This window comes from Narcine bancroftii, chromosome 12 (assembly GCF_036971445.1).
Source record: "Narcine bancroftii isolate sNarBan1 chromosome 12, sNarBan1.hap1, whole genome shotgun sequence".
Classification (NCBI taxonomy): domain Eukaryota; kingdom Metazoa; phylum Chordata; class Chondrichthyes; order Torpediniformes; family Narcinidae; genus Narcine; species Narcine bancroftii.
In genome coordinates this window covers 30,922,218-31,066,396 of record NC_091480.1, presented here as the reverse complement: position 1 = coordinate 31,066,396, position 144,179 = coordinate 30,922,218, and the positions used below count along the sequence as shown (strand labels likewise).

The following is a 144,179-nucleotide window of genomic DNA, read 5'->3' as shown; positions in this document are numbered from 1 at the left end:
AACAGAGTGGACATTTGGGGTAAAAGGAATCAGCTATGTGGGCCCGTACATATGCTTTACCTGTCCATCAGGATGATGTCCGCATGGTCGTGCGTACATGTCCAGAATGTCAGCTTGTGAAGTCCCGTATCATTCCTCCTGGTCCATAGGGCCGAATAAAACGGGGTGCTCGCTCAGCTGCGGTTTGGCAAATTGATTCCATAGGCCCCATCCCAAACTGTATGGGTAAACGCTACGTCCTAGTAATGGTTGACACCTTTTCGGGCCTGGTTTTTGCTTTTCCCACCAAGATGGCTGACCAAGCTAGCACTATTCAAGGACTAAACCATTTAATTTCTCGTTACGATGTTCCAGAGGAGATTCAGTCTGATAATGGCTCACACTTCTCCGGGAAGGCAATCTGTGATTGGGCAAATGACAACGGTATCTTATGGGTTCATCATATTCCTTATTACCCGCAGGCTGCTGGGTTATTTGAACGAATGAACGGCTTACTGAAGGAACAAATTTGTTTGTTAACACCACTGGGGAACCTGAAGGGGTGGTGTCATGTGCTGCAGCAGGCAGTCGACAATTTGAATCATCATCCTTTAAAAGGAGGTATACCTTTCCACCGACTTCTTCACGCTTCTGAATTACAGTCTTTTCCAGAGGAAAAACAATCATTGACCCCCACTCCTGAACTAGAGAATGCCGGACAAAAGGTATGGGTGGCACCACCAGGATAGTGACACCTGTCCAAGGTAACACTCGGTGGGTAGCTATTGAGGGACAGGATGATTTAGTCTGTTTAAACACTGAATGCTTACGGCATCGTGAGTGACATGTGTCAGGCTTCTTTGTTCCAGGTTCTCCGTTTTACGCTCCTGATGATTTGGCTTAACAGCTGCTTTGGTGCCAACAATTGGATTTGTAATGTCGAGGACGTTCCGAGGGAGTTGCCCGTGGGGGACACGGTCCGATGCATTACACCAAGGAAGTCCTTGGTCACCCGCCTCAAGTGCAGCTTATATAAATATGTTATTGTTCAGCATGTTTCAAAATCTGTTTGTGAGCTCCAGCGTCTGGGTATTGTGGCCCACAAGGATAGTTTGAGCCTTGGTTGGAATCCTTTTTCATGGTTAGCTAGTACATTTGGGGGGTTGGGCCACACTATTCTCCGTTGGTTGCTCGCATTATTTCTTGTTTTTGTGATTATTGTAGTTTTGATTTCTCTTTTACGCTCTTTTTGTACTCTTATGCTTGTCAAGTCTCATGTCTGACAGCCTGTGACCAAGGGGTGGAATGTAATGGAAGATTCTAACCGTGTTTCTTACTTTTGCAGCCTTTGCTTCTACAAGGCTGAGAACTTGCTTGTTTTTAGAATCAGCAGACATAAGCTAAATTCCACCGAGGGGGCAGAGATGCTGTTATCTGACGAAAGGACATCTGTGTACCAAGAACATTTAATCTTCCTGCTTGTTTTGGTCACAGACTGTCAGAGGCCTAGCTTTGATGCAAAATAAACCATTGTATTCAAAGTGATAAGCTGAAAATTATGTTATTCGTTGGAAGCCTAATATGCTAGCTTGCTCGCTTATCTTTCTCGCTGTGCTGGGAATAGGTGCTTGGGTAAGCAGTTTTTTGGGTAATATAAGCCATGGTCCCGCTGCTGAAGTTGGAGACTCTCCGAGAGGTGGCAACATCTCTCAGCAAGAAGAAGAACTTCTAGAGTCCAGCCAATGTCCCAGTCAGGGGAGGTGGAGAAGCTGCTACCGGCGCCCTGACAACCTACTACAAGTGTGCAGTGTGCAGTCGTTGCCTCGCTTCGGCAGTTGAGACCAGTCCAAGCGTTGATAAGTATAGTTGGGAAGGGCTTACATATTGTAGTTTGAAATCAGCTTTTGAATTTGTAATAAACATTTGTATAAACTGAACTGCTCTCAGTGTGTGTGTTTATTTTCTTTCAGTAGCTCAAACACTGTGACCAATGTAAAACGAACAAAATGAGAGGTATAAGTTTACCCAAGACAATCATGAACTCAACATCGACTATGGTCTCAGCTCAAAGATACAGCCTTCACCAAAGGAGAAAAGGGGAGGCAACAATTTGGAGGGTCAGAGATCATGACAGATGGAGAGAAATGATCGCCAAGCCAACTGGCAAGGCACTTGAATGTTGATACGTGGATATTTAACCGTGTGAGACAACTATTAAATGATGCTGGATATTATTAAGACAGATATCACCAAATTATTTGTAAGTGAAAATCAAAAAAAATAGCCACCAGTTCCCTCAAGCCTTGCCCCACCAAGCATGATCGTGGCTCAACATCTTCTGCAGCTGTACCCCATTCTTCAATCTTTCAAACGTTATCTACTTTCTCCTTAAATATTTTGAGTGACCTAGCCTCGACCATCATCAGGGACAATAAATTCCAGAGATTCATCCCTCTGAGAGATTAAACCTAAAATATCAAAATATTTTAATTACTACTTTGTAACAAGGAAGCTGCAGAAGGATTTAGATTAAGAGAATGGACAGAGACGTGGCAAATTAAATATAATGTTGGGAAGTGGATGGCCATGCACTTCGACAGTAAAAAAACAAGTGGCCAGACTATTTTTTAAAGGGGGGAAAAATTGCCAAGGGACCTGGAAGTCCTTGTGCCTGAAGGTAAACTTTCATGTTGAGACGGTGGTAAAGAAGGCAAATGCAATGTTGGCATTCATTTCAAGAGAAATAGAACACAAGAGCAGGGGTGCGATGATGAGGTTTCTTTATAAGGCACTGGTGAGATCTCACTTGCAGTATTGTGAGCAGTTTTGGGCTCCTCATTTAAGAAAGAAAGGATGTGCTGACATTGGAGAAGTTCAAAAGATGTTCACTAAGATGATTCCAGGAACGAAGAGGCCAATATATGAGGATCCTTTGACAGCTCCTGGTCTTTATTTGTTGGAATTTAGGAGAATGAGGAGGAATCTCATTGAAACATTTTAAATGTTGAAAGGCATGGATAGAGTAGATGTTGAAAGGTTGTTTCCTATGATGGAAGAATCTATGACAAGACAGCATAACTTCAGGATTGAAGGGCATTCAATTAGAACAGAGATGCATAGGAATTTCTTCAGCCGGAAGGTGGTAAATCTATTGCCACAGGTGGCTGTGCAGGCCAGGTCATTGGATGTATGTAAGGCAGAGATTAATTGGTTCTTGATTAGTCAAGACATCAAAGATTATGGGGAGAAGGATGGGCAGTTGGCAGACACAATGGGCTGAATATTTCTATGTCTTATGGTCTTATAGTACCAACTGAGCAGTAAAGTGGAGTCATTTTATAAATAACTATTGATTTCCAGATCAACAGGACAGGCAGATCATTGATCAGAACTTGGTGAATGTGAAATCAATAAATTCAAATTAGGTTCCAAAGACATAGGAAGCACAAGTCAAAGGACATCTGAAAATGCTGGCAAAGCTCAATAGGTCAGGAAGTACGGTATCTCTGTAAATCCTTCCTCACAAGAGCTGTGAAGAGAAAACATTTTAGTTTTAAGTTGTATAGTGGGTTGGGAGGGATAAATTAGGACAGAGAGAAGACTCAGTGTTTCTTGGGTAAAATAATATAACTGGTGCCCAAGAAGAGTTGGTCATCTATCTAAATGACACTCACATCCACAGTAATTAAATGCTTTGAAACCCTGGTGTTGAAGCATAGGGATAGGAAGTAGGAACAGGAGTAGGCCAAAAATGGCCCATCGAGCCTGCTCCGCCATTCAATACGATCATGGCTGATCTAATTTATGACCTAACTCCATCTACCTGCCTTCTCCCCATATCCCCTAATTCCTCTATCAGGTAAAAATTTATCTAACCGAATCTTAAATATGTTTAATGAAGCAGCCTCAACCACTTCCCTGGTTAGAGAATTCCAAACATTCACTACTCTCTGTGAAAAACTATTTTTCCTCATCTCTGTCCTAAATCTACTCCCCCGAATCTTGAGACTGTGTTTTCTCCTTTTAGTTTCCCCGATGTGGAGCTTGTCGAAAGAACCAAAGACTTGTTGATCCAAACCAAGGCTTTTATTAGCAAAAGACAGGACCTCTTCACAGGTGGCCGACCAGTCCTGAATGATCCGACCTGGCGAGAGACACAATCCTTTAAGGCCCAGACAGTAGGCGTGGCTAAGCTCTCAGCCAATCGCTGTAAGCACAGTTATTACACTCTAGATACTGTAACTATATACATTGGTGATAGGTCTGTACTATCACATTCACCCCTTCTTGGAGAACTGACCCTGGGGTGGAAGAGCTGAAGAGGGAGAAGGGAAGGAAAAAAAACGAGGGAGAGAATGAATGGAAGGGGTAGGTTAAGGACTGTAGCGGTCAGGGGGTCTGACCATCCGGCGTGACCGCCGTGGTGCCGGAATTGGGGTCGCTGGAGTGGTGTCGCCAGCAGGCTCGTCGGGTGCGACCCTCCTTCGCAAGGTGGCTGGGTCGTTGGGGTGCTGTTGGTCCTTCTGTTCCGGCACGGGGCTTGGGGAATAAAGAGTTGGGGAAGGTTGACTTGGGGGGGTTGCTGGGCCTACCGCGTCCTGAGCTAGGTCCCGCACCGAAACAGTGTCCTCCCGCTCCCGCCCGTCTGGGAACTCAGCGTAGGCGTAATGCGGGTTGGCGTGGAGTAGAGTCACTCGGTCGACCAAGGGGTCGTTCTTTGAGTGCCGGACCTGGCGTCGCAAAAGGACAGGGCCAGGGACGGTGAGCCATGCCGGTACAGTGGTTCCTGATTCAGATTTCCTCAGGAAAAGGAACATCCTTTCGTGGGGGGTGGCATTTGTTAACGTGGGAGTTCCTCGGACGGAAGAAGTGGGGCTTGCATTCAGCGCACACCGAACAGGCTCGGGTCATGGAGCGGATCTCCTCGACTGTGTAGGGTAGGTTGTGCGCCTTCACAAAGTGGGCAAACCTAATGACCCCTGGATGACAGAGCGCCTCATGGAGTTTCTGTAGTCTGTCCATCTGTACGCTCGCGCACGTCCCCCTGGAGAGCGCGTCAGGCGGGTCATTGAGCTTACCAGGCCGGTACAGGATGTCATAGTTAAAGGTGGAGAGCTCAATTCTCCATCTGGCGATTTTGTCGTTTTTTATCTTACCTCGCTGGGTGTTGCTGAACATGAAGGAGACCGCGCGTTGATCAGTCAACAGTGTAAAGCGCATCCCAGCGAGGTAATGTCTCCAACGACGCACCGCTTCAACTATGGCCTGGGCCTCCTTCTCAACCGAGGAGTGTCTACTCTCTGGACCCTGGAGAGTTCTGGAGAAGGCGGCTACAGGCCGACCGGCCTGGTTCAAGGTGGCTGCCAGGGTGAAGTTGGATGCATCGCTCTCGACTTGAAACAGGACAGACTCATCGATCGCGTACAGCGTTGCAGCAGCGATGTCAGATTTGATTCGATCGAAAGCCGCTCTGGCTTTGGTCGAGAGGGGAAATGAGGTGGTCTTGATAAGAGGACACGCCTTGTCGGTGTAGTGTGGAACCCATTGTGCATAATATGAGAAAAAGCCCAGGCAGCGTTTGAGCACTTTCTGGGTATGGGGGGGGATAAGTCCATTAGGGGACGCATGCGGTCAGGATCTGGCATCACTACCCCGTTCTCCACCACGCAACCTAGAATCGCGAGTCATGTGGTCCGGAAGACACACTTGTCAAAATTGTAGGTCAGGTTCAGCCGACCGGCAGTTTGAAGAAATTTGTCTAGGTTGGCGTCATGGTCCTGCGCGTCGGGCCGCAGACGGTGACATTGTCCAGATACAGGAAGGTAGCGGTTAGCCCGTTCTGGTCCACCATCTGGTCCATTTCCCGCTGGAAGACTGCGACACCATTCGTGACCCCGAATGGTATCCTGAGAAATTAATACAGCCGCACATTCGCTTCGAAGGCCGTGAATGGTCGGTCCTCACAGCGAATCAGGAGCTGGTGGTAGGCCAAACGTAGGTCAATGGTGGAGAATATACGGTATTGGGCGATCTGGCTCACCACATCTATGATGCGTGGCAGGGGGTACGCATCCATGAGTGTGTAGCGGTTAATGGTTTGGCTATAGTCGACCACCATCTGTAGCTTTTCCCCGTTCTTGACAACCACCACCTGGGCTCTCCAGGGACTTGAACTGGGTTCGATGATGCCCTCATCTAGCAATCTACACACCTCACTCCTAATGAATTGCCTGTTTTCGTAACTATATTGCTGACTTTTGGTGGCCACAGGCTTCCAGCCAGGGGTGAGGTTTGCGAAGAGTGCTGGCGGAGCAATCCGGAGTGTGGAAAGGCCGCAGGAGTGGCCCCGGGGCACGGGGGCAGGTTGCTCGGGTGCTTCAGGGGTGGAGCGATGGCAGACCGAGAGGGGGGTGTGGGGTCCCCCAAAGTGTAGGGACACCGTTCGAAACTGACATTGAAAGTCTAATCCCAGCAACACTGGGGCGCACAATTGGGGAAGGACGAATAATTTGAAGTGGGTGACCGTTACGCCCTGTACTTCCAGCGTGGTGATGCAATACCCCTTTATCCCGGTCGAGTGCGACCTCATCGCTAATGAGATCCTGTGGGTAGTGGGGTTCATGTCAAGTCCGCAACGGAGGGCCAGATCTGGCCGGATAAAACTGTCAGTTGACCCAGAGTCAAATAAGCAATTGGTGTAGTGTCCATGCATTTTAATCAGATCCATTGCTTTAGTGAGGGGATGAGAGCATTGCTGATATAGTGTTATAGAAGCAGTCACTGATCCTGTTGACAGGGGAGTTCCGCTTGTTGACGTCACGCAACGGGATGACGTCACGCAACGGGATGACGTCATAGACACAGTCAGCGCTGGAGGAGCAGGTTGGAGGTACTCCTGGAGGTGCTGTTGTGGCGGTGTCGACGGATGAACGGTAAGTAGTGGGGGTTGTTGCTTGCGGTTGGCGGTGGGTAGGTCATCGGTCGCGGCGGTCGGCCCCAGTGGTCGTCAGCGATGGATGCTAGGGCGAGTGGCTGGTTGGCCACTGCGGGTCCCCAGTCGGTCGCGGTGACCGCACCGGCGGCGGTGTGGGCAGCAGCAGCAGGGGAGCGAGCAGCTGTCGCAGTAGCGTCATCTCCGGGGGTGGCTGTGGCGGTGGCAGCGGCAGCAGCAGCGGTAGCGTCGGCCCCGGGCGTGGTCGTGGCCGTGGCAATAACGGGCGCTACAGTCGGGACCGAGGCCGGGTCGAGTGTTCCGCACGGGGGCGAGAGGCGGGCCAACATCATGGTTGCTAGGGTGGGCTGCCCCTTCCGGGTTCGGCGTCTCCGTGACGTCATGGGTTGCCGTGCAGGGGAGCCCTCGCTCTCATTGGACGAGAGCTCTGGGGAAGAAGAGTTTGAATGGGATAGTGGCGGTTGGGCTTCACACGAGGCACTGTGTTTGCTGGCGGCCATTTTAGACCTACAGACTGCAGCAAAGTGGCCTTTATTAAGGCACTTCTGGCACCTGGCTTTTCTTGCTGGGCACTGGGACCTGCTGTGCTTGTCCCTCCCGCAGAAATAACATTTTGGGTTCGCAGGGAGCAGTGTAGCAGCAGCCGACAGGCCGTCAGTATCTCGGGGGGGTGGTAGGGTAGAAGGGCACTCTACTCACATCAGAATGTGGGGTCCAGTCCCTAGAGAACTCGTTTGACTTTAAGGCTGCATCCTCCATTGTGATTGCAATCCGGTCCACGTCCTCTAGTTTTTCTACCCCTTGTTCGACCAAGTGCAGCCTCACTCCGTTCGATCGGAGCCCGGCCACATAGGCATCCCGGATGTGATCTCGGCAGCAGTTTTGTCCACACAGTTACAGTCCTTGCCCAACGCCTTGACTACTTGTAAATATGCCCTGCTGGAATCGCCGGGCTGTTGCTTCCTCGACGCAAGCATGAGCCGGGCATGAACTCTCTTCATTGGTTGATCGTACAGTTCTTTTAGTACCTTTAAGGCTGCGGTGTAAGTGGTCTCATCCTGGATGTTCTCGTAGACTCTCAAGGACACCATAGACAGCAATGCTGTTAGATGCTGGTTATCCTCCTCCACCTCAATGAGCCTTAGGAAGTTTTCAAAGTTCAACAGCCAGAACTTAAAGGCTTTGAAGGCTTTAGCTGACTGTGGGTCGATGTCAAGTTTTTCTGGCCGAGTCAGATGCTCCATCCCTTTTTAAAAAAATTATTTTTGCTAATAAAATTGTAGAGCTCGTCGAAAGAACCAAAGACTTGTTGATCCAAACCAAGGCTTTTATTAGCAAAAGACAGGAGCTCTTCACAGGTGGCCGACCAGTCCGGAATGATCCGACCTGGCTAGGGACACAACCCTTTAAAGCCCAGACAGTAGGCGTGGCTAAGCTCTCAGCCATTCGCTGTAAGCACAGTCATTACACTCTAGATACTGTAACTATATACATTGGTGATAGGTCTGTACTATCACACCAGGCCAGCTCAAAAAACCTTCCTACATCTATCCTATCCATACCCTTCATAATCCTATATGTTTCTATAAGATCTCCCATTCTTCTGAACTCGAGCGAATACAATCGTAGATGATTTAATCTTTCATCATAAGTCAACCCCTTCATCCCAGGGATCAACCTAGTAAACCTCCTCTGGACCGTCTCCAAAGCCAGTATATCCTTCCTCAAATATGGAGACCAGAATTGGACACAGTACTCCAGCATATCAGCTCCCGTCTGAGCAGCGACATGGGTCCATTCCAGTTTGCCTATCATACCAACAGGACTATGACAGACACCGTCTCACTAGTTCTACACAAAACCCTGGAACTCCAGGATCCTCTTTATTGACCATCATCACTTCAAATCTAATCAACAAACTCCAAGACCTGGGCCTCAATATCCCAATGTGTAATTGGATCCTGGATTTCCTCACCTCCTGACCCCAATCAGTGCGGATTTGTAAGACATCTCCTCCACAATCTCGATCAGTGCCAGAGCACCACAGGGCTGTGTTCTTAGCCTCCTGCTCTTCTCGCTTTACATCTATGACTGCGTGGCCCCGTACAACACAGCAACATTTACAAATTCACTGATGATACCACAGTAGTGGGTTGTATAAAAAGGGGTGATGAGTCAGCATATGGGAGGGAGGTTGCAAACATGGATGAATGGTTCACCAATAACAGCCTCACACTCAAATGAAACAAAGGAGCTGATAATAGACATTAGGAAGGGGAAACCAGAGGTGTACAATCCAGTGATGAGGATCAGAGGTGAACAGGGTGAGCAAATTTAAATTCCTGGGAGTCACTCCCTCGGAGGACCTTTTCTGGAACCAACATGCTAATATCATCATGAACAATGCACATTAGCGCCTCCTACTTCCTCAATATGACATTGGAAACCCTGGCAAACTCCTACAGATGAGTGGTGGAAAGTGTTCGGCTGCATCATGCCATGCAATGGGGACACCAATAGCCCCGAGCGGGAAGTAGCATCAGGGTCAGGCCACTCCTGTTCATTTGAATGCTTTTACACTAAATGTGTAGATGGTTTATGAGGAGCTATACATATTAAGTTTATATCTCTCTGGGGAGACGTTAGAGATTGTGCTATCCCATGTAGCAGAGTCCAACTAACAGCCATATGCTATACAATATTGTGTTGTAAAATAACTTCAGTGTTCAGCTTTATTACCTATGGATCTACCAGGGGCCACATCATAAAGGTCAGGCATGAGGGTCAGTCATGAAATATTGGTTCAAATAAAATCTTTTCATTAACATAATCAAAAGAATACCTGAAGGTAACATGGGACATTGAGGTTACCACAAATGCACAGTTCCTTAGCTTTCACAAGGCACTTTCAGGTGGCCAATTGCCCCGCTTGTAAATCCGCATGTTTAGGCAATATCTGGGTGCTTTGAATCCACTTGAATGTGCAGGAGGTGCTCTTGAGGCGAGCTACGTAACCCTCCTCTGAGAGGGATAATCAGCTCAGCTCTGTGGCTCCCCCACTGTTAAAGGGTCAGGCTGCTGATCACAGCTGACACTGGGCAGGAGCCGGAGTGTGCTCAGAGCCGCCTCCTGTGCAGCTGTGTCCTTCAGGTGGCCAGTGATGCTCTTTAAACGCTCCCACCTGAACGGCAATTTAAAGGGCCGCTTCTGTTTCTTCAGGCGCATTCTTAGCGTAGAATGCACCTGAAAAAGCCTACACTGTTACGTGCCCAGAGGACCCAAAACCCAGCAGTAATATAAATTCACCAAGACAAATGGTTAGTTAAACTAAAGTTGTTTTTTTGTTTTCTTTAAACATAAAAACAGGATCAAATTTTAACTTATTACTATTAACTTAACTTAACCCCCTTCTAATTCTAAGAGCATATGTATATAATCTGTATATGTTCAGGAAAGTTCTTTGATTCACAGTCCAGTCAACCTTCTCACTCCTCCAAGTTCACCGGTATCAGGCAATTCTTATACTGTGCACAGAATTTAACATTTATGAATTGTCACCAGGCTCTTGTGTTTAAAGGTAATTGGTTACCACTCAGGAAGGTTCTCGTTGGTTTCAGAGAGAGATTTGTTGTTTGTTGGACATACACAGACTGATTTCCCACGATCAGTACTTCAGTGTCTTGCCAAAGAAACTTGCCCCATTATGGGTTTTCCAAATGATAATCTCTTCTTCCAGGTCACCTCTTGTTTCCCTTATTTCAGATGAAACACTCAAGCCAGCCATTTCCTCTTGTAAGGACCACAAGAGTTTTCACCAGGCTGAACTCAAAACTCACAACCCGTCTTCAAAATGGGGTTTTCAACAAGCTGCCAGCTTTCTCTCCCTTAGAGAAAGCCTGTTTGGTCTTTTCTCTCTCTCTGCAGGGCTCCAGACTCAGTCTCTGAAATATTTTATCAGTCTCTGAGCATGGACTGTTTCATTTGCATTTGCTTAGCAAAGCATTTCCAAAATAGTTTTTATTGTCTTTGCCTCAATGTCTCTCACCTTCTCAAAGTTCTTGCATTTTAAATGACACGTGAAGTGTTACTTTGTTTGTGAAGTGACCTACTCTCTAAACTCCCCCCACAATCTATCTCTTCTAAAAACATATTTATATAAAATGTAAAATATAATATACCTTGTCACAACACATTCCCAAATGTGACAGGAACCTTCATGATTCATGAGGGTTTGCAAGTGGCTGGTGTTTATGTGACATGTAATGACCAACAGTCCATCATAGTGGGTTGTGTCTGCTATTCGCTGTTACAATGCTGCACTGCCAAGTTTATTATCTATGGTGGAACACGGTATTGCGGGCACATTCCCCACTGAGCTGGGCAGGCTGGCCGGCCTGCTAAATCAGTAGCCCCTCCCCCTAAGATCCCTAATAAAGGCCGAGAGCCCTAGTCTCCTCCCTCATACCTGCCCTTTGACTTGAGCCGCTCCTCTAATCGCCAAACGATCAATATTAATGTTATTTCAGATGACGCTGCTGTGTTTGATTTGCGCTAATCAAAGCTTTCTGAGTGCAGTGCAGGACCTCTGCATGGGCCATCTGCCCACATGAAACTAACTAGGGGTACTGGATTCCTCACAGCTCCCTCTTCCTGGAGCCAAAGCCTCTCTCCTCGGAATGTGCTTCACTGCTCTAAAAGCCAGCACAAAAACAGAGTGCACTAAAGAAATTTCAATTGAGACCCCACCCTGCCACCCCCCCCCCACCCTGCCACCCCCCCCCACCCCCACACACATCACATCACCTTTCAATAGCATTACCATCAGCCCTCATAACAGCTTTCTGAGTTTCCATAATCACAGTGGAGCTCTTTCATGACAGACAGATTTCCGGGTGGGTTCATGGAGACCATTATAGTTGACAACATGGCCTCAGAACAAGCAAATTTCCATGAGAACAACCTCACTAGCAGTTCACCCTTTGCACCTATGTTTTCCTGGTATATGGATATAAACTTTCTTTTGCAGACTGGAGTCCACAACAAAAATACTCTTGACCTTTGCTGAAGTAACACTAAAGTCTGCCCTGCATGAGCACTTCTGCCTGGTAAATCATTATCTGAGGACACCTCCTGCAGTCAAGGCTTTAACTTACACGGTGATGAATATTTTGGTTCATCTGAAACACAGGCTTGCTGTGCCTGAAATGGCGCCGACATCTTCATACCATCGGTTGCCAGAAGAACAACTGGTAACTAAAACTTTAAAGGGACATCAAAGAGAGAGAGAGGAAGGTCCAGTCTCACTTGAAAGCCTTTCCTGCTTCTCCGGGCAAAAGAAGATAAAGCAAAGAATCCCCCTCCATGATGCCAAATGCTCAATGGGGTGGAAGTGGGGGTACAACCAGTTTCAATTGGCATTGCTTGTTGCCTCCTGTCTGGAGCATGAGGTGATCTTCTCCTTCAGAAAGCAGGTTGTGCTTTGGTGACAAATACAACATAGAAACAGACCATTTAGCTCAGTGGCCACAGAAAATATGTGCTACTCCAGTTTCTGCCCATCCTCTTAAAATAACCTGGCAAGAATATCTTACAATTGTTTCTCTCTCATTAAGTATTGAGAATAGCCTTATAATGAACAGTGGTATGATGTGGGATCATTAAGCCTGCAAATAATTGCAGTTCATTAGAATTGTAGTTATCTGCTGTTATTGAAGGAAATGTAAGTGAAAGATATTGCTATGATTATAGGAAAGAGGAGGGCAGTAGTGGAGTTCTGCAAGTGCAAATGATGTGTTCAGAGACTAACATAACTGCATTGTTACATTAAGTTTGGTAAGGTTGTTGAACTTTTATGGTCCAGTGGATTGACCTCCATTTCAATGCTCTACAGCAACCGTACCACGCTGTGATGCAGTCGGCCAAAGCACTCTCAGTAGAGCTCCTGTAGAATGGAGAAGAACTAGAGTATAGAACTTAAAAGAATGTTATAAAAATGTTACTGGAGCAAAAATATTGCCATTGTTGAAAACCTAAATTAAAAACAGGTTATACTGGAAGAACTCAGTGGGTCAGGCAGAAACAGCTTAAAGAGAAAAAGAAGCAAAAATTCAGGTCAAAAACCTTGCATCGGAATCAAAAAAGTGATAAACCAAGCCTGTTGAATTGCTGAGAGAGGGAGGGGTAAAGAACAGAGGGAATGTCTTTGATAAAGTTCAGATCAAAGTCAAAAAGCCAGCAATGGAAGTTAGAAAAGTAAAAAGACACAAGATTGAAACAGCAAGGTGAGTGCAGACAAAATTGAAGAGACAGACAAAATTGATTCATATTCGTAGAGTCATGTAGCACAGAAACAGCTCCCTTTGTCCCTTCACAGTTGGCGTAGCAGTTAAGGTGGTGTGGCGGCTCACCACAAGGCGGGCAAACTGGCCCCGCTTGTAAGCCACACGGCAGGGCAGTTGACCAAAATGGCACCATCAGGGGGGTTTCCCTTCCTTCCAGCACGGGGCTCAGAAATCCACGCTGGGGGACCACTTGACACCCGGGTGACATCAGCGCCCTCCAGCATGGTTCTCAGAAAGGTTTGAGCTGGGAGTATAAGTGCAATAAACTAGTCGGCTCACTGAGCTCAACCTGTCTGGTTGTGTGTGTTATTGCAGGAGCAGTGTAGCCACCGCTACAATTGGTGACCCCGACTGGTTCAAACGTCTTTGAACCCATCATGAGCGAGCCTGGAATCAGTGCTATAGCCGTAAAACTACCTGAATTCTGGGTTCAGGAGCTGGAGACCTGGTTCGGCCAAGCGGAGGCCCAATTTCACCTCCGCCAGTTTTCGTCCTACACAATCAAATTCTACCATGTGGTTGCTGCCCTGGACCAGGCCACCGCCAGACGCATGCTGCACCTTGTTCAGCACCCACCCGCCAAGGACAAGTACGACACCATCAAGCGAGTGCTTACCGAGTCCCTCAGTCTATCCAGACACCAGCGTGCCACTTGGATGCTGCACCTCGACGCCCTGGGGGACAGGTCCCCGATGGAGCTGATGGACGAGATGCCCACGCTCATGAGTGACCACACCAACTGCCCACTCTTTGAGCACATCTTCCTCGACCATATGCCTGGGGACATCCAGCCGCTGTTGGTCCAAGAGAGCTTCACTGACCCGAGGAAGGTCGCCCAGAAGGCCCAAGAGCTATGGCTCGCATGATTCCCAGAGAGCTCAGTGGTCCAGAAGGTCACAAGGCATGGCACGACCATGCCAAGCCTGCCCATAGCGCTACGGTAGAGCACCCGGCCCCTGCAGGGGCCCCCAAGAGCACAAGAGCATAACCAAGGCCACAGCATCCGTTTCAGGCCTCTGCTTCTACCACCAGCGCTGGGGAGTCAAGGCTCGGAGGTGTCATCAGCCCTGCTCATTCCAGGGAAATGACCAGGTCGGCCGCTGTTAATGGCTGCAGCAGCTGGCCAAGGACACAGCCTCCTCTACCTGTGGGACTCAGTCAGTGGCCAGCGGTTCCTCATTGACACTGGAGCCCAGATCAGCATTATCCCCGCCATGGCCATCGAGACCAAGAACCAACCTCATGGACCTCCCCTCCATGTGGCCAACGCAACGGCAATCCAGATGTATGGAGGCAAGACAGTCCACTTCCAGATCGGCCAATGGAATTTTGCATGGAGGTTCACCATCTCATCCTTCCCGACTGGCATCCTGGGTGCAGACTTCCTCCTCGCACACGGGTTTCTGGTGGACATTCGAGGTAGGCACCTGGTGGATGCCTATATCTTCCAGGCCGTTCACCTCGACGCCTCCGCTCGGAGCAACCACAGATGGCCATGATCAGCACGGCCAAAGACGAGTTCCAGCGAATCCTGGATGAGTTCCCAACACTCCTCAAGCCACAGTTCTCCACGGCCATGTCGCACCACGGAGTGTTCCATCACAGCCCCACCCAGGGCCCACCGGTTCATGCCAAGGCACGCCGGCTCCCATCTGACAAGCTCCAGGTAGCGAAGGAGGAGTTTTCGCACCTGTTGGAGCTGGGGATCATTTGGTGGTCTGACAGCCCGTGGGCCTCACCGCTCCACCTGGTCCCAAAAGCCTCTGGTGGCTGGCATCCCTGCGGAGACTATCAATGGTTCAACCCTTTCTCACCATTACCAGATCACCAGATCCCGGTGCACCCTGAAAACATATCCAAGATAACCATCATCACCCCCTTTGACTTGTTCAAATTCCTGCGCATGCCATTCGGGCTCAAGAACGCCACTCAGACCTTCCAGGGCCTCATGGACTCTGTGGGCAGGGACTTGGATTTCATCTTTATTTATTTGGATGACATCCTCGTCGCCAGCAAGGACTGGGCGCAACACAAAGCCCACCTATATGCCCTTTTCTCCCGGCTGGCCGACTTCGGCCTTACCATCAACCTGGTCAAGTGCCAGTTCGGGAAAGATTCTATGCAGTTCCTGGGCCATACCATCACAGCCGAAGGAGCCACGCCAACTGCTGGGAAGGTCACTGCTATCAGGGAGTTCCCACATCTGTACAGCCTCAAGGGGCTGCAGGAGTTCGCGGGTATGGTCAACTTTTATAACCGCTTCATCCCGAGAGCTGTGCACATCATGCAGGCGCTGTTCGCCCTCATCACAGCCAAGCACAAGACGCTTGCTTGGAACCCAGAAGCCTGCACCGCATTCAAAGCCACCAAGGATGCCCTCGCGAAGGCCGCCATGCTCGCACACCAGCACCCTGACATGCATATGGCACTCTCTGTCGATGCCTCTGCCACAGCCGTCAGTACTGTCTTGGAACAGCATTGGAAGCCACTGGCATTCTTCAGCCTGCCAGACTGCAAATATAGTGCCTTCGACTGTGAGTTACTGGGCAAGTACCTGACGGTGCGGCATTTCCACTATTTTTTGGAGCGGAGAACTTTTATCATTTTCACCAACCACAAACCCCTCACCCAGGCTCTCGCGATGGCAAGGGATCCCTGGTCGGCCTACCAGCAGCGTCACCTCTCCTTCGTGTCGAAGTTTACCACCGACATTCGGCACAAGGCGCAGAGAAGGACAATGTGGTTGCCGATGCACTCGCGCGACTGGCCATCTGCGCGCTCTCGCTTGGCCTCGACTTCGACCAGCTCACTCAGGAACAGGAATCTGATGAGGAAATGAGGGCCTTCAAGACCGCTATCACCGTCCTGCGGTTCCGACACCTCCCAACTCCGAGTGGCGAAGGCACCATCCTGTGCGATATCTCCTTGGGCACCCCGCGGCCAGTGGTTCCCCAGCAGTGGCGCAGGCAGGTCTTCTGTCACATCCACGACCTTTCACATCCAACCATCAGGTCCACGGTCCGGATGGTGGCAGAACGGTTCATATGGCATGGGTACAGGTACACCAGGGTGCTCATACAGGAGTTCAAGCATGTCTGAGAACGTTTCAGCCACATTCACATGGACATCATCAGGCCATAACCCGTTTCCCTGGGCAACTCTTACCTGTTTATGGTGTTGGACCACACCACTTGCTGGCCCGAGGCAATCCCGATGCCAGACGCCTCCACCGACTCCTGCTTCCAAGCACTGTTGCATGGCTGGGTCACCCAGTTCAGTGTCCCGGGTCACCTCACCAGCTATCGGGGCACCCAGTTCACATCTGCGCTCTGGGCACAGCTCGCCAACAGGTTGGGGATCCTGCGACACCACACCATGGCCTACCACCTGCAGGCCAATGAACTGGTCGAATGTCTGCACAGCCAACTTAAGTCGGCGCTCATGGCCTGCCTCACCGGCACCAACTGGGCAGATGAACTGTCTTGGGTGCTCCTGGGCATCCGCTCCACTCCCAAGGAAGATCTGCAGGTGTCATCAGCTGAGCTTCTCTATGGTGTGCCGCTGGCACTACCTGGTGAGTTCATCAACGCACCTCACAATCCCCAGCAGTCGCCGCACAAATTACTTCCTCACCTCTGGGCCCGCTTAGACTTGTTCAAACCCCCACACTGCCCAGGCATGACACCCGCCCATCTTATGTTCCCGGCTAACTGCTTTCCGCAGAGTACTTTTTCGTTTGGCAGGGCCCGACCACAGCACCTCTGCATCGACCGTACAAGGGGCCATACAGGGTTGTAAAGCATTCCAGCTTGACGTTCACACTGGACATTGGCGGCAGGCATGAGTTGTTTACCATGGACAGGCTGAAGCCAGTGCACCTCGATCCCACTGAGATCATGGTCATTGCCCAGGCCAAGAAGCGAGGCCGCCCAGCGAAAAAGAACATTGGCGCCAGTTCTGGGGTGGGGGGGGGTTGTGTGGCGGCTCACCACAAGGCAGGTGAACCTGCCCTGCTTGTAAGCCACACAGTGGGGCAGCTGGCCAAAATGGCACCATCGTGGGTTTCCCTTCCTTCCAGCACGGGGCTCACAAACCCGTGCTGGGGGACCACGTGACGCCCGGGAGACGACAGCGCCCTCCAGTGCAGTTCTCAGCCAGGTCCGGGCTGGGAGTACAAGTGAAGCCCAACAGCCTGCAATAAACTAGTCTGCTCACTGAGCTCAACCCATCTGGTTGAGTGTATTATTGCAGGAGCAGAGTAGCTGCTGCTACAGTGGCACAGTTGATGTAGCAGTTAGACCAAAGTCTTTATAGTGCCAGCGATCAGGGCCAGACCAGGGTTCAAGTCCCACACTGTTTGTAAGTAGTTTTATGTTCTTCCCATGTCTGTGTGGTTTTTCTCCAGGGGCTCTGGTTTCCTCCCACTATTCAAAAACATACCAAGGATGTAGGTAAATTGGGCGGCACAGACTCATGGGCTGAAATGGCCTGTTACTGTACTGTACATCTAAATTTTAAAAATTTAAATACACCTCAATCAAAATGTTACGAGAACTGGTAAATTTAATATTGCCTTAAAAACATGTTACCTCGCTGGAAAATAAGGAGCTGTTTCTTGAGCTTGTATCGAAAAACTTTGGAACAACATAAGAGGCTGAATCAGAGTGGAAGTGGCATCGAAACTTAAAATGCCAGACAACTAGGGCAACCTCGTGGACTGGATGGAGTATAGCAAAGCAATTGCTCAATTGATATTTAGTTTCTCCAGGGTACAGGAAAGCACATTGTGCGCGTTGCCTGCAATACACTATATCGGAAGGATTTCTAAGTTGTGACTGTGCCTTGCTGCTTCAATTTGTCATTTTGAAAGTTGCAAGTGAATGGCTGCTTTTCTTGGAAAAACTTTGGATGCTTGGATAGTCGGAAGGGAAGAGAGATCAGAGCAGGTGTTCCGATGCTTGAATTGTATGGGAAAATGCCTTGAGAATGAGAGTGGTCAATGGAAGTGGAGGAGTGGAGCAAGGAGTTGAGAAGGAATCTATCCCTTCAGAATGATCTGCCAGTCCATAGTGTACTATCCTTACTTTGCATGGAGAGAAAGAGGTGAAAGCAGAAGAGAGCAAAATAGAAGATATGTGAATGAGAAAACTCTCAACTCTTCTTTGGCTTGGCTTCGCGGACGAAGATTTATGGAGGGGGTAAATGTCCACGTCAGCTGCAGGCTCGTTTGTGGCTGACAAGTCCGAGGCGGGACAGGCAGACACGGTTGCAGTGGTTGCAGGGGAAAATTGGTGGGTTGGGGTTGGGTGTTGGGTTTTTCCTCCTTTGTCTTTTGTCAGTGAGGTGGGCTCTGCGGTCTTCTTCAAAGGAGGTTGCTGCCCGCCGAACTGTGAGGTGCCAAGATGCACGGTTTGAGGCGATATCAGCCCACTGGCGATGGTCAATGTGGCAGGCACCAAGAGATTTCTTCTTTGGAGCACCTCTGTCACGGTGGCCAGTGGAGAGCTCGCCATATAACATGATCTTGGGAAGGCGATGGTCCTCCATTCTGGAGACGTGACCTACCCAGCGCAGTTGGATCTTCAGCAGCGTGGAGGTAAAGCACATTGTGAGTCTATCAATAATTTTTCAATAAAAGATTTTGACATAAGGGCCGTTTCTAAATTTATTTTCAACACAGATGTTCTCTCACTCATCATAAATGCCTGGCATTTTCTCTGTTGGTTCAAGTCCTAAAATGCCAGATTATTTCTAGTGATATTTGAGAAAGTTTGCCAATGACACCACAGTTGTCGGCATAATCATATACGGCAATGACGAAGCGTACTGGAGGGAGATAGATCAGCTCTTTGAGTGGTATCACATCAACAACCTTGCGCTCAATGTTAACAAAACCAAGGAGATGATTCTGAACTTCAGGAGGAAGTCAGGGGAACATGACCCATTCCTCATCAAGGGCTCAATAGTAGAGAGGGTGAAGCATTTCAAATTCCTGGGGGGGTCAACATCTCCAAGGATCTCTCCTGGAGCCTCCATGTTGATGCAATCATGAAGAATGCCCGCCAGTGACTATATTTTGTGAGGTGCTTGAGGAGATTTGGTATGTCACCGAAGACTACTACCCAGGCCATTTCTTCTTCTCTCTGCTACCATCGGGAAGTAGGTACAGGAGCCTAAAGTCAAGCACTCAGTGGCACAAGGACAGCTTCTTCCCCACTGCCATCAGATTCCTGGATAATCAATGAACCAAAGAGCCTGCCTTACTTTTCATGCACCATTATTTTTATTTTTTATATTATTATTATAATATGGTTCATAATATGAATATTTCCACTAGGATTCTGCCACAAAACACCCAATTTCATGACTTGTTCGTGACAATGAATTCTGATTCTGATTATGAAATGCCAACAAGAAGCTTGTTTCATAACCTGCGTATGTATTTATAGGAAATAAAACTAATTTCATTCGCATACCTTCCTTGAAGGCCTCGTGTTGTTGGAAAATTCTGATGAATGTTAATTAACCATTAGATATAACGAAGAAACCTATTATAAGAACACTAAAACACTATCAAGCCTTGTGAAGTTCCCCTCATATTTTAGCTCCTTAATGTAAACAGTTTAAAAAATCCATTAAGAAATTCTCAGAGGAATTTTATGCAAATATTTTAAGCCTCGATTTAACACTGAAATATAATTTTCAGGTTACACCAATAAATACTCTGTTATTGAGAATGCCTCAAACCAAAATTGTTAATAACCTATTTAAATGAAATTTTATGAGAAATTTTGAAAAAAAAACTCAATGATGAAATGTCCAAAATGCCCAAAGAGCTAATATAAGCTAAATTATTGCTGATATCTTGAGGAAAATTTGAAATGTCCAGAAGAATAAAATAAATAAAGATTGTCTAGCTTGCCTCATTCTCTATCAAATTAAGTATATTAATTAGCAAAGGGGGAGTTAGGCAGAAACTAAAAATCTCCACAACTGTACCATTGGAAGAAGTCCAAGGATGATTCACCTTCCTCATTCCTGTGATTAGTAGATTGTTCTCGGCTAAAGGCGGCTAAATAAAGGCTGTAGCTTAGAACAGCCATTCTCAACAGGGGCCCTATGCAACCCCCATCCCTCTCCTGGGGGGGGGGCGGGCATGGCACATTTAAGTAAAAGCCTTTTTTTTAACCTCGCATAACATAAATATTTTTATGTTTTTGATGCATGGGTGGGAGAGAAATACAAAAGAAACTAATATGACTGGGGAAAGGGCCCATAAATGTTTAGCAGACTCTGTGTGAGGAGGGGGAGGGGGGGTGGTGTAGCTGGCCAAAAAAAGGTTGAGAATGGTTTACAAGAATGAAGGGTGATCTTCTTGAAACATAAGGGGCATGACTGGGTAGATGTTTTAATGTTTTTATCAGTGTGAGAATCTTGCTCAAGGGACATAGTTACCTGCCCCTTCTTCCCTCCAATATCCACTCTTTTTATTCAGGTGCCTAGCTGCTTTTTGCTTATACATTGAGTAAGCACTCAAGCCTGAAAAGTTGGTTACCCTTTACTTCATTTAGTGCTGTGTGACCTGCAGAGTTTCTCCAGCATATTTGTGTATTCCAGTACAATCACAACATCTGCAAACTCTCCTGTTTCACGAGTAACAAAATTAGAAGCCAGTCATTAAAACAAAGATACATAGATTTTTTTTTTCTCACATAGGGTAGTGAATCCCAAAGAGTAATGGGGATGAGATATTAGAAATATTTAAAGCTGAGGTAGAGACATTTGTAAAAGGCCAATGTATTAAGGGTTATGGAGAGCAGACACAAGAGGAGTTGAGGTTTGGGGTAGATCTGCCTTGATCATATTGAATGAGGTAGTAGGGTTGAAGGGCCAGGTGGTTGAATTTTGGCTCTATTTTCTTATATTTTCCCAGTGCTCCAGCAATTAAGGATGTCTAAAATGTAGTTCACCACAAATTTTAGATAAGATGCACATTTAAATACCAGTTAAGGCAACTTTCCCATTGAGCCTAAATCCACAGGGCACTGAAAATGCAATACCAGTCCATAGGGTGGTGAGTACTTCCTTCATTTGCTGAGGCATTGAGCGCAAAAGTTGTGTGGGTCATCGTGTTACAGTTGTTGGAAATATTTGGAGTACTGTTTGCAGTTCTTGCCACACACGACAGAAAAGGTGTTAATAAGATAGAAAGGGCACAGAAAATATTCACAAAGATCTGGATCGGACAGTTTAAGTTATTGGATTGAGAGATTGGACAGGCTAAATCTGGTTTTCCTCGAGCAAAGGAGACTGAGAGATGACATGCTAAAAATATGACTAGGGATATAGATAGGGTAGCTAGCCAGAGTCTGTTTCCTGTGGAAAGGGTGTCTAAAACTAAAGGGCATAGTTTAAGGTGTTATGGAAGAATTTTAAACGGGATCTGAGGGATAAATTTTTCAGACAAACAGTAGTTTATACGGATCATAAACCACTGATGAGCCTGTTCAGTGAGACCATAAGCATCCCACCGCAAGCCTCAGCTTGGAATCAGTGTTGAGCTCTCACATTGTCAGCCTACCAGTGTACTATTGTGTACAGAGCAGGTAGGGATAATGCAAATGCCAATGTGATGCGTCTACTTTTACCTGAGACACCAGATATGACATATGTGCCTCCAGAGATGGTGTTTTCATCGGAAAGGCTGTCAGAGACACCTGTAAAGCTGATTCAGATAAAGCAGTGGACAGAGAGGGACCCAGTCCGGTCTCAATCAAGATTTTCCTTTTACAAGGATGGTCCAGTGTCATGGAAGGAGAGGAACTGAAGTCTTAAACCAAACGTAAGATAGAATTGCGTCTGCAGGTTGGATGCATTTTCTGGGGGGGAAGGTGAGGGTCATCGTGCCTCCCCCGGCCATTCAAAGATTGTGGAGGAAGTTCGTGAGACTCATCCAGGGGTGTCTTGAATGAAAAGCCTTGCAAATTCCTGCGTCTGGTGACCAAGAATGAATCAGGATCTGGGGAATCAAGGTAAAATCATGCACACAAAGACAGATTCAATCAGAAAATGCCACCAGCAGCTCATTTACACCCATAGGAGTGGCCAGACCACCCCCGGTCAAGGCTACATTTAGACTTTCCTGGCCCTTTTATGGGGCAGATGTTTCTAGTAATGGTGGATGCACATTCCAAATGGATAGAAGCTCACATCATGGGCAACATTACAGCCCACTCAACCATAGACAAACTCAGGTAAGTGTTTGCAGTCCAGGGGTTGCCTGACACTCTGGTCACTGATAATGGGCTGACATTCACCAGTGAATTATTAAGTAGGTTCATACAGCAGAATGATGTTCATCACCTTCGGACGGCCCCTTTCCACCCAGCCTCACATGGTTTGGCTGAGCAAGCTGTTCAGACAGTGAAGGAAGCCCTGAACAGAATGACAGGGGACTCTCTTAGTGATGTATTATCAATAACTTCAAAGACTAGAAGTTGTAGAGAAATTGATAGGCTTTTATTCACTACAGAATGAATGTTCGTCCATGCTGGTCAACTGCCCTGAACTGAGGAGAGGCTGTGGCACAGTCACCTTTATTCAGGGGGCAATGGGAGGTGCCTCAGGCACAGTCAGAAAGGGGCATATCCTAGTGCATCCAAACATATACAGTGGTTTACCACATTTAGCATCAGACTTTCATGTTTCTTGTTTAAATACTGCCTTACACCACAGATTACAACTGCACACACTCCAGCAGAGATGCTGATGGGGCATAGGCCCAAGTCAAGGTTGGACCAGCAGCACCCAGACATAAAGGCAAGAGTAGAGAGAAAGCAGGAAAAGCAGAAAGAGGGATGTGCGCGAGAAAGACAGTTAAAACCAGATGATAATGTCTATATGAGAAACAATGAACAATGGCTACCCAGGGTTATTATTAAGCAGAGTGGGCCTGTCTCCAATGACTGACAGACATGTTTTCCACAGACATCAGGCCTATGTGTGCTTCTGTCATGATACATACTCAGAGGTGGACAGTTCCACGGAGTTTCCAATGATGAGACAGACTATTGCGGAAGTGGGTTCCCCAGTGACTTTGCCAGAAAGAGAGAGGGGCATGGGTCCACTGAAGAGAATGGACATTCCCACACGGACACACAGACACCTCTTATGCCCAAAACACCTTTGTCAGTAGTGCCTGCTGAGTCATTGGGGGTAGTGCGCAGACCACAGCACCCTGGCAAACCTCCTAATAGGCTAAATTTTTGATTGTACAGTTTTTGGATGCTTTTACATTATTAAATTGTTGCTGAGATGTTATTATAAGTTTTAGGAGTATGCATGCTAATAACACCATTGTTCTTTTGTATCTGGGGCATGTTTGTTTCTAAGGGGGGGGGGGGAGAAGTGTTGTAATGTGAGCTCTTTTTAAAGTTAGCCTGGGAGGGGTTTACTTCCTGTCTTCTTTACTTCCTATGTGCCTTGTATGTAGCTTGGGGGCCATGCTGAATGTAAAAGGAGAAACAAGACTCTGTGCGTGTGTTATACGGTTTTGCTTTTGAGCTTGAGTGGTTCTTTCTCAAAGTAGAAGTTACACTAATGTCAATTAATGCTAAGTAGAGTTCAGATGTAATTTGTTTAACTTGGAGAGTAACTGTTGTATTTGTGTTTTATATTTAGAAAAATACACCAAAAATAATTCGATTCTAAGATGCACTTGAAAATTTCTCAAATTATTTAAATTGAGTTATGTAAACTAAGAAAGCAAATTTTGTCTATCCAAGGAAATGAACTCCTTAAGAATAGTGCCACGTTGTCAAATTGTGTTAATACTGGCACACGTTGCTTTAATCTACTGTTCAGGATGTTATGCCTTTTCATGGCATTAATTGCCATGGATCAAAGTAAACAGTTTTTTAATAAACTCACATACTTTGTTCATATACAATGAGTAGTTAATACCTTTACTACCTGCACATAAGGGGCTTTTGTCCATTATTCTCCACTGCGTTGTTTGAAAGAATAGTATCAATTTACTTTAAATTTCTGTTGCTAGTTCCAGATGAACTGTTTTTTCTTGGCTTCATCCACGCAGACTAACATATTTCTCTCAGTAAACGGATGAGTATTCTTTTCCAATTTCCCTTTGGTTTTTTTGTCACATGGGGTGAGCTATCCTTATATTAGCAATATACAGTTAAAATAAAATATTGAGGAGTACTGTTATTTTTGGCTGTAAAATTCTACAGCTGTGACACTGATCTCCAGTTGTAAATGGCAGCTATTCTCTAATTTCCAGTTAAAATATATTGGAAACATAAATCTTTGCTCTAAGGATCCCATCAACCTCCTACCAAAGGTAGACCAGCAGAACTTAAAGACAATTGCATTGTTTTTAATTTTTTTGCCATGTTTGCCTACAATTATCCATTCAAAACTCTACTGATGTAGTTAAATTTCCTAATGTACCATGAATCAGTTCTAGCTTCATAACTTCTACAATGCTTTGCTGTCAAAGCATTTTAGTGGGATTGCCAGTCAGAAAGCCATTGTTTAAGTTGGATCCAGCTTTCTTGCAGAAGTTTGGTCCTGTTGAGAGTAGTTTTAGTTGGTAGATGACTAGTGACATCAGATAACAAGCATCTGAGAGTAAATTCTGGGCCAGTCTGTTTTCATAACTTACTGCAATATGTGATACAAATGACTTTAAATAAAACAAGAGTATTCTATTGAAAAGCTTTTATTCATGATATTTTTAATGGGATAACTATTTTACGGTGGATGCAAAATTACTTCATATAATTTGAATGAGGTTATTAAACTAAGCCAACCAGAGCCCTATTTATTGGATACTGTCAAGCTAACTAGGGTTTGAGCTAAAGTGCATGTAAAAACACGAGACTTGAAGTGGACTTGGTAAATGAATGAGCTTACCAGTTACTAGCAGTGCTGTTTAATTCAATTGGAGAAGGAGGGTATTAGTAAAGTGCATCCCTTCATTTCATTTGAGAAGGTAGTGGTGGAATTGGGAATTAGAAATCCTGCCTGGCCCACTGGAAAAAGAATCTCATGATTGTATGTGATGTTATGTATGTACTCTGGCAATATATTTGAACTTTGGAGTTCTTCTATTTAAACCCAATTATGATGTAGGAATGCAAATATATTGCAAGTCAATATAATATGTTACTTAGAGGGAAATGTGATGGTAGTGTCCCTTGCACCTGTGGCGCTTGTCCTTCTAGGTGGTGGAAGCTCGAGGTATGAGATGAACATTCAAAGAAACTTTGCCAAGTTTATGCAGTGCAATTTGTAAATGTTCAGCTCTGCGGCCAAGGGGCAAAGGCAATAGAAGAAAGAAATGATTATGTTGGAGTTTTGGTGCCAAACAAGCAAACTGCTTTATTCTAATTGTCTGGAAGTTTGGCACATTCTAGACCTTGTGTTATTCTCAGCTAGGATGGTCTCAAGTCTCATTGACTTTTCTGTACACAGTGCTCTCAGTAGTTTTCTTGATAACATGAAGAGTGAATTGAATTGGCTGGAGAACAACTTATTTGTTGATAACGGTCTGACAGGAGATTGAGATGGATTAATCAATCAGCACTACTGGATAAAAATCTTTTAACCAATCCATTTTAACTCTCGTTCTTTTGAATGTACTTTGGGATTACAGGTAAAACTAGTCCTCTTCAAGCTTATTTTTTGAATGAGAGACTTGTGCAGCTGGAGATTATATTTTGAGGCAATGCCTTCTGCACCTTACCTCTCCAGAACTGGGCTAAAAATGCCAAACTGCCAAAAATGAAACTCTGCAATTTCTACGTGTCCAGGTCTGAATTTAAGTCAGAATATCAAGGTCCTACTGCTTGTTTGGGGATCCCATGTGGAATTCGTTTATTGGTCAGAGCCTGTAATTCACAAAAAAATTCTGTTGTATTTTCATTTCTTTGGAACCAGCTAACTATTATTCTGAGTTCATCCTCTTCATCACCTCCCAAGTCACATTTTCCTCTGTCTCTAAATTGCCATGTTTTGTCAGCTTATCTTATTTCCATTTCTTGCACAACACTTTGGAACCACTATTGGTCTTCTGGTCCCAGGTGGACATGGTAGTAATAGATAATGCAGAGGAGAATCAGTGGAGTGTTACCTGCAATGGAGGGCTATAATTACTAAGCTTTGTTTATATCAGATTGGCTGGGTTTATTCTTTCTAAAAGTTGAAGGAGACCTTATTAGAGGTTTACAAAATCATGAGGCACTTTAATAAAAGAGATGCTCAGAATTGTTTATACCTGGGCAGGGGTGTCAAGAACTATAGGGCATAGATTTAAGATAAAATTATCAAAATTGAAAGGAAAAGTGAAGGGTAATTTTTTTCACACAGAGGGTGGTGAATATCTGAAACAAGCTGTGAGAGGAGGCAGTGAAGGTAAATACAATTATAACATTTAAAATCATTTGGAAAGGTACTCAGAATGTGTGTAGAGGGATGTGAGCAAATAAGACTGGTGTGGAGAGGCCTCACTATTTGTTAAAAGGGCCTATTTCAGTGCTGTACATTTCCACAGTTCTACAGTTCTATGATTTAATGCCTTTTCACTTTCCTCTATTACTGTAAAAGTTTCACCTATATTGGGCTCTGCTCTATGAAGCTGTCTCATTAAATATAATTCTGATACTTCTTGCTATGCTTGAAAATGTCTCCTCTTAATTTCTACTTTCACATTTCCAAACTCTTCCCTGCCAATTAGTGCACAGGCTCGCCAATGTAAAATCACAGGAATATTTAATTACACAATCTATATATAAATAAGAAATTATTGTTGATTTAAATAAATAAACAGCTTTCATGTGGATCTCAAAACCAATTCCTTTCCAATCAAAGAGCAAAAAAAAAATTGCAGATGGTTCAAAACAGAAATAAGATCAGAAAATGGTGGAGATACAGATGCAGGTAAAGCAGATTTAACTCTGTTTCTCTCTACCTGACCTGCTGATTATTTCCAGCATTGTATTTATTAATTTCAGCTTTTCCTCATCTGAGTTATTTTTCCTTCTATTTCCACTTTCATTCTGTGACTCTTCTTTTTCTGGACCTTCTTGGGTGTGGTATCCTTCCATATTCTTATCCAACTTCAGGTATTTCTTGATGTCTCACTCTTCTTCTCAAAATCAAAATTCTCAATATTCCTAACCCGAGTACCATAAAGAATTCTTGCCACGGTATCATCACTAAGTCAGTCACTTCAGAGCATCTCAATATATCATTGCTCTATCTCCCCTGACTTCAGTATTTTCCTTCCTTCTGCTAACCTCCTCCTCCGCATAAATCTTGCAACTTGCGTTCAGAATCAACCTCCTTGATTTTTATTTAGACATACATTACAGTAACCGATCTTTCCAGCCAGGTTCTAAAATTAGGGGGAGCGAGCACATAAAGAAAAGGTGCCACGACACATGCCAGATGGTGAGTCAGGCCCCACTGATTTTTTTTTGGTGGCATCGGATCGGGTGGGGTGGCGGCGGCCCCACTTTTGAAAAATGTGCTCAGGGCCCCCTAGCTACACCAATGCTTCCGGCCCATGAGCCTGTGCCACCCAATTTCAACACGTTTTGGTGGGTGGGAGAAATCCAGAGCACCCGGAGGAAACCAACACAAACACAGGGAGAACATACAAACTCCTTACAGACACCACCGAATTCAAATCTGGGTTGCTGGCAATTTAACAGTGTTGCACTAAACTGCTAATTGATCATACTGTTATGACCCCAGAGGACTTCAAAACCCAGCAGCAATTCACCAAGACAAATGGTTACTTAAACAAAAGTTGCTTTTAATTATCTTTAAACATGATAACTTATTACTATTAACTTAACCTAATTTAAGCCCCTTCTAATTCTAAGCACACATGTATGTAATGTATACATGTTCAGTAAAGTTCTTTGATTGACATTCCAATCTCACCTCACTCCTCCAGGTTCACTGATATCAGGCAATTCTTATACTGTGCACAAAATTTTAACATTTATGAATTTCACTAGGTTTTGGTGCATGAAAGGTAAATGGTTACCGCCGAGGAAGGTTTTCAGAGAGATATTTGTTGCTTGTTGGACACAAACTGATTCCTTCCAATCAGCCACTTCAGTATCTTGCTGAAGAAACTTGCCCCATCCGAATTTTTCAGATGATAACCTCTTTCTTTCAGGTCACCACAGAGTTCCTTTTTTTTTCCTTATTTCAATTGAAACATTATACAACCAGCCATCTCTTCTTGTACGGACCACAATGGCTTTGACCAGACTGAACTAAGAACTCACAACCCGTCTTCAAAATGGGGTTTTTCCACAAGTTTGCCAGCTTGTCCTATTCCAGTCCCAGCTGCTGCTGCTGAACTGAATTCTTTCTCTCTCTCAGAGAAAACCACATGACCCTCTTAGAACAGCAAACTACATCCAGACAGACTGCAGCACCGGGTCCAATCATCCAAGTCTGTTCATCTGTTGTTTTCCAAAACAATAATCCATTACTCCACAGCATCTCCAATTAACACCTACTTGTTAAAGTCTCTATAGGCATTCTTCAAAGTTTTTGCAAAGGTACTCAGAGCCTGGACTGTCTGCATTGAGCAGCGCTCTGGCATTTTAAATTAGATCTGTGTTGTGAAGTGTTTATGACCTACACTATAAAAACCCCACAATTTATCTCCTTTTAAAAAATATCTATATACAATATAAAATATAACATAATCCATCACAATACCAATTAACATGGCAAACAAATGGGACCATTTCCTTATGTTGCTCTCCAATTTTCAGTGAGTCGGCCAGAGAAAGACTCTTCAGATTCACTCACAACTACACTTGCAATTTACCAAATCTAGCTTTTGGTCCTTCATTTCTATAGCAACTGATCTGCTCAATATTATATCACCTTTTGCTCCCCTTTGTGGGAAGAAAAAGAGAAAAATAGGCATAAAGAAATGGAGGAATCTTGGAATCTGAGAATAGGAGGAACAAAATAAATAATTGGGGGAAAATAATCATCTAATCTGACAATCCTTGGATTATAGTATCAGAATGAGAGGGGTTTTTTTCTCTCTGGGATTTAATTCAAAAAGAAGTTGAATCACTATAGAATTGAATTGCTTACTGAGACCTTTCCCACTGAGAATAGAACTGCTTGAATGAGCAATGAGTGAAAACTTACTTAAGAATTTAAAACAAATTATTTTTCAGGATGTTGCCCAGAGAGATGTTTTGCTGGCATTTCCAGCATTCTTCCCATCTGAAAGAAACCACTGCATCTTGTGTGTTTCTTGGCTGCTCTTTCTTACTACTGTCAATGAGTCTGCCACGTTGTACTCTCATTTAGAATCCGTTCCCATTTATGGAACATCTTATGCCCGCAGCCTTGAATCAGAACCCTCCTTCTAATGTACAAGCTTCATCATGTGCTTTGTTTATGCCCACATGAGTCCCACTTCTTCTCCTTCAAGTTTCCAAAATAACCTCCCTCCCTATCCTATTATTAACTCAAAAGACTAATTTCCCCTTCCTGGAACCACCGATGTACCATGTCCCTTTTAGTACTTTGTCCCCCCTCTACTTTCACAACTCCTCTCTCCCACCCCACCCTGCACCACTTGGTGTGTGTGTGTGTGTGTGTGTGTGTGTGTGTGTGTGTGTGTGTGTGTGTGTGTGTGTGTGTGTGTGTGTGTATTGAGCTACAGTTCACAAGTCCCCCCCAATATCCTCTCCCATCTCCACCATAAAGTCAGTATGCATTGCCACTTCAGCTTCTTGCATTAATAACATGTAACACAGAGAGAAATTGGAGCCATAAACAAGGGAAAGGAAATAATATCGAAGACACAGAGAGCAAAGATACACTGCAGAGGACAAAAACACTTGGGTTAATGCTCCAGAAGATGAAGTGAGGAAGCCTGCCACAAAGGCTTGTGAAAGACAAAAACAAAGAATGCACAATTAGTCTTTGAGAAGAATATTCCACTTTATAATCTGTGTGCCTTTATATTTAGACATACAGCACTGTAACAAGCCCATCCTACCCATGAGACTGTGATGCCCAATTATACCCCAATTGACCTAAAACCCCCATACATTTTGAAGGGTGAAAGGAACCCGGAACACCCAGAGGAAACCCACACAGACAAGGGGAGAACGTACAAACTCCTTACAGACGGTGCCAGAGTAATAGGCCTTTCTTGTCCATGAGCCTGTGCCACCCAATTGACTGACAACCTTGCCCCTCCCCCTACATTTTGAAGGGTGGGAGGAAACTGGAGCACCCAGAGGAAACCCATGCAGACATGGAGAGAGTGTACAAACTCCTTACAGATAGCACCAGATTTAAACCTGGGTCACTGGCTCTGTAACAGCATTGTGTAAACCACTACGCTAATCTTGCCACCCCAAAGATTTGATAGACGATCTTAGAACTTACCATAACATTTTACATTCAATGAACGTTGTATTGTAGGAATTACAGGAGACAATTTGCACACAATAAATGTCCTGTTTTAGTAATATTGACTGAAGGCTAAATATTAGCAAAGACAGACTGCTCTTCAGAACATTTCTGTGGGATCATTTGTGAATGAAGATGAGGCCTCAATTTAATATATCTGAAAGATGTAATACCTGAGTACAGAGCGAAGAGCATCAGCTTAGGTTGGTTCTTGGCCCTGGGGCAGGACTTGAACCTATAATCTTCATGCTCAGATGAGGGTTTTGTTTTTGCCTATTAAGAGTGGTAATAAATGTATTACATGGGACCATCCTGCAAATATGTTTAGATTGATTTAATTAAAAGAATAAATTACCTGTAGCCTTTAACTCATCCCTTTCCTTTACACCATGCCTCTCCATTGTAATAAATGATGCCAATCCACCCAAGGACCTCTCAACAAGCTACAGTCTTCAAATTTTGTGGAAGCTGAGGTAGAAAATCCTATATTTTCTGATTGTTGCTTGGAAAAATGCCAGTTTTACCTGCATTTCTGAGGAAAATCTGGGCCATTTCTTTATTTCTGGAAAATTGTAAAAATTAACGTAGGAGTAAGTGCTCGTGATTAATGGTAGCTGGAAGAGTTCGAGGAAGACATCAGGCTTGATCTGAAAATGAAGTTTTCCAGTTATCACATGAGTAAACTGATCTGAGGAACTCAAAATTTGAGGCAGTGAAACATGACATCACATACAGCCCTGAGATTCTTTTTCCCATGGGCCAGACAGAATTTCTACTTATCAGTAACTGTAAACTGTACCCAAGAAAAAAAAGATTTGAGTAGCAAAGAGAGAAATGTAAACAAAGAAAGAAATGTAAAGATTGTGCAATACATAAAAATATTCAGTAATAAATAATGTGCAAAGTAGAGTCTTTAAATGAGTCACTGGTTGAGTCTGTTGTTTAGGAGTCTGTTAGTGGAGGAATTCCATCTGTTTCTGAACCTGGTGGTACGAGTCTTGAGGCACCTATATTTCTTTCCTGATGGTAGCAGCAAGAACAGGGTATGACCTGGGTGGTGTGGATCCTTGATGATTGCTGCTGCTCTCCAACAGCAGTGTTCCCTGTAGATCACACATGTCAAACTCTGGCCCGCGGGCCAAATTTGGCCCGCGATATAATTATATTTGGCCCGCAAGATCATTTCAAAAATGTATTAGAGGTGGCCCGCCCTGCAGCGAGAGCCGATGCTGTTTTTTGGTAATGAAACCCCCTCCATCCTCCCCCTTCATTGCACATCCTTCCCCATTGTAACACGAGAAATTGTAACACGAGAAGTCTGTCGATGTCATCAGCCGGCAAGCCAGTTGGAAGGCTCCCCGCACAACCAGTCACTTCTCCCACCTGTCAAGCGGTGCGGCGGATGGGCGACCGCCTGTAATTTCCGGTCGGCGCGAGACATGGCAGGCTGCGCACGGCCCCCAGGCAGCGCGAGCCCCACGCAACTGGCACCGGACGGCCCTTCCACAGCGCGAGCACATTTCTCCCGGTCGCCACGGCCTTCAGCACTTGCACCCGCGCGGACCCCAGGGACAGCTGGTTTGGCCCTGCACGTGAAGAGAGAGATGGTGGCTGTCCGCAAAGGCTGATCGGCAGCGCGCTGGGCCTGAGTGGGTGGGTAAGCAGGGATGGGCAGAGGGTGTAGGTAAGGAGTAATGGGCAGGGGAAGTTATGGTGGTGTGAGGGGCAGTTAGAGGGAGGGATGAGTAGAAGGAGGGGTGGATAGGGAAGAGGTAAAAGGGGAGGGGCAGGGCGAGTAGGGGAGGGGTGATTAGAGGGTGAGAGACAGGTAGAGGGAGGAACAGGTTGAGGGGAGAGGCAGTAGAGGGGCGTGTATAGGATGGGGTGGGTAGAGGCAGAGCGAGTGGAGTGAGGGGTGAGTAGAGGTTGGGTAAAGGACTGGTCAGGTAGAGGGATGGTGGGTTGAGGATGAATAGAGGCCTAGAGCCTGAGGAGTGAGCAGGAAATGCTGAGTTCTGATGCAGGCCAAAATGGACACAGCCTGTGAATGCTGACTACATCTCCACAGGGACCAAATCGGTTTCCCTCAGGTCAAGCAAAGGGTGAACTTGAGCTACCTACTCCTGACCTGTAACATTATCCTCCTAAAGTTATATCCTAAAGTTTAACATTACATATGTTGAAAGAAGAGAAAACATGCAGATGTTGTTGAAAATTTTCAATAAATATTTAGTTCGGCCCTCGACTTAGTCCAAGTTTTTAATTTTGGCCCTCCGTGAATTTGAGTTTGACACCCCTGCTGTAGATGTTCTCAATGGTGGAGAGAGTTTTGCCTGTGATATACTAGGTTGGTTCCACTATGATATGCAGGGCATTCTGCTTAGAGGTATTGGTGCCCCCATTCAGGCCATGAAGCAGCCAGTTAGCACATTTCCAACTACTCATCTTTAGAATTTTTCTAAGGTCTCCGAAGTCGTACTGAACCTCCACAAACTTCTGAGATTATATAAGAATGTTGATTCCAGGAAAGCTACTCTGAGATAGTACCTCCCAGGAATTTAAATTTGCTCACCCTCTCCACCCCTGATTTCCGAATGATCACTGGATCATACACCTTTGGCTTTCCCTTCTTAAAGTCTACTATCAGTTCCATCATGTTGGTGACATTGAGTGAGAGGTTTTTTTTTTATACTTTATTTTTTTATAAATTTTCAATGAAACAGTGCAAAAGCCAAAATAAGTTTCTGACAAAATAGTAATATACATTCATTAATAGCTATTGCATGTCTAACAGTAATTGACTGTACCTCCCCTCCCCCGAAAAAAGAAAAAATAGAAAAAGAATAGAGAGCAAGAAAAGATAGTTCAATTCTAAACTAAAAAGAAAGAAAACTGAGAGGTTTTCCAGGCCTTAAATTATCAGGCTTTTCTAGATCCAGGTGAGGGGTATAGATGGACACTCCGAAGTGAAGGGGGATAAACTAAAGACTTACAGCTATTTGCCATATATATGGCTGCCAAATGTTGATAAAAATATATTTGTTCCTCAAACTGTAAGTGATTTTCTCAAGGGGAACACAACTTTGCATTTCCCCATTCTATCGTGCCATCCCAGATGGGAATCAGACTTCCAGGTAACCGCTATACATCTCCTGGCCACCACCAATGCGATCTTTACAAATTGCATTTAAAATTTGGACAGCCTCATTATAGGTCTTATGCTCATGATGTTTCCCAGTAAAAACAATTCTGCGTTTTGTGGAAAATGTTTTCCTATAATTTGTTCTAGGAAGTTCCCTAGATCTACCCAGAAGGGCCTCACCTTGGAATGTGACCAGGTTGAATGTAGAAATGTTCCCACCTCTGCCACATCTAAAACATAGGTCTGAAATTTTTGATTTAAGTTTATTTAATTTTTGCAGCATGAGATATAATGATGCAAGAAATTATATTGTACCAATCTATATATAACATTCACTGTATTTGTCATACTGTCTCAACATGGATCAGACCACCACTGTTTTCCAGTTATTATGTCCAAGTCTGATTCCCACCTCTGTCTTATGTAACCCCATTTTAGGAGTTTTTGCTTGAAAAAGGAAATACACTACTGAAATAAATTTCTTGATAATCCCCTTTCGAATCAGTCTCCAATTCGCTACACTTCGGTTAGGTCATTGACAGTCCTAATTTGTCCCTTAAATAAGATCTCAGTTAAAGATAGCAGAGAAAATAATTATTTAACAAACCATATATATTTTTTAAACTGATCAAACAACAGAACAGTCCTCAATACAGCTGATCTCTTTCTGAGACCAGGTGTCCAGAATTTTGTTATCCAATATTGATGGTATTAATCTATTTTGAGTCAGGGTGTTTTTGGTGATAACCCCACCTTAATTCCAATCTGTTGATTTATTTTATACCAAGCATTAATTACATGTTTTAATTGTGTGGCTTCTCTTATTCCCGAAACAATTTAGGATCGCAATTATAAATAAAATCTCCTGCTGTCTTTGAGTGCGAGGTTGTTGCTAGTACACCAATCAGCCAAATTTGCAATCTCCCTCCTGTATGCTGACTCATTGCCTCCTTTTGTCCAGCTCACTACTGCGGAATTGTCAGCAAATTTGCTGTTGTCGTACCAAGCCACACAGTCATAGGTGTAAACCAAGTAGAGCAGGGGGCTAAGTACGCAGCCCTGTGGTGCTCTGATGCTCATGGAGATTGTGGCCTCTCGAAACACTTCATCACTGTGGATGAGTGCCACCAGTCTGTCATCATTTTGGCAGTGATTATACAATTAATAATAAAAGTAAAGGTTCCATTATTGTCACGTAATACTCCCATTTAGAATGTAACATACATGAAATTCTTTCACTTTGTCTACCATAAGTAAGACAGAGAGTCGCCACTTTGTCCAGCGCCCCTCACAGAAAAGAGCCCCAGCAAGGAATGAACTCGTTGACCCCTGGTTTACAAGACCAGTGCTCTAAATACTAAACAAATATTATTTAAGATTGATGCCCCTTTAAAGGGGCATCTCTGTGTTTTAATAGTGTTTTGGAGGCAATTCCTCAAAGAGGAAGCCCTTAAACAAATGAGACATTGCTTTGAGCTCGTGTCTGTCATCCATAAGTCTGTACTTTCTGCAGTGGACTTTGTTGGACACGTATTTTTCGAAAAAAATCTTGAACAGTGAATGAACTTTTTAGCCAAATATTTTTGTATAAAAATGTTTGTTCTTGTCTTTGTGTCATTGTTGTCTTGTTGTAAATGTACAATTATCAACATTTCTCATTCAAATCCTATAGTAATTGTAGGCTCTGTTCATTAGGTGGCTCCATTGAGCAAGTTTCAGAAATGCCTCTCACGTAGACAATCGACAATAGGTGCTGGAGCTGGCCAATTGGCCCGTCAAGTCAGCACTGCCATTTATCGGATCATGGCTCTTTCAATAACCAATCCCAGCCTTATCCCCATAACCTTCAACTCCCCTGCCCACAAGAGCCTTATCCAACTCTCTTTTAAATCTATCCAGCAAATCATTCTGCCCTTCATCAGACCAGTGCACAGCACGACCTCAGTGGCCTCCCAATCTCCATAAAGTCCACTTCCCCTGTCTATCGCATAATCCCACCCCTTCATCCCGCTTTCCCAGCCCCTTCTCCTTCTCCATTCCTCCCTCCCTCTCCTTCCACTCCTCCATTTCTGCAGCATTCCCATAATCTCCCTCATCTCCCATTCCTCTTTTCACCCACACACCTCTCCCTTTCTAGGACACCTCGATGTTTTGTCTATTCTCCTCCCATGCTCCTCATTTTCGAACAAGACTCCTTTACTCTGGTACTGAAATCCTTTAATAATAAAAGCTGAAATCCCATATTTTCCTCATTATTTACAGAACATGCATATTTGATTTTGATGATTCATGTACAAGGGACTCAGGTCGTTCTGAGCACCAACACCTTTCAATCTTTCACCTGTTTCCTTATTCTATCTTTTTTTTCCCTCCATGCGAAAACATCATCTCCGTGATCAAGCACATCACTTCCACGTGGAGTTTAATAAGTTGTAGGAGCACAGAACTCACTTTATTCATGTGTTCCTCAGAAAATCTGTCAAATAAGTTTTCCTCATTTCTAACAAAAAGAAAAAAAAATGCCTCAGGCTCTGTCTTCCTGGGATATTTTGGTTGGTCCAGCAACAAACAATAATCTATGGACATGACTTTAAATAGCTCATGCAATCATGACCAAAATGTCTCTTCAGCAACTTGCTGTTGGCAAAGGGTGTTTCATTGAAGTGCCAGCTGGTAAAATGGCAGAAAACCTCTTTAATGAGCAGTCGGAGCTCAGGCAATGCTCTTGCACTGTTTTATTTCTCTGTCGTACTATACTGTCGCACTTTTGCACTACCTATTGTACTTATGGTACGGATGTTTTAAGGCCAGTGATCCAGATCTCTACAGGAAGTCCAGGCACCACCTGCAGAAGACTATTTCAGCAACAAAGAGGCAATTCTGAGGGAAGCTAGAGACGGAGTCAGATGTTCGGTGGTTATGGCATGGATTGCAGGCCATTGCATCCTACAAAGCCAGGCTGTGATGATTCACTACCCGATGAGCTGAATGATTTTATTCTCGCTAAACTCTAATGGTGCCAACAAGAATTCCTGCAGAGGCTGACAATCCTGTGATATCTGCCTCTGAGGCCGACATCAGAACATAATTCAAGAGGGTGAATCCACACAAGGCATCAGGCCCTGATGGTGTACCTGGCCAAGTACTGAAAATCTAGCCAGCCTGCTCACTGACATTCAATCTCTCATTGCAGCAGTCGGAGCATGCTTCAAATGGGCATCAATCATACTGGTGCCCAAGAACAGCAGAGTGCACTGCCTCAGTGACTATTGCCCACAAGTACTCACATTTACTGCGATGAGATTGGTCATAGCCAGAAGTAACACATCCCAAGATCTGGATCCCCTGCAATTCGCTTACAGTCACAATTGTTCCACAGCTCTCGATCACCTAGACCATAACAAACACATATATCCAGCTACACCTCATCAACCACAGTTCAGCCTCCAACACCATCAGTGTTGGTCAACAAGCTCCAAAACCTGGGCCTTTGCAACCCTGTCTGCAACTAGACCCTTGGCTTCCTTGTCGGAAGACAATAGTATGAATTGGAAACATTTCCTTCTCATTGACTATCAGTAGAGGTGCACCTCAAGAATGCGTGCTTAACCCACTTCTCTACTCACTCTACACCCATGTCTGTGTGGTTAGGCACAATGCAAGTGCCATCTACAAATTTAGTGATGACACCACGATCGTTGGCCAAATCACAGACAGGGTGCAGGAGGGAGATAGATCAGCTAGTTGAGTGGTGCCCAAACAACATCCTTGCATTCATTGTTAGCAAAACCAAGGAGATGACTGTGGACCTCAGGAGGAAATCAGGAGAACACAAACCAGTCCTCGTCGAGAGGTCAGCAGTGGAGAGGGTCAAGACCTTAAAATTCATGGATGTCAGCATCTCTGAGGATCTGTCCTGGGGCCTCCATGTTGATGTAATTATGAAGAAGGCTTGCCAGTGGCTATACTTCGTGAAGCTTTTAAATTTTATTTAATATAAAACCACTTAACAAACATAATATTTCAAATTTAATCCAATACATACAGTATTTTATATATAAAAAATTAAAAAAGACTAAATCCCCCCCCTCCCCCAACCCTCTACAAACTAAAAAAAAAGCGACAAAACCATAACAGGAGTACTTCACTTTCCAATACTATATATATGTTCATAGAGACCACTAGGAGAAAGGGAATGTTTGAGTTTCATTTAAATTTTAATACCAACTGTTTGTAAATATGGGCTTCATATTTCACAAAATGTATGATAATTATCTCTTAAATTGTAAGTAATTTTCTCAAGTGGAATATAATTCCAAACATCTGCATGCCATCGATCCATATTCCCAAATAAACATCCAACTTCCAAGTTATAGAAATACATTTTATAGCTATTGCCAAAGCAATTTGAACAATTCTTACTTGATACATATTCAATTTTAATTTAGGTTTAAATCCTCTAACATCTCCCAGTAAAAATCTAACTCATTATTTGATCTAATAAATTACCCAAATCAACCCAAAAAGGTTTAATTGTGGAACTTTGCCAAATCAAATACAAAAAAGTACCAACTTGTCCACATTTAATCTGAATAAGTATAATTCATATTATGTAACTTTTGTAGTGTTAAATATAATTGATGAATAAAATACTGAACTAACAGATATCTCACATTTATTGTACTTTTCATACTCTTTCTACATATCTATTGGCTTATTTAAATCTACCTCCCATTTATGTCTTGATTTATGAACTCCCTTTTTCGAGCCTTCTTTTGTAATAATTTATACATCTCTGAAATAAATTTATTTGCATCCCTAGTACTTAATAATAGTTCTACTTCTGATTCCGGTAGTAATACTAAATCTTGACCAAAAATTTCACAGAGATCTCTAAATTTGATAATAACAAAATTTTGTATTTTCCAATAATATTAATTTTTTTCTTCACTCAACTAAAAGTAATAAATTTCCCAGCTTCAAAACAATCTTTAATTTTCTTAATACCACAATTTTGCCAAATTTTTTTAAATGTATTTTCCATAGAGATGTATTTTCTATATACATTATATATAATATATATTATATATTATTCTATGTATCATAAATACATAAAATGTATTTTCCATGTCTATTTTGAAATAAAGGTGATCTTTCAGACATTAAACCTCTTCCTCTAATCTCTCTATCAATTTTATTCCAAAGTTCAATTAAATGTTTCATCGTGTGTGTTTCTTTATTTGCTATTAACAATCTATAAATAAAATGTGGATCCATTTCTCCTATCTTACTTCATGAAGAGTTTGAGGAGATTTGACATGTCACCAAAGATTCTTGCAAATTTCTACAGTGGACCATGGAGAGCATTCTGTCTGCTTGCATCACTATCTAGTATGGAGGTGCCAATGCACAGGAAAGGAAAAAAAAACTCCAATGAGTTGATAACTCGGCCAGGGGCATCATGGGCACCAGTCTTCACCCCATCAAGGACATCTACAAGAGGCAGTGTCTTAAGAAAGCAACCTCTATCCTCAAGGACTCCCACCACCCAGATCATACCCTCTTCACACTGCTACCATCAAGAAAAAGGTACAGGAGCCTGAAGACAAGAACCCAGCTGCACAAGGACAGCTGCCATCAGATTCCTCAATGATCAATGAAGTACAGATACTACTTCAATTTTTCCTATTTTTCTTGAACTATTTATTTATTTTTGAAATATAATTTATAGTCATATTTGCACTGGTATGTTGCCACAAAATAACTATGTCATGACATGTTCATGGTGAGAAATTCTGATTATGGATAGCAGGCAAAACAATTTTTTCACTCTTTTCTTGATCCACTTGACAATAAACAATCCATTTCAATATAACTGCTTATCAGAGCTTGAAATCGAGTCCCAATAAACAACTTGTTTCTAGGGTTGTACCTGTTATTCATGGATTCTTTTTGTGTGCTGTTTTCAGCAATTCTGGAGACTTGTAACATTTTTGCAAAATTAGTACACAACAGTCAGCTGCATTCTGTTTTCCTTAGAGTTTCACTTAAACTGTTTCTTTACTTGTTCCACAATCTGAGTTACAAAGCTGGTCTGTTATGGTCTTCACTTGAGACTGAAGCAGTGCGGGAGTAGATGAATGAGACAAGATTAAAAGTATGACTACTTTCCCATTGCAGTACCTATTTTCTCCATGGATAGTCACCTTGTCATAGTGGAGAAGCTTGTGTGGTCCTGTATCCTGAAAATGATGCCATCTGGAGCTATGCTTCTGGTAGGGTCACCCATGGTGGTAAGGCTGAAGGTGAGGTCCCTGACAAAGAACAATCCAACCAAGTCCTCAATGGTGGAACAACGGGCGAAGTTTTTCTGAATAAATAAACAAAATTCGGACTAAAGATGGTACAATGACCACAGATTATGTTAAAATAAATAAGATTTTTAGAGAATTTTATTCTAATCTTTATACCTCTGAATTTAACAATGATTTTACTTTAATGTCTGATTTTTTGGATTGTCTAAATTTACCTGCCCTAACCTTGGATAGCCATACAAGTTTGGAAGCACCTAAAATGAGGAGGAAATACTTTTAGCTATTTAGCACGTGGTGGGGTTGGGTGAGGGGGGGGGGGGGGGGGTCCGCATGGGAGGTGGGGAGGTCATCGCCATCTTTGTTGGTATAAACAGGAAAGTCAGGTTAGTGGCATGCAAGTCAGGAGACCTGGGCCTCTGGAAGAAATCCAAACACAAGCTCCAAACCAAGAGTGTACCGCACCAAGCTCCAGTCTCAAGATAACATGTTGACTGGTGGGGCATGCATGCTATCACTAAGTACAAAGCAAACCCCTGTAGCACAGAATGCAACCGCACAACATGTTCTATGATTGCTTCGATCAGGGAGCCAGTTGGGAGGTGGCATCTGTACTGACAATAACCACAACAGCAGTGTGAGTATAAGACAGCTTTAATAAACTTGGCGCCTCACAGTTTGGCGGGCAGCAACCTCCTTTGAAGAAGACCGCAGAGCCCACCTCACTGACAAAAGGCAAAGGAGGAAAAACCCAACACCCAACCCCAACCAACCAATTTTCCCCTGCAACCGTGTCTGCCTGTCCCACATCGGACTTGTCAGCCACAAACGAGCCTGCAACTGACGTGGACTTTTTACCCCCTCCATAAATCTTCGTCCGCGAAGCCAAGCCAAAGAAGAATAAACTAATACGTACACTAAGAGGTCTTGTCTCTCTGCAAGACGAACCTGGAAGGCTAGACTGCAGCTCTGGACTGCTTTATATACAAGGTTACCAGGATAACCCCTGGTGACCTAGTGGTGTAATTACATATCACCACAACATCCACATCAATACAACAAATTATATTAGACCCATACTCACTGATGCTGAAGTCATGAACCTGCAGAAAACCACTGGCCCAGATAGAGTCCCAGAGCACGTCCTGAGAGCCTGCACAGATCAAATGGCGGAAATTTTCACAGTCATCATCCTCTCCCAGCAACAGGCCAAAGTCCCCACTTGCTTCAAGAAGGTCACCAACATACTAGTGCTGAAGAAAAGCACAATGAATGGCACATTTAGCGTAATGGTTAGCGTGACACTATTACAGCGCCAGTGACCCAGGTTTAAATCCAGCGCTGTTTGTATGTTCTACTTGCATGTGTTTTCCCTGGGTGTTCTGGTTTCATCCCACTTTCCAAAAACATATGGGGTTGGTAGGTTAGTTGGGTGAAATTGGGCAGCATGGGTTTTAATGGCTCGAATTAGCTTCACTATATTGTAAAAAAAAATACTTTTTTTTAAATTTTAATTACCCAAAATAATTACCAATATCCTTCAGCATGAAGGTTTTAGAGATTGGTCATGGTTCACCACTTCACTTTGCCTACTGGCCAAACAGATCCCCAGCAGATGACTCTCACTCAGTCCTCGAATACCTGGACACCCATGTTAGACTATTGTCCATAAGACAACCCCTGCCTTCAATACCATAGTCCCCAGCAAACAAACTCATACAGAAACTTCAGGATTAGGGCTCAGTGCTCCATTCTGCAACTTGATTCTTGACTTTCTGACAGATCACAATAAGTGGAGATAGTCCCCTGATATTTGGTTATGGTTTCCAAACATTCCATTATTTCTAATGGTGCTTTTCTATTATATCAACAAATAGGACATTGATTGTCATTTCATGGTGGGGAACTGGCTCAGATTTCTCAGGCTGACTTCCAGGCCAAACATTTTGGCAGTTTCCGCAAAACAGGACGTCAAGTGCTGAAGAGCTGGCTCTGAATGGGCAACTAAAGCGGCATCGTCTGCAAAGAGTAGTTCACGGACAAGTTGCTCTTGTGTCTTGGTGTGAGCTTGCAGGCGCCTCAGGTTGAAGAGACTGCCATCCGTCCGGTACCGGATGTAAACAGCGTCTTCATTGTTGAGGTCTTTCATGGCTTGTTTCAGCATCATGTTGAAGAAGATTGAAAAGAGGGTTGGTGCGAGAACGCAGCCTTGCTTCATGCCATTGTTAATGGAGAAGGGTTCAGAGAGCTCATTGCTGTATCTGACCCGACCTTGTTGGTTTTCGTGCAGTTGGATAACCATGTTGAGGAACTTTGGGGGGCATGCAACAAACGAGCCTGCAGCTGTCGTGGACATTACCCCTCCATAAATCTTCGTCCGTGAAGCCAAGCCAAAGAAGAAAGAAATAAAAGAAGAAAGAAGATTGTCATTTAAGGTTGCCTTGGTCACTTAAGTGTCTAGCCCCTATTTCTATTAACACCTCTATATTTTTCTTTATGGGCTCATTCCAAACATCTATTATTTCATGAACACTTTCTTGGCGTAACAGGCAGCACAAAGCCAGCAATCGTGAGCTGACCAGGGTTCGAATCCCATGCTATCTCTAAGGAGTTTGTACATACTCCCTGTGTCTGCAAGGATTCTCTCCTCCGATTTCCTCCTACCATTCAAAAAATGTATTGAGGGTGTAGGTTAATGGGGTATAAATTGGGCAGTATGGACTCAAGGGCCGAAATGGCCTGTAACCATGCTGTGCGTCTAAATTTAAAATGTAAAAAAAAATTCTGATATGACCCATGAGTTATTAATTAATTTTGTATTAATCAGCACCTTGATAATTACTACATTTAACACGTGACAATATTATTTTCAAAACACGTGCTTCCTGAATAAAGGAATTGGGGATTATGATAGACAATTTCAAGGTAGACATAAAAATAATTTCAGATATGCTGTATCAATTAGAAAGTTGGAGAAAGATTAAATTAACTCTTATAGAATTTAGCATCTTTAATCGTGTAATGATGCTGACACATTGCATTAGTTTCCGCTGATTTTCATTTCTGCTCAGCATCTGATGCCTCTCATGTCAATATCCAACAATAGTCGGCCAGCATTGATGGATTCCAGTGCCCTAATACTGCTTTTCCATGATCGCAATGTCCTGGTGAAACCTGTCACCATGTTTGTCACTAACTGCACCGAGATCAACAGGGAACAAGTCCAAGTGCAAAGACAAAAAAATAATAATTTTTCATGACATGGTTTTGTATGCTTGAAGTAGACTTAAAAATATGTGACTGTAGTTCTAAGTGAGCGGCGCCGGCGAGGGCGTGGGCTGGTTCAGATGCTTGTGGCACATGCTGTGACGGTGTATGGAAGGGCTGGATGTTGCGTGGTCGAAGTCGAGGAAGGGGGAAGTCATCGCGGGGACAATGGCGCCACCCGTCACGTGCACGTGGGGGGGTCCGCGGGGGACTTGGGGAGGTCATAGAGGGCCGCTGAGCTGCCCACAGGTTTAGAGAGGCACACTTTTGCAAAGTGGCCTTTCTTGCTGCATCGCGAACAATACTGGTTCCTAGCTGGGCAGTTTTGGCGCGATTGTCAATCTGACCCACATCAGGACCCACAGTACTTACAGGGGTGCCGGGCACCTGCCGCAGTGATATTCTCCTCCCCAGCTCGTCCTGAGGCTGCAGCTGCAGTGTGAGAGAGCTATAAGGGAGCCTGGGGAAACCTGGAATCAAAGGCTTCAACGTGCAGGGCTGCTGCTTCCAAGGTTCGGACCACTTCCACAGTCCTGGTTAGGGCATAGATGTTGTCTTCCAGCAGCTTCTGCCGGATGGCCCTCGAGCGTAGCCCTTGGACGAAGGCATCCCAGATCAGCCTCTTGACCTCCTCTACACCTACCCCGGGTTCAGCCAGATATGGTCGGGTCAACTCTCGCAAGTGTTCCAGGTAAATCTCAGCCGTCTCTCCGGGTTGCTGGGCTCGGGTGTTGAGGAGGTACCTTGCACAGATCACATTCATGGGGAGCTTGTACAAGTTCTTGAGAGTGTCCATTGCGCTCTTATACGTGGAGCAGCCTTTGGTTACCTGGAAGGCGCGGGGACCCAGCTTTGACTGGAGTAGGACCAACCTCTTCCGATCAGAGTCCAGGATGTCGCCTTCATGTGCCTCGATGATTGCCTCGACCGCATGCAGCCAGATCTCGAAGCGTGTCTGGGCTTCCGGGTGGCGTGGGTCGACTTCGAGGCTCCCTGCACACTGGAATTTTTCCATGACAGCCGTGTGAAAATTTTGTGGATTAAATTGTGGTGCGCTGTTAGCCAGAATCAGACACACACAAGGTAAAGACTGTACAACAGGCTTTAATCCACAAAGACTTCCACAGAGCCAGGCTGGCTCTGGCAGCAGCAACTCTGTGTGAGGCCTCAGGAGACTGACGCAGGCTTATATCACGGAGGATGATTGATACCCGACCGGGTGGGGCTTGATCCATTCAGGCCAACTGATTAGACAGCCGGCCAGGTGTTGTCCTGTCCCCTTACACTCCTGCAGGTACAGAGGTTGCCCCCTGCAGTAGGCTGGTGGTGTACCACAAGGAAACAGCATGTGAAAGCGAAATGTTAAGGTGATTTTCATGAACGGCAGCTGAAGAACTGTAAAATACACCCAAAAGTGTTCAGGAAGAAAAATCTTCATTGTCAAGGGCTGTTTACTCACTCAGCTTTTCACTTACATATTTTATATGGGTGTTCAAGTCTCCACACCAGCGGGAGCTTCAAAGCCTACCAACACAGTTAATGTCCTCAATGATTGTCACTCTGCTATTCACCAACATTCTTGTTGTCAGTGTACTCAAATGGTACTTAGTCTCCAAAAATCCCACAGCAGAATATATAGACTTATTAACGGGAGACATGAGCAGTTTACACTTGAAGTACATCTAATTTATGCAAGGATCTTCACAGATGGAAATTTTAGAAATTTGTATATTTTTTCCAGTCCATGGAGGTTAATCCAAAGGAGTCCCCATAAAAGGGTGGTAGCCTTCAAGTAATAACTATATTCACAACCAATCATATATTTAAAATTAATAAAGGCATTAATGTATTATAGTTATTCCCTCACCTCCCTGAGACATTTATTCAGTTGTATGTTATTTCCAGAGTTTGTTATACCAGCTTTCATGAAATAGATTGCGGCTTCTCCTAAGTTATAGTGATCATGGAGACATTTTTAATCTTCAGTAGTTTATCCTATATTTTAAGGTGTTTCGACATTCTTTTATGCTAATTATAGTTGGATGAAGACACAATAATTATTGCAGGTTACTTGAGCAAGACGGTGCCAGTAGTAAAGATGGCGAATTCCCCCTCCTCTCCAGGACAGTTCTATCGACGTTACGATAGAGTCAAATCGGCGACCGTGCCAGTAGTAAAGATGGCTCCTGGAGCGTTCACATCGGCTTGCTGGAGAAGCTCAGCCTCAATCGGAAGCGATCAGCGTTCGGGCCTGGGGCCTTGGCGAAGAAAGGAATTCCTCCAGCATCGATGGATGTGCTTGTTGAAATCGGCCGGCCAGGAGTGAGTCCCGCTGGTGACGTCATTTCCGCTCGGCTCTCGGGCCGTTTCCATGACCACGGCGCCCGCCCAGAGGGATGACCCTTCTCCGAAATGGCGGAGAATGAGGGCATTTAATCTGTGCTCACTCACCACAGGTCTTTGTTGAACGTCTATTTAATTTCACTGCCCCCACATTCTCATCAAAATGACACTGGTGCAGATAAAGGACGGGGAATACACGACGACCATTTATAAGATGGTGAGTGTGGGCAGCACTTCCATGTCGTGGCGGATTTTACTTTAAAGATGATATTACCACAGCAGAATGAGTGCAAATATTTCCACAGACAGCCAACATCGATCTGCTGGCGAACCCCACCTACTGCTGGTGTTTACTTGGGCGGAGGAACTGTTGGCAAGTTGGCTTTCTCGTCTGGTTTTTCTACTGGGCTTTAAGCTGGAGGGGTCTTGAGTTAGGATAGGCCGGAATAGGCCCTCCCCTCATCAACCACATCCTCCGTGGACTGGACGCCGAACACTGTGCCAAACTAAACTACATCTCTTCCACTTGCACATGATCCATGGCCCTCTGTTCTCTGCATAATTGACTGAAAGCCTCTTCATTATTATCGTCCCACTCCCCCCCCCCCCCCCCCTCTGCTGCCTTACAGGTTTTGCCTCTTCAGGCAGAGACTTGGAGAAGGTAGCTCTGACTTCCAGTCCCCAGGCTCGGCTCGCCCAGTCCGTCAGTACCTGGAAAAGGCCCCAGCTATGGGCAAATAACCCATGGCAGGCTGGCAGCTGTGACAGAGCGCGGGCAACGGTTTCCCTGGTGGTCTGCAGCAGCAAACTCGGTGGGCGAAGGATCTGTCAGGACTACAGCCAGCGAGCACGGACTTGGAACGGACCACCGCGGAGCAATCCTGCGTCGCTCTGGCTGTCGTGCCTCCCCCTCTGCCAGGCCCAATGGCGTTTGTCCTGGGCAAGCACTTGCCTCCAAGTCCTTGCCCCAGCACATGGTGCCTAAAGCTCCAAGAAAAACAGAACAAAAGTTCCATGAAGACAGAAGAGCTACAAGGCACCGTGTTCATCTTCGCTTGCAAAGGGATGGGCTATGAGAGACCCCAGCAGTGGACTCCACATTGCACATCTCTTTTAAATTTTACCCATGATAATCCCACTATCATTTGATATTTTCACCCTGGGTAAAAATTCTGACTATCTACACTATCTATGCCACTCATGATTGTATAAACTTCTATCAGGTCTCCCCTCAACCTCTGACACTCTAGAGAAAACAACCCAAGTGTGTCCCACCTTCCTCACAGCTGGTACTATGTAATCTAAGCAACATCTTGGTAAATCTTTTTTGTACCTTTTCCAAAGCCGCCTCATTCCTGACTGTAATAGGAGTAACCAAAATTGTATGCAATACTCCTAACATTTAAATAGCTGCAATGATACTTCTTTCTATAGCACCCAATGCCCCATTCAATGAAAGAAAGCATGCCAATCACCTATTTCACCCTATCTACTTACATGACTACTTTCAGGGAGCTCTGGACTTGGACTCCTCTCTGTACAACAATGCTTTTAAGGGTCCTGCCATTAACTGTACTTTCTCCTTGTATTTAACACCCTCATGTGCAACATCTCACACTTGATGTTTAAGCTCCATTTGCTGTCTTCACCTATATCGGTAACTGATTGATCTTGCTGTATCCTTTAATAACTTTCTACGTTGTTTATAACTCCTGCAAACTTTGCGTCATCTGTAACCTTACTAACCCCATCATCTACATTTTCATCTAATTATTTACAACAGGAGTCCCTGCACAATCCTATGTTATGGCCGTTTAGGTTTCAGAAACTTGCCCTTACAGAATTTTGAGATACTGAATAAAATTCACTCCCACAGAACTTGTGTGCGTGTGTCTGTGCACAGGGGTGGAGGGGGAGTGCAAATAAAATAACACAATTTTTTTTCCTCACTCTCATTTCTTAATGTATGGCCCAGACCCACAACCTTTAATGGTGGTAGGACATTTGGCTCGTCCTTTCCCATAAAGCCCTTGTATTGGTTACACTAAACTTCAGTGCATCACTTAGCACACACTCCTGCAGCCTGGAATGCACGAGGTGGCAACATTCCCTATGAACGTCTCATTGTACTGGAAAATCAACAAGTACCAGATATGTAATAATTGACAAAAAACCCTGGACAGTGATTAATTTTTTTTTTCTTTCATTCAATTAATTTTGGTCTGGAATGTATTATCTGATGGTATGGCAGGTGGCAATGTAGTTTCAGGTAATTTTGATCTCTGCTTAAAACAAAATCATTTGTAGGTTCTGAAGAAAGAGTAGGGCAGTTGGCAGTTCTAGCTGAGAAATTCCATACAATCCTAATATACCTGTGCTCCATCAATGCTGGCTTTGCACAGGGTCTCAAAATAAATCTCCCCTCCATTGATACTCATACTATCCATACCAAGGCTGTAAACTTTGGGCTGCTATTCCTAAATATCTGTGTATCTCTTCCATGTTTCTTGAAGGAGATCTCTTTGAAACCAAGTCCTCGACCCATTCTTTTTTTAACATCTCCTGAAGTTATATATTTTGTTTGATAACAGACCTGTGAAGTGTCAGGCAATGTTTCTTCTTTTCTTTCTTTGGCTTGGCTTCGCGGACGAAGATTTATGGAGGGGGTAAAAAGTCCACGTCAGCTGCAGGCTCGTTTGTGGCTGACCAGTCCGATGCGGGACAGGCAGACACGATTGCAGCGGTTGCAAGGGAAAATTGGTTGGTTGGGGTTGGGTGTTGGGTTTTTCCTCCTTTGCCTTTTGTCAGTGAGGTGGGCTCTGCGGTCTTCTTCAAAGGAGGCTGCTGCCCGCCAAACTGTGAGGCGCCAAGATGCACGGTTTGAGGCGTTATCAGCCCACTGGCGGTGGTCAATGTGGCAGGCACCAAGAGATTTCTTTTGGCAGTCCTTGTACCTTTTCTTTGGTGCACCTCTGTCACGGTGGCCAGTGGAGAGCTCGCCATATAATACGATCTTGGGAAGGCGATGGTCCTCCATTCTGGAGACGTGACCCATCCAGCGCAGCTGGATCTTCAGCAGCGTGGACTCGATGCTGTCGACCTCTGCCATCTCGAGTACCTCGACGTTAGGGGTGTGAGCGCTCCAATGGATGTTGAGGATGGAGCGGAGACAACGCTGGCAATGTAATGCTGCATTAAATGTGCTATTTAATTTGCAGTTTTTGTTTTACATTTTGCTAAATACCAGGAAGGATAAATTCCATTATTTCTCTTTGTAAAGGCATCTGTTCAATTTTTTCAGATCCGGGATGGAAGATGTGGAGAGGCCATTCATGTTCTCAACAATGAACTGCAGAAACATTCAAAGGTAGCTATTGTAATCTTTAATTCGCAGACAAAAATAAATGGATGTGTATCGATTTTTAAAAATGTCAAGATGTGTACTTGTGCCCTTATAAATAGTCATGAAATACATGTGGGTTAGTCCGTTAAATATTTGGTTTGCAGGATTTATTTGTACAGCACTGTATTGGGATGTTACAGAAGCTGAAGCCTGTGTCTTGGTATTTTCTTAACCACCCACTTTTACTTCATCTGATGAATTTGATTAATAAATGAAACTTCAATTACCATAAAATGTGAACACTTGCATGATGAAGTTTAGCCGACAGAGCAGTTGGAGCAGATTTTTCTGTTACTCTGAAGAACAATTAGGAGGAGAATATGAATGCTGAACACAGACAAGACTTTTAGGTGAATGGCAATAAGAATCAAGATTGATGTGCTTATATGAGAAAGGATATATTGCCATGGATGATGGGAAATAAGAAGAGGGATATTGGACTAATGGCATTGCCTCCAGAGAAGAGGGATCTGATGAGAAAATGTGTTCTTAGTGTTAAAAGAAAAATTATTTATTTTAGGTTTTAAAATAAGATAACTCATTTTCAATCTCTTTATGAAAAGCACGTTAGGGTTAGGGTTAACCCTAAGATCTTCAGGAGTAAGGTTTACTTAATAAAATATTTTTGAGTAACAAACTAAAACTGATGTTCAATAAATGATGATGTAATTACTGCAGATCAGTAGTTATTTTGAGAGGTTAAGAGGAATTTGGACAAGCAGGTAAAGTCCAGTACCCATGAGAAATATATTCCTTCTCCAAATGGGTCACAGAGCTCTGCTCAGTAAGAAAAAAAATGGAGAATCATTGAGATTGGAAGTGCAACATCTGAAACTCTATATTTTAGGGAAGCTTTAAACAAAAGCAAATGCCTCTTTTTACACAGCCTGCTCGAGTGTGCTGAAGGAAAAGTGTCCTTGAGGTTGAAACTTGAGTGACATCCTTTCACTCCAAGAGTGAATAAAAAATTACAGGAAATGGTAGAAATCTGCATAAGGAGACTGGAATAATCGTGATATTTGGAAGTTGAGAGCATCCTTGGACGTGACATCCAAAGGCTGAGCAATGCACATACATGTGTTGCATTTATGGCTGCCAGTGATCAGAGACCTCACTGATGTAACAAGTCAAGTTTTATTCCTTTTAAAATAACAGTTTTAAACTGGCTGTTTTGTGAATAAGTAAGAACTGCCATTCTTTTTAGAATTGGGAGGTTTAAAATCTCACTTCAGAGAAAACTTGTGTGTTGTAATACTGTTGAACTACATGACAATATACCTCTTGTTGATGGTGTGCTTTTAAATGTAGACATTTGTGATTACTGTCAGCTTGAAAATATTTCAACTTTAAGAAAATGATTAATATTTCTAACTAATTATCTATGTTGTGACCTCTTAATTTATATCTATTTGTCTCCAGTCCAGGGCAGCGCTCTCTCTCTTGGGATATTGCTACTATCAAATGCAAGACTTTTTGAATGCTGCAGACTGCTACGAACAATTAGTACAGATTCACCCAGAAGTAGATGAATACAAACTCTACCATGCACAATCTCTATATAAGGCGTGCATGTATACAGAGGCCATGAAAGCAACTTTTCTAATAGATAATCCAGTTTATCAAACTAAGGTAACATGTTTCGAACTTTTATTGCTAAAAATCTTATTATCATGGAGTGATTCATGTGTACATCTTTCATAATTTTAAAAATATTTGTCTGAGATAGCTACTATTGACATTAAATGTATAGTAATTAACCACGTATTACAAATTTAAATTGACTTGAGTCCTCTGAAGAACAATAATATCCTATTATTTCCACATTTTTCTATACTATGATTATGTAATGATACAAATTAATAAAAATTCCAAAAGAATTATTCTTGAGTTTTAAAAAAAGCCTAGGTGGAGTAATCAGTTACGTCATAATTTAGGTTGCAAATCCCTATCACACAATTATAGTTTTCTCCACATTGTTTGTCACACGGATTGTGCACATGCCATGATTAGGTGATGTCAGGTTATAACCATCTTTGTTAAATTGTACTGTATGAGCCCTTTTAACGCTTTGAATAAACAATGTCCAGAGTATCTGGTGAATAGCAGAAATCAGTACTGTTTTGAGTACATACGTGGATTTTAACTCATCAAATGAGTGTCTGTACCAAACTGTTATTGTGATCATCCACGGGATGTATGAAATTTTGTTCTTGAAGCAAAGTGTAAGCTTTAGCTATGGTCCATCTCTTCCTGTTGGGCCTCCAGTATGTGAACAGGAGGAGAGGGACCAAAGATGAGGACTCCATGCCAGAATAGGCTGACAGAGAAAAGAGACCTGGCAAGGTTTGATGTATATTCAGAAACATTTAAAATTGTTAATTTATAAGTGCTCAAGACTCAATAAAATATCAATGTAAAATATTTGTTTTAAATGTATTGGTGTTTCTCATTCTGTATATTGGGGATGACCACATAATGAATCAGTCCAATATGCATTTGACCTGTTCTGGAAGGTGATTTTCCCCACATTATCCCAGCAAAACCATGCAATGCCATATGTAATTTGGAGATGGAGCAGTGACAGAAGTTCAGAATCTGTCATTCAGTAACTCCTGGTATTTTAACAGATCTGCATAAATCTTGGGCCTTCTGCCTAAAGAATTACTAGGTGTAACCAACTCATCTCAGCTCTCAGAGGAAACAAAATCATTATTGCTTCAAGATTTCCATGTTTCCAACTTTATTGCTTATTATTTCAGAATTGTTTAACAACCAATTGTGAATACATGAAAAAAATTTGAGTTAAGTTTCTTTGTGTTGCTAATACTTGCTGCAAATGTATAGCCTAAGCTCAGACTGCAAAATAAGTAAGCTCATGCACCACTATTTCTTTTTGCCTTAATTCTGTATAATTAATGTGAGTTTTACTATTCTTGAGTTAGTCCTGAATCCATCACATGGTTCTTGCGAAAGTTATGCTAGAGTATTGTGTAAACAGAATTTGCTTAAAATTCTGTAATGTGTTGGGTTCAAACAAAAAAAATGCAAGTGGGGCTGATCAAAAACTGTGGGGCACTTTGTTAATCAGATTTTCTCAATCAGGTGTTGAAACTACAAGCTGCAATTAAATATGGTGAAGAAGTCCTTGCAGGAGCCAAGGTAAGAATTCCAACATTTTCACAATTAAGTTTTTGGATGGCATGCTTGGTGTAGGGACCGCAACCTTAGCATAGGGGTGGCATGGTTGGCATAGCGGTTAGCACATGCTGTTACAGCGCCAGTGATCGGGACCAGAGTTCAAATCCCATGCTGTCTGTTAGGAGTTTGTACGTGTCTGCATAGGTTTCCTCCCGGTGTTCCGGTTTCCTCCTACCATTGAAGGTCGCTTGGGTGTAATTGGGCAGCAGAGGCAAGTGAGCTGAAAGAGTCTGTTACCGTGCTGTATGTCTAAATTTAAATTTAACATTTACCTGAACATTAAAGTGAATCTAGAAAGTTAAAAATATTCTATGTATAAATAAAATTAAAGCTTTTACTTGCGCTTCCACAAATACTGTATCCATCTGCTAAAGCTTAAATATAGTCCAGTTAAACTATAAGAGCCACAATGGACACGAACAATGAATCTGCCTGTAAAAGTAGAAGACTGTACCTTATTCTTTCCCTCTTTTAGTGCGATATTTCCTCCCAAAATGTATTTCTTTCTGAATTTTTGACATCATATCCTCTTTGTCCATGCTGCTCATTTTCATTACAGAATTTCTCACATGCTTTATTTTGGTCACTACACCTTATTGTTTTACTAAGAATGTATTTGCAGCATCCATTTCTTTTAAACATTGAAGACACTAGAAAAATCTTTCCATCCACTTATGCACTCTCGATTTGACTCAATACACTCAAAAGATTACAACATTTATAACAGCATTAACAACCAGAACAATTCTACAGAGGTATGATTCAATCCTTTGTGCCACTTTGGAATTTAATTAATCTGGATTAAACTCTGCCCTCACAATTGGCCCTTCTCTAGTCCAGTAGTGATGGTCCAGGATGTCTCTTCGAACTATCTGGAATAAATTAATATATAATAAAGTGTTTTAATTTACCAAAGTATTTATTTTTTAAACAAATTAACCACTGATACTTTCAAATAGTTTAATGTATTTGAAGTTATTTTCAATCATATTTAGATTTAGATTCTCATAAGTGAAGGATTGGATAACAATAAGAAAAGCTTGCTTTGGGTTGCAAGCCAATTTTCAGTTTACAGATGCAAGAGACTGCAGATGCTGGAAATCTGAACAAAAACCAAATGCCCAGTGGATCAGGCAGCATCTGTGGAGGGAAATGGAAAGTTGGCATTTCAATGTTTTCTTTTACTTGTTCACAAGACACTGGGGATATTGTTTTAATATTTTTTTTTATTTTTAGAATGATATGCCCTTTAGTCTGCCAGAAGTGCCCTCAGTTTTTGGTCAAATCTAAGAAAAATTAATATTTAGAACCATAGAACATTACAGCACAGAAACAGGCACCTTCAGCCCTTCTAGTCTGTGCCAAACTTTTTTTTTGCCTAGTCACACTGACCTGCACCCAGCCTTTAGCCCTCCATACTACTTCCAGCCACAAAGCTGTCCAAATTCTTCTTAAATATTAAAATTGAGCTCGCATTCACTACTTCAGCTGGCAACTCGTTCCACATTCATACCACTCTCTGTGTGGAAAAAGTTCCCCTAAACTTTTCCCCTTTCACTCTTAACCCATGACCTCTGGTTTGTATCTCACCTCAGTGAAAAAAGCCTATCTACAGTTACTCTGTCTATTCCCCTCATAATTTTAAATACATCTATCAAATCTCCCCTCATTCTTCTACGCTCCACGGAATAAAGTCCTAATCTATTTAACCTTTCCCTTTAACTCAGTTCCTGAAGACCAGGCAACATCCTAGAGAATCTTCTCTGCATTCTTTCTATCTTATTGATAACTTTCCTGTAGTTAGGTGACCAAAACTGCACACAATACTCCAAATTTGGCCTCACCAATGTCTTATACAACTTTAACATCACATCCAAACTCCTGTATTCAATACTTTGATTTATGAAGCCCAATATGCCAAAAGCTCTCTTTAAAATCCTATCCACCTGTGATGCCACTTTCAGGGAAATATGGATCTGTATTGCCCAGATCCTTCTGTTCTACTGTACTCCCCAGTGCCCTACCATTTACTGTGTATGTCTTTTCTTGGTCTGTCCTTCCAAAATACAACACCTCACACTTGTCTGCATTAAATTCCATCTGCCATTTTTCAGCCCATTTTTCCAGCTGGTCCAGATCCCTCAGCAAGCTTTGAAATCCTTATTCGCTGTCCTCCAAACCTGGTATCATCTGCAAACCCACTGGTCCAATTTACCACATTATCATCCAGATCATGGAGATAGATGGCATACAACAATGTGCCAGCACTGACCCCTGACGCACACCACTAGTCACAGGCCTCCAGTCTGAGAAGCAATCATTCACCACTACTCTGACTTCTCCCATCCAGCCATTGTCAAATCCAGTTCACGACTTCACCATGAATACCTAGCGTCTGAACCTCCCTGACTAACGTCCCATGTGGGCTCTTATCAAAGGCCTTACTAGAGTCCAAGTAGAAAACTTTCACATTCTTTCCTTCGCCAACTTTCCTGATAACTTTGAAAAACTCTTAAGATTGGTTAAGCATGACCTACCAAGAACACCTTCCCATAATTTACATACTACAGTATTGACATCAGGCTCACTGGCCTATAATTTCCAAGGTTACTTTTGGACCCTTTTTTAAACAGATAAAAACCGATAAATCTGTTTTAAAATTATATTGGAGATAAAAACTATTAATATGTCACTTGAATTAATGGTTATAGAAGATAGATTATCTTTGGGAGTTTCATAATGGAATGTATTTTTCAATGTTAGAGCCTTGTAGAGCAGCAGCCAGCTGATGATCCAGACACTGAGATCAACTTGGGATGTTTGCTGTACAAGGAAAGACACTATGAAGAGGCCTGCAAAAAATATACCACAGCCATGCAGATTGTGGGCTACAAACCAGGTAGATTGTCGAAGCAGATCTAGAGTTTAACACGTGCTGATCATAAAATATTATGTTACTTGAAAAATATATATTTCTAATCAGAATTTATTGTCAAGAACAAGTCACGAAATTGGTTGTTTTGCAGCAGTATCACAGGACAAACGTAATATAAACCACCTTGTAACCATAAATAAAAATAGTGCATGAAAAGTCAAAGTAAGGCAGTGCCTTTGATTCATTGGTTATTCAGGAATCTGATGGCAGCGGGGAACAAGCTGTCCTTGTGTTGCTGAGTGCTCGTCTTTAGTCTCCTGTACCTTTTTTCCTGATGGTGGAGGTCCTTGAGGATGGAGCTTGCTTTCTAAGCCTTGCATCTCAGATAATTTTGGCTCTCATTGAATCATCAGACTGGAAATTAGATTGTGGGGGAAAAATTGTACTTTTTTTCAAGCATAAATTGCACATATAAAAACATTTTCTGATTAATTCCTCTATTAACAAAATTGGGTATCTATGATTATCCCTAATGATCATTGTGGTAGTGAACTAATTGCTATGTCTCTCTATAGCTTGAGGGCCATATTACCCAACAGGCCCTCAGGCTTTAAACCCCAATTCTAGTTTATCCGTCTCCAAAAACCTCCCTTTCCTACATTCCCTTTTCTGAAAACACAAAGAAATTGAAACAGTGACTGCACATTCCAGCAGCAGTTGAGGTCTCTAAATGTTCAAATATGTTTCTAATGCTGATAAATGGGAGATAGCAGTTTCTTAAAGTGACGATATCCCATTGTTGAGAGTTTTTTTTACATTGCTAGTTTGGTAAAATGTAGTCGCTGGTTTAGCGCAACAAAAATGGATTATATCCAGTATCGAGGTTATTCAATAATATAACAAAGGATTCCACTCAGCCATAATGCCTCTCGATATTGTTCCAATTAGTAATATTCTCCTCGTTGGGACTTGAAACATCTCACTGTAACTGGATTCTGCACTTGCTAAAATAAAGACTACATCTGTCCAGTTTGGTAGCAGAATGTCGAGCACTGTCATGCTGAACTCTGGCACTCCTCAGGGCTGTGAGTTCAGCCCACTCCTGTTCACACTACTGACCCATGACTGTATCGCCAGATCCAGGTCCAATTGTATCATTATTTGCAGATGACGCAACAGCAATTGCCCTCATCAGCAACAACGATGAGTTGCTTGACAGAGAAAAAGTGGAAAATCTCATCATATGATGTGAGAATAACAATCTGAGTCCCAGTGTGGACAAGACAAAGCATGGACTTTAGGAGGGCCAGGAACTATCACCCTCCATGACTCATCAATAACTCTGTAGTGGAGAGAGTTCACTTAACTAGTGACTTTCCGTGGGCATACATCTCCTCATTTGTCAGGAAGGCGCAACAGCAACTGCACTTCCTGAGAAGAATGAAGTGAGCAAGGCTACTGGCCACCATTACATCAACCTTCTGCAGGAGCTCTATCGAGAGTATTGTGGCTGGCTGCATCACAGTGTGGTACGGTTGCTGTTGTGAAGTGGAATGGAGGACAATCCACAAGACCATAAGAATGGATTTTTACTCCTGTACCATTGAGAGGATACTCACCTATGGCATCTCATTGTGATTTGGCAACTATCCCATTTTAGACCAAAAAGCACTTCAGCAGGTGGTGAAAACTGCCCAACATATTATCGGCACCCAATTACTCAACCTTGAGAGCACCTGTGAGAAACACTCCTGGCCAGGGCAGAAAGCGTCATCATCAGGCTCAGGAAGAGCTTCTTTCCTGAGGCTATGACTCATCAAAGCACTGAGCAGTGTGTTTTTAGGCATAGTTACATGTAAATAGCACTATTTGTTGTACTTCTGGTTAAATGCTCATTGCCTTTCATTTGGGCTTTGTATTGTACTTGGAAAGTTGAAAGAGGGCGTGCAAAATCATTGAGGATCCCCTCCACCCCGCACACAGCATCTTTCAGCTGCTTCCATCAGGAAAGAGATCCTGGAGTATCCGAGCCAGTACCACCAGGCTGAGGAGCTGTTTCTTCCCACAGGCAGTGAGAAGGCTGACGACCAAAGGACCTGCTCACACTGACCATCTAAGGCTCTCGTATTCATGAAACAATATTTATTAATTCATTTGTATATATGAATAATTGTCCTTCGTATGTATTGTTTGTCTGTAATGTGTTATGTCTAGTTGTGTGTCTGCGTGTTTTCAACAGAGGACCAGAGTATGCTTTTTCATCAGATGACAATAAACTTGACTTGACTTCTCCTGCTCTCGCTCCTGAGATCAGTAGTTTAATTCTGAATTTTGAATCTGCTTCACTACCCATTATCTGATTATACCAGGTTGCTGTGGGGTTTTTAAGTAAAATCACCCAGAGCATATTCATAGTACTATTAGGGAATAGCCAAGATAGCTGTTCAGATTCCTGCACAGTAATTTACATATAAAGCCGTTCGGCCTTTGTCAGATATATTATTGATCAAGATTGTTTTAATAGCTGTGGCAGAACAGTAAGATTGTTCTCCAAAGAATTGAGATCAAGAGATTTGGTAGAGTTGTACAAAATCATGCAAAGTTTCAGTGATGACATTTTTTTTTAAAAGCTGTTTAAAATGTCAAAATTAGTTGGGAACCAGATGACCTAGGTTTAGGGTGATTATGGGACATGAAGGACATGATCTGAGGTCACTGCTTGAATGAGTAGTAAAATGTGTTCAAAGTAAATTTGAACTGCATCCCGCAATCATAACAGCTGCTCAGAGATATGTGTTGAGTGACTCCTATAAAAGATCTGATTGCCTTACCTTCACAGACATTTACTTCTATTAACTTGTATCCCATGAAAGTAGTAATGCAACTTGCTTTTAATCTACAGCAGATCCTCCTGTCTTGTACAGATGCACTTCTTGAATCCCTAAAACTATGGGGTGAATGATGTACAGTAAAGATAAGTTAGAATTGTTTACTGGTAAATCAAATGTTGTAACTTCTATTCATATAATGATGCAAAATAAAGAATTTGTGAATTTGGTACTACTGTACCAGGTAATCCATTTAAATAAATGTAAAGGGTGAAAAACTACAGCATGCTGTTGTGCAGAGGGACTTGGGAGTGCTTGTGCATGAATCACAAAAAGTTAGGTTGCAGGTGCAGCAGGTTATTAAGAAGGCAAATGGAATGTTGGCCTTCATCGCTAGAGGAATTGAATTCAGGAGTAGGGAGGTAATGTTGCAACTGTATAAGGTACTGGTGAGACTGCACCTGGAGTACTGTGTCCAGTTCTGGTCTCCATATTTGAGGAAGGATATGCTGGCTTTGGAAACGGTCCAGAGGAGGTTTACTAGGTTGATCCCTGGGATGAAGGGGTTGACTTATGATGAAAGATTAAATCGTCTTGGATTGTATTCGCTCGAGTTCAGAAGAATGAGAGGAGATCTTATAGAAACATATAGGATTATGAAGGGTATGGATAGGATAGATGTAGGAAGGTTTTTTGAGCTGGCCAGGGAAACTAAAACGAGAGGACACAGTCTCAAGATTCGGGGGAGTAGATTTAGGACAGAGATGAGGAAAAATAGTTTTTCACAGAGAGTAGTGAATGTTTGGAATTCTCTATCCAGGGAAGTGGTTGAGGCTGCTTCATTAGACATATTTAAAATTCGGTTAGATAAATTTTTACATGATAGAGGAATTAGGGGATATGGGGAGAAGGCAGGTAGGTGGAGTTAGATCATAAATTAGATCAGCCATGATCTTATTGAATGGTGGTGCAGGCTTGATGGGCCATTTTTGACCTACTCCTGTTCCTACTTCCTATGTTCCTATGTTCTGCAACCTGGACTACAACCTTGGGCAGAATTTCTCTCCCATTGACCTTGTGTTTCATACCTTTAGTGCTTCACTGGTCAGCTTTGCGGTTCTTTGATTGATCTGTATCTTAGGAATGCAATATGGGCTGATTGTGTTTACCCCATTCTTTGAGATTTAAAAAAGGAAAGGTGAATATTAACAGTGGGCAGAAATGTAGGTGGGGGAAGCAAATCTACATTTTCCTGTCTCTCTCAATCATAGACATTAATTAATTGAATTATCTTTAGATTATGGGAGGAGTAGATGTTCAACTTTAATCTCTTCTCATTCTGATGCTGTCCAAGATGTATATTAAGATGTGCATTAGCCAAACCACCCCAAAATAGAAGCAAACATGGTATTTAATCAATGGATCTAAATATCAGGAGGAATGAACAAATTCCACTGAAATGGTTCATTCCTGGTTACAAAAGGTCAATTTTTAATTTGTGTATAAACTTTAAAGTAAAATTGAGGATAACAATTTAATTATTGTATAGTATATACTTTTCAGATTGCAACTATTATTAATACAACCTGAAATTATAAAAATGCATAGTGTGATAGAATAGAGAATTCATGCATATTTGATTTAATACTGAAACTAACAATGACAAAGTACTTTTACAGAATTCTCGCACATAAAATTGGTGAATTAATTGCTTTCATGGTATTGTATGCAAATAGCTCTGCTTACAACACGGACATTTTTATTCTCTTTCAGACTTGATCTACAACATTGCACTATGTTATTATAGCATGAAACAGTATGCACCTGCTTTGAAATATATTGCGGAAATAATAGAGCGTGGAATCAGGGAACATCCAGGTGAGGGACGGCACAGTTGATGTAGCAGTTAGCGCAACATCACTACAGCACCAGCAATCGGGACCAGGGTTCAAATCCTGCGCTGTCTGTAAGGAATTTGTACGTTCTCCCCGTGTGTGTGGGTTTTCCCCAGGGGCTCCTGTTTTCTTCCTATCATTTGAAACTTACTAGGGGTGTAGGTTAAATGAATGTAATTGGGCACCACGGACTCATGGGCCAAAATGGCCTGTTACTGTGCTGTATGTCTAAATTAAAATTTAAATTGATTCGTGTGATTTTACCTTTATTTTTAAAATTATGTGGAAGAATAATTAATAAATTTAAAAAAAAAGGAAAGAGTGGTAGTCTTTGGATTACTCCCTGAACCACATGCTTAGAGAGATGTAAAAAGATCTAGATGGCTGACATGTTAGGGTGATTAAAGAAAAGGTTTTAAAAATTCCTGAAAAAGATTCAGAATTTATTGTTATAAAAATCCATTGTTTTTGCAGCAGCTTCACAGGGGCAACAATTGCTATAAATTTCACTTTTAAAAAATAAATAAGTTAGTCCCAAAGGTGAGGTAGTAGTGCCTGTCAATCAGAAATCTGATGGCAGAGGGGAAGAAGCTGTTTTTGTACCACTGGGTGTTCATTCGTCTTCAGGCTCCTGTACCTCCTTCCTTATGGCAGCAGTGAGAAGAAGGTATGGCCTGGGTGGTGAGGGACCTTGGTGATAGAGTCTGCTTTCTTGAGACATCCCCTCTTGTAAATGTCCTTAATGGCTCGCTTATACCCCTGATGATGCTGGCTGATTTCACAACTCTCTGTAGCCTTTCCCTGTCCTCTAAGTTAGTGAAAAAGGGAGAGAAATGGCATAATTAACAGAACAAAAATAAATTATATAGATTAAATGCTACACCAAGTACAGGAAACATAAATGGTCAGGAAAGCTTTTAGTAAATTTAAATGTAAAGTAACTGTTGAAAATAAATTTTGAATTACGATTGGCAGCCTTTGAAGCAAACCTGGAGGCAATAATAAATATGCAGCCAGATGCATCAAGGTTAACATAAAGGGTGGGGTTGGGAAATAAATAATAAAGGAAATCACATTGAGAAATAGAGAAAGATTTAGAAGATTCATGTTTTAACCTTATCTCCAATTTTTGGTATTACACAAATTCACAGAATAAATATAGGAATGAATAGCTAATTAAATATTTCTAAAAGTCAGGGCTTTATTTAATAATATGCAGGAAATTTACGGAATGTTACTGCAATTGATTATTTCCAAACATTAATTTTTATTTTTTATTTCAAGGTAACAGATCTAAAGAATGTCTATATTCCAATTTTATCATCACAGAATAAATGCTTAAGATCATTTGATGTATACTGGAAATTATACAATCCGATAATAGTTCACTGAAATGCTTGATAGTTTCTGGATTCTTAACAGCTCTTGTTGAGGTTAAAACACAATAGCAATATTTTAGGGTCATTTGATGTCATTCCAAACACTTAATAGGGCACTTTCCAATATTAGTCACATTAGTGTCCAAGCATAATTTTCATGTCTGCGGTACATAGGATGGTATTTTCCCCCATACTATGCTTATTTTTAAAGTACTAGGCAGGTCCAATACCATGTAATTTTGTACCTTTCAATCATCTGCACCCCCAGCAGAGTGAAGCCTTCCCAGCAGAAAAATAGATTGGGCCCTTCTCATCCTTTGAGTTGATCCACCCTGTTCTCCCCTCCTCCCATGATGCTGCTGCCAACCACATTTCCTCAATGGCGTCTATAATCTCCAGTTCCCCTGTCAATTCTTGAATTTCCAGACTTTAATATTTACAACACTCATCTGGGTTTATTCTCGAGATGATTTTCCTTACATTCTTCTTATCTCTGTCCTTAACACATCCTTTCAGCCTGATATCGCCTCAAACCGTGCATCTTGGCGCCTCACAGTTCTGCGGGCAGCAACCTCCTTTGAAGAAAACCGCAGAGCCCACCTCACTGACAAAAGACAAAGGAGGAAAAACCCAACACCCAACCCCAACCCACCAATTTTCCCTTGCAACCGCTGCTTGTCCTGCATCGGACTTGTCAGCCACAAACGAGCCTGCAGCTGACGTGGACATTACCCCTCCATAAATCTTCATCCGTGAAGCCAAGCCAAAGAAAGAAGAAGAAAGAATACATCCTTTAGTTTATTTCTCCTTCATGTATTGATTTTGCTTAACCTTTAATATGTCTCTGCAATCTCTCCAGATCACTACCAGGCATTAATGTAAAGTAGGATTAGAGAGGAATGAGGACTATTGCTTTAACCAAAAGAGTAGTAGAGTTTGAACAAAAAGTTGGTGATGACAGAGGACATCATGACATTTAAAATGTCCATGGATTAAAACTTGAAGAACAGTAACTTGCAAGGTGATTGATATGTGAATAATGCAAATAATCACCTTCCAAGCCAATCATGCACATAATGTGCTGAATGGCCACTTTCTTTGCATAATGTTCTGTGATCACATTTGAATTATTTTTGTTGTTTTACAGAGCTCAGTGTTGGAATGACAACCGAAGGGATTGACGTGAGAAGTGTTGGAAACACGCTGGTGCTCCATGAAACTGCATTGATTGAAGCTTTTAATCTTAAAGCAGCTATTGAATATCAGCTTAAGAACTGTAAGTGCACAAGGCATAGATAATTAAAACTGTTTTATTCTTTCTTAGGTTAACTTAGTTTAAAAATTTAGTTTCTGCCCTTGCGCCTTGAGACTTACCTTTCTGAATGAGACGTGGCCGGCTCCAGGGCGCCAAATCCAACACTTCTCAGAGAAGAATAATCGGCGGGCCACCTGGCTTGAATGTACAGCCACTGTAAGCAGCTGGTTAGGGGCAGGCTGATGATGCCCGTCAACCCGCAACCCTCATCCCTCTCCCTCCATGACCCCCTCAAAGCAGGGGTGGCAGGCGGGAGCCGTCAGGTAGCAGGATCTGGTGGGAGCCGTCAGGGGTGGGAGCCGTCAGGGCAGCGGCTTCTGGTGGAAGCCGTCAGGGCAGCGGGGGCCGGCGGGAGCTGATAGGGGAGCAAGAGCCAGTGGGAGCCATCAGGGCAGGGGTGCCTGGCCGGCAGGGGCCATCAGGGCAGGGGTGGCCAGTGCGGGCTGTGACAGCTTCACTGGGTCGCTACAGCCTTCAGGGCTGCTCTCTGCGGCTCAAAACACGGCAGAGCAATGGCTGCCTTCTCTACCCATAATCCCCCATGCAACTGGAACTGTTCTGGGAAACACAGAGCAGTTCCAGCTGCATGGGGGTTATGGGTAGGGAAGACAGCCATTGCTCTGCTGTGTATTTATGACAGATGGCTGTACAACACCAGTCGCCCCACTTCCATCAGATCTGCAGGGTGCTAAGAGGTACCATTCAATGTGAATGCAATGTAGGAGCAGCCTTTTCGGGGTGCTCTATGAAAGGTACGGTTTAAGTTTTCCCTCCAGGTGGAGGCCTGGCATGAAATGGCCTATTGAGAGAATTTGTGTGTGGGATTTTCATATGTATTGTTTTCTGAAACAAGAAACACCCATGTATTTTTAAATAGTATTACAGCTTAGTTGAATTTTCACTTTATACTCTATTTACAATGTAGACGGTCACTCACTTTCTTGGCCCAGACTTTTCCTGACACATTTCAAAAACTCTATTGCACCTTAAACATTTCTGGCACTCTTCTAGTGAATTGGGCACAGGAAATTCTGGATCTTAGGTGTTCATGATTCAAGATAAAATATATATATTGAAACCCCGATTTAATGCGAAATCGGATATAATGTGACCCGCTCCTGGTTCCAGGGCTTGTGGCAGGCCAGCGAGTGGTGTGGTGGAGTGGGCAGCTGGAGACATGCACGGCGGCAGTCATTGGTCCACCATAGCAGCCAACGCAGGCGGAAGTCACAGCACCGCGGGTTGTTGTCCTGGTGCAGCATGGCCAGGCTGTGCGCCGGCAGCAATGCGCTCTCTTCCAGCACGGCCAGCTCCCTCGGCTTGTACAGCTGTCAAAGGTTCTGCTCCTGCAGGAATCTGATGCCCAGGTAATGTGGCCAGGTTATGCAGGTAGGACTGGGATTCAGCTGAAGTGGAGGTGAGGCAGCTTGAAATGCTGTCAATAATCTGGCTGTATACGTGAAAACCCCCCTCCCCCACCCCCCCCCCCCATTTAGCACGACCCCACTCATTTCACGATGCCATGTTACGGACCCAAATGATCACTTATAACGGGGTTTCACTGAACCTTGGGACTTTTTGGTTCGATCTGATGGTTTTGTATGTTTATAAATTTCTGTGGGTTTCGAGATGACTGATTTATTTAATGTTTAATTTGGCACTTCAGAGATTATTGCAATGATTGAAATTATAGACCCTGATGTATTTATCATCTGTTCTTTTTACAAAGATGAAGCAGCAAAAGAGGCATTGACAGACATGCCACCACGATCTGAAGAGGTAAGCTCACTCGCTGATTGATAAACACTTCATTACTACAAAAACCTCACAATTTTACCAGTAACCAAGTGGTCAAATATAGAAGATGGGTGCAGAAATAGGGTCTTCCAACCTTCAGACATGTTCTACCGATAAGCATGTGCATTGGCAATCATACCCTGTTCTCACCCCATCCCTATATACTTTCATTCCATTAGCATTATCTAGAACAACAAAGCAGACCGCTGGAAGAACTCAGCAGGTTAGACAGCATCCATGGAGTGAAATGGACAGTCAACATTTGGATCAAAACCCTGCTTCAGGACAAAGCATGGTTTTAACCTGCAACATCATCTGTCCATTTCCCTCCATTGAGTTTCTCCAAATTTGTTATTTTGCTCTACATTCCAGCATCGACAGTCGCTTGTAACTTCAAGAGACACACTTTCCTCTTTTTTTGAATATATTCAAAAATGTGTCCTGTGCTACCATTTATGGTGTTGAACTGCTCGTCTTCTACATCCTTTGGGAGAAGAAATTTCTTCTGTTGCAAATATGTACCACATATCTTTAAACTGTGGCCTTTTTTTTTGGTTCTGAACTACAACTGTTGAGTATATGCTCTCTGTATTTCATGTTACGTTGTAAGTAAAGATAGCTTACAAAAGAATAGTCCAAGGAATTTGAACAGATTTACAATGGGCTCAAAATAACTATTGCATTTTGAAAATATAACAATGACTTTGTAATTCTTAAAACACTTGGATCTCCTTGGGTATTTTCATGACAGGCCACAGTTCAGAGGAGACATTCCAGGGATGTTAGGGCAAAGGATTTTCTCCCTTTTTTTCTCAAACAGGTAAAGGTCCAATCCAGTTGGGGCTTCTGATTATGGCTGAATGAAAAGAGAGTTTTTGGCCCATTTTGAATCCATTAATGGTACACACTGGTTGGATTTCCCATGGCACAGTTCAGATCCAGAAGGCCATACTTGCTGGCCATTAATACCTAGGATGTTGTAGGCAAGGCCTTGCATCTAAGAAAGACAAAAGTCACATGTGTAAGCCAGAATAAACCTCATCCATAAAACTGCTTAGGAAGATTTGACAGGGCAAATCCATGCCCATAGGTTTGCTGTGAAATATTTGACACGTTTCTGACTAAGCCTGCCATCCAAGAGCTTTCAAAGTTTATTGAGAATGAAACATAAAATATTCCAAAACTTTAAATTCAAACATTTTTAAAAATGAAGAAGTCGCTTCACCAAAAAAAAAGTAATTTAAACCATTTATAAACAATTACAGAAGTTATGGGAAATGCAAATAATTAAATAAAATTTATCTTGCTTACTTTTCCTTTCTTAGACAAAGCTATAAGATCTACCTTGAAATAAATGAGCTTGCAAATCCTGTTTTGTGTGTAATCTTGCACAGGTTCCATGTGCAGATTCCACAGATGTGGAATTTCGGTCATTTTACGCTCTGTCTTTGAGCTCCATGCAGAATTCTGTGAAGGAATGTACTGACAGACTTACCAGCTGAAATCTGCAATAGGTCCAGGCGTACAACCTTTCGATGTGCATGTTTCCAAGTGCCAAATTTGTTCACAGTTAGCAGGATAAATGCCATCTATTGGCCATGGAAATGCCATGGCAAACAGATGACATTCTTGGGCAGACTAGATTTGACCTGTTTGCCTTAATCTTGTGGTTAGGAAAATGAATGTGGGATGCTAGATCAGAGGGTGGGAATGAATTCAATAGGAGATGGTACAGTATGATTTGAATGGCTTCCCTGTCTGATGGTGGGTTTGTCATAGGGTCCAAGCCAGAGTAGATGCAAACTGTGTGCCTTTTACTGCCATGTTATTCCATTTTTAATTTTTTTTTGACTTTTTAATGGCTGTTACGTTGATAACATAATACAGATAGGTATTGGAGATGTTGCAAAATAATTAACGTGAAAAATCTTAGCAAGGCACTATTAGTACATAATACATAACCCTTATAGCTCTTGTAAAGTGAAGAACTTTTGAATTATCATTGTTTCATACCAGAGAACAGCGATTTTAAGAAATATATAGCTCAGTGTTATATTTAAAATAATGCTTTTAACTATTAATTAACAATGATATAATACCTCATATAATTTATTCACATTTATCTCAACTAAATTTATCTGCACTTACCTAACCTAAACTCTAACCATGCACGAATATATGTTGGTGTGTGTGGAATACAGCTCAAGTCTCAGGAGGCAGTTCAAAGTTCACTTTTGGAAATTCTGTGATGACACGTGGGCTTGAAATTTATGCGACAGGCCGGTTTCAGATGATTGAGATATGCAGGTCTGAGGTGAATGTGACAGACAGGCTTTAGATGGATCAGACACGTAGGTGAAATGAGCAGTTCATGAAGTGGGTGAAAGAGATTGAGGTCACAGAATGTTGATCAACTCATGAAACCCTTGTTGAGGTACTTTCAGAGAAATGTCCTTTTTGGATGAATGCCAATCAAAACACTCCTTCTTTGGCATTGGGGAGGACATAAAGTCACTGATGCTCACAAATCTTCCAGAATCCTTTTTGTGGAACTCAAGTGACTCTCACTCTGGTCACCATCCAAGCGGAGTATTTCTTCTGCAATTAGATCCTTTCTCGTGGGTCAGTAGAAGTAGAGTGTGGTATTTCTTCTGCAATTAGATCCCTTCTCGTGGGACAGTTGAAGTGGCCTTCTCATCCCTCTATACTAACAGGAGGAAATCTGACAGTTTGTCTATAACCACTCTATGAGACTAAGTGGGTTTCTCAATCCCGTAAAGGAGGTTATAGAACTCTTTTCTCTTGTGCTGCCTTCTTAAAATGGTCAGAGCAAATGATTCACTTGTCTTTTCAATAAGCTGGTCATTTGGTCTCTGCCACTGGCTTCTCCAGGACTTCTCTCTGCAAATGTGTCAACTGTCAGAACATGCTGTCTTTGAAGCCTGCTGCTAGTTCACAGTAGTTTTCTAAAACCTGCAGGCTTTTGTTAAATCTGTTCTCTTAAAGGGACAGTCCCACACAAATAAAATGAACTGAAAAATGGGAGAAAGTCACAATCATATTTCCATTTACAATAAAATCTCCATTATCTGGCACATATGGGGACCACAGATTCCAGAAATGCAAATTTTTCGATTGACTGAGACTCACTTTTAGATTGCCTAACTATACACCTGCATTAAATATACACAATTTAAAGGACAAAAAAAGTGAAAAATTAAAGTAATTTGAAAAAAAATCAGTATTGCCATCTCTAATTATGTAAAAAATTTATTTTAATCAAATATTTCCCATAACTTACAGCATTTAAATTTAAATTCTAACCCAGTGTCAGGTGCTGTACAGTGTTGTGTCAGCTACTCATTAACCATACCGCTGACTTAATTAACCCCCTCCCAAAGGTTACAGATAAAGCCTTACTAATATACCTAATACTAATAAAGATAGAGACTCTTCCTTGGCAGGGATAGGGAGACACTTTGGGAGAGTCGCCCCAGTGGCAAGCAGCTTCATCCTGGGCATTGCCGTTTTATTCAAGCAAAACTTCATTGAAACTTTATTCAAATAGCTTCTGTGGGCGAGCAACGACTAGGGTGCTTCCAAGATGTTGTATGTTGCTTCAGAGAACATTTACTTTTATAATTATACCCAGTCCAACCCATTCTCTAAAACCTGCATCCAATATAGAAGGCTGAAAAAGATGATTGTTAATAATAGGGCTGGATATGGAAATATTAAGAAGACCAAAAAAATCTTCTAAATTGTGCTCATATCCTTAATTAGATTAATCTCATAATTAGATTATCTGTTAATTTCGATAAAGGTAAGGAAGAGCCTCAGACTGCTAATATAGCTAACCAATTTCATTTCCACCCAAGCAGAATGACCATCTAAAGTATCAAAATATAATAACAATAATAAATTTTGTATATTAACATCCATTTTATTTCTTTGAAGATAAGTTTTGTTTATAACTTTTACAATTATAAACTTGTATTTAAAACTTTATTTACTCTTATGTAGCGGCCTGCACTGATCCGCGAGCGAACCGGATCACGGAGGTGCAGGCTCACACTTGCTGATGTCACAATGATCCCAGTGGGGAGGGCCATAAAGGATCATGGGGGCTGTGCTGATAAGCTCTCAGAGAGTTCCAATAAAATCATTTGGTTGGTTCATCTTAGTCACAGCTTCTGTGTTTTTTATTCTTTCATTCGCTGCACAGCGCACTGACCACAGTGGCGACCCCAACATTTCAAAACAGCATTTTGGACCCCACCATGAACCACACAAGCGCACAGAATGCAGTTTCGCTGAAGCTGCCGACCTTTTGGACCTCACAGCCACTAGTCTAGTTTGAACAGGCTGAACCCCAGTTTCAGGTCAGGCAGATCACCACAGACTCCATTAAGATATTACTAAGTGGTCAGTTCGCTCAACCAGGAGACTGCCAGACAAATCATCGACTTCTTATATCAGCTTCCAGCCACCGACAGGTATGAGGCAATTAAGGTGCTCACTATCTGCTCCTTCGGCCTTTCCCGCCGTGAGCGAGCAGCATGCTCGTTCCACATGGACGGCCTGGGCAACCGCACACTGTCCACCCTTATGAATGATATGCTGACATTAATGGAAGGCCACAGGCCCTGCTTACTGTTCGAGCAGATATTTCTCGAACAGAAGCTGGAAGGCATCCACCTACTCCTTGTGGACGACGACTTCAGTGTCCCACACAGATTAGCAGCCCCTGAGGATGTCCTGTGGCATGCCAACCTAGTTTATGCGTCACACCCAGCAACTCGTCTATCTCCCACTCCACCAAGGAGGCCGGCAACCGTTGCAGCAGGTGGAGACTCAAACTCAGAAGAGTGGTGTTTGTACCATCAGAAATAGGGTTCTGGAGCCCACTGCTGCCATCCACCTTGCTTCCATCTGGGAAACTCCAGGGCTGGCCATCACTGATGGCTATGAAGGTTAGCTGCAGAGACAGCCTACTTTATCTATGGGACCGGCACTTAGGGCGGTGTTTCCCCATGGATACATGGCAGAGGTCAGCATCTTGCACCTCTCAAACCGAGGCACACATGCCAGGAAGTCAGGACCATCCCTCACAGCTGTCAATAGCAGCATATGTACAATCAGGGTTTAGACCATCCTGCTCGAGTTCAGCTCCTGCCTTTACCTGGACCTTTACTTTGACTGATGTGACTCAGTCCCAACTGGGTGCAGACTTCCTTCAAGCCCACTGCCTTCTGATGGACCTGAAAGGGTGCTGTCTGGTCAATTCCAGGACCTTCCAGACCTTCACCTCACCTCACCTCAGTAACCTTATCGGGCAACGAGTTTGCCAGAATCCTGGCAGGATTCCCGGCCATTATAATGCTACAGTTCTCCACCGTGGTCCTGAAACATGGCATCCAGCACCACATCCCCATGCAGGGACTGCTGCTACATACACAGGCATGCAGGCTTTCTTCCGACAAGCTGCAGCTTGCCATGGAAGAATTCAGGAAAATGGAGGAGATGGGAATCGCTCGGTGCTTGGACAGCCATGGGCCTCTCCTCTACAAATGGTGCCGGTCTTCTGGGGGGATGGAGACCTTGTGGGGACTACCACCGGCTTAATGACGCCATGACAGCTGACCGGTACCCGGTTCCCTGCATCCAGGTCTTCATGGCCAATCTACATGGAGCGAGGATCATCTCAAAAATAGACCTGATCCAGGAGTACCATCAGATCCCCATGCACCCCAGCAACGTCCACAAGATGGCCCTCACTCTGTTCGGCCTTTTCAAGTTCCTCTTCATGCCATTCAGCCTCAAAAACGCATTGCAGACTTTCCAGAGATTCCTGGATTCAGTGGGGCACAGCCTGGATTTCGTTTTTATCATCACCAGCATCTGCATTTGCTCTGCCAGCGACTGAGCAATTACAGCCTTGCCATCAACCCAGCGAAAAGTCATTTCAGCCTGATGGTCATTGATTTCCTTGGGCACCCCATCAATCAACAAGAAGCAGTCCCTTTTCCTTCAAATGTTGAGGCCATTCGTAAGTTCACCAAGCCAACTACGGTCAAAGGTTTGCAGGAGTTCATTGGGATGGTCAACTTCTTCCATTGGTTCCTGCCGTCAACTACCAAGATCATGTAACCTCTTTTCAAGCTGCTGTCCAGTCAGACCAAAGAACTCAGCTGGGATGCGGAGTCTACGGCAGTTTTCGACCAGGCCAAAGATGCTCTGGCCAATGCCACCTTTCTAGTGCATCCTCATGTTGATGTGCCTGTCCCCCTCACAGTCAACACATCCAACATCGGCGGTGTTGTGGAGCAGCTGATCGATGGACATTTGACACCACTTTCTTTCTTCAACAGTTACCAATAACCCACGGAACAGAAGTTTAGTGTATTTGACAGGGAGTTGCTAGCCCGCTACCTCGCCGTATGCAATTTCTGCTATTTCCTTGAACGACGGAATTTCACAGTCTTCACTGATCACAAACCACTCACTTTTGCTTTTGCCACGGTGTCGGACCTGTGGTCAGCAAGGCAGCACCATCATCTCTCTTATATCTCAGACCACACGATGGCTATTAAGCACATTTTTGGCAAGAACAACCTCATAGCTGATGCTCTCTCCTATACGCCAGTCCTGTCTGTCCACTCCCTGCCCCCGGAATTGACTAGACAGTGCTTGCAACAGCCCAGCGGCAGGATGGCGAGATACCGGCCTACCACACTGCTGTCTCAGGGCTACAGCTGGAAGATGAGCATTTCGAGCCACCTGAAGCCACATTTCTCTGTGACGTGTCCATCAGCTGAACTTGGCCCATCATTCCTGCCACATGAAGGTGTTGTGTCTTCGACGTGCTATTTGGATTGGCCCACCCATCCATCTGGGTGACAACAACTGGTCGCAGACTGATTCTGATGGCATGGCCTGCGTAAACAGGCCAGAACTTGCCTGCACTGTCGGACATCCAAGAAGCAGAGGCACGTGAAAGCTCCTCCACGTGGAAATCGTCAGGCTGCTGCCGGTTTCCAGAAGCGCCACGTACCTGTTCACTAGATGGGTAAAAGCTGTCCTGCTCTCAGACACTTTCACGACATCCTGTGCCAGGGCACTCATTGCCATTTGGATACCCCTTTTTAGCCTTTCTTCCAATATCACATCGGATGGAGGGCACAGTTCATGTCCGGCCTATGGGCAGCACTAGCACAGTTCCTAGGGACCCAGTTACATCACACCACAGCCTACCACCCACAGTCTAATGGCCTAGTGGAAAGGTTCCATTGGCATTTGAAGTCGGCTCTCATGGCGTGGTCTGAAGTCCAGATTGGGTGGACGAGCTGTCTTGGGTGGTCATTGGCATCTGCTCAATGCCAGAGGAGGATTTGGCCACATCCTCCACTGAGCTTGTTTATGGGGCCCCACTGACACTCCTGGGAGAGTTTGTACCTGCAGCTCGTGGCAAAGAGGAAAACACCTATGGTGCTGGCTAATGCGACTTCACGAGAAAGTGGGCACCCTGGTCTCCATTCAAACCTCATGCCATGGTCCAGCTCTGTCCTATGTCCTGATGGATCTCAAAGACTGCAAATAAGTCTTCATAAGGAGAAGTGCGCACTAGATGCCCCCTCAGCACCCATACAAGGGTCCATACAAGGTGTTACAAAACATTGGGGGTAGTCAGGAAACATTCACGGTCGACCACCTCAAACTGGCAAACTTTGACCTTGACCAACCAGCCCCACAGCAGAGAGGTTGGCCTCCCAAACATACAAACTGTGTAACGAAGTGTGGACTAGGCACCTCAAAGGATGGGATTTCATGGTCTTCATCAATCACAAGCCCCTCACTTTTGCCTTCACCAAGCTGTCGGACCCGTGGTCGGCAAAGTAGCAACATCACCTCTCTTGTATCTCAGAGTACACAATTCTGGGACGGGGGGGGGGAGGGGAGGTGTCATGTAGCGGCTGCACTGATCTGCAAGTGAACCGGGTCTTGGACTTGCACTTGCTGACGTCACTATAGTCTCAGTGGGAAGGGGGTCCGCAAAGGATCGTGGGGGTCATGCTGATAAGCTCTCAGAGAGTTCCAGTAAAATCAGTTGGTTAGTTCAATTCACTCTCAACTTCTGTGTGGTTTTTTTTTTGTTCGCTACACAGCACACCAACCACAGCTATTTATTCATTTATTTGTTTTCTTGTTTGTTTGTGATGTTTTTGCAGGTTATTTGAGTTTCCAGTTGATTGAGTGCCAGATAATGGGGATTTTACTGTATTTCTCCCTTTCTTCTTATGTGAATCAGTTTGTTCTCTCTTAAATTTTTACCTTCTGTTGATCTTTTTGCATCAACACAGTTCTTGTTCTGCTACTGCAACCCTTGCTTGCAATTATCTAGTTCTCCTGCTCTAAACCATCATTTTCTCACTTCACCATTGGTACTCTGCTGCTCTCAAGCCTTTTACTTCCTTAACTCTAATCTAGCAGAATAAATTATTTCACTTGATATTTTCGTATAATAATTTTATTCTTTCTGATGTTTCCCAAATCTGTTTCTTTCCCATTTTTTTCATCCTCTCCGTCAACTTTCCCTTGATAATACTGTCATATGTGGAACTGGAACGTGATCTCTGGAGCTGTCAAAAATAAATTTTATTTTGGAAGCACAAAAGAGATTTGACTGCCAGGAAAATGTGCTATTTATTTGCAATATATGGGTCAGGAGATCAGCTGAACATCGTACAATGGCTGCATTTGGAAGAGGTAGAATGGTGTGTAATGCCTGGAAATAGAAAGGAGTCAGCATCACAGAATACCGTACAGGAGGATGATGATACATACAGGCCCAAGGATGCAGCTTCAGAGGATGGGAATGAGAAAGCTATCAAGGCATGGAGAAAGTTAAATTGGCAACCTCTCGAGCTATTGAAGATGATAATACTAGAATGTTTTAATTTATTCTAAAATAGAAGAAACATGAAAACTAAGCTTTTTGGTTAGAAATTTGTCACTTGTGTTTGAGTAAGGATAACCAGGTGTGTACTACATACTGTACTTTCTTTATAGGAACTTGACCCAGTGACTCTTCATAACCAAGCCCTGATGAACATGGACTCCAAGCCAACTGAGGGTTTTGAAAAACTACAATTCTTACTCCAACAGAACCCTTTTCCACCAGAAACCTTTGGGAACTTGCTTCTTTTGTACTGCAAATATGAAGTGTGTTTACATGCAGGTTTTAAATCACCTTTTGAAAATAAGTATTTCTGATTTACACAACTTCAGTTTATTACCAGACATAGCATTGCTTTGTTATAAAATTTGGAAACAAAGATTGTGCAAGAGTAGAAAGTATTTTATTGGCCCAATTAATCATCCCACTATCTGCAAAGGAAAAGTCAGACCACCATCATCGAAGCAAAGGAAAAGTCAACAACACAGTAGGATAAACAGAGAATTTTCTAATTTCAGGTCATGAGTCCCCTCTTGTTTGTACCCCTCTGATCTTCCTCTTCCCTCCCTCCCTTCACCTTTTGGTCTCACCATTCATGCCTCTTATAAGATTCCAGCACTAACAAACTGTCTTCTAACCACCTACTCTACTCTGCACGGCTCGTCTTCCTCCACTTGACCCCGTTGTTCCTCTTGCCTTTACCTGGCACCTGCTAATCTTCTGCTTCTGTCACATTTCACCTCTACCTGGTTCACTAATCCCGCATATGGCACCTATCTGACCCCTCCCACCTTTTCCTCTTTACTCTTGCTTCTCTTCAACATTTCACAAATCTTGATAGAGTTTTGGCTTGAAAAATCAACCACTCCATTTCTGCTACTGAAGTTGCTTGACCCACTGAATTCCTCTGTTGCATTGCGCCTATCATTAAATTCTAGCATTTGCAGTCTCTGGTGTCTCCAAGTGAGAACATGATGCACTTACCTATTCAAGCTGGTCCAATAACAATCAAATGCAGCACCCTAAACATTTACACCCTCCATTTCCATCTGCAAGGGTGTTCAGGAGTGGGAATAGCCCCTCCTGTGTAATGTGGAGATCAGGGAGCAGACAAATATCCCTGGCAACTATGTCTGCTACTCCTCTCAGATTGCACAGATTGGTGAAAGTGGCAAGATTGGTGAAATTTTGGAAGGATAGGAGTTTTAGGGAGGTGGTTACCCCCCAAAGATTGAAGCAGATGGGTGGCCAACGGCAGGGGAGGCAGACAGTGCAGGAGTCTCCTGTGTCTTTAACAAATATATTGTTCTGGATCTGATCTGCCACACTAGATGGTAGTTGAAAGATATATGAGAATATGCATAATTTGACGTGAAAGGTATGCAGGTGTGTCCATTAATAATTTCTCAACGTATTAATATTGCTGTGAAGTGATGCTTTTAGTATGAATGTGCAAGTTGTGTTTGTTTTCATATAAAAGTATATGATTTTAAAATTTATATTGGCTATGAATTTTGAATTTCATAATTTTAACATGAGAAGTATTGAAGAATTTGCTAAGATTATGTACATGTAGCACAGAAATGTTAAATAATATTTTAGTGGGAGAACTATATTGCTTTGCTTTTTTCAGTATTTTGACTTGGCTGCTGATGTTTTGGCTGAAAATCCTCTTCTTACGTATAAGATTCTCACGTCGGTAAGATTACAAAGTATATGAAGTTTACAAAGAGACAATATATTAACTTGTACCTACAGAAAATGCTTGATACAAATGTAGTTGTAATGTATAATGTAAAGTTGCAGCATTTTAATGTAAAATTTTAGTGCTTAAAAAAATTTATGTATCCATATAATCCATGCAATCATGGATTTGTAGAAAAGAGAATGGACTATTGTAAAAGATTTCACACCCTATATGACAAGATTGTTGTTTGCCTTGTGCGTAGAAAAGGTCAAAGAATTTCCTATATGTTGCATTCTAAATGTAATATATGACAATAATGGAACCTTTACCTTTTTTTAAACCTTTTTTTAACCTATATTATCTCTGCCAAAGACGGGATAGTCAAGGATGTTTCTTTAACCCCAGAGAGTATGATGGTGAAGACCATTATGGAAAAGGACTGTGACCACTGAATCGATAGAGCTGTAAATGAAGGAATAACAAGCCTTCCATTGGATAAATTCTCATTTATCCCACCCTCTATTTTGACTTGTAAGCTGAGAGTGAATCATAGAAGCATCTGCAGTAAAATTCCCGCTATCCCGAATTCAAACACCCAGCAACCTCAGGCAACCAGCAAAAAAGTTGCGGAAAATAAATGGTAAAAAAATACAAAAGTTTAAAATTGGTTCCCCCTAGTGGTCAGTTCTCCAATACACGCAATCTCAAACAACTAGAAAATTCATTTATCTGGCATTGTAAAATACTGGGGGATTTACTGTGCTTTGTTTCTTCATTTCCCTGTCCACGGTTCAAACTTCTGGATTACCAGTTAAAGAAATTGAAATGACGAATTCAGTGAACTAGAGTATTGTTCTGCAAGAACTACAAATCCTCTTGTGAATGTCCAGCCTACTATTAGTTAACCTTACCTCCATTTGTAAGAATTTAGTGCAGTCTATCCTTTCTCGGCCAAGGCATAGAAATGGTTTGCATGTGCTGAGATATTGAATATTGAATTCAAGTGCGCAGAAGCAAGGGTAAAAGAAAAGTATCGTGCATCTGCAAACTCACAGGAGGTGGCACAATATAATTACTACAAGGAGCACTGAGATGTGCTCGGCAGCAGAAAAAGACATTTGCCTATAGCCAAATGTTTGGAAAGCAAGATTGCCAGCAAAGCTGAGCAGCATAGAGAATTCCAGTACCCGTAGCAAAAGAGCTTGGTGCAGATGAATTTAGGGCCCATCTTCAGTGTGGAAAGATTAATTCGTTCCAACAACACATCTGCAGCTATCACCTGATATCTGATATTGCAGCTACCAATGCAGTTTCAATTGCAGCCCTGTGTTGCCACTCTTAATACAATTCAGTAGGGTTTCACCAGTCTATCAACCTACTTTCTGGGAAGGATTGATGGAATGTGCCCTGGATGTGGAGTGAGCAATGAATAGATCTGCCTTCTTGCTCAGTTGCAAGCTTTTAATCTGCTCTGGTGAATCAACTTCAGGTATAGAATGAAGGGACCTTGCCTTTATCCTATGGCACCCACATGATGACTGTGGTTGTGCATTGATTAAGCGGAATCCTTTTTAATGATTGAAATTAACCAAATTTATTTGGATTGGCAAGAAAGTTTTAATCCATGCAACTAACTACAGTATGTTCAAAATTAACTACTGGACAATCCAGTTAAGGGTTCCAGCAGTAGATGATCTGAGGGAAGATGAGGTTACTTATGTGATCCGTCACCCAGGTTCCCTTTACGGTTTATCATATTCATCTTGACCAGATTTGGTTTATGGAAGCCTCTGAAATGCCAGCTTAAAGCCAAAATAGTAAAATATTTAACACAAGTTCTTCACCATGTTTTAAACTTAGCTTTGATATAAAATGGAAAGAATAACTATATTACATCTTTTCAAGGATGTCTATATTTTTTTAATTGTTTAGTACTTGTTCAAGTTCCTGGATGCCATGATTACCTGTCAGACGGCACCAGAAGAGGTAAGAGGTTTTTTTTTTAACCTTTAATGGTTTTAAGTGCTCTCTTTAATTCTAAAACTTGAATTATTCTTAACCTAACATTCTCATTCATCAAGGCATCTTTAAATATAATCAGTTGTACAAGGATAGCACTGGGATAATAGACCTGATTATTTGTTTTCTGAAATGCCTGCCAACTGGATGTCCACTATTTAAGGTGCTGGAGATGTAGTGGCTTGCGAGGAAGGCTTTCAAAGCTTGCAGAGAGAACTGGACCAACTGGAAAAATTATCTGATAAATGCAGATGGAATTTAATGCAGACAAGTGTGAGATGTTGCATTTTGGAAGGATAAACTAAGGTAGGACATAAACAGTAAATGGTAGGGCACTGAGGAGTGTGGTAGAATAGAGGGATCTGGGAATACAAATATATAATTTCAGAGTGGTGTCACAGATAGATAGAGTCAAAAAAAGAGCTTTTGGCACATTGGCCTTCATAAATCAAAGTATTGGGTATAGGAGTTGGGATGTTAGTCTAAGACATTGGTGAGGCCAAATTTGGAGTATTGTGTGCAGTTTTGATCACCCAACTACAGGAAAAATGTCAATAAAATTGAAAGAATAAAGAGAAGATTCACAAGGATGTTGCTCGGATGTGAGGAACTGAATTACAGGGAAAGGTTAGAAGTTTATTACCTGGAGCATAGAGAGTGAGGAGAGATGGGTATAGCTACAGTATAGTAAATGCATTAATGTTAGGTAAGATACAAACCAGATGATATGGGTAATGATCACAATCACAAGATCATAAGGGTGAAAAGGTTAGGTTTTAATCTTAAAATAATAAGGGTGAAAAGGGAGGCGTTTAGGAGCAATATTAGGGGCAACTTCTCACAGTTGGGAGTATGGAACGAGCTGTCAGCTGGAGAGGTGAATGTGGGCTCAATTTTAACATTTAAGAAAAATTTGGACAGTTATGTGGATGGGAGAGATATATGCAGATATGATCTGGGTGCAGGTCAATGGGACTAGCACAAATTAGAGGGGCTGAAGTGCCTTTTTCTATGTTGCAATATTCTATGGTTTAAAGCTTCTGCAGAAATAATACAGGAATACAAAATGGAGGTGAAATGGATCACTAGAATTAATAACTTTTCATTTGATGGTGTTTCAAGTAATGTAGTTCATACATGATAGAAAAAAATGTACTTTAGAATTGATTGTTATCTATCCATTTGTGGCTAATCATTTGCAATAGCTTCTCCTTCTGATTCCAAACCATGATTCCAATACTCTCAAGAACCTACTTTGCCCCTTTCCTATCTGTTTCTCAGCAATATCAGGAAAAATAGCACCAACTTCCACCTTGTATTGATGATGACCAGTTCTACCTCACCTCTATTCTATTGAATTCTGCACTGTATCAAAATTAGCAGACTGCCTAACAACCAATATTGAACAAAAAGAATTTTTCTTCCAGAACATTACATTTCTTTGTTTAGATTTCTCTCTTTTACATACACAACTTTTCTTGAGTACAATTTTTTTGCACGACCAATGAGTAGAATTTCTACCTGGCCTGCAAGAAAAATAAATCTCAGGGTTATATGTACTCTGAAAATAAATCTGAACTTTGAACTTTAAAATATGAAATGAAAATTATATCTTTGTTGCCTCAAGATTGATTATTGCAACTCAGTTCTGCCCAGTCTCCCTCCATAAACCTGACAGCATCTAAAATCCTGCCCACTACCTAACCTGCACCATCTGCTCTTCCATCACCCCTGTTTGTGCTGACATGCATTGATTCTTTGTTAATTGGTCTCAGCTTTACCCACGTGTTTTCACATCTCTGTGTTTCCTCTATAAATTTGTTATTATCCAAATGATACAACCCTGAGAGTTGAATTCTGGGGTTTTGAGCATCCTTGATTTTAATCACTCCCAACGTTGGCTTCATGCTGAAAGTCTAAATCTCCCCACTGCTCCCTGTTTCCCTATGCTCCATGAAGTATTCCTGGAAACCTGTCTCTGTGGAAATGCTCTTGGTCAGATGCCATTATTTTTGCCTCTGATGAGCCCTTGTTTGATAATGCTTCTGCGAAGGGCTGTGGGGCAATTTGCACTTCTTTAAAGATGCCGTGTGAGTATAAGCTGTCATTAGATAAACATTGGAAAAGTTGAACTTCAGTCAACATGTTGAGACTATTACTGTAAGAATCATCTTAATCCATCTGCTTTTTTTTTAAAAAAAAAGGCATAACGATCGGACTGAACAAAAATAAAATAAACATAAACTAAAATTTTTCAAACAGTTCAAACCTAATTTTAAAAATATATAAAAGTGTGTGTGAGCAATACATTGCATGATACTTTGCTCCAATTGTTCTCCATCATATTAATAGAAAGCAGTTCTTGTACCAGCTTTAATTTGATTCAAGTTCAGCAGACAGATTCCCCTGCTTTTGTATTGTTATTTTACATTTATCTCTGAAGTAAATTTGTCTAACTTTGGAGAGCAGTCAGGAAGAGTACCCAGTGATTTTGATCCTTCCACGTATGTTTGTGAAGTATGGCCTTGTTTATTTGTGGAGAAATACTGTCTGTTGAAGATCTTTCAGCATTTTTCCCCACAAGATCTGGCCCAATGTCTTTTCCACATCAATAAAGCCAGTTTTGCCTGTTATGGCATTTATTGTAATGGAAGTCAGTTGAGTGAACTGACTTAAGTAAAGATGATTCAAGTACAGGCATCCAGATCGACATTACTTTGCTCACTACTTTGATACAAAACTACCATGATTCTGCAATCAAAATGTAGACAAAAAATCTGAAGAAGCCGAATTTTACCTAAATTCTACAATATTGTAGAAGAGACTTTAGATGAATTGGAGATGGGTAGAAGGCAACTATTGGTACTGCAGAAAATTTGTACAAGTAATATTTTCAAGCAGTGCATTGATTATTTATGTCATTATTAGGCATTCAGAAAATTTGATGAAATGGCTAGTAAACTCACTGAGCAGTTGCGGAAATTGACAAAACAGGCAAGTAAATATGATCTCCATAATAATGTGTGTGTCATGTCTAATTCCATTATTGCCATTTATTATGAGAACTAAATAACTCATGGGATCACCACATCAAAGGAACTGCTATCTTCAAATAAACAGTCTTCCAGTGTAATGGTCTTACTTTATTATGAAACTATTACATTAAAGGCTATGCATAATTGCTGGGGGTTCAAAGCTTCACATTTGGATTCAGGACAACTTGGAACTGACTGCTTTTTCTAAGTTGCTCCATTGAGGTATTACAGTTAACTATACCTGTAATGTGTTATGAAACACTAGTTGTGAAGAGCATTCTACAGCAATATATGATTAGGTGGGGGGGGGGGGGGGCGGTGGGGAGGTGTTTAAGAAGGGATAGAGTTTGCAAGAATTAAAGGCACCAAGGTTTTGCAAACATTCTCTGTAAAATTAAATGCTTCTGGCATCTCCAGATATTGGTTGTTTTATCTCCTCCAGCTGTCAATAATTCAAAGCTGTCTTTATATTGGTAATGGTTGTGATTGAATTTAGGCACAAGGATAAAAATTCAGTTTTCAACATCACTTTACAAAGTACAATTGAGAAATGTGTTACACTTTAACTTGAATGCATGACTCATTTCCCTTGCTATAACTCCTGTATATGCTGTTCATGCTACTTTTACACTGAAAGAAATCCAAAAGAATAGATCTTTAAAAAAATAGATCTACAGATTACTCGATCTAATCAGAGTGACTGCATATTCTTTGACTTCATGGACACAAGCTATTTCTGCCCAGAAAGCAACAATAGCTAATTGCTATGCAACAAACAAAAATACCAAAAAAAAGATTTTTTTTGTTGTACCTTAATATGTAAAAAAGATCATACTCAGAGAAAAGAGATTTACTCAAAACGTTTTTCCCTCTCTTCTAACAATAACAATTACAAATTAAATATTTGTGATCTTTTGCAGTTAGGATATTAACTGTGCAGGGACATTTCTGTCAAAAAGATGAATGCCACTTCACTTTTGCAGAAGAAAATGAAAGGTTTTGATATGGAATGTATTTATTTTGCATCCAGGTACAGGAAGCAAGACATAATCGAGATGATGAATCTGTGAAAAAGGCTGTAAATGAGTATGACGAAACACTAGAGAAGTGAGTTGCATTCAACAAATTCCTTTAAATATGTGGTTAATAATTTTTGGATATTGCTATTTGTGGATATTCTACAACAAAACGACAACAGGGCAGACAGTTCCTGCTCTTTCCCTTCTTTTGGACATTGTCAACTGCTAAGGATCCATATCTGAAATTCTTTATTTAAGCCACTTCACATCTCTATCACTGAGAATTTCCTTAACCTACTTTTTCATCCAAGTCGTTCCTCCCAATACAGGTATAGCCTTCTCTGTTCTTTTATATATTGGCTCTATGGAATTGTAACTTTGAGTTAAATTGAATTTATTTTACTGTCAAATAAGTTCTCCATTTTCAGTGATCGAAAGGGATCATTCTTTCACCACACTTCCACCACACTTTCCCAATCCAGCCCTTTTAATTTCCCTTATAATTAATATTAAAATGTATATCAAAAAGGAGCCCAGTATGCTACTCTACATTCTCTATTACTGAGGAATTTGTATTGGCTCATCACTTCCTCTTGCCTTTTGATGTTTACTATTGTAATTGAAACCTACAATTTCATCAGGTTCTTCTTAATCACTTGTGCAACTCTCTTTGCTAATTGGTCTGCTGTTATGTAACAGCACGTCTGCTTGCATTCAGAAAATAGTCAGATCAAATTAGATCACCTTGTAGTTGGTGACATTGAATTTCATCTTCCACATTTTAATCTATTTCCTCAATTTATCAGAGATTTGGATTGATCTTAGCTGCAGCAGTCCCTCACATTCAACTCTTGCAGGATCCCTTTGGCTTCTCTAATATGCTGCAGCCATGTTTCTCCCAGAATTTCTGCCACAGCTACTCCACGAGGCAGAGTAATCTGCAAAATGCAAGTACACTGAAGATGACAGATTCTGAGGTTGTGCTCTTTAGCTGCACTCTTCATTCTCTGACAACTTGAAGTTTCTTTTAACTTTTTTAATGAAGATCAACAACCTCAATAAAACTATTAAGTGTATCTAGTCCCTGAGTTCAGTAGGATCAGAAATTATTTGTGGACCCAGTGCTGAATCCAACAGTAGAACTAGAGGTCAGATGTGTTGCAGTACTAATTGCAGCTAGCTGGCAGTTCCATTTTTCCCTTTGAAGCTTCCTTCAATCTTCAAAAATACATATCATTGCAAATTCCAACAATAATCCCTTTGTTAAATCAAAATCCATGTTACAGTGAAAGAGCAGTTGTTCCAGAACATCATTACTAACTGTAGAAATTTCATAATTTGAGAAAATTCCTTAACCTAGCCAAAGTTCTGTCGACTTAAAATCCAAATCACCATTCTTTTTGACCTGGCTCCTATGGAGTTTTGATGTTTATTTAGAAACTGCAATTTCCCGAGTAGAACTTTTAAATGAACTGACCAGTCATTACCAAAATTAGTTTGTAATCTATTTTTAAAACCGGTCATTACTGGACTTTTTCCAACACCCCATCATCCATCCACATGGATGTTGGGATGTTGGAACAGTTTCTTTTGTTACTTTCCACAAGACTGGGAAAAAATATTATAGAGAGGTCATGAATTATTTTTCCTCGCTAGTACTAGACTTGAGCAGGATTCAGAAGACGCCTGCACTGCAACTCTTGCAAGAACTCCAGACATTTGATTCTTGGATGAGACAAGTTGAGTTCAGGATACACAAACCCACTTCCTCACTTTTGAGGCATCAGTTGACCCCCACTGACTGAAGGGAGGATAGGTGCTGCATGAAGGAGTGGTTGGTTGTATCTCTTGCTGCCACAAAGAAGCATCAGTGATCACTACCATATATTCTCAGATTAAAAAAGAAAAAAAATAGGAATAATTGAGTTGGAGAGAAAATCAGTCTTTATGTATCAGGTTAAAAGTCTTCAATCAGAACCTATAAACTACAAATAATTAGTACATTGATGATGTGGAAAGGGAAGGAAAGAATAAAGGGGATTATCTGTGATAATGAAGAATGCAATAAATGGGCATATTTCTCACATGTAGTCAATATCTTATTAGAAATAAACTCTTGAGTGCAAGGATGTGTTCAAGATGCTCCTCCCCAAGATGAGTGTTCCAGTGTCCCTGAGAAGCACTTCCAAAACAGGGAAATGACATTAGAGATCTGTTAGCTTTTTTAAAGAGTATATGTCATGTATTAACTTTGCACCATCTTCATTCAAAACCTAATAGAATGAATTTTCTCAGTTATATTCCAGTGCTTATGGCTCAAGCCCGTATCTATTGGAACTTGGAAAACTACCAAATGGTTGAGAAAATCTTCCGAAAGTCAGTGGAGTTCTGCAATGAGCATGATGTTTGGAAACTGAATGTTGCCCATGTTCTCTTTATGCAAGAAAACAAGTATAAAGAGGCAATAGGCTTCTATGAACCAATTGTGAAAAAACATTACGATAACGTAAGACACCAATGTTTGCATGCTTTTTTTTTATTAAGAACAATACTAAATTGTTATCCTGAATCCCCAATGAATAAGCATTTATTTTTAGTTTGGTGGTTATAAAACTGCTATAATTTTAAAAATAAATTTATTTATTGATAGCTGGTTATAAATATGTGTGCAATTAGTTTTCTGGATTATTACTTATTGTTAAATAGCTTTCGTGAGATGCAATATATCCTGACAAATCATAAAAGGTGCTAAGATGCGAGCTTATTTGTTTCCTCTGCTTAGCACTTAATACTCTAATTTAGTTTATTTTTAAGCAAATAGGAAAAAAAAACAAATAGGGTTCCTTTGTGTACAGTCAAGATTTCTTAGGTTAAATTATTTGTCATTTTGGAAGTGTCCCTCTTAACTGTGAGCCAAGCATCTAATTCAAATCGAGCATAATCCTTAATTTTGAGTTGTTGAATCAGTGGGTTTTCCGATTGAATTTAAATTGATAAACCTAATTATCATTAAATTGTTTTCACATACTGAATTTTTTTCCTTCAGCTGATTACAAAGTATCCAGCAGATCCTAATTTTTTTATGCATCTGAAATGTGCCCTTGAGTTCATGATGCATGTCCCAAATTAGCTTTCTTCTTATTTCCACTCCTTGACAAATGGGACTCGACATTTTACAGGATACGTTCATCAGTTTCTGACTTTTTAGATTCCATGATTTTCTTTAAAAAAAATTAGACTAATGAATGTCATGTCCAAAGGTTGTATAAAATCTATCAAGTTCTTTCAACTTAATAAAATTTGATATATTCTGTAGAAATCACCCAATGGAAAACATATGAAAATAAGTTACCAGGTAATTCTAAAAAACATAATTAGTCTGTTTAAGGTTCACTTAATATTGTAACCTCCATATGTAATTTCAGAGATTAAAAAATACAGAATTACATTTTAAAAAGATACAAGATTAATTTTCTTTTTTTATATCTATCAAAATCTTCATAATTTTCTATTTTTAAACATTCCTTTTATTAAATGACATCGGTTACTCTGGGGAAAAAAGGAAGATTAAACCCTTTGCATTTCTTTAATTATATGGAGAGACTTACACGTCTTTATTTACATTCACTTTACCACCTAATAATATATTACAATGTATCTATGTGCTATTGTGACAATAGAGCTTTGGACTTCTGTCCTTCCTAACAAAGCCTTTACAGTCACTGCACCAAGCTTCATTGCGTCTGTTACCATGCATTCTGGAGTGTGCCAAGCTGCCGCATTTACTTGCAGGCATCGCCTTACATTTGAAGACCAACAAGTTTTGGTTGATCATGTTAATGATCTTCCATGAATGGTTGATCCTTGTCTCAGCACATGTTCCTTGGAACAGCCTGGTAGTTACAGAGACCTCTGTTATGCAGCTGCTTGCAAATTTCAAAATTGTGAAAGGTTTTCTTAGAGTACATAAAGAGGAACTTTTTACTCTGATTAAAGGCTCACTAATCAGGGGACGTAGTTATATGGTAAAGTGTGAGAGATAAAATCAAATGTTTTATCCCATTCATAATCTGAATGCATTTTTGAAAGGGAAGTAGATTCAGTGGAATCTTTCAGAAGTGATAATTGTGGAGGAGAAAATAATGTAGGGTTTTGGAAAAGAGCACAGTGTAAATATAATTAGATAGTTCATTAGATAGTTCTGTCAAAGACCCTGCACAAAGGCTTGGATGAATTATACAGAAAGGTGCAATAGTATCAGGTTCTAGGCTTTGAATATTTTAACCTCAATCATTGCCAACATATTTTACTTTCTATTTATTATTACATCTCACATCTCTTTAGACAACTTAGAATTTTTCATTTCTCCTTTTTCCTTCTGTAAAAATGGAAACAAAATAATTACTTTTCACTATTAATTTTTTACTCATCCTCTACTGACTTATTGGGCCAGATATTCTATTATGTAATGAAATATTTGTTGTTCACAGTGTATTAAAGTTTAATCTGGAAGCCAGCTGCTAATACACAATTGGGTGTGTCATGTGAATATATTGTGCATTGCTTGATTTAGCATGCATGTGAAAAATACATTTCACAGTTTTTACGGTCCACCTGGAGTAGATGTAATCTGGAAAGTTGTTCAGTTACCATGTTATTCAAATGGTTTTGTTTTTATCTTGTCTGCATTATGGAAAGGTTGGCAGAAAAGACAATTTTGAGGATGTATTGATCATCTGGTTTCATCAACTCAGAAGGAGTGATTTTTTTTCCCCCTCTGATCTGTCTCAACATCAGTAGGCCCTTTCAAACTGCCATGTAAAATGGGGTTAATCGGGCAATTTGGACAGTTAGCGACCTAGTTACATGGTGATTTGAAAGGGTCCAACTGGGTCAATCCAGTCAGAATGCATCTGGGTCCCTGATCTATCTCAGAGGTGGTCAGGGAACCCAGTAAAATTTATCCGGGCATCCTGCTCCAGCAATTTGAAAGGGCTGACCCAGTTACTCTGGTGATGTCAGCGTTTGCTCATTGATGTCATAGGGAAACCCCTGGCTGAGATGCCACTGCTGTGGGGGTGGGGGGTGTGGAGGGAGAGAGGTTGCTTCCAGAGGGGGAGAGGGGTGGGGGCCATGATCGGAGGGAGAGAGGTTGCTTCAAGAGGGGGAGAGAGGGTGGCCATGATCAGGGGGAGAGAGGTCGCTGCCATAGGAGGGAGAGGTCGTTTCCGCGGGAGTGAGAGAGAGAGAGAGAGAGAGGTCGCTGCCGCAGGGTGGCAACTGATGAGGGGGAAGTGCCGATTGGTGGAGAGGGGGAGACTGACTTCCAATAGTCTCTTGAGTGTGTGACACATCACTTACTGTGTCATCACAGGGGCGGGATCCCCCTTATTAATGGGTCAATCCCCCTACAATTTGAAAGGTGCTTCCAGCACCTTTGCCTCAGTAATCGCAGCCGGGTCCCAGGAGGGCCATCCAGGTGCTGCAATTTGAAAGGGGCAAGTGATTTCCCACCTCCTATTTCTTCTAATTCCCCCCAAAGCCCTTCCCAAATGTCCCCCTTGATCTTCAAACTCCCAGCAGAATTTCTTCTTCAGCATACCGTTTTCTTTTCTCGCTTCAGTTGTATCCTTCCAAGACAGCCTCAATCCCTAATCTTGATGATTTTGTGATTGCCACCTTTTGCAATCCTCCTCCCAATTCCACACTGACCTCTCCCTCCATTCTTGCCCCACCACTGCTTTTGCACCTAGTCTCAGTCAGGCTCTTCTAGTACTGTTACGAGCCCAGAGGACCCCAAAACTCAGAAGCAATAGAAATTCACTGACAAATGGTTACTTAAACAAAAGTTGCTTTTAATTTTCTTTACACATGAAAACAGGATCAAACTTTAATTTATTACTATTAACTTAACCGCCTTCTAATTCTAAGCAAATGTGTAGGTAATGTGTGTATCAGTTCAGAAAAGTTCTTTGATTCACAGTCCAATCTCACTTCTCACTCCTCCAAGTTCACTGGTATCAGGCAATTCTTATACTGTGCAAAGAATTTAACATTTATGAATTTCACCAGGCTTTGGTGGTTGAAAGATAATTGGTTACCACTCAGGGAGGTTCTTATCGGTTTTTAGAGAGAGATTTGTTGCTCGTAGGACACAAACCGATTCCTTCCCATCAGCCACGTCAGTGTCTTGCCGAAGAAACTTGCCCCATCAGGGTTTTTCAGATGATATCCTCTTTCCTTCAGGTCACCACAGAGTTCCTTTTCTGTTTCCCTTATTTCAAATGAAACATTATACAGCCAGCCATCTCCTCTTATATGGACCACAAGTGCTTTGACCAGGCTGAACTAAGAACTCACAATCTGTCTTCAAAATGGAGTTTTTCCACAAGCTTGCCAGCTTGTCCTATCCCAGTCCCAGCTGCTGCTGCTGAACTGAATTCTCTCTTTCACTCAGAGAAAACCACATGACCCTCTTAGAACAGACAGGCTGCTGCTCTGGACCTAATCTTCCAAGTTCGCTCATCTGTTGCTTTCCAAAACAATAATCCATTACTCCACGGCACGTCCAAATAACATTTACTTGTGAGTCTTTATAGGCATTCTTCAAAGTTTTTGCAAAGGCACCCGGAGCCTGGACTGTCTGGCTTGAGCAGAGCTCTGGCATTTTAAATGAGATTTATTTTGAAGTATTTGTTTGTGACCTACACTAAAAACCCCACACAATTTATCTCCTTTAAAACATAACATAATTTGTCACCACACCAAATGTCACCATCCCATTCCCCAACGTTCTGCTGCCTTTACTCTTTTTCATAGTCACTAGCTACATTTGACAAGGGAGTTTGCAGAGGGAAGATCTTGCTGCACATGGCAATGTAGGTAGAATATGCTACTTTGCCTCTTTGCAATAAGCTACAACTGAAAGAAGGAAAGCCTGCTGAGTTTTTCTTGCCTTCTATCATTCTCTCTTAATCCCCTAATATTTGATTATTTTTCTTCTATTAATATTTTTGGAAATTCTTCACTTTTTTAATAGATTTTTTTAAAAATTGTGTTCCCTGATTGCTTTCAAATCTTTCTAACCTTTTTGTATTTTTACATTTCGCTCTTCTCCACATTTTCATTGTTTCCAATTACTTGCATTAATACACAGTCACTGAAAGTATTCTATTTTTAATGCAGTGTTGGGATTTGATTCTTAAACATGCCACACTTGATCTATTCTTCTATGCATAATTTTCCATTTTACCTCTTGGCTCATGCCAAGTTTCCATCTATTATATATACTGGGCAGCATAATTAGCGTAGCATTTAGCACAATGGTGTTAAAGCCACTGCGACCCATGTTCAAATCCGGCACTGTTTGTTAAGTAGTTTGTACATTCTCCCTATGTCTGTGTGGGTTTCCTCCCACCCTTCAAAACATACAGGGGTTGTAGGTCAATTGGGCAGTATGGGCTTATGGGCCTGAAAAATTTTAATTTTTAATGTAAATATTGTAATTTTCTTTTTCCTTTTTTCTTAATAGATTTGTTTGTCTACCCATCAGAAATGAAATTATTGATCAAATATGACACACCTAAAGATTCAGTTTGCCAGCTCTCATATAAGTGATGCGAGATAGTGTTGTCTGCACAAATATGTGGCACTTCTTCAGAATATTGTCAGTCAAAATACTATTCCATCAAGTGCAAGATTCTGCATGGGGCCAGATTAATTAATATCTTCCTTGGAAAAGATTTGCCTGCTATTATAATTTAAAAGGTTTGCATAACAAGATGATAATATTGTGAAACATGATTCCGAAAGAGAAATTTTAAATTCTTCTTTCAATTTTGTAGAGATACTTTATTTTGGTAAAATGTAATTTCTACTTGACACATTTTAAGGGAGATTGTTCTTAAAATATTGCATCTATATTCCATCAGGATTTGTACTTGAACATGGCAAAATTCCAGGTAATTTTGAGTCCATTCTGATCAGATTTTCTTTTAGAATTGTGCCATTTATAAAAAGTACAATATTAAGTATTCACTGTAGTTGCCTAATAGTTATCAAATTTCAGAGTTGCCCACCTGGTATTAATGCAGCGAGAGAATGATACATTTCAAATTTATTTATTCTGCTTAACAAAACCCATATTGGCTTTGGAATTTTTCCACCTGCTTATATTCTAGTTGGGCCAGTGAAATGGCAAAAAAATCTTTTAAAATAACTCAAAATACTTAGCAGTAAATTTGTTTTGGTGATGTGATTTAATTTTTAAAAACGTCTGATTGTAAGAACTTTTTTTTAAAAAAGGAATTTCTGTGATTGTGAATTTATTGTGATGTACGACATAAATTTGCAGCACTTTACGCTACAAATTTATATGGAGTTCTCTGGCAAAATTGACAATGTTTATAAATTGATATGATTAATTTATGAAAACATTTTTTAAGGAGGGAGGGTCCATTTTGGTTGTTTCCAGCTGAACAAATTTTAGGTGATGGAAGAGACTGTCATCGATCATATTTAAAACAATTTAGTTATTTAAACTATATAAATTAGACAATCTGATTAAAAATAGCCTTTTCAGTATGTTGGGATAGTATATAATATCCACATTATTCATGCTCTTTATATTCTGAGATTTTAATTACACTTTGTAATATTTTTAAGCTTTGTTTTCACAGTAAACTGACTGAAATATTTCAAATTCAGCTCATGAGAAAACTGGACTTATTATTGCTTTATTGTTATTATATTGGCCAATATAATTATATTAATCTACTATAACTTATACCAGTCACCAGCTATAAAATGTAATGATTTAATACATAACAGATAAAAGCTTAATTTTTTTTAAATTTGTAAAATTATCTAGCAAACCTTTAAAACAGAATTTTAGGTAAATAGTTTTGCTTGAAATATTTTATAATAACAAAGTGGTAAAAAATGTGAAAATTGGATAGTTTTTGCAATGAAATGTCTCAAGAGAGTGGAGGTGAAAATGTGATTTTAACTTCAATACGTGAAGATTTAAGTTATGCATAGGAAAGGAAAAGGAGCAATCCATTGTAAAAATAATGAATTGAAGGTAGTGTAGTGTGCTTGTTATGTGGAGTAAGAACGACGTACAAACAGTCGAAGACTGATTTATTGCTCTGCCAGCTCTGTTTATATTCACTCCCAATGACAGGAATGATGTCATTGCACCGCCAGCCTCTGACTGGCTGGTATTCCCGTGGGAGGTCACATGGGACAACGGCCGTTGGTCCCTGCAGGGCCTCACGATTGCTGGCCATCTTGTGAGCTGAATGGCGACTCGGTTCACAGGCCGCTACAGTATGCCAATTTCAATAGGATCTGACTCATATAAAATTAAACGATGTTGACAGGCAAAACTGCAATTGTTAAATGCCTTTATGGAGGAATTTATTAAGGTACAGTTGAGGCACATTCCATGAGGACAGAGGAAAAACAAACAATTCGTCATTTTTACATTGGATTGCTCCTTTTCCCTTCCTACGTGTCACTTAAATCTCATGATGTAATGATTACTATCTTCTAAAGCAAGGGTGGCCAACCTTTTAATTTTTAATGTAGACATGCAGCACGGGAACAGGCCATTACAGCCCACAAGTATATATGCCTACATTAAAAATTAGAAGGTCGTCCACCCTCGTCCTAAAGGATCCAAAGTGATAAAACAAATAACATCTTCATAAAGTGAAAAATCAATAGAAATGAAAACCAAGAGTGATGACAGCTCTTTATGCCGTTATCCAATGTTGTAATATTGAAATCGAGATGAAGAAAAAAGTCAACTCATGGCTGTCCACTTATGGCCTAAAGAGAAGTGGGTGATAGTTGAAAGTTGGGAGACGATACAAATTGAAGAATTGGCCCATCTACTCACAGCAACTCAATTGCCAGCAAAAGGCAACATGTTGCCTTGATTTGCAAATCTGATAGAACCTTTATGCAAAATTCACAGAACAAATGTAAAGTTCTTTGTCAAGTCTGCTTCTGGCCTAATATTTATCCAGGAAATGCCACAAAGTAGTTGAGAACCGCAGGTGAATCTGTCACTCCAACATCTTGGTGAAAGTCAATTTTTTCTCCATCTATTGGACTTACACTTATTATAATGGCAATAAGTACAAAAGATTCATCTATGAATCATTTGAATGTTCTGATAGTGGTAGAGTATTTATTTTGAATAGCTGAATTAAGACTGACTTTCCTCTTGTGATCTTGTAAAAGGTTTCACAATATTCACTGTTAGAGGATGTAAAAGGTAAAAAAAAGGTAAAGGTTCCATTATTGTCACGTAATACTGCATTTTAGAATGTAATATACATGAAATTCTTTAACTTTTGCCTCCCGTAAGGCAGACAGAGAGTCGCCACTTTGTGTATTAGAGAATAAAATCAACATAATTGTTTTTTCCTGGCATATTGCTGGAATCTTCAACAAACTAAGAGCTTCTGGAGGATCACAGCGGATCAGGCAACATCTATGGGTACAAGTGGTCAATCAATACATACCCATGAATGCTGCACAATCTGCTGAGTTCCACCAACAGTTTCTCTTTTATGTTTTTTGCCTACACTTTGCGGGATTTTACCATTAGCACAGTCTCCTGACATCCCAGTATTGTTCCTTTGCACAGGAACAACCAAAACTGCAAATCTCCATTCTGTTTAGATAGCATGCTAGCAGTGTGTCTTCACACATCATTGCTACGTCGTATTCATTAGCCCCTTGGTCCCGGAATGCCTGCAGTTCAGTTTAGACTGCAGGCATTCTAGGAAAATGACGAGGGATCAAGGAGGTAAATGTCGGAATGGGAGTGGCACCTTTATTCCAGTTCTGTGCTTTTTACACAGCATGTATTTGGGGAAAATGGCAATGCAGCTGCTGTATATATTTAAAAATAACTGTTCCCCTCACTGCTTTTAAGGGAGTAAATGCCTGCTTACTTCTAGCTAAAATTCTTCTCATCCAAAGGCTGACCATTCCGTTTAATTTATAATTCCAAGTGTTGTTAGATCCCCTTTGCTTTTTCAAAAATTATCCTTTTTGTGAAATTTTATTTCAAAAGAATGAGTCATTTTTATTAGCTAAACAACTGAATTACCAATGCTCTTTAATATAAATTAGGAAATAGTTTTGCAATGAAATAAATCTTCCCAAGAATATGAAGGTGAAAATATATGATTAATTATTTACTATTTTAATTTCAATATGTGAAGATTTAAGTTAAGTAACAAATCAAAACCTATGTTCAGGTAATGGAAATTTCTTCTGACAGAATTTGCATTTCTCTTTTCAAAAGATTAAGGTAAGGAATAAAATTCACTCTCATGGAATTTATGTGAAAAAAGTAAATAAACTACTGTGGTGGCTCACCACAAGGCAGGTGAGCCGGCCCCGCTTGTCAGCCACGCGGCGGGGCAGCCGACCAAAATGGCGCCGTCGGGGGGGGTTTCCCTTCCTTCCAACTCAGGGCTCACAATCCTGCGCTTGGGGACCACGTGACGCCCGGGAGATATCAGTGCCCTCCAGCGCGGTTCTAGAGCCAGGTCCGGGCTGGGAGTATAAGTGCAGCCCAGCAGCCTGCAATAAACTAGTCTGCTCACTGAGCTCAACCCGTCTGGTTGCATGTGTTATTGCAGGAGCAGTGTAGCCGCCGCTACAATTGGTGACCCCAACTCATTCAAATGTCTTTGAACCCATCACGTGCGAGCCTGGGATCAGCGCTATAGCCGTGAAACTGCCTAAATTCTGGGTTCAAGAGCCGGACATCTGGTTCATCCACGTGGAGGCCCAGTTTCACCTCTGCCAGATTTCATCCAACACGACTAAATTCTACCATGTGGTCGCTGCCCTGGACCAGGCCACCGCCAGACGCGTGCTGCACCTTGTTCAGCACCTACCCGCCGAGGACAAGTACAAGACCATCAAGCAAGTGCTTACTGGGTTCCTCGGACTATCCAGACACCAGCGTGTCGCTCGGGTGCTGCACCTCGACGCCCTGGGGTACAGGTCCCAATGGAACTGATGGAAGAGATGCTCGCGCTCATGGGGGAGCACACCAACTGCCCACTTTTCGAGCGCATCTTCCTCGAACATATGCCCGGGGACATCTGCCCGCTGCTGGTTCAGGAGAGCTTTACTGACCCGAGGAAGGTCGCCCAGAAGACCCAAGAGCTATGGCTCGTACGATTCTTGGAAGGCTCAGTGGACCAGCAGGTCACAAAGCATGGGCACGACCTCGCCAAGTCCGCCCCTAGCACTGCGGTAGAGCACCCGGCCCCTGCAGGGGCCCCCATGAGCATAACCAAGGCCACAGCATCTGCTTCAGGCCTCTGCTTCTCGCACCAGCGCTGGGGAGCCAAGGCTCGGATATGTCGTCAGCCCTGCTCGTTCCAGGGAAACGACTAGGCTGGCCGCTGTTAATGGCTACGACAGCTGGCTAAGGACACAGCCTTCTCTACCTGCGGGACTCGGTCAGTGGCCAGCGGTTCCTCGTTGACACTGGAGCCCAGATCAGTGTCATACTGGCCACAGCCATTGAATTCAGGAACTGACCTCGTGGACCTCCCCTCTGTGCGGCCAACGCAATGGCAATCCGGACGTATGGAGACAAGACAGTCCCCTTCCAGATCAGCCAACAGAATTTCGCATGGAGGTTCACCATCTCATCCCTTCCAACTGCCATCCTAGGTGCAGACTTACTCCTCGCACACAGGTTTCTGGTGGACATTTGAGGTAGGCGCCTGGTGGACGCCTCCCGCTCGGAGCAACCGCAGATGGGCATGATCAGCATGCCCAGAGACAAGTTCCAGCAGATCCTGGACGAGTTCCCGACACTCCTCAAGCCACAGTTCTTCGCTGCCTCGCTGCACCATGGGGTGTTCCACCACTTCCCCACCAGGGCCCACCGGTTCACGGCAAGGCACGCAGGCTCCCGCATGACAAGCTCCAGGTAGCAAAGGAGAAGTTTTCGCACCTGTTGGAGCTGGGGATCATTCCATGGGCCTCGCCGCTCCACCAGGTCCTGAAAGCTTCCAACAGCTGGCGTCCCGCGGAGACTATAGACGGCTCAACGAGGCAACCGTTCCTGACAGTTACTCCATCCCTCACATCCATGACTTTATGGCCAACCTGCACGGTGCGAGGGACTTCTCCAAGGTTGACCTGGTGCACAGATATCACCAGATATCCTGAGCACCCTGAGGACATACCCAAGACAGCCATCATCACCCCCTTTGGCCTGTTCGAATTCCTGCGCATGATATTTGGGCTTGAGAATGCCGCTCAGACCTTCCAACGCCTCATGGACTCTCTGGGCAGGGACTTGGATTTCGTCTTTATTTATTTGGATGACATCCTTGTCACCAGCAAAGACCGGGCGCCACACAAGGCCCACATACGTGCCCTTTTCTCCCGGCTGGCCGACTTTGGCCTTACCGTCAACCCAGCCAAGTGCCAGTTCGGTAAAGAGTCCATGCAGTTCCTGGAACATAACATCATTCCACCATCAGGGAGTTCCCACGCCCGAACAGCCTCAAGGGGCTGCAGGAGTTCACGGGTATGGTCAACTTTCACAACCGCTTCGTCCCAGGAGCTGCACGCATCATCCAGCCGCTGTTTGCCCTCATCGCAGCCAAGCACAAGATACTCGCTTGGAACCCAGAAGCCTGCACAGCATTTGAGGTCACCAAGAACGCCCTCATGAAGGCCGCCATGCTCGCCCACCCGCACCCCAACCCGCATATCGCACTCTCTGTCGATGCCTTTGCCACATCCGTCAGTGCCATCCTGGAGCAGCAGGTGAATGGGCATTGGAAGCCGCTGGCATTCTTCAGCCACCTGCTCCGCCCACCGGAACGCAAGTATAGTGCCTTCGACTGCGAGTTACTGGGCATGTACCTGGCGGTGCGGCATTTCTGCTATTTTTTGGAGGGGAGGACTTTTACCATTTTCACCGACCACAAACCCCTCACCCAGACACTCGTGATGGCAAAGGATCCCTGGTCGGCCCGCCAGCAGCATTACCTCTCCTTCGTGTCGGAGTTTACCACCGACATTCGCAACAAGGCAGGGAAGGACAATGTGGTTGCCGATGCACTCTCGCGACCGGCCATCTGCGCGCTGACGCCCAGCCTCAACTTCGAGCAGCTCATCCAGGACCAGGAAGCTGATGAGGAGATAAGGGCCTTCAAGACCGCCATCACCGGCCTGCGGTTCTGAGACTTCCCAACGCCGAGCAGCAAAGGCACCATCCTGAGCGATGTCTCCTTGGGCACCCCATGGCCAGTGGTTCCGCAGCAGTGGCACAGGCAGGTCTTCCGTCACATCCATGCCCTTTCACATCCATCCATCAGGTCCACGGTCCGGATGGTGGCAGAACGGTTCATATGGCATGGGCTGCGGAAGCAGATCGCGGGCTGGGCCAGAACATGCACCCATTGTCAGATGTCCAAGGTGCACAGGCATACCAGGAGTTCGGAGTTCGAGCACATCTGGGAACGGTTCAGGCACTTTCACGTGGAAATTGTCGGGCCCTTACCCATTTTCTGGGGCAACCGTTACCTGTTTACAGTGGTGGACCGCACCACTCGCTGGCCCGAGCTGATCCCGATGCCAGACGCCTCCACCGATTCCTGCTCCTAAGCCCTGTTGCATGGTTGGGTCGCCCGGTTTGGCATCCCAACTCACTTCACCAGCGATCAGGGTGCCAAGTTCACATCTGCGCTCTGGGCACAGCTCACCAACAGGTTGGGATACAGCAACACCGCACCACGGCCTACCACCTGCAGGCCAATGGACTGTTCGAACGTCTGCACCACCACATTAAGTTGGCGCTCTTGGCCCACCTCACCAGTCCCAACTGGATGGACGAACTGCCTTGGGTGCTCCTGGGCATTTACTCCACTCCCAAGGAAGATCTGCAGGCGTCATCACCTGAGCTGGTCTACGGTATGCCGCTGGCACAACCTGGTGAGTTCGTCAACGCACTTCACAATCCCCAGCGGTCGCCGCATAAACTACTTCCTCACCTCAGGGCACGCTTGGACTCCTTCAAACTCCAACTGCCACCCAGGCATGGCAGCTGCCCGACTCACGATCCTGGCGAGCTGCTTTCCGCAGAGTTCGTTTTTATTCAGCACAGCCCAACTGTGGCACCCCTGCACCGACAGTACGAGGGGCCATACAGGGTTATACGGTGTTACGGCTCGACATTCACGCTGGACTTGGCGGCAGGCATGTGCTGTTTACCATGGACAGGCTGAAGCCAGCGCCCCTCGATCCCACTGAGACCGTGGTCGTTGCCCATCCCAAGAAGCATAGCCGCCCGGCAAAAAAGGACCTTGGCGCCGGTTCGGGGGGGGGGGGCGGCTGTGTGGCGGCTCACCACAAGGCAGGCGAACCAGCCCCGCTTGTTAGCCACGCAGCGGAGCAGCCGGCCAAAATGGCGTCGTCGGGGGTCAGTTCGGGGCTCAGAAACCTGCGCTTGGGGACCACGTGGCGCCTGGATGACGGCAACGCCCTCCAATGCGGTTCTCAGCCAAGTCCGGGCTGGGAGTATAAGTGCAGCCCATCAGCCTGAAATCAACTAGTCTGCTCACTGAGCTCAACCCGTCTGGTTGCGTGTATAATTGCAGGAACAGTGTAGCTGCCGCTACACTACCACAATTTTTTTCAATGCATTTCCTGATTCATGCAGATAGATGTGACACAGTTTTCTATGAAATACCCCAACCCCCTCACTCCCCATGCAGTAATTATTATCTGCTATTCTTCTATTCTTTAGCTCTTAAGGGGTACATGATGATCTTTATGCCTGTCAGCTGTGGAAAGTTTTTAGGTGTTCCTCCCAGTTCAATGTTTTAAATGTGATATTTTTTGTGAGTTCATTTGGATTATTTTCCAAATAGAGCTTTATAAAGGTTATTAAGGTTTTTAAATCTAAAATCAATTCTTACAACAGCTGGAACTTCATTTTTCACCCATTTGATTTAATATGTGTAGTAATGTTCAATTAGCAATGAAGTATATCGCAATACAAATTATATCGCTGTTCAAATTATTGTTGCTATAATAGTGCAGGCTCTTCACTTGGAGCCAATGTTCCTTTCTTTTACTTTAGTCATTTTGTTTTTTATTCAAAATTTATGTCAATGGTTTTTGCTTCTGTCGTCTCTTGTTGAGAATTACATGGCCCAATTTAAACTGAAGTACTCCAGAGTAAGACTCGCTATTAAGATATTTGATCAGAGGTTAACTTCAAAGTAGTACACTAGCAGTAGCTTTCTTGATTATGGCCAATAAATTAAAGATGTATTTCCATCCCATTGCACATTAAGATGTCAGTCTGAACTGTTGCTAATATTTAAGTCATATTGTAACACAAGGATGTTTAACACCAACCTGTACTAAACCAAGATCTTTGATCACCATTCTGCTCCCAACTACCCACAACACAAAGATGAGATATCATTTCAAGAAAACTAATATCACAATCAACTGAATTATTTTAGAGCACCTTTCCTATTATTTGTGTTTATTCATTTTACAATTTTATATATATATATATATATATATATATATTATATATATATATATATGACAAATGCTTCTTTGAATTTTTCAACTAAGAAAATTCCTCCTCTAATTTGAGATTGTTTTTGTTTCTGAAGTTGCTTGCTCCAGGTTTATACTTTCTCATTACTTGGTCAAACCCTTGATCACTGAAGTAAATTCTCAGATTGCATCTTATACATGAACAAAATAATACTATTGGTGAACATTTTGTTAATATTTTTAACTGAGACTTTACTTATGGAAGCAATTTTTAAATGTAAAGAATGAAAGATATAAACATTTGCACATTGTGTATTGGCTAAGAATATATTAAAATCATTACATGTATTTTAATTTAATTACAATGTTTAAGTGCCTGGGTGGTTCATTGAAGTGGCGGTTTATTTGTTTTAATTTTGAGATTCAGCCAACCTTTATTTTCTATGAATTGCTCCTGTTGTGTGGCTATGTGTTTACAATGGATTTTACTCTACTTTCAGATCTTAAACGTGAGTGCCATTGTCCTTGCAAATCTCTGTGTTTCCTATATAATGACCAGTCAAAATGAGGAGGTGAGGAAACTGTACATTGATGGGTGATCTATGGAATAATAGAATGTTTGCCATATAGTATGAATAGAACTATTTTAAATGGCTACTTCTTAACTTGCCATCATGTGGGCGCGTGCATACACACAAAGTTTTCTCCTTCCCTTAATGGTCAAATTGAGTTTTGCAATGCAACTTTGCAAACCAGCCGCACAATTTCCAAAGCAACGCTTTAATAAGTTGGCAATGTTCATATGATGTTCCATAAATACTGTGGATATTGCTCAGGTCTGATGTGCCCTGTAGAATTTTAATCTCTGACCAGTATCTCTCCCCATAAATGCTACTTGACCTGCTGGGTTTTCCCAGGATTTTTATTTATTTCACATTTCCAGCAACTTTTGTGTTCTGTATCTCACCATTTTTGCATACCTTTTCTCTATTTACACCTCCTCTTCGGAGATTAGCAAGCCCTAAACAAGCCTATTCAAACTCTCTCAGTTGACACCAGACTGTACCATCCATATTTTCCTGATTTTTGCTCTATCAAAGACACTATCGTTTCCCATTCATGACCAAAAATGTTGATTCTGTTTCTCTCCAACATATCTGCCTGACCTTTTGAGTATTTCCAGCATTTGTAACAAATGCAAATTGGTGAATATTTCATCTGTAAAATAGTGAAAATTACCATTACCAGTTCTAATTACTAGGTAATGATGAACATAAAACTGAGCAATGCTAATGGGTGATATTCTGTAAAATTGTGTTTTAATACTTATTTTCTATGTACTTCCATATTGTAACATTTATGTTGTTCTAATATCTATTTGAAATTCACTTCAATTTTATTTTAATTCATTCCTTTTTAACAAATATTTTTCAGTGACAGTTTGACTAATATGGGATTTTGTATCTCCATTGACAGGCAGAAGAATTGATGAGGAAAATTGAAAAGGAAGAGGAGCAACTGGCATATGATGACCCCGATAAAAAAAATTATCATCTCTGCATTGTTAATCTTGTAATAGGGTAGGTAATAGCTCATTCGATATTGACAGATTAAATACAAGAGTTACATAATTAGATTTACAGTGTAAATAGAGGTCTGCATCCCAAAAGGAATAACTAATACATTAGATCTGTGATAATCCACTAATTGTTTAGAAATCCCAATAGTTCAGCATTTGACTCACCAAGTGAGGTTTTCTGTAATTCCTTTAAACATGCCAGGGGCTCGTTTTCTGCACTCTTTAAACTTACCTGGTTCACTGAAGAATGTATTGTACTGTTCTGTGGTTGTTTGAAAGAAAGTGAATTCAAACTGCTTTGAGATTATGAGGCTCAAAATTCAATAGTCCAAAATATCTGCCCGTCCAGCACAGGCATAATTCCAAGATGCTGAACTATTGGGCTTCTAACGTGCGGTGGACTGAATGGTGAGATTGCTATGGGGTTTTAAATGAATTTTGGTGGGCCCTTGATAGGTGAATGCTCACTCTTATCAGGCTAGTTGATTTTCTTAGGAAAAGTAACTGAGGTTGGTGTGGTGCTTGAATAATGAGTGAATTCATGGTATGTTCAGAAAATTGTTTCAGGCCACATTAGCCAATGGCGTTTGTCTACATTAAACCTTGATAAGTGGTAGTGAATCAAAGGGTACAAAAAAGGCTGCTTTAGATTTTTCATGGGCATTTGTTGTTTACTGACATGGCCTTTGTCCACTCAAAACCAAATTCTAAAGCAAGTTCTCCAAAGTATCTTCAATATATTGAGACAAAAAGTGATTAAAAAAACACCCATCTTAACTTCTGCTGATAATGCTTTATAATTTTTATACAGAGTTTTAACTTTCATAATTTTCTCAGGACTTTGTACTGTGCTAAAGGAAATTATGAATTTGGAATTTCAAGAGTAATAAAGAGCTTGGAACCATACAACAAAAAGGTAAGAAAAAACAAAGATACCACAAAAAAAAGAGTAGGCTACCAGGCCCCACAAGCCTTCCTCTAGCTGATCTCAGTCATATGCCAGTTCTCCAGAGCCCTTCATTCACCAATCTTTCAGAAATGTACGTACTTCCACTTTAAGCTCTTCAAATGACCTGACCTCCACAACTCTCTGGGGTACAGAATTCAAAAAATACATTTCTAAGCACCTATTTTAATGGCCAATCTATTAACATAAACAGATCCCTCTTTCAAAACAGGGAATACATTTGACCATCCACCCTGTCATGCCTCCTCAGAATCTTGTATGTCTCTGTAATGTCATCCCTCATTCTTCTGAACTACAAACAGGACAGTGCCTTCAACCTGCTAATCCTCACTTGATGTGCCTTTTTTTTTTTAAATCAATCTTTATTGGACTGTCTTCAGTGCAGTTAAATGCTTTTCTAGGTTATAATACTGTATTCAAGGTGTGGTGCAACAAGGTGTAACAAAACCTTCCTATTTCTAAACTCCAAACCCTTTGAATAAAAGCCAATAGTTTCTACTTACTGCTGCTGTTTGGCAACATTTTGTGATCCATGCACCATATCACCTGGAGCCCTCTATACTTCATCCATTTACAACTTCTCTATTGAAATAATGATTTGCCTTTTGATTCCAGCCATCAACGTGCATGGCCTCTTACTTCCCCTCAGAGAATTCTTTACCAAGATTTACCCATTCATTCCATCTTTCCATATACCTCTATAGAGTTACAACCTGCTTTTAAGTCTTAGCAAACATGAATGCCTTACATTTAGCCTCTTCATTTTTGAAATCATTTATATAAATAGTAATAAATAAGGGCTAAGAACTCCTGCTTGGTGTTCTCCACTAGTTAAATCCTTCCATCGTGTTAAAGACCCACATAATCCAACTCCCTTTACTTGGCCACTTTTCAATCCATACTAACACTACCTTAAGCACTATGGACCTTAAATATATGCACCAACTTCTTCCATGGCATCTTGTATCAGTGAAGACTGTACAATTTTCTTTGTCATATTAAACAACTTCAGATGGTATTAATAGTCTATAAAGTGATTTAATTGTGAACTTTTTAACAATCAATACTGGCATTCAAATTGATGTTTAAAATCACCGTGTTAAGCCAAGTATTTACAGTATTAGAATTTGCTTACAATGTCCACAAATCACAATGTACTTGGGCAATAAATATTCAGGGATACAACTTGTATCCACTGCTTCTGTAAACCACTTGGAAAGCTTCAGGTTTGCCAGCCATCACTGCAGAAATTACAGAGTAACTTAACACTTTTTTTGTTATGATATTGAAACTGATGAACATTCACTGATTAGAACTTAAAACACACTGAGTTAAATCCTTTTGGTTAGTGTTTTTCACTTCTTGTGGGAACTGTGTTCTGTTAGTGGCATTGACAGTGACAATAATGTTTCTAGGAACAATAGGATCAATTTTAAATCTTCATCCAATAAAATTGAAGGACTGAGAAAGAAACAAGAATAATTGAGGACGATGAATTATAATGGTGTATGGGAACCAAATCAAGAACAGAAAAAGAGATAAAATTGAAGAGAAAAAAGAGCCAAGATAAAATGTTTAAATCCAATTCTTTAACCTCTACAAATATTTTAAGCATGCAAAATAATGCTCAAAAAGTTTAAATCGACTCCTTCATAGCTGGAATTGATCAATTGGATCTCAATTGATTATCCAACATTTAAGAGTGCTTTTGTATTTTTTAAAGCCCCTAATTTTCTGTAGCAAGTTTACTTGTAGAAATCCAACAAATACTTTAGATTAAACAGTAGGGAAAAGGTGAATTGTTATTGGTGAGCTGCATAAATTAACTAAAATTCTGCAGATTTGCAACATTGCTGATTTATAGATTAACACATTGTTATATTGGAAGATTTCACCCAATGCAAATCTGCTATATTAACAGAACATTGGGAAAGCACTCATTTTATCTATGCCAGCATGCATATTGTATTTGTAATTAATTATGTGAAGTATACTCCGATTTGGCAAAAACCTAATCAGAATTTCTTTGTGAGGGATTAAATTAAGTTCATGTGATCAACTAGCAGTTCATTGCCTGTTCTTGTCAATTCTTGTGTCATTTCTTCCTGTGCACCTGACAATTTCAGGTGTAATATTGTTGACAGTTAGTGGCCTTGCAGGTCATTCTATGTTCTGTTTGAATTTGGGGACAGGGAGCTATTTCATTAAAGCTTGCATCAGAAGAAAAATAAAGTTTTTTTTAAATTTGACAATTATTGACAAATGTAGAAAGTAAATATTAATATATCTTAATGAAATTGACTCCCAAACTTTTAAAGTTCACTTTTTTCATTTCCAGCTTGGAACAGATACTTGGTATTATGCCAAACGGTGCTTCTTGTCTTTACTGGAAAATATGGCAAAACACATGATTATGCCAAGGGATACAGTTATCCAGGAATGTATTCAGTTCCTTGAACACTGTGAAAGTAAGTACTTGAAATATTGTTTAAAATCTAAAATACACAAACCAGAAAATTAACAAAATATATAATTTTGAAAATTCTTTATATTAAAGAAATGCATTTTTAAACAGGTTGGGGACTAAATTTTCTCCGAAATAACTTAATAGACAAGAAGTCTAAGTGAGAATATATTTTTATAAAGATCAAAATGACAGATCTGATTAACCAATTATCACTGCACATGACCTGTTCAATTGATAAGAGAGCAGATAATTTTGTCCTAAAGCCTTTTACTGAAACCATAGGTGATCTCCAGCTGAATTCCTCCACCCTCCCTTTCCCCACATCCCTTAAAAGTCAACAAAGAAAATCTGTCAGAGCTAAAATGACCATTTGACCTGATATCAATAACTGTTCCACCAACTCTGCATGTGGAACTTAGTTCCTGATAAATCTGATTTCAATATTTAATTTAGTCCTCAGTCCTCGTTTCTCTATTAATTTAGTTCTCCATGAATACAATAGGTGGAATAATCATTCCTCAAAATGTACCTATTGGAATCCAAGAACCAATTAGAGGAAAGGATACACTCCCTTCAAAGTCAAAATGGTATGATGATCAAACTTAAAAGCCAGCTTTCTTTATTCTTTTGATTATTTTCAAAAACTGCCCAAAACAATTTAATGATTACATACATGTATCTGAGTTGCTTTGTAATACAAAAACTGATTTCATTTTCATGTATTGAAATATATTTGCAACACTTTTACTCATTTTTTTCCTGTGAACATTTCTTTGCAACTTAATCTTCCATGCTCACAAACACGTCTTTCTGTTGGAAAGCTTGATTGAATTGTTTACTAACCATCATCGTAGACACATCAGCAATGAGGAAGAGTATAGGAGGGAGATAGATCGACTAGTTGAAAAGTGTCACAACAACATTGCACTTAATGTTAGCAAAACCAAGCAGCTGATTGTGGACTTCAGGAGGAGATCAGGATTACACGAACCAGCCCTCATCTGGGGTGGGGGAGAGGGGTGTGGTGAACAGTAGAGAAGGTCAAGAACTTCAAATTCCCAGGTGTCAATATCTGAGTATCTGTCCTGGGGCCTCCATGTCGATACAATCAGGAAGAGGGCTCACCAGTGATTATACTTAATGAGGAGTTTGAGAAGATTTGGTAAGTCACCAGAGAATAGAAAATTTGTACAGCTGAACCGTGGAGAGCATTTTTTCTGGTTACATCACTGTCTGGAATTAATATGTCAATGCATAAGACAGGAAAAAAACTCCAGAGTTGTTAACTTGGCTAGTGACATTGTGGGCACCAAAATTCACTCTATCCAGGACATCTACAAGAGGCAATATCTTAAGAAACCAGCTTCTATCCTCAAGAACCCCCACACGCAGGCCACGCCCTCTTCACTCTGCTACCATAGGGAAAAAGGTACAGGAGCCTGAGCACGAGCATCCAGTGGCACAAGTACAGCTTCCCCGCTGCCGTCAGATTCCTGAATGGACAAATGAACCACAGACACTGCTTCAATTTGTCCTATTTTTCTTGCACCATTTATTTATTTTGAAATGTCATTTATAGCAATATTTGCTGCAAAACAATACATTTTGTGACTGTACATGACAACAAATTCTGATTCTTATAACAAAAAATGGTTAATTGTTTTTTGCCCCAGTACAGAATATTGTGGGTTACCACAAACTACATTCTTTCATTGAGAGGACCCATGTCGTACTCTTTTGCTCATGATGCAGATGGAGACAATTCACACTATAGAGTCTGTGTGGGCTCTTTGAGCAATTCCTGCAACACCTATCAAGAACCCTTGTGTAGGCAGCACTGCAGCTTGGATTCAAACTCGGGTCACTGGGCCTAAAAGGTGGTAGCACCATCAGCTGCTCCACTAAGCAATTGTCCACCAATTCTACTTTCTCCTTCATACCACTGTTTGCCATCATTTCAATGCTCAGAATTGTACTAAAGACAAAGAGAGAAAACTTGCTCTATCAACCCTCACTTGATGGAACTGCAAATTAGGACATCTAAATAACTATTCCAGAATTCGACAATCTTCTACCATTTGAATGACATGCTACAATATTTTTTCTGCTAAGATGGGCAATTTTGCATTTTCCCCCACATCATTTGACACTGGTTTGTAATTTATATTTTTGCAGTTCCCTTATGCTCTCTTTGCAACTTCATTTCCCCCGCATGTGTTTCATCAGCAAATTGGGGCCAAAGTTCCGATACCTGTGGCACACCACATAATCCCTTCCCAACCAGGATAAGTTTTGTTAATGCCAAAACTTTTTCTTGATATCCAGGCAATCATCTATCCATGCCAATGTGTTACCATCTCCAAGACAAGCTTTTATTTTCCACAAAAAGCTTTGACATTTCACTGATTTAAATTCCCTATGGAAATCTAAGCATTGTACATCCAGTTGTTCCCCTTCATCCATAATTACTCAATAAATTGGTCAAACAAATTTCCCTTTATTGAAATTTATCTGATTACCTTCAATTTATCTGAAGGACCTGCTATAACATCTTAAATAACCACCAACATTTCCACTATAAGAGGTGTTAAGCCAACTGATATGCAGTCTCTTGCATTTTGCTCCTTTGGAAAATTAAAAGCAATACATCTAGTTTCTTACTCGACTTTTTAAAAGCTTTAGGACAAAATTCACCGAGTCCCAAGGACTTGTCACCCACAGCTCCATCAGTTTTCTCGCACCATTTCCCCAATGGGTGGACACTATGAAACACATACATCTTATTCTCACCATTTACTTTGAGCCGCTGAAAGGTTGCATTTTGATACAAAATGTTCACAGGAACCTTGCATACTGAATATTATAATCTTGAAAGGAATGCAATAAAAAGGCATCTGTGAATAATTGTGCACAAATTATGAAATTAGAAATAGTCATAGGGTACAATAACTAGAAACTTATGTTTGCGTGCCTGAGATTTAAGAATATTCTGAATCAATCAGGGATGCTTGGGCTGTCCCCTAAGCAATGAAAGTGAAGAGGACAAAATAAAAATGATAGAACATAGAGATCTAAAGCATAGTACGGCCCTTCGGCCCACATGTTGTGCCAATCTAATAACCTACTCGACAAACTGCCTAGAATTTCCCTATTTTTCTCAGTTCCATGCACCCATCTACTAGTCTCTTTAAAAAATCCTACTTTACCTGCCTCCACCACATTTGCCAGCAGCCCATTCCATTCACCCACCTCTATGTGGAAAAACTTGCCTCTTGCATTTTTTTTGTACATTCACAAGCATCTTAAAACTATGCCTCCTTGTGTTAGCCATTTCAGCTCTGGGATAAAACCTCTCGCCATCCACACAATCAATGCCTCTCATCATCAGACACCTTTATCAGGTCACCCCTCATCCTGTCACTTCAAGACCAAGTTCACTCAACCCATCTTCATAAATAAGATTCGCCCATCCAGGCAGAATCCTTGCAAATCTCCTCTGCACCCTCTCTGTTGCATCCACATTCTTCCTGTAGTGAGGTCACCAGAACTGAACACAGTATTCCAAGAGGGGTCCAACTAAGGTCTTGGATAGCTGCAATAACCTGCAGTTAATGAAGGCCAACTACACATGCTTCCAGGAGATAGAATTAGGTCACAGATTTAACATTAATGTTGAACAAACCAAAATAGATAGAAGGAAATACCTCTTCACACAAGATAAAGATTCATGAGTTATTTTTAAAGGGGAACCAATTGTGGGGAAGTGAGGCAGTGGATCAGTCTTTGAAAGAACAGGAGCATTTTTTCTTGTATCGTCCACTTGGTTCCTTTCCTTCATTGATTATAGTTTTCAAGGGGCAGCTGTATTTTGTCTTCAACTAAAACTCGATTATTTTATTATATAATAAAACAGAAAATGTGATATTACCTGAAATAAGGCAAACAAAAATTTACTATCAGCAGAGATTGGCCAGCACTCCTTACAGCCAGAGAGAAGCAAAACCCCCTCCAGAATCACCAAATGCCCATTGAATCATCTCCAGTGCTCCTTCAGCCTCTGCAGCCATACAACTTTCAGTCCAAACCCCCATCAGCCCATGCTCCAGAAGCAACACAATCAGGAAGCTTCCGGCACCCCCTCGCATCACAGTTCCCACACCTGATACCCTTCAGCCACTCTCCGGCAGTCTGCCGTTAGGTGTGAGTACTTTGATTATAGGTGCCAGCAGCCCACAGCTTACGTAGGTTCCTCACCTCAAGTCACCAACAGCCCGGCGCCTGTGTATTCTTCAGCCTCAGAGTCCCTCACTGGTCCACCACCATAGGTCATCTCCTCTGCTTCTTCTCAAACCTAAAAGGTTTCTGGTGCCCTGCACCAATGCTCTGCTTCCCTGGAGTCCACAGCCCCTTTGGGGTGCTGCCGTTCTTAGGTGTTGCCATCTCAAGCCCAGACCCCACAGTCACATGATTTTAAAATAAGTTACCATTGACTCCTTTAATAGGCTATTTAAAGCCTATGGCAGTTGGACTGGGCAGCTGGACCCGCAGGGAGTGCTGAGACTTCACTCCCTGCTCTGCAAGTCTACACTAGCACTGCCATTTTTTTTCCTATTTCAGCACTTAACCTGTGCCTTCCATTATGATGTCACCTGAGAGAACTTCCTTCATTCGCGTCATTGTTCTCTCATTATCTGAATAGCTTTAAATGCTCTTTTTCCCATTTTCAAAATCAGATGATATTTGCTGCAATTCAACCCGAGATTTTCCTGCCTCATTTTATTGATCATAGTAGCTTAACTACACAATTGGTTTTCAGGAGTGCAGAGTATTTTTTTTTTAAATATATGCAAAAAGCAAGTACTTAATTGAACCTTCTTTGTTGGTTTACCCAAATAGTTCAGCTGAGTTTACTTTACAGAAGTAAAGACACTCATTTGATTGAATCATTGAGATATCCAAAGCATGTGAAAACCATTATAAACCAGTTTTCTTTCACTATAGTTGTGAAAATATTCTTTTTTTTTATTTCTGACCTATTTAGTTTATGGCAAGAATGTACTGGCAGTGATTGAGCAACCCTTAGAGGAACAAAGACTGCACACAGGGAAGAACACCGTTACATACCAGGCTCGGCTCTTGAAATCACTCATTTATGAGATTATTGGATGGAATAGCTAACAAGTACTTATCCTCTTTAAAATTACTGCTTGTTGGATGTAGTAAACCATTTTATTTTACAATTTTTATCTGGTTCATGAGTTTTTAAACCTTTTTCATTAGAATGTTTAATTTTAGTTTCAGACAATATTGTTTATATTTTGCAAATGCTCCAAATATGTGCTTTGTCTCTCTAGTTATAAAATATTTCTGAAATCTGTCCATATCTTTAAAAAAAAACTCTGGAAAAACCAAAAAGGATTTTATAAACCTTTACTGTCCCATGTATTTCTAGAAGAGTGTGTATAAGATACTTCTATAGCAATTTTTTTTTAAATTTAAAAACTTGTTTCTAAAATCTTATCCTTGCATTTCATATTTTGTTGAATAAAGGGAACAGTAAAAACTACCAATGGTTATGTTGCATCATTTAATTCACATTTGGGTATGGTAACATTTCCACACATCATAGAATGCACTTCCAAGTCATTTTCTAGAGCAAGAGAAAATCCAACATTAAAAACTTTCCATAAAATTCAGCAAGAAATGTTTGAAATAGATAGAAGATAAGATCCGAAGCAAATGAGAAAACAATATTACAAATGATCAACATATTTTAACTGCCACTGAAAAGTTTAAAAACTTGAAGATCCTAGAAATCTGAAATAAAAATGCTGAATAATGTCATCAGGTCAGGGAATGTCTGGAAGAAAACCAGAACAATTCAAGTTGATAAACTATCAGAACTTATTCTGCCATCTAGTCTGCTAGAACTGCAGCATTTTTTTGATAACTATATGACCCAGTAAAATAATAATCCTTTAATCATGAAATTCAATCCTGTAATTATTGTTTTAAATTTAAATTTTTATTTAACTTTAAATTCTATCTATAGACAAAATTAAATGATGAAAATTAATTTTCATTCTTTTACTATAAAACAGCCTGGGCTCTTGAATAATTTTTTTTAATATAAATTGACTTTGTATTCTGTCAGTCAAAAAAGGTGGAAAGTAAAAGCAAAAGGGATTGTTGGAAGTTATTTCATGTTTCATTAGAGTGAAATATTGATGGTAACTATTTTAGTTCAGTCCTTTCAGATGCATAAAATGACCCATCAGATATCCCAGATACACATTTCTTTATAATACAGAAGAAGGCATCTTAGTCCATGGTAGTTGTCAGATTAATTCATTCCTATACTGGCTTCCCTGTAACCCATTTTCTTTCAAGGACCCTCTATTCCCCTACCACCCAGGTGCACCATAGATAGTCATTTAACCTACCAAAGCTTTTGGATCACAGGAGAGGTGAGTGTTAGGCAGTTCAAAAAGAGCAGAGGGCAAAAGGTTAAGCAAAGTGTTAATTTGTGGGAGTGAGTAATTGAGATAGTTGGTAGAGACAAATAAAAGGAGGGATAGCTAAGGAGGAGCAGTCAGTGTGTGAGTAGCCCAGTATAGGAGTGGAACTTAAAGCTTTGGCTCAAGAGGCTGAGGAAGAGCTTACTCCTAGAGAGGTAATACCAGTAAGTTTCTGCAATTAATTTAATTAACCTAGGAATAGGTAATGGAGGCAGTAGTTTGGGCAGTCTAGTGCTCTGTTTTTAGGATGTGGGAAGTCAGGGACAGCACATTTTTTCCTGATGACTACATCTGCAAAAGGTGCATCCAGCTGCAGCTCCTGACAAACTGAGTTAAGGAACTGGAGATGGATGAACTTTGGATCTTGAGGGAGGCAGAGATAGTGACAGACAGGAGTTTCAGAAAGGCAGTCACCCCTAAAAAAAAATCAGAAGATTGTCAGGAGAGGGAATGGGAAGAGGCAGAAAGAGCCTCCTCAACAAGTTTTAGATTCTGGGGGCAGGGGGTGAAAAACAATATCAAATCAAGGTGGTTACGTCTCCAGCACAAAGGCTAGTCTGTGCTCAAGGGAAGGGGAGGAAGAAGGAGAGCAGATAGAAGGTTCTGTGAACAAGATCAAGGCTCCTGGATGGTATGTTGCCTCCCAGGTGCCAGGGTTATTGATGTCCATGATCAAATTCACAGTATTCTGGAGGGGCGAGGAGGAGCAGCTGGATGTTGTAGTCCACATGGGAACCAATGACATAGATAGGAGTAGGGATGAGGTCCTAAAGAGGGAATTAAGGGAGTTAGGAAATAAATTAAAAAGCAGGACCTCAAGGGTGATAATCTCAGGATTGCTGCCTGTGCCACATGCCATAGAGGGTAGGAACAGGAAGATGTGGCAGATGAATGTGTGGCTGAAGAGTTGGTGCCAGGAGCAGAGGTTCAGATTATGTGGATCATTGGGATCTCTTCTCGGGAAGCTCTGACCTGTACAAAAAGGACAGGCTGCACCTGAACTGGAGGGGGACCAATATCCTGGAAGGCAGGTTTGCTAAAACTGTTGGGGAAGGTTTAAACTAGTTTAGCAGGGGGGTGAGAATGTGATTGCAGAAATTAGGGTAGAAGGACAAAAGCATGATGCTCTGCTCTGAGTTGGTGAGGAAGGACAGGCAGGAGACAAAACCTAAATGTAGCCAGTTAGAGGGTTTGAAGTGAGAGTGACCACAGCTCCCTTAGCTTCAACATAGCTATGGAAAAGGATATAAACAATCAAAATGGAAAATGCTTAACTGGGGAAGGGCTAATTGTGAGGGATAATGGCAGGAACTATGGCAGGAACTAGCGAGAATAAATTGGAAACTTTTTTTTTAAAAAGGGTGAAAGCACATAAGTAATGTAAAAGAAGTTTAGGGACCATGTACAGAGTTCAAGATAGGAAAAGATGGGAGGAAAAGGAAACCATGGCTGATGAAATCAGTCAGGCAACTAATCAAGAGAAAGAAGGAAGCATACATTAGATATAAGGAGGAAGGACTCATGAGAAATATGGTAGCCAGGAAGCTCAAGAAAGGACAGAGCTTGAAGTGGGCATGAGAAGGCCTTGGGCTGTAGGATTAAGGAGAACTAAAGGATGATGAGAATGAAGGTGGGGCCACTAAAGGATAAAGGAGGCAACATGTATTTGGAGGTGGAGAAGATTGGGAAGGTCCTCAATTAATACTTTGTCAGTATTCACAAGAGGACCTTGATCATTGTGAGATCAAAATTGAACAGGCTTTGTGCTGAACAATGTGGAGATTAAGGAAGTGTTCGATCTTCTTAAAAACACCAAGATTGATGTCCCCAGGCCCAATCGCAATATTCCCCAGGCTGCTGTGGGAAGCAAGAGAAGAGATAGCTGAGGATCTTTGAATCCTCTTTGGCTGCAGGGGACATGACGGAGGATTGGAGATTGGCAAATTTAGTCCCCCTTGTTTTATAAAAGAAGATAAAAGGGAGAGTCTGGGGAATTAGAGACCAGTGAGTCTGACATCTGTGGTGTGCAAACTAATGGAAAGGATTCTTAATGATAGGATCTACGAGCATTTGGAGAAGTACAGTCTACTCAAGGACAGTTAGTCTGGCTTTGTGAAGGGAAAGTTGTGCCTCACAAGTCTAATTGAGTTTTTTTTTAAGTGGTAACAAAAGAAATTGATAAGGGTAGGGCAGTAGATGTGGTTTACATGGATTTTAGCAAGGCATTTGACAAGGTCCCCTATGAGAAACTCATCCAAAAAATCATGAGGCATGGGATCAGTGGAACCTTGGCTGTATGGATAACAAAATTGGCTTGTAGGAAGAAAAGCAGAGAGTAGCAGTGGAAGGAAAGTATTCTGCCTGGAGGTCAGTGACTAGTGGAGTACTGCATGGATCTATTCTGGGACCCCTAGTGATTTTTATAAGTGACCTAGACGAAAAGATGGAAGAATGGGTCAATAAGTTTGCGGTTAGAGGAATTGTGAATGGAGCTTAAAATTGTCGAAGGTTACGAAGATTATAGACAGGATGCAGGGTTGGGCAGAAAAATAGCAGATGGATTTCAATCTGAATAAGTGTGAAGAGATTCTTTTTGGAAGGACAAACTAGAAGGCTGAGAGGGTTAATGGTAGGTTACTTAAGAGTGTGGATGAACAGAGGGACCTTGGAGTTCAAATCCATACATCCATCAAGGTCACCGCACAGGTTGGTAGGATAGTTAAGGCCTATGATATGCTAGGCTTCATCAATAGGGGGAATTTAATTCAGGAGTAGAGAGGTCATGTTGCAACTCTACAAATCTCTGTTAAGACCACACTAAGAATATTGTGTTCAATTCTGGTCAATAGGAAAGATGTGGAAGCAATGGAGAGGGTGCAGAGGAGATTTACCAGGATGTTCCCTGGATTGGGAAACAAGTCTTCTGAGGCAAGGTTAGCAAAGCTAGGACTTATTTCTTTGGAGTGTAGGATGAGAGGAGACTTGATAGAGGCAGGATCAGCAAACACCAGTGGACACATGTACAAAGTTAAGGGAGAGAAGTTTAGGAGAGACATCAGAATTAAGTTGTTTTACAGAGATGTGGGTGCCTGGAATGCCTTGCCAGGGATGGTGGAGGCATTTAAGAGACATTTAGACAGACACAGACACATAGATGAAAGAAAAATAGAGGGTTATGAGGAAGGGAGGCTTTAGTACTTTTTTTTTTTAAAAGGAGTATCTGGGTCGGCACAACATCGAGATCCAAAGGGCCTAAATGTACTGTATTGTTCTATGTTCTAAAAATGTCACATCTTTGGAACATCAGGAAACCAAAGCACCTCGGAGAAACACATGTGGTCACAATCCTCACTTGAAAACAACAAATTCTACTCCTGCTTTGAGTACAATTATTCTAAACATCTTACCCTTGTTAAGTCAAAACAAACAGTTTTTTTTTAAAAAACCTTCACATTGAGCAAATTGTAGGAATAATTATCACTGAATAAGTGAAATTACATTTGTGGAATGTTATTAATCCAACAATGCCAAGTACCCTGTTGCTTAAACGTTTGATAATTCTGTGATGTTCTGCCTTATTCCATAGAAACGAAGGTAACTGCCCAGGGCTCCTGCAGCAATGGAAGTCATATGACTTGAACAGTTACCTGAAAAAAAGGTAAACATCTTAATTATCAGATCACTTCAGGTAAAGATTAATATTTTGTAATTCATTCTATACTGATGATTTCTTAAATATTGTTAATAGTTAAAATTACTCAGCAATGGGATAAAAGTGTCCCTTGTATGAAATAAGGACACTCATGATGAAGCAAAATCTGAAAGTTGCTGTGGTATCTTTGGAGTGAATTATCATCTTTTTACTCCAAAGAGTATTTAATAGAACCCTATTAACCACCCTTTACAAAGTTCACATGAAAGTTTGTTGGTATAATTATTAAATTTGGGTCAGCCAATTACAGGTTTAGGTTATCAGAACGGCCACATATTGATCACCAATGACAAAACTAAGCCTTAATTCTTTTTCACTCAGTGCTGCGTGCTTATTGGATCAAGGGAAATAAGGTAGGAGTATTTTACTGGATGCAAAACCTAGTAGTAAAAAGTACGTCTTATCCACGTCTTTTCAAAGCTCTATTGGTAATGGAGTGGAGATTGGATGGTTCAATAGAAATATACTGAGGAAATCACTGGGCGAAAAAAAATCACTGCTGGCAACACTGGCTAGAAGACAAAAAACTTCTACTTTTAGAATAATGGATGTCACTGGAGAAATAATGACGAAGAGGTATTGCTCCCCTTTGATGGTAATCTCTAGTATTTTGTGTTACTGCCACCTGTAAGAAATAGAGGACAAAGGTATGGAGGTTAGTGAGAATCATGGGGAATTTGGAAGGTGTGGAGATGTAGCTGTTTCTGTGTGCTGTACGTGAAATCTGGAACAGTGTACAAGGAAAACAGAATTAATGTTGTGACAGTGTGCTGTACTCACTGCAACAGTATACATCCTGCTGGACAGTGGATTAGTGTTGTGGCCATGCAGGATGAGGGCAGGGGTGGTACAGCTGTGCTGAGAAGATATTTGAACAGATTTAATGCATCTTCACAACTCAAAACAGAATCATGAAAATTCTTTGCAATACGATACCCATGCTTCTGACGCAGAGTTCTTGCAATTCCTCCCATTGCCAGTTAGCTGGATAGTTTCTTGCCTCAGGAATAATGGGATTTCCCTCTTACTTTGGACTTTTTGGACCAGCAGTTCTGTTGCAATGTCATTGGTGCCTCCCTCTCCAATGTCAGATATTCCAGACATTAATTTCACAAATAGCATTTCTTAAAGGAAGAGATTCCTGAACTACTTATCATGTCTGCTACTCCCGCATCAGAATCTCTTCACAGATTGTGCATCCAATGAACAACATTGATTTTTTTTTGTGTAGTCTGCATCCTAACCAAGCCACTTTGAGTATTACCAGGCATCATCCATACAACCCATATTTATTCAATTGACCTTTCTTGGCATCATATTAAAATATAAAATGTTGAAATGCACATTATTGCGAGGGATCATCATGTACTCTCCTATCTATTTCTAAACAGAAAAAAACAATTACTGCTATCATCTGGAAATTTAAGCTCCAACAATCCTTGAGGTAGAGGAACGAGATAAAAATTGTTTGGGTTAGTTTGTGGAGCAGATCCAATTTATTTCCTTCCATTGAGACACTCAAATATTCACAGATTAAAGATGATTATACCAAGCTTTAATATGCATTTGCAATTTGTGCCTGACACCAGTCAACTATTAGGTACCAGATCTCAATACCAGAAACTATCGTAAACACTTGATAGAAATATTTTACCAGTCATTTGGATGTCCATTCTCTTCACTCTCTTGCGTTCTGTGAATGCTTTTTTTGTCATCTCTGGCTGTACAAACCAATCTAATTTTGTACAAAATACAAAGTTTGAATTGTGGGAAAACATTTCAATATTTTTTTTAAATAAAAACAGCACATTACTTTTTTTTTTAGAAACTTTAACGTTGAAATTTATACACTAGTTGATGTAACTGACAGAGTGGAAACACTGCTTTTTAAATACAAAGTACTTGGAACCTTCAAAACTTTTTATTTTAAAATATTGACATGCTTCAATAATGGAAACAATCGAGTTGTGTTTCCAATACCGCTTGAGCAGATGGACCCTGCAGTGGAGCTTTGAGATTTCATTGGACACACACAGGTTTGGCCCACTGAACTAGCAATGCCCCTCAATGCATTCTTTTTGCTGTCACCACTTATGGAGGAGAACCAGGTTGTCAGCACAAGGAAGGTGCATGGAGGGTCTGACTGGGACACTTGTGGGGAGCTGAGCTGGATCGTTAGCACAAGGAAAGTGCACCGAGGGTCTGACTGAAACACTTGCATAAAGGTGAGCCAGACCGTTAGCACAAGGTCCTGCCAGGAACACACTATTGTCAGCACGAGGAGGGTGCGCCAAAGGCCTAACCAGGACAATTGCATGGAGCTGAGCCAGGTTCTCAGCACAAGGAAGATTTGCCAAGGGCCTGACTGGGACATGAGTCTGAGCCTGGCGGGGTGGGGGGTGGGGGGGGAATGGGGAGATGGCAATGGTGTGGATCACTGTCAAGATCTGGATTTTTAGACCCCGCATACAAGATGGCCCTGATTTTCAGGCAACATTTTAAGTCAAGTTTCAGATCATCCTGTATGCCGGTATATAGTCTAGGTTAAAAAAAAATCAAGTTTAAAATTGGCAAGGGTTAATTATCACAGCAGCAGTTAGCGTCACGGCTAGCCCAATGCTCTTACAGTGCCAGCAACTGGGGTTTGAATTTAAATTTACGGGAATTACTGGATTAAAGAGAACTTTACCTAATTAAAGACAACAATACACATTTTTTTCTTCAGATTACTTTAAGTCCCGTCTTTTAAACGGTATATTCTTAATGCAAGTGTATTAGTTCGACAGTGGAAGACCGTCTCAGTCAACTGGAAAATTTGCATATCCATGATCCCCATAGGTGCCAGATAATGGAGATTCTACTGTAGTAGAAGAAAGGGAAGTGAATCTCCAGAATTACTCCGCATCTACCCAAACCTGCAAAATTACCCACTTCTGACCTTTTGAAAGGAGGAAGGCCAGTGACGAAGCTGATGTCACAACCCTGAGAAACTCTGACATAGTTGCCCTGGTGCCGAAAGATTAATTGCCAACAACTACAGTCGTTGTCCTTTGTGTAGGTGTAGTGGACAAAGACACCCTTCATGTTAAGCACATGTGCTCTTACCTCCAAAGTTCACCTGATTTCCATATTGCATCTTCATCAGAACCTTTCCAAAACATCCCATTAAGCTTTAACTTTAAACAATGAATTTTAGTCAATTGACTCACCATGCCTCTCGTAGCAGCCACTGCTGTGCTGCCATGGCAGAATGGCCTTAAGCCACCGGGCCTTGTAGAAATCTGAATATCCAATCATCCCACAGAGCAAGACTGTACAAATTAAAAATTTAGCAGAAACATTGATCTCAAATAAGTAAAGTCCAACACAAATACTAAATTCAGTATACTCATCAACCCATCTCACATTCTTTACTGTCTCAGAAAACAGAGCTCGAGAAGAAATCTGCATTCATATTTTGCTCCACCACTTGCCTGGCTGCACTTTTCCTTTCAGTGAACACCTTATTGAAACTTATAAATTGATCGTTGTTGAATGGCCAAGCAGGGACCAAATACACTTCTCCTAGTTCTCTTGGTCTTACCCTGCCCAATATAATCTTTCATTAGAAGCTATAATACTGGAGAAACTCGGCAGGTTAAACAGTGTACTTTATGTAGCAAAGATAACAATACTTACCTAACATTTCAGGCTTGAGCCCTTCATCAAGATGCAGGCAAAATGTAGACAGGCACCAGACAAATTTTTTTTTTTTAATATTTGAATTTTGTTCAAATCCCTGTATCTTGATGAAGGGCTCAAGCTCAGAGCATTGGTTCTGTATCTTTATCTCCGCTACACTGCTCATCCTGCTGTGTTTCTCCAGCATTGTGTTTTTACTTCAACCACGGTGTCTGCACTTTCGTGTTTTATCTCTGAAGTTGCAGTGGTTCAAGGACAAGGTCAGCAGAGCAACTAAGGGACATCATTAATTAGTTTGGCATTATTGAAGCTATGGCCCAGACTCACAAGCAGGAGATCCTCACAGCAACATTGATGGACCAACTATAAACAGTTTACCAGCAGGTAAACAAGAGACTGCAGAACCTATGGTTGAAAGCTGGATGCTGGAAAACTGGAGAAACACACTCATTGCTGGAGGAGCTCAACGGGTCAGGCAGCATCCATGAAAGGCAATAGATGGTCAACATTTCAGGCTGAAGTCCTTCATCAGGAATGAGAAATCAGAAGATTGCAGGCACCCAAGTGGTAGAGCAAATTCCTGATGAAGCATTTCCCAAAAAGTTGACTGCTTGTTGCCTTCTTCAGATGCTGCCGACCTCATGAGTTCAAGCAATTTGTGCATTCTAACAGGACCTGGAGAACACTGGGGATTGAACTGACTAGACAATAACTTCCCGAAAAAGGAAATGTCGAGAACCTGTCCCCATCTTATGATATCATGCCATCAACATAGGCCAGGGAAAGGGAGTGATGACTGTCCTTGAACTGCACCAATAGATTATTTAGGCCAATGGTTCTTGACTTTTCCGCCGCTCGCATACCACCTTAAATAATCCCTTGCTAACCACAGAGCACCTATGACATCCTATGCCATTGGTTAGCAAGGGGTTACTTAAGGTGGTATGAGAGCAGGGGAAAAACTTGAGAATTACTGATTTAGGCAAATGAGACATCAAGTTGCTTAGCTTCTCAGAAGAATCATTGGGAGAGTTAATGGGCTGAAGCTCTTCCAAAGCTTAATAATGTTCAGAAGAGTAGTTATCAATTACATATTCAATTCTACTTAATTAATTTTCATTCTAGCTCCAAATCTTTTACACACAACATTCCTGGTCTTAATAAATGAGATGGGTCATAATAGATTGATCTGCAAAATAAACTCCTCATTCTTCCCATAGTTATTTTGTCTGCATTTCCCACCTTATCACTGCAGAATGCAACAAAAGTTCATGCAGCTTTTTAAAATGAGGGGTGAGGAGGAACAGAGTGGAAATATGTACAGATATTATCAAAAGTTAAGTGGATGATTGATGTACCGAAGCAGGAGTTGCTTTTAAGGACTAATATTTAAAGAAGCTATTCTTTAAAAGTGCTTGGGACTTTAGACTGGGTCCCTGCAGAATTCTCTGTTCAGTGCCATCTCAATTTTGGTGTCCTCTTCTAGACACCAAGACAAAAGCTGTTTAGGCCTTTGATACAATGCAGAGATCTGTAAAAGAGTACAGAATGACAGATTTACAAAGAAAAACTCTGTAAGTGTTTATGTGTAAGCTTTGAATTAAAGCACAGTTACACAACTTGGAGCGCATCAGGAGGCCTTTCTCAGACTATTGGACTTCTATATAAAACAGAATAGTTAAAGAAACAAGGCAATGCAGTGATGGATTCAGCAAGGGCCTGTAGAGTGAACGAACTCTCTGCAGACTGCACCAATAATACAATTCAAGCCAAGGACATCTCCAAAATATAACAGGCAAGCTTACAGGTTTGGTAACTATGCCTCATCTAAATTTAGAAGTTGAAGCTTTCTGCCAAAGATGGTCACACAATCACCTGATTGTACTTCCTGAAGCACAAACATTGAGCCTCCTGTGCTCCAGAAACAAGTTTATCCAATCTCTCCCCCATAACTTAACCCCTCTAAACCAGGCAATATCCTGGTAAACCTCTTTGGTGCTATTTCCAAAGCCTCTACGTCCTTCTTGTAATATTAATGTTTTCTTAACAATTCACCTTAAATTTTAAGCCACCTACTATTTTCCAAAAATAAATCACGTAGATAGATTGGAAAGCCTTCTTCTTCGATTTCCAAGTTTCTGTGCATCATATTGGTGCAGTAAACTTTCTTGCGTTGCTGCAGACTGACTCCACTTCTGGACTTTGGATCGACTGATCCTATAATATTTTTGCAATTTTTCTAGAATTGAAATTGAAAATTAGGTCAGTTAGGAAGAAATATTTTTTGTTTAGAAATTGACGTGTTACACCGAGGTCCTCATACTTTTCAAATGGAGGGGCACATTACATGTCATTGCACTGATTGTCTGGGGGTCCCCAGAGCCCATGCAAATGGATCACAGGCTGGAAATTCAATTGTGCTGCAAAAACAAAGTGCCTAGGTCCATTCCGCACCTCTCATCAGGAGGTGCATCCAGGTGGGAATACAATACCATCACAGTCATCATCCCCAAGCTCTAGGCAGGCCTGCTGACCATCCAAGGTACAATTGCTCGGCAGTGGTGGTAGTGCACGGTTCTCTGATCACCATACACAAGCTCCCGCAACACTCATCACAGTTACTTCCAGGGTCATGAACAAAGTGAGGAAAGCAAGTCCACAGAACTTTCTTTCAATCCCTCCATCACATACACGTTGAGAAGGAGACACGTAGGGGACGACCCTACAGGATAATGACCATGGCAGCAGACCAGAGGGGCTCAGCAACTAAATGGGGTGGGGGGGGTGCACACAGGCTGCTGGCAACTTGCAGTCAAAGGACTCGCATAGGCTGTGGGTTGCTGGAGACTGACTCCTGGGATTTGAAGTCAAGAAGGGCTCTCGAAGGGCTTTGGCAGCTTCCTGATTGTATCGGACACTTGGATCTGGAGCTCAGCTGGTCATCGGATAGAACAGGAGTCTGGGCAGCTGCAGGGGCTTTGGAAGCACTGGAGGCAAATCTGAAGGGACTCTCTTTTGTTTCTCTCTCTTACTGCAAGGGGCACCAGGCAATAATAATGGCAATCAAAAGGAATTTTCAAATAATATTACATTTTCTGTTTTATTACATAACAATAAAAGAATCTTGAATATGTGCACACACACATTTAACCCTTTGGACTCCCACGGACGCAGTCTGGAATATAGTATATATTACAAAAAGGTTCAAAATAGCCAGAGATCAATGTGCCCCTCCAATCCAAAAGCACCAATTCAAATTCCTTGACCAACCCAGCTTCCATTTAATGACGATGGGCATCAATGGGCACATTTCAACCCATTGCACCAATACCCTTCTCTTGGAAGCGAAGATGGCACACAAGCAGATATGTGACTGGTAGTACATGCCCAAAAGATCATGGTGTGGAATATGGCTCTGCTACCATACACGTCTTCAGCTAGAGGTAGTGTGAATGCAATTGTAGTACATAATCCCCGTTCTCAAGCTCATATTCAGCTTCCACCATCTTTCTTCTTTGTAAAATGAATCAAGTATGAACATGGACTCTTACTGGGACCACATCTTGAGCCCTCTCACTTTTAATATCCCACCCACTCAAGCCGCTGCAAGTGAGCATGAATGAACTGACTTGTACTTGCATCCACCAGGTCAGGCTCTGGAACTCCACGTGGAGCTGAAAATAGTTTAGAGGTAGGAACTTCATCAGGCAGCTAGATCATGGGAAAAATGGTAACATGTGCAAGCTCCCTGGAGGATGAGTCACATGCTCACTCTAAGAACACAAGGGAGTCCATCTGCAGCATCTCACCTAGTGCGCTGTAGCATCTAAAACTTGCCCTTTCCTGCATGGAAGGTGTGGCAAATTTCACAGCAACTGCTACAAATTCAATCATAGTGTAGAGTCCAGGTGAAACACTAAAGTCTGTAGACACAGTCATTGAAGTAAAAAACACAATGCTGGAGAAACTCAACAGATAATACAGCATACTTTAAAGAACAAATACATAGCCAACATTTCAGGCTTGAACTCCAGCAAGGTATGAGCAAAATGTAGACAGACATCAGAATAAAATGGAGGAGGGGGGTCCAGGAACACAATCCTACAGGCAGGAGACGATAGGTGGATAAGGGAGGGAGGGCATGAGAAAACAGGAGGAGGAGGGATAGCTCTGTGATTAAAGAGGGAAGGGTGAAGAGCTGGAGAAAAGGAGACAGGGGTAAAGAAGAGAGGGAGAATGGTTTAGCAGAAACTGGAGAAGTCAATCTTAATGCCTTCCAGGTGGAGAGTGCCCTATGTAGGGACCAATGGCCAAGGACAGTTACAGGAAAGTGGACAACCCCTGATCCTACACCAGAAACTCAGAGAGCTCCCCTGTAGGTCAATATTCATGGTCAGGTGAGTATCCTGGCAGTCTCACAATCCAGCCTATACAGAACAATCAATTTACTGAATTGTTGCCCTGTGAAAACATCAATAGGTTCTTGGAAATACAAATCAACTGTTCCCTGACAGAGCAGATCACAGGGAGTTCATCACTGCCACAACACTACCAGCATCTCATTTCTCAGAGAGTACAGTACAAATTCCCCTCATCTCATCAGAAATGCAGATTGAAAACTAAAAATAGATAGATAAAGACCAAAAACATGGGTCATCTGTGACATCCATCTTCAAAAGCTGGACAACTGCAATGATTGTTCATACATATGCTGTGAGTGAGAGGTCAGGAGATCAATTTTAACTCCAGAAATATTAACATATAGGCCAAGCTGGACCTGACCGGAGGGGCAATGAGATCTGTAGGAGGACTGCTGGACAAAGTCCTTACGGTAGAGGAAGTTAAAGAATTTCATGTATGTTACATTTTAAATGTAGTATTACATGACAAAAATAGAGCCTTTACCTTATGATCCTCTTAATGCAAAAGGTTCCAGGAAACCATTAAGAAAAATGTAATCTTTCTCTGGTCAATATTTATTACAAAACTTTATTTTAATTAATGCTTTGGTTGTGAGCGTATATTACCAGTTTGGTTTTTTTTTAATTCTCTTGTCCAGCCCATTTAAATTTCAAGCTTTTACCTGATGTTAAAATTATGGTAAATCTGGCAATTTCTTTTTATGTTGGTGTCTACTGTTATCCAAGCTACCCAAGGTGGAATTATTGGAGCAAATTTTCCCTAATTCTACACTATAATTGGTTCTGAAGATCATGTTCGGACAACTCTCAGAAGAAATTGGTGCTGTGGGCCTCAGTGATTTATTTATTCCTTATTCTATCATTTGAAATCTCCCACTTCTAAGACAGTCTCTCGATGTTGAGGAGGACTCATTTCCACTTGACCCCTGTGGGTCGTGAGGTGACTAGTGAAGCCAACAGGTGAGACAGCGGTTACTTCACAAGGCAGGTGGATGAGATATTTGGGATCTTCTCACCATTTAGATGGTACTCCTGCCACATCTGTGCACTCCCAACAAATAAACTCTGGGTTCTCAGAACCACAAAAATCAAGTGGAAACAAGTGAATTAAAAGGCAACACATAATGGTCATGTAAATTAGAAACAATAAATCAAAGATCAGTAAAAGTGTTAATTTTTAAGATTACATTCCATAGTTTCTATATATTTTGTTTAAACATTTATAGGTGCGTAATAAAGAATGAAAGAAAATATTATAGATTAACTTTGAAAATATTGCTGCTCAATAATATGCCTGAGAAATAATTAGTAAAGACACGATGATGGAGAAACTCAGCAGGTCAAACAGTGTCCTCTATGTAGCAAAGATTTTAAAAATACATAAACACAGAGATGAAGGGCTCAAGCCCGAGACATTGTTTATGCATCTTTTATCTTTTCTACATAAAGGACACTGATTGTCCGACTGAGTTTTTTCAGCGTTGTGTATTTACTTCGTGTTTTACACCTGAAAAACAGTGAAGATTTCTAATTGAGGGAAGATGAACAGTCTTGATTTTCACAGTCACAGCATTTGACCTCAATTGAGGTAATTGAACCTCAAAAGGTGTTCATTTGGAAACATGGCACATTTACAGTTTTCAATGAGCTTTACTGCATGGCTGGAATTGCAGGTAAAAGCAGAGAATGGTAATTAGTTTTGCTTTGGTCACCTGATCTTCGAGAGAATTAACAATTCTGTGGCTGGTCCAGATAGATGGTTTGTTGCAGTGTTTGTGAAATAAGGTGCCAATTTGCTAACCCACCCTTATTCTCTTGAGTTTGTTTTGGAATTGAGTTTGTTTTTCCTGACTGTGTGCAGAGTTTCCTGTGACTTGAACGGAGGTGAATCAAACAGAAAAGATTTTAAAAACCTCAGGGTAACAAGTACTGTGTTTCTGGAGTTATTAGTTAATTGGGGCTTATGGAGAGCATAGCAAAAATAATGATAAATAATGCAGGGATCACCTTTAGAGTTTACATTATTGCAGTAATAAAAGTAACTGCTTTTCAATCATACCTGTGAATCAGTCAATTTTACTTACCATTTCAGCAATAATGTAGTACAACAATTGGTGTGACAGGGAGTAATTTTGGCAAATTTCTCTTGACATCAATTTCCTACACACGAGTGTATTTAGGCAAGGCACTCTGTGATCCTTCCTTGATTTTAAAGAATAAAAAAAAACAATTTCACAACAGTTTGAGGGCTACAACATTACTAGCTCATTTGAAATTATATTGAAAACCATTCTCTAGCTGTCTCCCCAAGCACTTCATTCTCCTTGGCTCCCTCCTAATCTTCTTCTTTCTTTGGCTTGGCTTTGCGGATGAAGATTTATGGAGGGGGTAAAAGTCCACGTCAGCTGCAGGCTCGTTTGTGGCTGACAAGTCCGATGCGGGACAGGCAGACACGGTTGCAGCGGCTGCAGGGGAAAAATGGTTGGTTGGGGTTGGGTGTTGGGTTTTTCTCCTTTGCCTTTTGTCAGTGAGGTGGGCTCTGCAGTCTTCTTCAAAGGAGGTTGCTGCCCGCCAAACTGTGAGGCGCCAAGATGCACGGTTTGAGGCGATATCAGCCCACTGGCAGTGGTCAATGTGGCAGGCACCAAGAGATTTCTTTAGGCAGTCCTTGTACCTTTTCTTTGGTGCACCTCTGTCACGGTGGCCAGTGGAGAGCTCGTCATATAACACGATCTTGGGAAGGCGATGGTCCTCCATTCTGGTAGATCATCTGTAACTATACTTTTTTGCCTAATTGTATCCTTGTGTAATATATTGGCATGTTGTTCAGGTAAAAAGTATAATTGATGGTGTACCAGTCATACAAAGGTTATCACATGCTATTACAGTGCCAGTGACCCAGTTGGAATCTGGCACTGTCTGTAAGGAGTTGTACGTTCTCCCAAGTTTGCTTGGGTTTCTTTCAGGTGCACCAGATTCCTCCCAACATTCCAAAAAAAACTTCAGGGATTGTGGGTGAATTGGGGTATTTGGACAGCACAGGCTCATGGGCCAGAGGGGCCTGTTCCTGTGCTGTCCGTCTAAATTTTAAAAAATGATTGGTACACCAACAGTCTTCCTATGTGCTTGAGAAATACTTCAAGCATTACAGAAAGCAGCCAGTAGAAGGGATGACTGAATTTTTTTTTCCCCCAAGCATTTCCTCAGGATTGATTGCTGCACACACTTGTATCCCAGTCAATTCGTGGGACGTGCACAACAGCAAGATCCATTCATAACTGGTTCGTGCTCCAAAGAAGCAAATGGGTTGGGTGAGGGGTACATCACTGGAGGCGGCAAAACTTGATCCAATCCAAATCCATTCTCAAAAGGTCTCCCCGAAAATTGGAGACATCCTGTCCAAATACCTTCTCCTCTCCTACTTCGCTGGTTGCTTTGTGTTAGTGTGTGCTGTGACAAAAATAAAAAATATTGAATAATAGGCTCTCAATGGCCAAAAATACACAGACAAAATAGATCAAAAAAAATCAGATGAGGTTCCACAAGTCAAATATGGAGATTTAGAAAGTAAAGTTAAAAATAAAATCTTGTAAAAGTAGTGAACTCAGGAACACTACCAGAGCCTCTTACTAGTTAGAGTGCAGTAATGGTATAAACCAGAGGAAGGCCTGGCTGGAGAATGATGCAAATGAGACAGATCCCGATTCCTAGGAGACAGGAATCGGTTCTGAGGGAGGCGAAGCTGGAAGGGCTGAAACCAGTATCCTTGGAGAAGTGTTTGCTCATGTTTTTGCAGAGGGTTTAAGCCAAAATAGTGAGTGAATGGAAGCCTATTTAGGGAGAGAGGAACAAGAAACTAGGATAGGAACAGGAAATAGGAATAAAAAACAAAAAGTGGAAAGCCAAGAAGTACAGGACTCTTAAGGGATGGTCGAGCAAGGTTAACTAAATTTTGTACGTCTCACTATTTGGAGTATTCTTAATAATCTAGATAAGTTACTGCCACAAATGAATGTGGTATCATTGGGAATGCAGAGACATGGCTGTCAGACGCAAGGGTGGGAAATGAACATCCAGGGGAATTTACTATCTCACTAGGCCAGGCAAAAAGAAAAGGAGGTGGATTGTATCACTACTCTAAGAGATGATTTATGGAGTAGCAAGGAAGGATATTTGCAAAGAGGAAGTAGAATCTTTTTGGGTTGAAATAGTCAAAAAGCCTTCGCGAAAGTGGTTTACAGGCTCCACAAAAAAAGTAATTTGGGAATGACATTAAGCAGGAAAATGAATAAAATGGGGAATCTACACATTGGTTGGACTATACAAATTAGTAACAATATTGTGGAGGAGGAATTCCTTGGATTATGTAGTGTACAGGTTAGTTTTGCAGTCCAATACGTCAAGGAACTAACTAGCCAGACTATTGTTGATTGGATATTGTATAATGAAAAAAGGAAATCTTAAAACTGTGAACAAGAAGAAATCATGGAATAGATCCAAGGAATCCTGATACTGGGAACAATTCCCATCTGTGGATCAGGAGATTAATTTAAAAAGGGAAATAAGAATATAAACAGCTATCATTTTGAAGGTACAAAAAACCCTCAAGGAGTCATATTCTGATGAAGGTCACTCTCTCAAAAAAAGTTTATCTTTCCATAGGTGCTGGTGTTTTTCATATATTTTCTGTCTTTGTTTCAGATTTCCATCATCTTCAGTTTTATCTCAATACCCATTTTCTAGGTTTCTTTAATCCCACAAAATAACCATCTATTTTAAAGAATGGTAAGCAAGTGTAGAACTGTCAAAGAGTAAAGATTTTGTGAAACGAGAAAGTCTGCCCACACTGATTGTAGTTACTACATAAAAGTGCTGGAGAAACTCAACAGGCCACGTAGCGACCATAGGAGGCCAAGAGAATGGGATTGAGAGGAAAATACATTAGCCATGATTCAAGTTGCAGAGCTGGCTCGATGGATGGAACAGCCCAATTCTATTCCTATGTCTTATGGTTTGTTTTTTTGGGGAATATTTTAATTTTCAAACATAACAAATGTACATCTTTTACATAAATAGTAAAATGCTGCTTACATGCAAATTAAAAATCCTTAAAAATACAAATTTTCATAAATATTTGTAACAAAAATCAACCAAAAATAAAATTTCCAAACAATAAACATTCAAACACCCACCCCACCCCCTTAAACAGGATAAATAGATACAGGGTCCTTTCTTCCACCACCGGAACTTAAAGTCCATTTAATTAAAAGCAAAAAAAATTGAGGGAAGATCATAAATTTACAACAGCTATATACTTGTGCACCAATAGAATTCAAATACATTTGCCAGGTCTTGAGGCATGTATCATGTTTGTTTGGCAAATTATAAGTGATCTTTTCCATAGGGATACATCTTTCCATTTCTGATATCCATCTTGCCCAAGAGATTTGTGTATTTGACTTCTATGTGACTGCCACACATTTCTTGGCTATTACCAGTGCATTCTTAGTAAATGATATTTGATACTCTAAGATGATTACTACATCTATAAAATTCCCCAATAAATAGAATTCCAGGTTACCAGGAAATTAACTCCAATAATCTTTAAGACACCTGACACTTCTTGCCAGAAAGAATCAACCTTGATACATGACCACACTGAATGAATATTCCTTCCTCCATTTAACATCGAAAACATTTGAGGTTTCTGGTTTTGATTTGTGCAATCTTTGTGGAGTCAAATATAATTGATGCAAAACAAATGATCTTGCACCAAACCATACCTCACATTGATAATCGTTTACCCCATCTTCACACCATTCAGCCCAAGACTGTTCCAGTAGGTTCACTGCCAGATCAGCTTCCCATCTTTCTCTCGACCTATATATTCCAGACTTCTTCCTGTCTATTTGGATGGCATATTAGAGTAATTTAGGTATTCTACACATCTCCAACACATGCTCCAATTGACTCACTCCCAAAGGAGTCCTATCATTTCCCCAACTAGCTCTTAGAAAAGCCCCTAGTTGTAAATAACAAAGTGCCATTTGGAACACAAGTTGGTTTCATTTGTTCACATTAAAGCCCCATCTTTGTAGCAGTCAACAATGTAACAAATTATTTTCTGTGAACATATATTTAAAATCCTATTTCCCATCATCATAGGAGAACATCAGATTATTACGAGGAGATCTTAAAGATATTCCAGTTTTCCTTCCTATCTTGCCAGACCTTTATCAAATGAATCGAATGAATAGGGTTTGAGGTCTCTATTAATTTCCAATTCCATCTATAGATGAAATCTCTAGGCAATGTTTCATTCATCTTGTGCAGTACCAATATGCACCCATTTTAGTGAATCAGTTTCAAAGAGAAAAAAAATCTCAATTGTGAAGTCAGATCATTTTTTTTTTAAACCTTGGGAGTCTCAATTCCCCCAAATTACAATCTCACGTCAATTTTTCTAATGCTATTCTAGGTACTTTATTATTCCATAAAAATTGTCTTACCAAACCATTTATTATTTTTTTTAAAACTTGTTTGGTAAATCTATTGGTACTGACGAACAAATAGTGAATCTTTTACATAATCATTTTAATACAATACAGAAACATTCCTGATATTTGACTATTGGTTATTATTTTTGCTTGTGGTTTTTGATATAATGCCCCAATCCAGTTAATAAATCCTCATCCTATACCCAACTTTTCCAATGTTTTAAACAAAAAAAAATCCAGGAATTTCTCTATTTCAGTCTAGTCTCCTGGTGAGTCAGATTTATACACGGTTCTTTTTATATATTGTTTAAATATCATTTATCTTTCTGATTTTATGTAACTACCATTTTCCTTCTGAAAAGCATTTCTAGCTTTTGCTGATTTTTCAGTCTTCACTTGCTATGCCAATACTTTGTGCCCTTTCTCCCAATTCTCTTATTTCTGTTTTGTGTTTAGTCTTCTCGAAATGTTTGCAAAGTATTGTATTAAATTTTCTTATTTTCCATTATTCTATTTATCCTGTTGCCCCGTTCTGATATTCTTTCTAATTCCCCATTTCTTTCTCCAGTTTATTTCTACTTTAAATTATTTTTGTAAATGAAATGATTTGTCCTCTTTACTATGCCTTTAATGTATCCCATATTTAAAAACACCATCTGTTGATCCCAAATTTGTTCCACAAAAAATTCAATCTGCTATCTTATAAATTATCTAAAATCCTCTCTTTTTAGCAACATTGTATTCAATCACCACCTATATTCGCTTCTCGTTTTCTGATATTTTTTATTATTAAAGTTTGCAGCGAATAATCCAAATGTAGCCTGGGTAAGTATTTCATTTTTACTACACTTCCTTCAAACTTGACGATCAAAAAAACAAGTCTATTCTAGTATGTGAATCTTTTTTTTAATAAAATTAGTCATCTCTGAGGATTGGACTGCCTCCACATATCCATCAAATTTAAGTCTTTCATATATGAAAGTTAACTTAGTTATTTTTTTCCTGATTTATCGAGAATTGGATCCAAATAAAAATAAGTCCCCACCAATCAATACATTTTGCCTTCCATCTGCCGCTTTTAGAAAGACATCCTTCATAAAGGCCTTGTCATAATTTGGGGTGTAGATTTTCATCAACATCCAAGATTTTGTTTATCATTACATATCTACCCGCTTGGTCCACGGAAATTTCTACAGTAATCAAAACAATTTTAATTAGGATTGCCACTCCTGCTGCTTTTGAATTAAATGATGAAGACCTGCTCCCACCCTACCCCCATAACCACTTCAGTTTGTCATGTTCTGCCTTAAGATGGGTTTCTTGGAGAACCAGATCTTTTTTAAATATGCAAGTATTCTTTTCATTTTGACCAACCCTCCAAGCCATTAATATTAAAACAAACTTCAATGTCTTATCCATAAGCAGCATATTATATATTTATTTATCTGCACAGAATTTATAAATAGTTTCATGATCTGTACCCTCACCCTAAAAATTAGGCAACCTCTGCTCCAACTGTGACGTAGACAGGAAGTCCCCAAGGCCTGCGAGAAAGGCCCGCAAAAGCCTCCAGGGAGGAGGAACTCCTCCACCCTAAAGTGCCATCTTGAAAGCTACACTCCCTTACTGACATCATTAACCACCCCCCCCTCCCCAAACTAGAGTTGCACTGTAGGTACCTTCAGTATCTTCTTTTCACCCTCCAAACTCCAAGAAACGTAGAAAGGATAAAACTTTGACATTTCTTAATAAAATTAAGATGACCTTCAAAAAAAACCGATGTTCATAAAGTATTTTAGTTACACCAGTCTTCACAGTCAACCTTTCTTGTGTCTATCTTCCTTTACTTGCTCCTCTTTATAGTTGTTGAATAAACTCTTCCACCTCTTTTGATTTGAAGCATCTTCTGTTGTCTTCAGAGATTTCCACTCTCAAAGTCGCTGGGTACAACATCGCGTACTTAAAGTTCTTTTCACAGAGCTGCCTCTTGACCACATTGAACTCTTCTGAATTACCACGTTGCTGAAGTCCTGAAAAAACACAAACTTGATCTCTGCATTCTCCCACTTTATTGGGGAACAAGAATTCCATGCATTTTCATTAGGTAACTCAGGATCATCTCTCTATCCTTAAAGCTCAGCAATCTCATCAAAACGGTTTAAGGGTGGACTTCACCCATTCTTGGTCGAAGCGTTCAGTGAGCATGTTCACTATGGACTTGTTCACTGACTTCTTGGGTGCAAAGGACTTGAGGAATCCAAGTCACCAAGAATTTTGCAGCATCTCTGCCTTTTGCACCTTCTCTCAGGCTGACTATTCTCACATTGTTCCTCCAACTGAAGTTCTCCATGTGATCCAGTTTGTCCAGAAGTTGCTTATCTGTTCATCTTCCAGCTTGCTTTCTCAGTTCTTCAATTTGTTTGTCATATTTGCAGAGATCTCTCTCAGTACTATCCATTCTTTCAGTTAAATTGCTAATGGCTTCACCCACCTCTTTCACTGAAGTGGTGAGCTCTTTAATAGCAATCTCCAAAACGTTGTCCCCGACCTCTGAATTCTTGCAGTTTCCAGATCTAGCATTCGCTGGGAAGAGGAGACATCTCCACCCATGCTGTCCATTGGAGTGGCTGTTGAACCTGGTGCTTTACCCACACTCCTGTTCGGCTCCGAATCATGGGTCCTCTACCGGCATCACCTACGGCTCCTAGAACGCTTCCACCAGCGTTGTCTCCGCTCCATCCTCAACATCCATTGGAGCGCTTTCATCCCTAATGTCGAAGTACTCGAGATGGCAGAGGTCGACAGCATTGAGTCCACGCTGCTGAAGATCCAGCTGCGCTGGTTGGGTCACGTCTCCAGAATAGAGGACCATCGCCTTCCCAAGATCGTGTTATATGGCGAGCTCTCCACTGGCCACCGTGACAGAGGTGCACCAAAGAAAAGGTACAAGGACTGCCTAAAGAAATCTCTTGGTGCCTGCCACATTGACCACTGCCAGTGGGCTGATATCGCCTCAAACCGTGCATCTTGGCGCCTCACAGTTTGGCGGGCAGCAACCTCCTTTGAAGAAGACTGCAGAGCCCACCTCACTGACAAAAGGCAAAGGAGGAAAAACCCAACACCCAACCCCAACCAACCAATTTTCCCCTGCAGCCGCTGCAACCATGTCTGCCTGTCCCGCATCGGACTTGTCAGCCACAAACGAGCCTGCAGCTGACGTGGACGTTTACCCCCTCCATAAATCTTCGTCCGCGAAGCCAAGCCAAAGAAGAGATTATGGATCCCCCCTCTCCCCCCTCCCCCCCACTCCGTGCATCTTCCAGTGATCCTTCAACAGTTTTCTGAAGATATATCCACACTTTCTTCAGTCAAAAAAATTCTATCAAAACCACTTTTTCATTGTCTTTTGGTAACTTTCTTGGAGAGCTAGGAGAAGCACATCTGCTCAGCCACGCAGCATGGCCACGCCCCTGTCATATGGTCTGTTGAAAAAAAGTGCTTCAAACATCCAGGTTTATCATTTCTTGACAAACACTGGGATGAAAATTCAATTGTCAATTTAAAAATTAACACCAAGCTCTAATTTCATTCAAAATCTTCATAATTAGACTGCATTTATTGACCTGTAAATTAGGCACAAAATCTGATGGAGAATTTTTTAAATTTTCTAACTCATTTCATTTTAAAACTATAGGTTAATGTGATACTGGAAGAATTGTTAAAGTTTTTAAACTTATTTAGTTGCAACACTGTAATAAGTGAACCGTAAAACTAATTTAGCCAGAGAGAGGATATGCATCAGTTGTCTTTAATAAACTATTTATAATATCAAAAGCAAGACCTACCAGGTACCCAGTAACTGAGACAGACACATGTCACTGATGTTCTCATGAAAACACTCTCTAACTCTCCTTTTAGGATAGACCAATTTCATATCTGTTTGTGTCCATACAGGTCTGAAAGTCCAGAAATGATCTTCTAGTACTTGTTCAAAGGCTAGGTAAAGAAATAAGAATAATTTTAATGCAGCACTCAAAATGAAAAAAAAAATATTTTGCAATAAAATCTCAATGTATACAATTTAGTTATGTTAAAGGAACAGATGTACAGTTGGCAAGATTCAAATCTCATGAACTCTTGGTGTTCTTTGGATGAGTTGCCTCATTCAGATTGATAAAAAAAACACCATTAGAACTTTACCTATTTTCATATATTCCTCAACTTGTACAACTTTACCATGGACAGAGGCATCCAACTTTTTTCCCCTCTAAATAACAATCTAATATCAAAATTGGCTGTGTGAGAGAGAGAGAAAAAACAAGCTGCGGAAACCAAAAGTGACAATTGGAGCAATCTAATCTAATTCAGATAAAGAGAACATATTTTTGCGCTTCCCAAGTAAAACATGAAAAATGTGTAGACACTGTGGTTGAAGTATTGTGTGTTTTTATTTTATTTTGAACTTCCATTTGTTTTTGTGAAGACTGAAGTGATCATCGTCTTTGTTCAATCTTTTATTATTAAAGTCTGTTTAACCAGATTGCTAGTTTTGCAAGCTCTGATTAGAACTATTCCTGGTCTATTGGCCTCCCATCTCAAACTAATTTTCCTCAGCTCCAATCATTGATTATAAATAATAGCTTGTTTTAAAAACTACAAATTGCTTTGTAATGAATCACTTCTTGCTGGCCTGGTCACATCCTCTCCTACTGCAACAACACTGACCTTGCACAGATGCAGAGGGTCCATCTCAGTGGCACCCTGCATTCTGTCTGGAGGACAATAGGACTTGGAGGCCCTGCCCTCAAATTATAAAGCTAAGGGTTTGGCTTTTCCAGCTGTGAACCGCACAATTCAACTCAAGTTTTGAACGTCTTAACATTATGCCTTAAAACAATTAAAACTAAATAAATAATTGGAAAAAATAAAAGTTAATTAAAAATGAAAATTGAACTAAAAACAATTAAACAAAAAAGTTTAAACCTTCAACTTCCTTTGTTTCTTAAATCCTGGTCCTAAAATCCCCTTTGAAATCAATAGCATCTCCAATCATTCTCCACACCTGACATGATACAAGATTAAGAAGCACTTATGCACATATCACCACAGGACCCCAACAAAGTTCAGCATCACAAAATTTCACCACATGGAGTCCGGTGGAGAGCAAATAGACAAATCAAACCTTCCAAGTCTATCCATTAGTTTCTAATGTTAACAATTCATAGGGTACAGGAAAAAAAAATGTGGGACCATACTTCTGGACAAGTGTTGGCATTTCTGATGAACCAACCCCTCCCCCCCTTATTCAGACATCTCTCAAAAGGAAACTTACTTTATTCAAATTAAACTTTAACTGAGTAGCCACAGAGAAAACAGAATACAATAATAATCCCATGACCATGATTAAGTCTGCAATGGTAGGGAGCAAGCCGTCTATTTAGGAGTGAGACGGAAAGAAAAAAAAATCACTCCACATGTAGTTGGCCTCGAGTGGGCACAAATTGAGAAGGGAACACTACAAAGAGCCTAGTTGTGGGGAAAAAAGATATTGATAAACATGTAGCAGAACAATTGTCTGTTGGAATAGGCTCAGGATATCTTTGAAGCTGCTATATTTTGAAGAAAAATAGTACTTCCATCATAATCTATATCATCAAGAAATAAAATCTCAGATCACAATTCATTAGACATCCTAAATGAGAAAGGCACCCAAGTTTAATCAACACATAAAACAGACATTTGTTTAAAGAGACAGTTTTCAATCCTGGTGCTTTGTTCAGCACCAGTAAATCCCATTGCATCACGCATCATAAAACCTATTCTCAGCTGCCAATGCTGTTCCATTTAAAATTCAGATCATCCTTTGTCACAATCAATATTCATTTTGACATCCTGGGAAACAGACTGAATTCAGACATAAATTGGAAAGCTCCACTAGAATTGACATCAAGCCTGCAAATAGATGGATCCAAGTGCTCCCTGGGGTACAGGAGTCTCAGTTACTCAGTTAAATTGGACAGTGATACATTGAGGGTTTCACAATTATATCCTCTGCAATTCCTCCCATCAGCTTCCCTAATCATTCTAAAGAATGTTTGTCTCATCTTCACATTCCAACCTGCACTCAATTTTCAGCTTAAATCTTGCATTCGAGGCTCATGAGTGGGAATATGACATCCTGGGCTTAACACTCCTTCAAGAAAATTTATCCAAGTGACAGCTGACATCTAATCACAGGGTGCTTAGTGAAGACAGCATGCCTACACCCCATGGAATCTACTTGGAAATGTGAATAATTGACATTTTAAATCTGCAAGTTTGGAGGTGGAAAAGTATGTTTGATTGCAGAGTTTCATATCGGCAAGGCACTACCATTGGTGCAGTTGAGGAACAGGTGGATTCAAGCCACTCTGCCAGACCCCCAGTATGACAGACAAATGAAAGGGGGAAAAGAGCCCACCAAATAACCTGCCAGAAGGAGTAGGAGGGAGAAGTAAACCCATCCTCTGATCTTTCCAAGAATGTGACTCCCAACACTCAGCTGCTTGAACAGAAGCAAAAAAATAAAAATAAATAAATCAGAAAATGCTGGATACAAGTCAGGCATCATCTGAAAAGAGAACCAGAGGTCCATTAAAACCCCTGGTATCCAGAAGTCAACCAACTAGCAGTTTCAAGCAACAAAAAAAAGAGAAAAATACATTTTAAAAATTAAAATAAATAAGAATATTAGGTAAAAAATACACAAGTTTAAAATTGTAAAAGTTTTCTGAAGCAACTGAAACCTTTGAAGATGGGAACAAATATTCAGCCAGCCAAATACTAATCCCCATAGGTGCCAGATACCAGGGATATTACTGTAATACTTCAGGCTGAAGAGCCTTATCAATTCTGCCTGACCTGATGAATGTTTCATTTTAATTCCAGACATGCAGAATCTGCAGTTCTTTTCATGTTTATTTTCAAAATAGTAATGTGTACAGAATGGATCATCTGCAAGGTGATCTATCACAGACCTACCACAGACAGCTGCAAGTCATAGAGCCATGTCTGAACCATTCTACCCGTCAGTTTAAATTGAACTTTAAATTCCTTTCACCCAGGCTCTTGCAAGATAACTGTAGCAAACCTCAGTTACTGTGTGCCTTTCTACTTGATACGGGCACAAGCAGAGATTCTCCACACTCATTCATCTCCTGCTCCTTGGATAGGCTATCCCATAACGTACTTTCAAGAATAGGTATCAGGGCAGCACAGAGGGACAGCTAGTAGAACTTTTCCCCTCAGTGCTAGGGACCAGAGTTTAGGTGCTGTCTTTGTAGAGTTTGCATGTCCTTCCTGTGCTATATGGGTTTCCACTCAACATTCTAATTTCCTCCCATGGGATAAAAATGGGCAGAAAATCAAATTGGTCAGGATGGGACTAGTGTAAAAATGGATATGAATCAAAAGGTCTGTATCTTTCTATGACTATATATCTGTACAAGGGTTTCCATAATGTTCGAACAGATTGGACCAAACATGGAAAACTCATGCATTTGATGTTATTCACTTGGACGTCTCCCACAATTTCCATAGCGCAAGGCAAACAGCTATACCAACCATGCTCAAGCCTCCAGAGTAGGACCAAAAGGTGCCTGGAGAAACAAGGGAACCAGAATCATTCTTAGTAAGCAAGGCATCTGCAGAAGACAAGATACATCTGTGTCACACACTACTGTGCTTTTGCAAGGAATCTCTTAGAGCATATACCATTACAGCACAATATAAGATCCTCAGCCCACAATGTTGTATCAACCTATACAAACTATCTCAAAGGGGCAGCATGGTTGGCATTCTTCTTTCTTCTTCTCTCTTTGGCTTGGCTTCGCGGACGAAGATTTATGGAGGGGTATGTCCACGTCTGCTGCAGGCTCGTTGGTGACTGACAAGTCCGATGCGGGACAGGCAGGCACAGTTGCAGCGGTTGCAAGGGAAAATTGGTGGGTTGGGGTTGGGTGTTGGGTTTTTCCTCCTTTGTCTTTTGTCAGTGAGGTGGGCTCTGCGGTCTTCTTCCATGGAGGTTGCTGCCCGCCGAACTGTGAAGTGCCAAGATGCACGGTTGGAGGCGATATCAGCCCACTGGCGGTGGCCAATGTGGCAGGCACCAAGAGATTTCTTTAAGCAGTCCTGGTACCTCTTCTTTGGTGCACCTCTGTCTCGGTGGCCAGTGGAGAGCTTGCCATAGAACATGATCTTGGGAAGGCGATGGTCCTCCATTCTGGAGACGTGACCCACCCAGCACAGTTGGGTCTTCAGCAGCATGGATTCGATGCTTGCGGACTGTGCCAGCTCGAGTGCTTCGATGTTGCTGATGAAGTCATTCGAATGAATGTTGAGGATGGAGCTGAGACAGCGCTGATGGAAGCGTTCTAGGAGCCGTAGGTGATGCCAGTAGAGGACCCATGATTCAGAGCCGAACAGGAGCGTGGGTACAACAATGGCTCTGTACACGCGATTCTTTGTGTGTTTCTTCAGGTGGTTGTTTTTCCAGACTCTTTTGTGTAGTCTTCAAAAGGCACTATTTGCCTTGGCGAGTCTGTTGTCTATCTCTTTGTCGATCCTTGCATCAGATGAAATGGTGCAGCCAAGGTAGTTAAACTGGTTGACCGTTTTGAGTTCTGTGTGCCCGATGGAGATGTGGGGGGGCTGGTGGTCATGGTGGGGAGCTGGCTGATGGAGGACTGAGGCTTCATTTGAAAAGACTCCAGTGCAACCTAAAATTTCTTCAGGCTGACTTCCAAGCAAAACATTGGCATAGCAGTTAGCAAAATGCCTTTACAGCACCAGTGATTGGGACCAGGGTTCAAATCCCACGCTGTCTGTAAGGAGTTTGTACATTCTCCCCGAGACTGTGTGGGTTTTCCACAGGGGCTCTGGTTTCCTGAAAGTTTTTTGAAACTTAGCAGAGGAGTAAATTAATTGGGTGTAAAATTGAGCAGCATGGACTTGTGGGCCAAAATGACCTGTTACTGTGCTGTACGTCTAAATTTAAATTTAAAAATAACTAAACCTTCCCTACCTCATAGCCCTCTATTTGTGGATGTCCTGGAACAGCAAATCTCTCTCTGTAAACCGACAAGAACCTTCCTGAGCAGTAACCATTTACCTTTCAAGCACCAAAGCCTGGTGAACTTTGTACATGGTAAATTCTGTGCATAATATAGGAATTGCCGGCAACCAGTGAACTTGGAGGAATGAGAAGTGAGATTGGACTGTGAACTTACACACACATCTGCTTAGAATTAGAAGGGGGTTAAGTTAGTCAATAGTGATAAGTTAAAGTTTGATTCTATTTTCATGTTTAAAGATAATTAAAAACAACTTTTGTTGAAGTAACCATTTGTCTTGGTGAATATCTATGGCTTCTAGGTTTTGGGGTCCTCTGGGCTCATCACAATGCGATTGGATGATAGTCTTTGAGGCAGCTCACACTACTCTTCTTGGGTGCCAGGATGATCTATGTCCCTCTGAATCAGATGGGAACCTCTGACTGCAGCAGAGGTTGAAAACCTCTCAAATTCATAGAAAATCATAGGCTCAAATCTTGAAATTCGTGGGCTCAAAATATAAAAGAGGGAAGCTGCACAAATAACCTGGATTGATGGAGAAGCTAAAATATATGGAATAGATTAATGCTGAAAAGTTTATGAGGGAATTGAATGAATGTTCATCCTGGTCATTTGGGAAGGACTTGCATCGTCTGACAGCCTACTAAATTGTGCAACGTTCCCGAGAGATCCAGTTTGTTACTTACTCCCATTCGGTCTTTTTAAACACCGTCCTCAGTCTCAGTTAACAAGATTGATCGTTGCAATATGAAAAGAAATTCAGTGCCGCTTAAACTCTGACCACAAACGCAGCGATTGTCAGCAACTTTTTGGGGGGAGAACATATGGGAACAGTGCTGCACTATTTACTGCACATTCAACCTCAACCCACTCTTAGTGTCTGAACCGTGTCTGTTCCCACTTCGAACGAAAACGCTCCAGGTCATGACTGAGGCTTCATTTGAAAAGACTGCAGTGCAACCTAGAATTAAAAGATGGAAAGACACAGTAATTGGGAGATGTATAACCGTAAAGGGTTTACCATCAAAATATATCGGTTCTTGGAATTGGACTTCTTTGCTCGCACTTTTCACTGCTGAGCTCATTCTTCTGAAGAGATCCTCCGTCCTCGCATACTGAGATTCTGCTTCAGGTCCGGAAAGAGACCACCTCTTCAAGGTATCTTCCAACAGATCTGCAGGAGCAAAACAGCTCGAAAGAGATTCAGCAGGCAAATCCTGGTGAGAGCTTGAACCAATGTAAAAAGCTCCCAAATATATAGCAACACAGGACACCTTCAATAGGAAGTTCAGTTAAAACCACCTTATTTGCAGTTATCAATTGAAGGCTCACCAGCTCTTTAAATGCTTGATCGTTTTTCTAATGAGGTCTACACATCGCCTACGAAAGAATAATTTACACTTACTGCCAGAACTTCCCTCTCCGAATGCAAGTTTTGCTAACTCTTCAGTACTCGATTTTGCCCCATTAAACCATAATCAAATGCTTCTTTTTATATCAAATTAAAAAGGCACAGACTACATTGTATTATTTTAAATGGCACAATGATATCTGGAATCCTTTTCAGGTGGAAATACCTGGACCATTCCCCCCTCCCCCCCAAAAAAACCCCCAGCAGGTCTCGAAACCTCCAGCAACTCCGACTGGAGGTGTTACTAGCCGGGCAATCGCGCCATCCCTTTCCAATCGCCTGCACGGTTCGTCCCACTTACCTTTCAACATCGCAAACCCAGCAACTCCATCCATATTAACTTGATCATAGTTATTTTCCAAGAAGGAAACTGCCTTCTCCAGTTGGGAGGTAATAGCGTTGATTTGGGGTTCAGTCGCCGAAGTGAAACTTAGTCCAATCACTGCGAGCAGAACAAAATCCATCTTTCCTCTCCCGCTGTTGCCTTGTGGACGATCCCTTTGCAAGGAACATGCACGTGTCTTCCTCCCAGTGGCCACGACCCCAGGGTTGCTTGCCCGACGGAGTCATTTGATTAACATGCATCTGTTCTCGTCCCGAGGGGCTGTAGAAAGAATCCCACGGTGCTGCAGGTAATCAGGACCAACGTCCGCCTGATGATGGGCAATCAACCCATTCCAACTCCCAAAGGGAGGGAGTACTGAGAAAGAGCATCGACTTGAAATGTTACCAGCGTTTTTCCGCCCTGCATTGTCTGATTTTATTGAAAAATTAGTGCCCATTATATGCGTGCAATATGGATATTCAACGATATTTAAATCAGAATGCAGCTCCCAGTGCATTGAATCCAATAATGCTGATTTCAATCACACTTGCCTACCCTTTGTGATGTGTTTGCTGAGTTCAGCCAGTTTGGGTTCTTTTCAAAAGCATTTAATTCGCTGTAGGAATAGAGAAGGATTAATCCAAGGCAAAAATGAGGAAAGCTCATTTTCAGTGGGGGTGAGCTGAAGGAAACTGGAGCCCAGGTGAGAAGAACAGAACAATAGGCTGCCTTGATTCAGGTGTAGTTAACACATTCCCATGAGGAGCGCAAAGAAAAACAAATTAAGATCCCTCAGTGATGAATGAGATAAAGCAACAAAATATATTCTGTTTTTAAACAAGGGGAGGGCACAAAGCTGCTGGAGAAAATCAGTGGGACCTGCACCACCAGAGGTGGTGATGTTTTGGGGGGACATGAGCCCTTCAATCAGGAATGTTGAAGAGCAGGCAAATGTCTGAGTAAAAAGGTGGGGAAGGGGGTGCAGCACAGGTGAGAGGAGAGCAAAAGAAAGAAGTTGAGAGGTGATAGAGCAGAGGACAGAGAGCCAACGTCAAGAAATGAGGTGATGCATTTTGACAGGAAAAAATGGCGAGAAGCGATCCAAAATAACGGGTTCTTTTCTAGAAGAGTTGCACGAGCAAAGGGACCTGGGGTGTATGGGAGAACAAGACATCCAAAGTGGCAAAGCAGATAGGGAAAATGGGTAACAAGGCAAGCAGAGTTCTGGGCATCACCAATCAAGTATAAAATCAAGAAATTTATGACCATTCTGATCCAACACAGGACAATCATCTTCAATCCTGGTGAGCACCTTTCCTGGAAAGGTGTGATGGCTTCAGAGACTAGAAGGGCCTACAACGTCAATCTCCATCTCAATCCATGGGTGCTACCTGACTCATGTGTTTTTTAGACAGCATCGTCAGGAAGATCGCTGGGAAAATTACTGCCCGTGTGGTCGTTCACACTGGGCGCCTTTTTAGACTACAGGGGCCTGAGTGTAACAGTCCTGGTGGTTGGATGTGCATGACTGTCAACTAATTCTTCCAGTATGATTTACACTGTAGGCTTCCTCCAAAGAAATGTGGAGGAGGTCCTGCAGGATAAATCGCGGGGCAGGAATTGACTCAGAATTCCTTTTTAGACTGCAGTCAAAAAGCCTTCATTTTTCAGCAGTTTATTTTTGCTCCATGTTCCAGTATCCGCTGCCTTCTGTGTCTCCATAACATAGTAAGGGCACTAAATGTTTTCAGTTAGTTTGCTTAACTAAGTCAAACTGCAGAGTACAGGGAGTATGTACTTTATGTACATCCATAACTGCAAAGGTCTAAGGACTTCCAACAGTACAAATAATGATTTGCAAATATTTAAATAAATTTTAGCTGTTTCACACGAGAATCATATTTTTAATTCAAAAGGCCTATAACTTAATTGCACACACAATTCCTGTTGTTGACAGTCTCATCTCACCTATTGATGGCAGCTTTGAAAGTGGTTTGAGCCCATATGCAATAGAACGGGCAAACCAAGTAGTATGTTTCTGAATTGGTTGCGTGCACTGTACGTCTTGTTATTTTTAATTGCTTGGAGTGATAATGAGATGCATTCAATACATCTTTGTTGAAGAGGCATCCTGGTTAGTGGCTGCCTCCTATGTACGCCTCATCTTGTATACTATCTCATGGGAAACAAATCAACCAGACGAACTTATCAGAAGTTGCTGGTAGTTTTTGTTGGAATAGATGAAAAGCTAAAGTTCTGGGCTCGTTAAATAGTTTGGTGTTGTTCAGGACATTGGAGGATCCTGTAGTGCTGTTAATATTGTATTGTTTGTTGATCAAGAAAGAAAAGGAAAAGATAAAAATAAGAATCAGTAACATTGGTTGAATAGTCCTTGAAATTACTTTCATTGTTTTCTTTCTCTTGATGTCTCACTTCAATGACAGAAGCTTGAAAATGTACAAAAGAGAAATGTACCTTTAGGCCAACCTCATCCATTCCTATTCCTGATGCCTATCTACACTAATCACATTTGACCCATATCTTTCCATGCCAATCTTATCCAACTATCTGTCAAAATGTCTTTTAGACATGGTGATTGCATCAGCCTGTACCACCTCCACTGGCAGCTGATTCCAGATAACCAACCTCTGTGGGGGGAAAAAAAAACTTGCCCCTTAGATCATCCTTAAATTTCTACCCTTTACGTAAACTTTGCTACTCTAGATAAAGTCCAATCCCCTATCAATTCCCCACATAATATTTTTAATAACTTGTATAAGGTCACTCCTAGTCATTCAGCTTCCAATGAGAATAAACCCAGCATGTCCAATCTCTCATTATAACTACAGCCCTCCTCTCGAGACATCACCTTGGTGAACCTCATCTGTATTCACATCATTGGGACGATTTCCTTCCTGTAGTGTGGCAATCAAAAATGCACTCTATCTTTGTTCTCTTGACTCCTACCTCTTCATTTCAAACAAGTTTCTATTTCCAACTTGTCCTGGTTCTGATGAAAGGTCATGGACCTGAAACAGTAACCATTTCAATTTCCACAAATCTTGATTTCCCTGCAGATTATTTCCAACATTTGGCATTTTCATTTCTGGCGTCAGAGATTTTCTGGTGGTTTTTCTATAATTGATCCTGAATTGACTTGTGAGATGGAAAACGAAGTTCTAAAAATAATCAACCGGTTGGGCTGTGTCGCTGGAGAGAGAAAAACAGTGAAAAGGTTGGAGCTCGAAAGTTGGAGCTCTCCTTCTGGTGAATATCAAATGTGCCAGTCCCCAAGGTCCAGATACACACCTACAGGCAGCCAAGGTCATTTCACTCACAGACTAGCACAGGCACAAGTTCATCACCAAGCTTACAAATGTCACCCTACTCTTCCAGAAGGGAAGGAAACAAAAAGACAGGAAATTATAGGCTGGTTAGTCTAACTTCAGTGGTTGGCAAGATGTTAGAATCTATTATCAAGGATGAGGTTTCAGGGCATTTGGAAGTCAGCACGGTTTCCTTCTTGCTTGACAAACCTATTGGAGTTCTTTGAGAAGCTAACAGGAAGAACAATCAAAGGAAAGTCAATGAATGTAGTTTGCTTATATTTTCAAAAGGCCTTTGACAAGGTTCCACACACGAGGCGGCTAAGCAGGATAAGAGCCCTTGGTATTATAGGAAAGCATGGATAGAAGGGGCCTTTCCTGGTTGGCTGCCAATGGCCAGTGGTGTTCCACGGGGCTTGGTGTTGGGACTTCCTTCTATTCACATTATATGTCAATGATGTGGATGACAAAATTGATAGCTTTGTGGCTAAGTTTGTGGAGGTTGGCCAAGCATGGGTTCAGTATCATTGCTGTCGGCTACCCTGGTTCATTAAGGAGAAAAGCAAAGCTTACATCGATAATAATCGTACAAAGCAAATCATTTTAGATCATATACTGTCTTGAAAGTGCATAAAGTGATAGGGATGTCAATAGTCTTAACCTGTACTAATATTTAGCTTGAACAAGTAAAATGAGATTGTATTTGCTTCACATCATTCTTAATCTTTGGATCTTCCCAAACACCAAGTATCTAATTCAAGAACATCAGAACTAAAAACACTGCTATAATATGGCAGCATTTTTGCACTGAGTTAGTTCCCAGAAACATCAATGGTATAATAACCAATTCATCTTTATTTAGTAATGTTTATGAGCTAAGGGTGGGGGGGGGGGGGGGAAGAAAGGGGAGGGGACTCTACTGTTGAATTGGAGGATTTAAACCATGCTTTTTGCTTCAGCTTTAAACCATGTTTTTTTTGCTTCTGCAAGGCCGAGAACCTACTTGTTTTTAAGAATCAGCAGACATAAGCTAAATTCCACCAAGGGGCCAGAGATGCAGTTATCTGACAAAAGGACATCTATGTACCAAGAACATTTAATCTTCCTGCTTGTTTTGGTCACAGACTGTCAGAGGCCTAGCCTTGATGCAATGTTTTGGTCACAGACTGTCAGAGGCCTAGCCTTGACGCAAAATAAACCATTGTATTCAAAGTGATAAGCTGAAAATTACGTTATTCGATAGAAGCCTAGGCATGCTAGCTTGCTCGCTTATCTTTCTTACTGTGCTGGGAATAGGTGCTTGGGTAAGCAGTTTTTGGGTAATATAAGCCATGGTCCCGCTGCTGAAGTTTGATACTCTCCGAGAGGTGGCAACATCTCTCAGCAAGAAGAAGAACTTCTAGAGTCCAGCCAACGTCCCGGTCAGGGGAGGTGGAGAAGCTGCTACCGGCGCCCTGACAACCTACTACAAGTGTGCGGTCGTTGCCTCCCTTCAGCAGTTGAGACCAGTCCAGGCGTTGATAAGTATAATTAGGAAGGGCTTGCATATTGTAGTTTGATATCAGCTTTAGAATTTGTAATAAAGATTTGTATAAACTGAAGTGCTCTCAGCGTGTGTGTCTATTTTCTTTCGGTAGCTCAAACAATGTGACCAATCTAAAACGAACAAAGTGAGATGTACAAGTTTACCCAGGACAACTGTTTCATCTAATATTCAACTTTTCTAACTATTTAATATTCCTTGCTCAAGAGCTCAAAAGGACCAGATTGGTTTGGTTCTGTTCATCATTTTATATTGAATATGGTGTTTTATGTTTAATTTAAATGCATTTGTTGTCTCTTGTCCCTGGTTAAAGCAAATGCAAAGTTCTTTAATTATATGATAGGAAAGTTTATTGTCAAATAAATTGAAATTCTTACTTCCTGTAGCCGCAGATACATAAGATACACCAACACGTAGTATTAGTGAACTCACCATAATATGCCATGAGGCAGAACAATAGCTATAATAAGTACTGTTACAAGTTCAGAGGACCCCAAAACCCAACAGCAATAGAAATTTACCAATACAAATGGTTACTTAAACAAAGTTGCTTTTAATTTTCTTTAAACATAAAAATAGATTCAAACTTTAACTTATTACTTAACTTAACTTAACCCCCTTCTAATTCTAAGCACACGTGTATGTAATGTATATATGTTCAGGAAAGTTCTTCGATTCACAGTTCAATCTCACTTCTGACTTCTCCAAGTTCACTGGTATCAGGCAATTCTTATACTGTGCACAGAATTTAAGATTTATGAGTTTTCAACAGGCTCTTATGCTTAAAGGTAAATGGTTACTACTCAG

The 144,179-nt window shown here is 41.6% G+C and overlaps 2 protein-coding genes and 2 long non-coding RNA genes across 12 annotated transcripts; 1 reads left to right on the top strand and 3 right to left on the bottom strand.

Moving 5' to 3' along the window:
• Window positions 1-38,999: 38,999 nt before the first annotated feature.
• On the bottom strand, window positions 39,000-45,808 carry LOC138747512 (uncharacterized). Of its 2 annotated transcripts, none has more exons than XR_011347526.1 (3): window positions 43,858-45,808; window positions 41,303-41,471; window positions 39,000-40,277 (listed from the first exon to the last, which is right to left on the bottom strand). It is a non-coding gene; the product is annotated as an uncharacterized lncRNA (long non-coding RNA). The 2 variants fall into 2 exon arrangements; XR_011347527.1 differs by having other exon boundaries at window positions 45,353-45,808.
• ift70 (intraflagellar transport 70) lies at window positions 45,672-126,179 on the top strand. Of its 8 annotated transcripts, XR_011347524.1 has the most exons (25): window positions 45,674-46,045; window positions 49,130-49,195; window positions 50,651-50,860; window positions 52,334-52,390; window positions 55,193-55,328; window positions 59,906-60,010; window positions 62,554-62,682; window positions 64,451-64,500; window positions 73,588-73,740; window positions 75,108-75,173; window positions 77,094-77,147; window positions 80,109-80,174; window positions 81,246-81,322; window positions 83,530-83,740; window positions 89,166-89,195; window positions 91,486-91,530; window positions 92,537-92,566; window positions 98,316-98,387; window positions 99,292-99,395; window positions 100,232-100,310; window positions 102,700-102,829; window positions 107,870-108,009; window positions 112,933-113,004; window positions 113,380-113,411; window positions 125,862-126,179. XR_011347524.1 is itself a non-coding variant. In XM_069906786.1 (23 exons), the coding sequence occupies exons 1-23, from the start codon at window positions 45,992-45,994 to the stop codon at window positions 107,898-107,900; spliced, it is 2,040 nt and encodes a 679-aa protein (XP_069762887.1). In that variant the 5' UTR covers window positions 45,672-45,991; the 3' UTR covers window positions 107,901-107,990. The 8 variants fall into 8 exon arrangements, 6 of the variants coding, with proteins under 6 accessions (XP_069762887.1, XP_069762891.1, XP_069762886.1 ...); XR_011347525.1 differs by lacking the exon at window positions 113,380-113,411; XM_069906786.1 differs by lacking the exons at window positions 112,933-113,004; window positions 113,380-113,411; window positions 125,862-126,179 and adding an exon at window positions 103,331-103,415 and having other exon boundaries at window positions 45,672-46,045; window positions 107,870-107,990.
• LOC138747513 (uncharacterized) lies at window positions 51,989-58,241 on the bottom strand. The gene is made up of 3 exons (XR_011347528.1): window positions 58,136-58,241; window positions 55,628-55,718; window positions 51,989-53,301 (listed from the first exon to the last, which is right to left on the bottom strand). It is a non-coding gene; the product is annotated as an uncharacterized lncRNA (long non-coding RNA).
• On the bottom strand, window positions 112,890-138,642 carry c12h16orf89 (chromosome 12 C16orf89 homolog). The gene is made up of 7 exons (XM_069904882.1): window positions 138,480-138,642; window positions 137,789-137,941; window positions 131,503-131,653; window positions 123,245-123,362; window positions 118,816-118,978; window positions 116,268-116,369; window positions 112,890-112,993 (listed from the first exon to the last, which is right to left on the bottom strand). Exons 1-7 carry the CDS (start codon window positions 138,640-138,642, stop codon window positions 112,890-112,892), a joined length of 954 nt encoding a protein of 317 aa, XP_069760983.1.
• Window positions 138,643-144,179: the final 5,537 nt, after the last annotated feature.

Excerpts from the sequence above, each read along its gene's own strand:
- c12h16orf89 (XM_069904882.1), bottom strand. The coding sequence starts at position 138,642 with ATGGATTTTGTTCTGCTCGCAGTGATTGGACTAAGTTTCACTTCGGCG. Across the intron at positions 118,979-123,244 it reads ACTACATTATTGCTGAAATG|AAAAATTGCAAAAATATTAT; the intron begins GTAAGTAAAATT and ends TTTCAATTCTAG. Across the intron at positions 112,994-116,267 it reads TGGCTGCTACGAGAGGCATG|GTAACTGTTCAAGTCATATG; the intron begins GTGAGTCAATTG and ends CCTTTTTTTCAG.
- ift70 (XM_069906785.1), top strand. The coding sequence starts at position 45,992 with ATGACACTGGTGCAGATAAAGGACGGGGAATACACGACGACCATTTAT. Across the intron at positions 60,011-62,553 it reads TGGAATCAGGGAACATCCAG|AGCTCAGTGTTGGAATGACA; the intron begins GTGAGGGACGGC and ends GTTGTTTTACAG. Across the intron at positions 80,175-81,245 it reads TGCGGAAATTGACAAAACAG|GTACAGGAAGCAAGACATAA; the intron begins GCAAGTAAATAT and ends TTTTGCATCCAG.